General features: G+C 39.6%; 4 protein-coding genes across 19 annotated transcripts; 2 read left to right on the top strand and 2 right to left on the bottom strand.

Moving 5' to 3' along the window:
* Nucleotides 1–3,047: 3,047 nt before the first annotated feature.
* Nucleotides 3,048–19,344, top strand: LOC127443939 (general transcription factor IIF subunit 2-like). Its single transcript, XM_051703021.1, has 8 exons — nucleotides 3,048–3,219; nucleotides 3,679–3,752; nucleotides 3,849–3,867; nucleotides 3,963–4,107; nucleotides 10,480–10,561; nucleotides 13,745–13,844; nucleotides 13,938–14,081; nucleotides 15,685–19,344. Exons 1-8 carry the CDS (start codon nucleotides 3,154–3,156, stop codon nucleotides 15,802–15,804), a joined length of 750 nt encoding a protein of 249 aa, XP_051558981.1. The 5' UTR covers nucleotides 3,048–3,153; the 3' UTR covers nucleotides 15,805–19,344.
* On the bottom strand, nucleotides 19,318–26,620 carry LOC127443948 (translationally-controlled tumor protein homolog). 4 transcript variants are annotated; one of them, XM_051703031.1, is made up of 6 exons: nucleotides 26,481–26,620; nucleotides 25,723–25,796; nucleotides 22,503–22,690; nucleotides 20,764–20,869; nucleotides 20,217–20,333; nucleotides 19,318–19,746 (listed from the first exon to the last, which is right to left on the bottom strand). In XM_051703031.1, exons 1-6 carry the CDS (start codon nucleotides 26,506–26,508, stop codon nucleotides 19,744–19,746), a joined length of 516 nt encoding a protein of 171 aa, XP_051558991.1. In that variant the 5' UTR covers nucleotides 26,509–26,620; the 3' UTR covers nucleotides 19,318–19,743. The 4 variants fall into 4 exon arrangements, with proteins under 4 accessions (XP_051558991.1, XP_051558994.1, XP_051558992.1 ...); XM_051703034.1 differs by having other exon boundaries at nucleotides 25,700–25,796; nucleotides 26,481–26,534; XM_051703032.1 differs by lacking the exons at nucleotides 25,723–25,796; nucleotides 26,481–26,620 and adding exons at nucleotides 25,487–25,532; nucleotides 25,700–25,716.
* Nucleotides 26,621–39,344: 12,724 nt separating this feature from the next.
* On the top strand, nucleotides 39,345–113,576 carry LOC127443920 (OX-2 membrane glycoprotein-like). 8 transcript variants are annotated; one of them, XM_051702988.1, is made up of 7 exons: nucleotides 39,345–39,454; nucleotides 40,737–40,812; nucleotides 45,857–46,189; nucleotides 47,026–47,355; nucleotides 76,369–76,650; nucleotides 84,186–84,291; nucleotides 94,228–94,632. In XM_051702988.1, the coding sequence occupies exons 1-6, from the start codon at nucleotides 39,443–39,445 to the stop codon at nucleotides 84,272–84,274; spliced, it is 1,122 nt and encodes a 373-aa protein (XP_051558948.1). In that variant the 5' UTR covers nucleotides 39,345–39,442; the 3' UTR covers nucleotides 84,275–84,291; nucleotides 94,228–94,632. The 8 variants fall into 8 exon arrangements, with proteins under 8 accessions (XP_051558948.1, XP_051558951.1, XP_051558947.1 ...); XM_051702991.1 differs by having other exon boundaries at nucleotides 39,381–39,454; nucleotides 40,737–40,775; XM_051702989.1 differs by lacking the exons at nucleotides 39,345–39,454; nucleotides 40,737–40,812 and adding an exon at nucleotides 43,888–44,029 and having other exon boundaries at nucleotides 84,216–84,291.
* Nucleotides 105,089–131,850, bottom strand: LOC127443928 (B- and T-lymphocyte attenuator-like). 6 transcript variants are annotated; one of them, XM_051703004.1, is made up of 7 exons: nucleotides 131,628–131,850; nucleotides 131,406–131,513; nucleotides 106,964–107,287; nucleotides 106,810–106,848; nucleotides 106,517–106,642; nucleotides 106,388–106,428; nucleotides 105,089–106,296 (listed from the first exon to the last, which is right to left on the bottom strand). In XM_051703004.1, the coding sequence occupies exons 2-7, from the start codon at nucleotides 131,488–131,490 to the stop codon at nucleotides 105,988–105,990; spliced, it is 924 nt and encodes a 307-aa protein (XP_051558964.1). In that variant the 5' UTR covers nucleotides 131,491–131,513; nucleotides 131,628–131,850; the 3' UTR covers nucleotides 105,089–105,987. The 6 variants fall into 6 exon arrangements, with proteins under 6 accessions (XP_051558964.1, XP_051558963.1, XP_051558960.1 ...); XM_051703003.1 differs by having other exon boundaries at nucleotides 131,406–131,469; XM_051703000.1 differs by lacking the exon at nucleotides 131,406–131,513 and adding an exon at nucleotides 108,031–108,138.
* Between the last annotated feature and the right edge of the window lie 12,329 nt (nucleotides 131,851–144,179).

The following is a 144,179-nucleotide window of genomic DNA, read 5'->3' as shown; positions in this document are numbered from 1 at the left end:
TTTACTTATTTAAAGTATCACAAAATTCAATTTGATGAAAATGTGTTATGAAATTGAAATGCGTACATTTTATGTTATGTTGCTATGCATGAAGGTACACTCAGTAACTTTTTGTCTTTATGTCAACTTAGACTTACACTGACACCTAACGGCTTGGATGCACCATCATATAAAATCAATAGTTTTCAGTTTCAGATGCTATTGTAGAAATGTAATATTCACAGTCAGCCATGATTACTTTAATCAATGAGTGAAAGTGTCAAATAACAGGATGGTTACTGAGATAAAGCGAGTAGTATTCAGCTGTTCATGTGATTCTAACATGGCAGCCCCCATGTGCGGACCCTCTCCATGTAGAATAAAACAGCTTTTATAAAGTTACTGATATGACTGGAGTCTTCATTTTAATGTGAGTGGTAAATTTTATGTAAATTTCCTACATAAATTGCAAAATTAAAATTCACGTCTTTAGTAACTTTTTTGAGGAAAAACATTTTACATTTACATTTACAGAGTGCACCTCTGAGTAAAAAAATTGTTTTTCTTATTTCTTTTTTTGAGTGTTGGGCATTATGAACCTAATAGATCTTACAGTAAAACAGGGGTTTTCAAAGTCTTAAACAATAACCGCGGTTACGTATGAAACCGAGACGTTCCCTTACTACTTAGTACACTTGACATTGCGTAGCTACGCATATGGGGAACAGAATCCCATCACGCCGCACTATACGACATAGGAAAGGAAACATGGTGCTGCAGTCTTGAGGGACGGCGACCGACACGAGTATGCCGCAATGAGTGATCCTCGTGTTGGTCAGGAGGAGAGCACTCATAACGAATATATGAACTATAGTCATATAGTATGAATTAACTCCTTATGAACCCAGTCGGGAAGGAAATTTATTTATAAAGAAAGTGCTTGCGACTTTATGGTAAATTATAACGGCCTGAATGCAGGCGGTTGTGCAAATGATGGGGTGCCCGTACTTAAAGGGAAGGGCACAAGTATATATATATTTGGCTAATGAATAGCAAGTGCTCTAAACAGAGAGGACTTGTGAAAAAAGAGACATTGCGTCTAGGTTGTAAAACCTTGCGAATATGTTTTGAGTGGACCATCCTGCTGCAAAACATATGTCTTGTAAGAACACACCATTCGTCCATGCCCATAAGGAGGCCATGCCTCTAGTTGAGTGTGCTTTAACACCAATTGGGCAAGTCTTACCCTGTGACTCATAAGCCAGGGTAATTGCATCGACAATCCAGTGAGAGAGCCTTTGCTTGGAGACGGACATTCCTTTTGTGCTTCCTCCATAGCATATAAAGAGCTGATAAGACAGTCTGAACTGGCAAGTACGCTCAATGTATGCATGTAGTGCCCGCACAGGGCATAACAAATGCAATGATTGTTCCTCATCCGAATTAAATGGAGGAGGGAAGAAGGCCTGAAGGTGAACCACCTGCGCTTTAACGGGTGTGGGTAGGACCTTGGGTACATAGCCTTTCCTGGGTTTGACAGTGGCTCTTGAAAGACCGGGGCCAAACTCCAGACATGAATTGGCAACTGATAGTGAATGCAGGTCACAGACCCGTTTTACTGAGGCCAGAGCCAGCAGTAGTGTGGTCTTAACGGAGAGCATGCACAGTTCAACAGAGTCCAAAGGCTCAAAGGGGGGCCCTGTGAGAGCTTTTAGGACTAAAGTTAAGTCCCAAGTCGGGATTGTAGTCGGCCGAGGTGGGTTTAATCATCTTGCTCCTTTAAGGAACTTTGATTAAATCATGCTTGCCTATAGAGGCGTGATACGCAGATATTGTTGCCACATACACTTTGAGCATTGATGGGGTGAGTCCTGCGTCTAATCGCTCTTGAAGAAATATTAGAATTTCATGTATGGGGCAGTTTACTGGGTCCTTGCCATGTAGGAGACACCAATCAGTGAACACCTTCCATTTTAGTGCATAGAGGCATCTCGTGGACGGTGCTCTGGCCTGTAAATTGGTGTCCATGACTGAACATGTCAGGTCTGGTGTGTGTAGTGCGTCCGTTCAGGGGCCACACATGCAGGTTCCACAGCTGGGGCTGGGGATGCCATATTGTGCCTCGTGCCTGAGAAAGGAGATCCCTCCTCAGTGGTATTTCCCACGGTGAGTTGTACAGCATCTCCATCATTTCCGGAAACCATGGCTGGTTGGGCCATTTCAGCGCAACTAATAAAACCGTTTCCTTGTCCTCTCGGACTTTGCATATGACAGAGTGTATAAGGCATACTGGGGGAAACGCATGTTTATATAGAACATATATACAGAACGAGGGTGATTCACGAGTGAAGCGTCTTGAGACTCATGTCCTCACAGTGAGTACAGTCTGTCTCCATGAGAGCTGACTCTGCGTGGGCGTGGCCCAGACAGTAAATGCAGCTCTCATGCTGATCTGATGGCGGGATGTCTCTCGCACAAGGTACACTTACGGAATGACATCTTTAAAAAGACGCGAACACGTAAGTGACTCTTTTAGATATATAAATATATAAATTAATATATATTTATATTTATAATCACACAATATACAATACACAATATACAGCTGCTTTGTAAGGATACACAAACCCTGCCGAAGCGCTGCGGGGAATCAGGATGCTGAGGCCCGTTCACCAGCGATGCGTCAATCGGCGAGGTAGTGTGATGCTTGCCGGAACACTGCAGGGGAGTGGAAAGACTTCCCGTGAAGATTCCGCCTGCTGACTTGTGTATATCGCCGGCGAAGGTAGAGGGCTTCTAGACAAGAGATGATTGCTGTCTTGAAGGAAGAAATTCTGAGGAAATGGTGTTTGTGCACCTGTTTTTATAGCGGACAGTTTCGCGCCAAAACAGGCGGGCTCAATCACCATAGCCAATATTAGAATATTGGCATTATTGTAGAGTGGTTTCAACTGGGTCGTGTAAGAAGGCACTCCCCATATGCATAGCTATGCAATGTCAAGTGTACTGAGTCGTAAGGGAACTGGATTCACCAACGCGATTATGTAGCACTAGCACTTTTGGTTCTAACGGGCCACCGTACAGCCGGCTCTGTTTTGGTGGTACATTAGCTTGTTGTTGTTGGTGTCGGGTAACAAAAGAGGTCTATTAAATCCACATGAAATAATAACAAGAATGTCAGATAAAGGAGAGGTGGATTTAACTGGTGCAAAACAAAACACTGGTGTCTGGCTGGTCAAAGTAAGTGCTTCAAATAGCTCGATGAAGAGCACGGCTAGCTAAAGCCAATGCTTCTAGTTAATATTTCTCCTCTATTAGTATTTGTTTCATGTTGTTTTGTAGTTCATTCTATGGATTCACCATCTACAAATGCCGTGCAAACCCAGATTATTTGTTTGAACGGCTTTGCAGTGTGCATAATGAGTTGAAACTGAGTTACAATGTATTTTGAATGAGTTATTTTCAGGCCTGGAAAAGTCATGGATATCATTACAATCTTAAATTCGTGCTTCGGCTAGAAATGATGCTACATTTTGTGAGTGCAATCTTTATTAAATGATTTTGAAATCATTATACTATAATCTCAAACGACTGGAAAGTCATGGAGAAATCATGGAAATTCATTGGTCAGTAGTTTGGGAACCCTGGAGGTAAATTAATCTCAGACTCCTGCTGAACTGAACTGCATTTGACTCGCAGGTCCCCAAGTATTTGTCACAACAATGGGCCAAAGCAACAGGGAAAGGAGAAGTTGGAAAGCTCCGCATTTGCAAGTATGTAGTAAAACATTATGCTTCTACGTGCATTTGGAGTTGTACATGCACAGCTTAGAAAATATTTTAATCAACACTTTGCTCTTGTTTTTAAAGGAATCAAGGCAAAGCAGAGGTAACCACAATTTCTTGAAACATTAAGTCTTCTGTTTTGGGCTTGAAGTGGATTCCTTGTATTTCTGATTGTTTGAATGCCTTATGCACAAACAGGTGTCCTTCACACTCAACGAGGATCTTACCACCATAGACACCATAGGAGAGAAATCCTCTGTGGTACGAGCCCCTAGAGAACATCCATTCACTCTGCAGACTGTTGGTGGACAGACCCTGGCTGTTTTTACAGAAAATTCTTCAGGTGAGAACCAAAATCTCACAAAATGTAAACTTGTAATGGATGGTCTAGTGTTCAAACTAGATTTAGAAAACCCAGACTAAAACTAATTTGTGAGAAGAATGTATTTAAAATGCTGTTCTATGGAAAGTCATTAGTTGATGGGTCATTGACAAATAAGGTTTTCCGAGGTGATAAAAACCTATTTTTAAACAGGTGTCAAGTTTGTAGAAATGTAAACTTTGAGTCCATGTTGGTTTAACAAATAACTGATTTAATGACTTTAAAAATGTCATGTGGCATTAAAATAGTTTTGCTTGCACCTGCAATACACAGATGTATGGGACTTTATTAATTTCATTAATTTAAAAAAAAAAAAAATTATTTTTCAAGGTGAAAAATATATTTACAAAAATCATGTATCTTTGGGTCAAGATTATCAAGTTTTTTCAGGGTTGCACCAAATGACCTGAACAAAGTATGCCTTTTCATAAAAATGTCAAAATATTGATATTTCATTATGACCAAGTTTTTAGGTTGATTTGGTGGACAAAAGTGTTTAAAATTATTATTTTTTATTTTTTTTACAAATTTATTTCACTGATTAATTTTTAAAGACATAATAATGTTGTATTTTTCGGCACTATTCATGCCAATATTTTTTTTTTTTTTTTTAATAATTTAAGTTTTAATGAATATTTTGCTGTTTTATTGTACAGACGGTTACACCACGTGACACTTTTGACATTAAGTCCCATAAAAAATATCAAAATGACTTTGATATGTTCATCATAGAAGAGGTGTTCTCAAGTAATTGTGTGAATTACATTTGAAATGTATTCTTGAATAATTTAATAGATCTGGACAAAAATAATGAGCATCTCGTCACTGACCCTGATAATATCTGAAAACAACTGAACATGAAATTAGTGTTGTTAAAAGTAGCTTATGTTGTCAAGCACTAAAATTTGAATAGAACTGTAATGAGTAAATAAGACTGAAATGCTATTTGTTCTGTAATATATTATAATAACTCATTAAAAAATCATCAACAAAAATACTAATAAACATGTAATTCTTAGCAGTTAATACATAGAATGCTTAGAAATATCATGAAACTTGTATTCATGTGCTTTAAAATAATATTCATATGTCAGTGATGAACTATTATATTATGTACTTATTAATGGAAGTTATTATAACATGTCACTGGTTTTTCTTGTTAAAACTGATCTTTTGCTTTCAAACAGCTCATATGGTAAGTCTTTTTGTGCAACCTCCGGGCTGTCCTGCATATCCAGTAATTAAATTACCTCATGCTCTCTACTTGCTTTGTCTTTCATTGTTTTCTTTAGAGTTCTCTTTTTCGGTCTGTTCTGTGAGATGAATCGGATATTAGGGTATATTTGCTTTGATCTGGTCTTAAGCTTTTGCAGTTGCCTGACCTCTCTGCCTCTCAATATTTGTGTCTGGTGTTTTGATGGATGCAGACATTAGAGTGGGCCTTCAAGTTTCACCTGTTTCTGGAAACAAATCAACTCACCATCTTAATTGTTCCTTGGTTAATGTGGAGTTTTGTGTGTGTGTGTGTGTGTGTGTGTGTGCTTAGCTTGGGTGGTGTCTGTGCATGAACAACTCCATTTATTTCAAATCCAAATTCATTTATTTTTAATTTTTTTCTATAGTGACAGGATGGGATCAGAGGATTTCATATACCAGTTGCTTTTATGAAAAATAAGTAATTATTAGATTAATGGATTAGCTTTTTGGCTAGCAGCTTAGATTCTTGTTATTTGTCATTTATTGGACGTGTGTTATTCAAAGTGACTAACAGAATGCTAAAAACTAGAAAAATCCTCCTGGAGCAACCAAGGGTTTTTGTTAGTACCTTGCTCAAGGGTAAAATAGTGATCACCTCTACCATGGTTTGAACCTATTACTTCTTGGGTTAACTGTCCAGATCATTAACCACCATGCTAATTATTCCTTTTAAAGATATGTTGGTTTATATTAATTTGTTTAATGTCAATACCAGTTACTACATCTAGTAAACAAGGTGGCCAAAGTCTGATATAGTGCCAGTATACACTCACTGAGCACTTTTACGAAAACCTATACACCTGCTTATTCATGCGATTATCAGCCAGTCATGTGGCAGCAGTGTAATGCATACATATCTGCGTGATTTTGTCAGGAGATTCAGTTATGTTCATATCAACCATCAGAAATCACTGATTTCGACCGTGGCATGATTGTTGGTGCCAGATGAGCTGTTTTGAGGATTTCCGTAACTGCTGATCTCCTGTGATTAACAACAGCAGAAGACCATGTTGGGTTCCACTTCTGTCAGCCAAGAGCAGAAAGCTGAAGCAGCAGTGGGCACAGGCTCACCAAAACTGGACAGTTGAAGACTGGAAAAATGTATTGTGGTCTGATGAATCTCGATTTCTGCTAAGGCGCACAGATGATAGGGTCAGAATTTTGTGCCAACAGTATGAATCCATGGACCCAACCTGCCTTGTGTCAACAGTCCAGGCTTGTGGCGGTGGTGTAGTTGTGTGGGGAATGTTTTCTTGGCACACTTTGGGCCCATTAATACCAATTGATCATCGCTTGAAAGCCACAACCTATTTGAGTATTGTTGCTGACCATGTGCATCCCTTCATGGCCACAATTTACCCATCATCTAATGGCTACTTCCAGCTTGCATTATGTCACAAAGCAAAAGTCATCTCAAACTGGCTTTATGAACATGACAATGAGTTCACTGTTCTTCAGTGGCCTTCCCAGTCACCGGATCTGAATCCAATAGAACACCTATGGGATGTTGTAGAACGCAAGATTTGCAGCATGAATGTGCAGCTAACAAATATGCAGAAATCGCGTGATGCAATCATGTCAACACGGACCAGAATCACAAAGGAATGTTTCCAACATCTTGTAGAATCCATGCCATGAAGAAATAAGGCTGTTTTGGTAGCAAAGGGAGGCCCTACCCAGTATTAAGGTCCTGAAATACTTCTGTAGAAGTTCTTATTCGTTCTTCTTTCAGAGGTAAAAAGAAGTTCTAAACAGCTGAGTAGCGGTATACTATTTCCGAACATTTAGACACCTACCACACCGCTGTGGGAGGCCATTAGAAGTACATTTTAAATATAAGGACGCTCCGTAAAACCTTAAAAATGGTAAAAGGGTGCAGTGACTTTGGTTTTCAAAAAACACAATGGACCAACACCAGCAGATGACATTGCACCCCAAATCATCACAGACTGTGGAAAATTAACACTGGACTTCAAGCAACTTGGGCTATGAGCTTCTCCACCCTTCCTCCAGACTCTAGGACCTTGGTTTCCAAATGAAATACAAAACTTGCTCTCATCTGAAAAGAGGACTTTGGACCACTGGGCAACAGTCCAGTTCTTCTTCTCCTTAGCCCAGGTAAGATGCCTCTGACGTTGTCTGTGGTTCAGGAGTGGCTTAACAAGAGGAATACGACAACTGTAGCCAAATTCCTTGACATGCCTTGACCCCAGCCGCAGTCCATTCCTTGTGAAGTTCACTCAAATTCTTGAATCGATTTTGCTTGATAATCCTCATAAGGCTGCGGTTCTCTCGGTTGGTTGTGCATCTTTTTCTTCAACACTTTTTCCTTCCACTCAACTTTCTGTTAACATGCTTGGATACAGCACTCTGTGAACAGCCAGCTTCTTTGGCAATGAATGTTTGTGGCTTACCCTCCTTGTGAAGGGTGTCAATGATTGTCTTCTGGACAACTGTCAGATCAGCAGTCTTCCCCATGATTTTGTAGCCTAGTGAACCAAACTGAGAGACCATTTTGAAGGCTCAGGAAACCTTTGCAGGTGTTTTGAGTTGATTAGCTGATTGGCATGTCACCATATTCTAATTTTTTGAGATAGTGAATTGGTGGGTTTTTGTTAAATGTGAGCCAAAATCATCACAATTAAAAGAACCAAAGACTTAAACTACTTCAGTCTGTGTGCATTGAATTTATTTAATACACGAGTTTCACAATTTGAGTTGAATTACTGAAATAAATGAACTTTTCCATGACATTCTAATTTATTGAGATGCACCTGTAATTGTTCCGCATCCGGATCACTTCGTGCCCGGGCGACCGCGTTGCCTTTCTGAAGGCCAAAGTATACTTCGGGTTTGCGTGTTGCGGCTCCCTCCGCGCACAGTATATATGACGCAAATTGCAAAAACGAAGTATACCTCAGCCTTAATTATACTTTTCTGACCGCGCCGGTTATACTCTGCTATTGTAAGTTATGATGACACTGATGCTATTGCAAAGATAAGTGTATAAAAGTGTTAATGTTCAGAATACAGAAAAAAGAATGGTGATAGAGGCATATCTTTAGACAGATGTGTGAATGGATTTCGCTGCAGATGGCACATGAGTGAATGGGCACTTGAGAGTATTTGAGTTAATTTGATTCCTTTTGTAGACTAATAAAACAAAACAAAAATCGCATGACATGGTCTTGGAAAATGTCTCTAAGTGAACGATAGTACAGATCTAGGTACATTTGCACCAGTTTGCTAATAACTCTACACTCCGTGTTCACGTTGACTTTTTTTTTTCCACATTGATTTTGAATGACTAAACGACATACACAAAATCAGCTGTCAGCCTTAAGGTAGGTGGAGCTCTGGGGTCCTGGTTAGCTCAGCGAGTATTGATGCTGTCTACAACTCCTGGAGTCATGATTTTGAATCCAGGGCGTGCTGAGTGGGGTGCGTGGTGAGTTGTGAGTGGATGCCGCGGAGAATAGCGTGGGCCTCCACACACGCTACGTCTCTGCGGTAATGCGCTCAACAAGCCATATGATAAGATGTGCGGATTGACTGTCTCAGACGTGGAGGCAACTGAAATTCGTCCTCCGCCACCTGGATTGAGGTGAGTCACTACACCACCACGAGGACTTAAGAGCCCATTGGGAATTGGGCATTCCAAATTGGGGAGAAAATAAAAAGGTAGGTGGAGCTCCAGGTCACACCTACCAATGACATTGACCAGTAGCAGTAAGAGGGTGTTTAGAAGCCGGTAATAATTTTTCCTAAACGTTTGCACAAGCAAGCTGTCACGAACCATCGGAACGAGCGCAAAAACCCCTTTTTGGCCAGATTTTGTTCTAAATGATGTCACATCCGTTAGTCTTCGATTTCGTAGGAAGTATATCTAGGCCTATAGTATAATGTTCCTAATAAGGTGCTCAGTGAGTGTGTGTATATAGCCTAATATAATTTAATTAATGATAGCAATTAAGACAAGATGCACAACAAATTAACAATTGTTTTACACAAAATGTTCACACTATGCTTTACAAAATAAGTACTGTGTACTCAGAACTAAAAATTGCTAAATAAAATTATCAAAATTCAGATAGTGTGCACTGTCCATTGACTAAACTGATTTTGGAACTTACACTAGACAGAATGACAACTTCTGTTAATTGACCAAGCAAGTTGATGCCGATAGTCCCAAAATGGCTAAATATCAGCCGAATAATTACCCTTGATGACATCAGTCTAACACTAATACCTGTACTCTTGTTAGATTTTAATGCAATGGAACTGAAAAATGGCTGTTGCCCATATGTTCACTGACTGATGAGTGCACTGTTTTACTATAAATAAATATACACAGCCTTAAAATTCTTCAGAGAGTTCCAGAGTAGGGATCTTGATGTGTGATTTTGGATAAGCCCAAGCATGAATTTCTTATTCATTGAATCATTGGGTTCAATAGAGTTAACTCTAACTAACTGATCCGGGGTTGTGTGTGGCTCACTGGTTGTTTCTGCGTGGTTTGTGTCTATGCGTGTGCTTTCGCTGATTGCTGTGTAATAGCTGCCGTGAGGCTTGACGTGCCATGATTATCTGGCATGTACTCCCCCTTGTTCTCATGTTGCCATCCCTTTTATAGGGCAGTCAGATGCTGAGGCCAGCGGCTGAGGTTCAGGTCCAGGTGAGTGCTCGCCATCGCCCCCTGCTTGAGTGGAGGTCCAGGAAGGACAAGGCAAGCCAAGCTGTATGCAGAATGACCATAGTTTTTAAATAGTAAAATTGCTTTTGATTAGATATGAAAGACCTAAAAGGAACATGCAAGAACATCCTGTGTGTGGTTGTGGGTTTGTCACTAATGTTGATGCAAATATTGAACCTTTGATGGGAAAATCATTCAACCTAACAGCACATAAAACATCCTTTCTATAGCTTCATTTAAAGAGTTGGTGTGTTGAAGATTTGTGGTTGCTAGTTATCTCACAGCCCAACAATCACTCACCACAGCCTGCACAATGTGGTTGCAGCAGCGAATGCGCAGTTATGACTGTCATTGAAAGTTAATGTCTCTCTTCTCTCACAAAGACAAAATTGCACTGGAAGGATTGGTGGTGCAGAGAGCTGAATGTAGACCGGCCGTTAGTGAGAACTACATGAGGCTTAAGAGGTATGTTCATACAGTGTACACACTGTATATGTACACTGTGAGTGCATGCATGCACAATTTCTCACATTTAACTGTGTAAATGAGAACATACTGTACTTTAGACTTCTATTATTTTTTTATAAAAAGCTAATTACTGTTATACAAACTTAGTTTAGGGGTTTTTCAGAATTCCTAAAGGAATCCATACCATGAAGAAATAAGGCTGTTTTGGGAGCAAAGGGAGGCCCTACCCAGTATTAAGGCCCCAATATACTTCCGTAGTAGTTCTTATTCGTCGTTCTTTCAGGGGTAAAAAGAAGTTCTAAACAGCCGAGTAATGGTATACTGTTTGCAAACATTCAGACACCCACCCCACTGCTGTGGGAGGCATTTAGAGGTCAGTTTAAATATGATGACTCTACATATAAAACCTTAACTGTGACATTAAAATGTGTTATCAATGACTGTACCTCATTCTATGAGTAGAATTCACATGATGTCAGTAAAAGAAGTTTTAACCACTCAATGATTATTTAAAGTAATATATATGCAGTAGAAAATGTTTAATTTGTATTATTTACATTCTGAATTCATGACTCCAGTGCGCTAACACACTATACGCGGCCATAAAATGAGGCAGTTACGCTCTGTTATTGTAATTTATAATGACACTGATACTTTTGCAAAGATGAAAAAGAAAAGACAAAGACATAAAGACAAAAGAATGATGATAGCATATCTTACTTTGGGCAGATGTGTGAAGGGTTTTCCTGAAGATGGCACGTGTGAATGGGCATTTGAGAGTATTTGAGTGGATTTGATTACTTTTGTAGACTATTTAAACAAAACCCAAATGTCGCATTAGATGTTTGCTTGGAGACATTTTCCAAGAACGATTGTAGGTAAATTTGCACCAGCTCACTAATAACTCTACACGCTGGTGTGTTCATGTTGACTCAGCTGGACTGACTAAACAACATAAACAGAATTAGCTGTCTGCCTCAAGATAGGTTGAACTCCAGGTCACACCTACTGATGACGTGTACCAATGGCAGTAAGAAGGCAGTCGGCAAGAACTTTTGCCCAGGCGAGCTGTTCCGAACTACCAAAACAAACTCTAAAAACACATTCTTTTTGGCCAGATTTTGTTCTAAATGATGTCACACCTGTTTGTTCTTCAGTTTTGTATAGAAGTATATCGGGCCTTAACCTGAGACCAAAATGTCTAAATGTAACCCCTCCTAGAGTTTCAGGCTACACCCACCAGACTTGGCACAGACCTTCAGCCTGTTATCACTTGGGCTGTTTTGTATTTTTGAACTGATCAGACTAATGGTTTTCCCATAGCTGATAATATAAATTCAGTGCTTGGACTTACAATTTCCATAGTGTACAATCAAAAATGAACTGTTTCTAATCTATCTGTTTCCAGTTATCTATTATCTGTCTGTCTACAAGGCGTATAGAACACTTAAACCTTAAAAAAAAAAAAAAATGTAAACTTTTTGACAATGCTTTGTCAAGACAACATTCAAAGATTGTCATACCTTTTTGAGGTAATAATTACTATAACACAAGGTACACATGGTAAGGCACATGGCCAAATTATGTTTGAAAAGGTAGTATAAATCCAATTAAATTAAAGGGGTCACTCCATTAAACTCTTAAGTATGTACAGTTGAAGTCAGTAGTTTACATACACTTAGGCTGAAGTCATTAAAACTCATTTTTTTAACCACTCCACAGATTTAATATTAGCAAACTATAGTTTTGGCAAGTCGTTTAGGGCATCTACTTTGTGCATGACAAGTAATTTTTCCCAACAATTATTTTCAGACAGATTGTTTCACTTTTAATTGACTATATCACAATTCCAGTGGGTCAGAAGTTTACATTAAGTTAACTGTGCCTTTAAGCAGCTTAGAAAATTCCAGAAAATAGTGTCAAGCCTTTAGGTAATAAGCCAGTTAGCTTCTGATAGAAGGTGTAGTGAATTGGAGGTGTGCCTGTGGATGTATTTTAAGGCCTACCATCAAACTCAGTGCCTCATTGCTTGACATCATGGGAAAATCAAAAGAAATCAGCCAAGACCTCAGAAAACAATTGTGGGCCTCCACAAGTTTGGTTCATCCTTGGAAGCAATTTCCAAATGCCTGAAGGTACCACAATCGTCTGTATGTCTAATGAAACAAAAATGTAACAGTTTGGCCATAATGACCATCATTATGTTTGGGGGAAAAAGGGTGAGGCTTGCAAGCCGAAGAACACCATCCCAATCGTGAAGCATGGAGGTGGCAGCATCATGTTGTGGGGGTGCTTTGCTGCAGTAGGGACTGGTGCACTGCCCAAAATAGATGGCATCATGAGGAAGAAAAATTGTGTGACGATATTGAAGCAACATCTCAAGACATCAGCCAGGAAGTTAAAGCTCGGTCACAAATGGGTCTTCCAAATGGACAATGACCCCAAGCATACATCCAAAGTTGTGGCAAAATGGCTTAAGGACAAAAAAGTCTAGGTTTTGGAGTGGCCATCACAAAGCCCTGACCTCAATCTGATAGAAAATTTGTGGGCAGAACTGAAAAAGTGTGTGCGAGCAAGGAGGCCTACAAACCTGACTCAGTTACACCAGTTCTGTCTGGAGGAATGGGCCAAAATTCCAGCAACTTATTGTGAGATGCTTGTGGAAGGCTACCCAGAACGTTAGACCCAAGTTAAATAATTTAAAGGCGATGCTATCAAATACTAACAAAGTTTATGTAAACTTCTGACCAACTGGGAATGTGATGAAAGAAATAAAAGCTGAAATCATTCTCTCTATTATTATTCTGACATTTCAAATTCTTAAAATAAAGTAGTGATCCTAACTGACCTAAGACAGGGAATGTTTTCTACAATTAAATGTCAGGAATTGTGAAAAACTGAGTTTAAATGTATTTGGCTTAGGTGTATGTAAACTTCTGACCAACTGGGAATGTGATGAAAGAAATAAAAGCTGAAATCATTCTCTCTATTATTATTCTGACATTTCAAATTCTTAAAATAAAGTAGTGATCCTAACTGACCTAAGACAGGGAATGTTTTCTATGATTAAATGTCAGGAATTGTGAAAAACTGAGTTTAAATGTATTTGGCTTAGGTGTATGTAAACTTCTGACTTCAACTGTAGCTAGAGCTCAGACAGGATGTTGTTTTCTGTTGCAGACTGCAGATTGAGAAGTTGTCTAAACCCCTCAGGTTCTCTCAACAGCTCGATAAGGCTGTTACCACCAACTACAAACCTGTTGCTAATCACGCCTATAATGTAGGTCATGCTTTTGCATCATCATACAGATGTATGTCTGTGTATCTAGTGTCTAATTGAATGTTTATATACACTTTTTGCTCCCTTTCTCAGCTGGAATATGAGAAGAAGAAGAAAGAAGAAGGGAAGAGGGCACGAGCGGATAAACAGCAGGTGCTGGACATGCTGTTCTCTGCATTTGAGAAGCATCAGTATTATAACATCAAGGATCTAGTGGACATCACAAAACAGCCTGTGGTGAGTTACACCTTTAGGGGCACAGGTTAAATATCAAACTACTGTATCATTGTTGTAGCATAGGCTTGTAGAGCGCACTCTGTCTAGTTTTCTACTGCCATCAAAAATCATTTTCAGATGGAGCTGATTAGTTTTGGTCTCAAAACAAGAGAGCCTGTTTAAAGATGTTCACTATACTGTTTTCATTGCCTCCAAATTTGTTATAAAGATGCCATTTCCAATATATAACAATCAGCAATTCCTTGTAGTTACTGCACAATTCTAATGAGTGTTTTGCAGTGTGACATCACCTCTCCTCCTGTCCTTTCTCAAAAATTAAATCTATAAAAAATTAAAGTTCTGTCATAATTTACTCACCCTTATGTCACTCTAAACCCAAATGGATTTCTTTCTCTTGCGGAACACACATTAATGAATATTCCAGTCAGTCTTTTCAGTACAATGGCAGTTGATAGTGACTCAATTTAAAGCTTATAGTGGATCCAAACTTATTATAAAAGTAGCCCATTGGGCTTGTGCATTATATTCCAAGTCTTTTGAAGGCATACAATAGGAAATGTTTGTAATTATTGTCTTGCACGTGCTAGGAGTAGGCATGTGACAGCCTCAAATTTTCACATAATTGCTGAAGCTTTTATTACGATATACGTTATTATCACAGTATTGAGTCACATTACAAAGTGTTGAAAGATAAACAAGTTCATATTACTTTTTTCAATACCAATCTGGCCTTTTAAATTAAACAAAGAACTTTGAAAAGAACCCCAAACGTTCAAAAAAACTAATTGAACATTTAAATAATTACAAAAAATAAAATAATATAAAATAAAAATATTTTACAAATGTATAAACAAATATTTGAAAATAAATATTAAGTCAAATAGGTAGTCACTGTCTTGAAGTGCAAAGCTGCAAACCTGTAAATTCCCTTATGAACATTTGCCACATTACCATTACTAATTACAGAACTTAATTTTAGCTGATTTCAACTGTGTTTTAATTGTTACTACAAGATGCAAATGTTACTGTGTAACTTTTGGAGTTTTAGTGAATTACTCTTTGGCCACTTCAAAGCAAGCTACACATTATTACTTAGTCGTCATTTAGAGTGTCTCAACTTACCTTTTATATCGCTGAATTGCACGGGATGATTGTCCCACAGATGAGCAAACATGTTGGAGGTGTTCCTGTGTTTTGCTGCCACTTTTCTGTCACGTTTTACACAAAGTTAAACCATCTTTGACCAACAGTCCTTCTGTATTTTGAAGGAACCCAGAATACTTCGACACTTCCGACTCAATCCTTTAAGAAGGCAGATAGAGTCGGCTCCGTTCCTCCTTCAGCAATGCTTCTCATCCATGCTGGTTTTGTTTACATCAGTGCGCATGTGCCATTTATGCCGTATATACATCACATGCCTAGCTTGGAAAGAAGCTTGTTCACAGTGGCTTGTGTTTTCACGTTAGAACTTGTGTTGTTTAGTGCTAAAAATATCACGTGAAAACGCATGCCACTTCTCTTATGCTCTCATGAATATGGAACGGATAAGCATGTTCTAAATGTAAGGCTACCTATATAACATTTTTTTTCTCATTTTCTATAGATTTACTTAAAGGAGATTCTTCGGGACATTGGCATTTACAATGTCAAAGGCACTCATAAGAACACCTGGGAGCTCAAACCGGAGTACAGACATTACCAAAATGAAGAGAAGAGTGACTGATCATTTTCTTGTCACATCGAGAGTCCATGGACCTGTTTATATCATTGAAGTCAAAACAAACCATTATCCTCCCCAATAAGTACACAATGTTATTGTTTCAAAATTTCTTCAAGGATGATTCATTCATTGTTTTAGAGGTTTATTGGAAATATTTGTGGAGTTTTATAATGATATTGAGGGATTCACATGAGGAACCACAATAGAATTGAATCTTCAGTCATCATGACTGAAATTAAAAGGACTTCTAATCCTCATCAGTTCAGATCTGGTGTGTATAAAACAGGTGAAGTTAAGTGCTTACTGATATAAACTCAGCAAGAAAAGAAACGTCCTCTCACTTTCAGCTGCTTTGTAAATATTTGTATGAACATAACAAGATTCAACAACTAAGACATAAACTGAACAAGTTTCACAGACATGTGACTAACGGAATAATGGAATAATGTGTTCCTGAACAAAGGGTGGGGGGTAACAGTAACAGTCAGTATCTGGAGTGGCCACCAGCTGCATTAAGTACTGCAGTGCATCTCCTCCTCATGGACTGCACCAGATTTGCCAGTCCTTGCTGTGAGATGTTACTCCACTCTTACACCAAGGCACTTGCAAGTTCCCAGACATTTCTGGGGGGAATGGCCCTAGCCCTCACCCTCCGATCCAACAGGTCCCAGACGTGCTCAATGGGATTGAGATCCGGGCTTTTCACTGGCCATGGCAGAACACTGACATTCCTGTCTTGCAGGAAATCACACACAGAACGAGCAGTATGGCTGATGGCATTGTCATGCTGGAGGGTCATGTCAGTATGAGCCTGCAGGAAGGGTACCACATGAGGGAGGAGGATGTCTTCCCTGTAATGCACAGCATTGAGATTGCCTGCAATGACAAGCTCAGTCCAATGATGCTGTGACACACTGCCCCAGACCATGACGGACCCTCCACCTCCAGATTGATCCCGCTCCAGAGTACAGGCCTCGGTGTGACATTCCTTCGATAAACGCGAGTCCGACCATCACCCCTGGTGAGACAAAACTGCGACTTGTCAGTGAAGAGCACTTTTTGCCAGTCCTGTCTGGTCCAGCGAAGGTGGGTTTGTGCCCATAGGCGATGTTGTTGTTGCTGGTGATGTCTGGTAAGGAACTGCCTTACAACAGGCCTGCAAGCCTCTCTCAGCCTATTGCGGACAGTCTGAGCACTGATGGAGGGATTGTGCATTCCTGGTGTAACCTGGGGGTGTTTGCCATCCTGTTCTTGTCCCGAAGGCGTGATATTCGGATGTACCGATCCTGTGCAGGTGTTGTTACACATGGTCTACTACTGCGAAGATGATCAGCTTCCTGTCTCCCTGTAGCGCTGTCTTAGGTGTCTCACAGTACGAACATTGCAATTTATTGCCCTGGCCACATCTGCAGTCCTCATGCCTCCATGCAGCATGCCTAGGGCACGTTCACGCAGATGAGCAGGGACCCTGGGCATCTTTCTTTTGGTGTTTTTCAGAGTCAGTAGAAAGGTCTCTTTAGTGTCCTAAGTTTTTATAACTGTGACCATAATTGCCTACCGTCTGTAAGCTGTTAGTGTCTTAACGACCATTCCACAGGTGCATGTTCATTAATTGTTTATGGTTCATTGAACAAGCATGGAAAACATTGTTTAAATGCTCTACAATAAAGATCTGTAAAGTTATTTGGATTTTTACAAAATTATCTTTAAAATACAGTGTCCTGATAAAGGGTTATTTCTTTTTTTTGCTGAGTTTATTAGTTGTAAACCATTATCTTTGGGTTTCTGTTTAAAACAAGCAGGCTTATATTTTGTATGGTATTTCATTTTATTAAATTCTGTTTAAATGTTTTTGTAAAAAAAAAAAAAAGTCGTTAAATTACTTTCAGGAACCCAAAAGCTGCAGACAAAACTTTCTACAAGATTGCTTGGTTCTACATTGCAGGTGGAAGTACTGGGGTTAAACATTCAAATCATATTTTGAATATTTTTATTTTTAAATATTTAAAATTTTGGCACAAAGATTTCAATATTTCTGAGCACTATAACCAATTAATGCGAACTTTTTTAAATATATTGGATGTTCTTAGTACCCTTTATTCTCAAAGGATCCGTTGGCCTATACAATTTATATATACACACCGATGAGCCACATTAAAACCACCTGCCTAATATCATGTAGGTCCCCCTTGAGGCGTGGACTCCACAAGACCTCTTAAGGTGTCCTGTGGTATCTGGTACCAAGATGTTAGCAGCAGATCCTTTAAGTCCAGTAAGTTGTGAGGTGGGGCCTCTATGGATTGGACTTGTTTTTCCCAGTACAACCCACAGATGCCCGATCAGATTGAGATCTGGAGACCGAGTCAACACCATTCCTGAACAATTTTTGCAGTGTGGCAGGGCACATTATCCTGCTTATAGAGGCCATTGCCATCAGGGAATACCGTTGCTATGAAGGGGTGGAAGTGGTCTGCATCAATCTTTAGGTAGGTGGTATGTGTCAAAGTAATATCCACATGACTGCCAGGACCCAAGGTTTCCCTGCAGAACATTGCCCCTACTGGCCTGCCTTCTTCCTATAGTGCAGCCTGCTGCCATCTCTTCCCCAGGTAAATGGCAGAAAGGAGTCAAGGAGTTTGGATTGGGGAACTAAAGTTCAGGCTCAATGCCAGAGGTTGTGGTGCAACCAGTGTGCATAAATGAATGGTCACAAAAACATCAATGCACTGAATGCTGAAAAGACAGCACTCCAAAATTCCTCAGAGACATTGGTAGACATTTTATGGAGTATTTTCCTTGCAATAGTCACCTTTAACAAGCTTGTTAGGGGTTCAAGTACATTGACAGATGATTACCATCAAGCTGTTCATAGAGGGCATACAACAGGTATTTAAGGAATGAACTTCTATACAGCTGCCTTGACATATACAAATAACAATGACTTAAGCTCATTGCTCAAGAGTTCTCACAAATTTTAAGCAATTCATTTTCATGATATTTCTAGTCACTTCTGACTGTGCATAAGTTTTTTTCCTTTATTACACAAATTCTAGCAGAGAGTTGAATCATTCAACCCAAATTGTGAACAGATTACAATTTGTTTACAGTTAATTTAAAATTCCCTGATATTTCTAGTTCTTCCATGACCTTGGGAACCCTAAAGATGATTACCCCAAGCCATTGATGTTAAAGGTGGTTTTACAAGCTATAGAATCGAGGCATTTTTCATACATGGTCTTTAATTTTAAGAATCATGTTTGGTTCACATTAGTGCTGAAAGGGATTTTACTATTTCCCATAGTGCAGAGATCCTCCAATTCCTACAGTAAACACAACTACAGTGAATAAACACTTCACAGCTCTAAAGGGACACCACCAATAAACTGGATTTCAGTCTTTAAGAGGCTATACCTTTAATTTGTTCATCATAGTTTTCCGGTCGATGGGAGTACACACTTTCATTGGTAAAGTCTAATAAAATTCCCAGGACAAGTTTAGGCAGAACACAGTCAACACTTATTAGCCAGCAGCTTGATTTTATTTTTTCACAAATGGTGCAAGAAATCCTATACAATCCTGTGATTCAATTGGAAAGAGGGGGAATTAAACTGTACATCTGCTGAAACCAGAAGCTGACATGCACAGCAATAGAGAAGCCAGCAACTTCATCTCCATGACGACAAAATAAAAAAACCCAAAATAGTTTCAACCACAATCTTTTCACATTGTGGTTTAGCTTGGTAAAAAGTCCTGTTTCTATTTTCATGAGAGGACCATCACATCTTGAAGCCAATCAAGAAATTAAAACAACGGCCTAGTGAAGTTAAAAGAGCCTCTGGTCCTGATGGAAAGGAATTGGGGGGAATGATTGGTTTAATCCACAGGCCCAATCCACCAAGTAGAGGCCAAAGTTGGAGGGGCAATTTTAGATGCTTACGGAGTTTACTGTGGAGAGAAAAACATTTGATGGTTAATTTCTATTTAATACAAAGTCTCAATACCATCAATACCCTGTTTTAACCTCTAAACTCTACTTAGCTCCTACATGTTAGCAAGGTTAAAAACCCTTTAAGCCAGAAAGAATTTTTTTTCCATTTAGTTGACCATACTGTCATGCTATAGCAACAATATTAATGCTTTCATTTAATGTAATCATTCTGTTCTCCTCAACCGAGTCCATTCCAGACACCTTTCAGATGGCTAGAAGACACGAGGAGGATTACTGTCGCATCCTTGTGCAAACCCAGTGGCCACCAATTAGCCACAGGCCTAAGAGTGGATGCTACGTGCAAAATATTATTCCCTATACACTAGTGCTGATTGACTGATTTTTAACTAAATAGCACAGTTTTAAGTCTATTCCCTTAAACAGCATTTTAAAACAAAGAGGTAACAAAAAGACTTCATAAACTTACGCATTTCTCAATCTCCAGACCATCCTTGAAGAAGAGCATGTATGGAGTGATGCCATCCTCACGGAAGTCGAGTAGACCAACCATGCCGTCTGGGTTCATGGACTCGCCAGTGAAAAACTAAGCCAATAGACAAGATCAGTTAACGGAACTTGCGGCCTATTCTGCAACCCATAATAACCCTCTTCTATTTGTTGAAGTGGCACACTTAGGATTAACCATTTATTTTCATTGGTCATGACCTTCAAAACGGAACTGCAGGCCAAAGTATACTTTGGTTTTCCACGTGCCGGAAAGTCTTGCGCACAGTATGCTTGACACAAATTTCTTCAGCACTGTATGTCGGATTGTGCCGCGTGGAGCCCAGTTTTTCTGGACAAGCGGACAGTCCTCGTCTGTGCTTGTCATCAGCGTCCCGTCAACGTCCATTTGCACAAAACAGCATGCAGAAAAATAAAGTATACCCAAACCAGACATCATTGTGTGCCTTCAACAGAACCGTTCCACTAGTAACGGCAGAATGAAAAGATCACCAGTTATTGTAGTATACCTGAAAGTTCTTGATATTGCCTAGAATTTTCTTGACCTCAGCTGGTGCATTAGCCATGAAGGGGTCAACCCTGTTAGGTGCAGTTTCCTGTAGTTTGGCTTTCACTCTGTCATAGGGAAATTGGAAAGAACCGGGTTACGTTTCAGAGCCATGTTCACTGATAGCTGTGAATCAAGGAAATTTGAACATCTTGTTGTCCCCAGTTCAATCTTACAAGCCACTTATAAGGCAGGCAGAAAGCGCAGGGACCTTTCATTTAGCATCTTCACATCTTAAAACCCAGGTGGCCACAATACAAGACTCTGAGCTGTCAATGATGCAAAAATCTAAACATAATACCACAGGTATTCTACAGAGCAGAATAGTGATGTCAAAAGCACTTGTACTTCGGAACCAAGTCGATACCTAATAAAAATAAGATGCAACGATACCAGTGTTTCTGTTGTACCAGAAGTACCCACAGAAGTTCCCCACATGCTATCTGACAGACAAACAGCTGCTTACAAATGCTCACACGTTTTAGCGCATTTAGATACTCCTTTTACACAGAAAAGGACAATTAATCAAATTACAATTATTATATAATACTAGGATAGGGTATGTCCTAGTGTGATTATTAAACCACAAATGGGTGTTAATGTAATCGTTATATACTGCGTGCAGCAAAGACGTGTGAAGCTGCTCATATACGCGCTGTACTTTTTGTAGTAATGAAAAAGTGCTCATTCACAGTGACGCACAGAGCACCTGCAGACTATATAATTAAATCGCAGCATTTTGCGCTTCTATAAATCACACTGGGTCATATTACCAACATCTTATCCAGAAGTGTAAAACTTCCATCAAAATCACAGATCCAGAAAGGCCTCATCAAAAAGGTTTGATTCTAAATAAAAGCTCGACGTATGAAATTTAAGAAATTGCAACAAAATATTTGGTAAAATGTATTATTTTATATTAAGCTGGACCCGTATATCATGAGCAAGAGTGCTGTTGTACTGAATAGAAGTTTATAATTTTTTTCCCCATTTATAAAGTGATTCTCTGTTGTGCAGCACTTTATCAGACAAAAATAAGACTGTTGTGTTTTAGATTATGTTGCAAGGACATTTACTGCAGCACTTCAATACTTTTCAACAAAACAATTACTTTTAAAAAGTTCTATTTCCTTTTTATTAAAGTTTGTATTCATTTTATTAGACAATTTTGGTGAGGAAATTGAATTGAGCTTTAAAACATGGAATTCAAAAAATTGAAAAATGTGGAATTTGGGAAAAAATATTAATGGAACTAAGGAAAAAACAAATACTTTAAAAACCTGAAACATGCTATTGTTTTCATTATTTAACAGATTAAAAGGAGTGTGTTCAATAGCACATTTCCCATTTTTTCCTGTGGTATCGAAATTGGTATTAAGAATTGTGAAATTTTACTGGTATATTGGTACAGATTACTGAATTTTTAGTATCGTGACAACACTAGAGCAGAATAACGGAGCCAAACGCCTGGGTCAAAGTTAATGACATTTACAGTAACCTGTCCGTGTTGCAAAGCACAACATGTTATGATCCAGTTGAGTCAGTGGATGGTTGCCATTGACTTCCCATTCCTTATACAACACTTATTTCCTCTTTTGACCTTTAGGTCTGCTTGCAAAAGCTGTAGTATATAGCATGGAGATCTGACATGGCATGTGACAGCATGGAGATCTATTGACATGGCATATGACAAACACTTACCCCTTCATGTAGTCCTTGATGTAGGCTGTGTATGACTTCTTGTCGTAGGATGTCTCCTGAAGTTTGTGGTTGAGGACAATATCCACACCACTGACAGTGGAAGACTCGCAGCCCTCATCTTGAACTTCTGCCGATGCGTTGCCACCAATCAGTGCATCATCTATGTCTCCCACTGACCTGCTGATCATCTACAGCAAAGACAAATGGTGTCAGACTGTAGCCAATACCACAGTCACTGGTACATATCTCAGCACATATCTGATATGTTCCAAGGCAAGAACCATAAATGATTTGCCATTTCATAAACAGTCATTTGAAAGTACTTAGCTTAGAATTAAGGGGTTGGGAACTATTTGCCAAAAAAAGTATTTGTATACTATCAACATCTACAAAAGCCTGTAAAACAATTGTACAAATTATGCAGACACCTGCAAACCTGAAACTAAATGCTTTGACACATTTGCTTTAACAGAAATGCATACAGCAGGGGTACTCAACAGGCAGACTCCTGTCTGGATCTGGACCAAAGGATATTTCAATCCAGACAGAGATCTAAATCATTGTGCTAGTTATCTGTCACCTGGCTAAGTGATTGTGTAAGCGCGTGTATATGCGCGCAGAGCGGGAATAAAGTGCGTTCAGCGCTACACACTTTATTCCCACTCCGTGTGTTGCCTCTCTCCCCGCTATAGACGTGAGGCGCTGCATAAAGCCTAATTTACCGTACGTACGAGTTGCAGGTGTGGTTATTTTAACATCAAAACAGTTAACGTGGTGCCTTTAGACTATAACGTTTTTTTCCACATCTAAATTTAGCTTTATTAATCAGCATGTTACGAGCCATTCATAAAACATTTTTTCTAATTTGGTGAAAATTAGACATCATGGATGGCAAGGAAAGCCTAAATATACTTATTATTCTAACAGTATTTGAATGCTTCACTGTTCACCGCAGATCCATCTCCTGACATTTTAAACGGCCTGGATCGCCTACTTGGACTGTCACAGACGAACTGTCATGATTTGTCAACAAGGGGAACGTTTGATCCTGATCCTTAAGTTTTTTATTCTGGCTGATAGAATACGCACTTCAAAGGAAGATATTAGAAAAGCACTCAACGGCAAGAAAACGCTGGATTTTCATGAGTTACATCTTTTTAAACGAGATATCTGTATATGGTATATAATAGAAGTTTTACTGATATTTGCCTTTTATCATTAGAAAAGTTACAGGGAAATGTTGAGGGGAGACTGTTAGAATCCATGCTTCAGAGGAAGATTTATGAGCGTTCTACAGGACGTTGGATCTGCTGAAGTTGTGTGAGGTTGGTTTATTACATCTGTTAAACGAGATATGCACATACAGTTGTGCTCAAAAGTTTGCACACCCTAGCAGAAATTGTGAAATTTTGGCATTGATTTTGAAAATATGACATGCAAAAAAAAAAAGAAAAAAAAAGGTCTTTTATTTAACCTGTTGATGCTCATTGACCCCACCCATGGGTTTGACTTGACTTTGCTTAAATGAGTTCACATTTACTATATAGTGTGCTGTTCAAAATAGTTCATAATGTTGACAAATTATACATCTTTATAATATGTCAACATTATTAACTTTTTTTGACTAGACTATATAGTATATGTTAACAAATTTAAGCAAAGTGACATCAGTTCTGGGAGGGGGGCATGCACATCAACAGGTTCAGGATAGTGATCATATGAAGCCATTTATTATCCTATAGTTGTTTGGCTCCTTTTTAAAATCATAATGATAACAGAAATCACCCAAATGGCCCTGATCAAAAGTTTACATTACCTTGAATGTTTGGCCTTGTTGAGGTTGTTAAAAGACGGTGTGGTTGTTTCAAGGAGCACAATACGACGAAACCAAAAATGAGCTGCATTGTCGAGTTGCCAGAAAGAAGCCAATGCCACAAAAGCCCGGTTACAATATGCCCGACAACACCATGACATGCCTCGCAGCTTCTGGCACACTGTAATTTGGAGTAACGAGACCAAAATAGAGCTTTATGGTCACAACCATAAGCACTATGTTTGGAGAGGGGTCAACAAGTATTGTGCTCCTTGAAACAACCACGCATCTTTTTCCAGAGCAGCCTGTATTTCTCCTGAGGTTACCTGTGGGTTTTTCTTTGTATCCCAAACAACTCTTCTGGCAGTTGTGGCCAAAATCTTTCTTGGTCTACCTGACCTTGGCTTGGTATCAGGAGATCCCCGAATTTTCCACTTAAGTGATTGAACAGTACTGACTGGCATTTTCAAGGCTTCAGATATCTTTTTATATCCTTTTCCATCTTTATAAATTTCCATTACCTTGTTACACAGGTCTTTTGACAGTTCTTTTCTGCTCCCCATGGCTCAGTATCTAGCCTGCTCAGTGCATCCACGTGAGAGCTAACAAACTCATTGACTATTTATACTCCGACACTAATTGCAACTTAAAAAGCCACAGGTGTGGGAAATTAACATTTTAATTGCCATTTAAACCTGTGTCACCTTGTGTGTCTGTAACAAGGCCAAACATTCAAGGGTATGTAAACTTTTGATCAGGTCCGTTTGGGTGATTTCTGTTATTATTTAAAAAGGAGCCAAACAACTGTGATAATAAATGGCTTCACATGATCACTATCCTTAAGACATGATTTTTTTGCATGATCAGTCATATTTTCAAAATCAACACCAAAATTTCAATTTCTGCCAGGATATGCAAACTTTCGAGCACAACTGTATTTGCAGACGGTATATGATATTATTTTTATTGATATTTGCCTTTTTATCATTTAGACAAGACAGTTAATTTACAGGGAACTGTTGAGAAAAGCGAGGGAGAATGAAACAGGCGAGCGCTTTGACATGAGCTCAAATGCGTCTGCTGCGGCTTGGATATGCAGAGCGTTTAAATGACACTGTGTTGCACACCGGTCTATTATTGTAGTAACACGATGGCACGTAACAAAACGAACCTTGACTGGTCGTTTACATGTCTCAGTCGCTTCACATGCAAGCACCCTCAAGAAAAAGAAAAAAAAAGCAAATGGGAAAATGTTGGCAGATAATTAAAAAAAACTCAGAATATCAGCCGTGGTGATATATCGGTCGACCACTAGTCATAACCTTCAAAGGTGTCCTAAGTTCATCATGATTGTACATTAATGAGAAGGCATATACATACATACATTTGCTTGGTGAAGAGTCATACCTTTCCCTCCACTTCAATCATCATCCCATTCTCAGACTCTTTGATTTTGTAGATGTCCGAGAACATCTCATCACCTGTGAACAAAAGAAAAAGATTTCAAAAAATAAATAAAATCACAAATCAACGTTTAGCGTAGCATTCCAGTAACCACCATTTAAAGGCCGCAGCAAAGATGACAGAGTAATGACGAGTAAACTAAACTGGTCAGAACTAGAAACACACCCTGTTTAGCGAGCATTTCACAACTGTTTCTGAAATCAACCATGAAGAAGAAACCCCCAAAAACACTTGGATGGACAAGATGATCGGTTTCTGTCGTCAAATCAAAGACAATTCACAAAAGGGCGTTTATGTACCTACACGTGGTAATTTAGGAGTATGAATGTTAAGACAGTTAAACAGCACAACTTTTGCCGTTGTACCTAACCTGACAACCGGCGTTTTAACTGAACTGCTAACACCCATTTAACTCCAGATTTGCTAAAATATAACAAAAACGACCATTCAATGAAATAAATCCATCGTGTTGATAAAAACACATATAAAAATTACTTATTGAAGGCAGCAGTAATGACACAGATGTCTCCTCAACTTTATAGCGTGATTAGCCAATAAGCTAACAGTATTCAACAAAGTTAGGCCGCGGAGGGACCGGGAAAGACCGGTTTTTAAAAACAACCCAACAGCCTCGAATACATAAAATATCGATAAGAACACAACATTTAGGTGTACTGCGTTGTGTTAGAGGTTATTGTTACCTGTGATGATGTCCTTGTAGATGATCATTTTGTCGGATTGTGTTCGGGGGTTTTCAGGCAGTGCTGGCTGTGACCTGATGGCGGACTCAGCTGAAAAGGCCGATGAGGGCACTGAGCATCTTATATAAGGGCTGACAAATACGGGCGCCCTCTAACGGTTCAACGTAGAAACATCCCACAGGTATTTCCAGATTCCCCAACTACAGGGACAGACTAACTGTTAGCCTAATTACTGTAAAACATTATATATATATATATATATGTGTGTGTGTGTGTGTGTGTGTGTGTGTGTGTAGTTTATACATGTGTATATATAGATATGTATATGTATGTATTATTATATATATGTATTTAAAATGTATATATTCATATTGTCAATATTCAAATATAACACATAGTTTGCAGTACCCACCACAAATTTCCAGTGAATGTTGCTGATATTGACAAAGGATATTGCCCCATCATAAGAATCAAAATTCACCAGTGAAAACATATTAATTAAACTGAAGCACATTGAAGTGTATTCCTAAAGCTGTTGAAGTTATTTACACAGTTACTGTAGTTTAGTGTAGCACTCGGACAGAAAATAAAAACTCACATTTGGCAAACCCTGTCGAGCCATCCGCTGTCGTGTTCCATGCAGAATTACACCAGTGATATAGTGATTCAATATGAGAAGACATCCAGCCTTACCATGGTGATTCAGCGCTGCCCAAATGTAACATTCTATGGCCTTAAGCATTGAAATATTAACTAATTTAGTTGTCTGTGGATGTTATATTCTAATGCAAGATGATGTAATACAACACAAAGAAATGTTCTGATTTCACAATTTCCATAGACAGATGACAGCTAAATTGTCTACATTTGTTCATTTCTCTTCAAATGGCAACTCAGCGCTATAGAAAAGTACTGAACATGTACTCCCAAAAACAAGCCTTGTGCTACTGTATATAAAGAATAATATTCTGAGTGTTTTGCAGTTGGTTTCCTGTCTCTAGGTCAAACAGTCATTGAGTTTTATAGATTTATAGGAATAATTGAATCTGTATAAAAAAGTACTGAACATTTACTCCCAAAAACACGACTTGTGCTATATAAAGAATAATATTCTGTGTGTTTTGCAGTTGGTTTCATGTCTTTAGGTCAAACGGTCATTGAGTTGAATGGAATTAGAATATTACAAACATTTACACTACTATATTTATTTGAAAACATATAGAATGTAAATTCCACAAACAGAGCCTTGTGTCATGAAAGGGATATTTTTTAACAACATATCAGATTTGTTGTGATGTCATAATACCAAATGGTTGAATTGTATAATTGATTTATAGAGCTAATAAAATTATTATTTTTTTGTTTTAATTCAGCTTTGTGCTAGGCAAACAAAACCTATTCATGCATTTCCAAGTTGGTTTGGCTTGAAAAAGTGATAGTTTAATGGGTATTGTGAATGTCAAACGAACTGGGACTGGGAGATGTTCCGGTCCGCCTCTGATGACGACATCGAGCTTTACGCTGATAGCGTAATGTGTTTCATCAGAAAGTGCCTAGAGGACGTCGTTCCGACCAGAACAATATGGATCTATCCGAACCAGAAGCCATGGATTAATAGAGATGTTCACGCGACACTTAATGTGCGGACCTCCGCTTTTAATTCCGGGAACGCGGAGGAGCATAAACAAGCCAGTTATAACCTCCGAACTGCAAAACGCCAGAACAGGAACAAGATTGAAGGACAGTTTAACACCACCAACTCTAGAAGCATGTGGCAGGGAATTAACATCATCACGGACTTTAAAGGGAATAAAAACTCCGCCATGAACACTGCTGCCTCTCTCCCTGATGAGCTAAATACTTTTTATGCTCGTTTTGAGGGAAATAACACTGCCCTCGCGGAGAGAGCTCTCGCAGCCGAAGCTACAGAGGTTAGTTCACTCTCCATCTCTGTAGCGGAGGTAACACAATCCTTCCGATGGGTGAATATCCGCAAAGCTTCGGGTCCAGACGGCATTCCGGGCCGCGTCATCAGAGCGTGCGCGAACCAGCTGGCTGGTGTTTTTACGGACATTTTCAACCTTTCCCTCTCTTTGTCTGTAGTCCCCACATGCTTTAAAACGTCCAGCATTGTGCCTGTTCCAAAGCAATCCAAAATCACTTGCTTGCGTCCTGTTGCTCTGACCCCCATCATCAGTAAATGCTTTGAGAGACTAATCAGAGATTACATCTGCCCTGTGCTGCCTCTCTCTCTAGACCCATTGCAGTTTGCTTACCGCAACAACCGCTCCACTGATGTTGCCATTGCATCTACAATACACACTGCTCTCTCCCACCTGGAAAAAAGAACACTTATGTGAGAATTTTGTTTGTAGACTACAGCTCAGCATTCAACACCATAGTGCCCTCCAAGCTTGATGAGAAACTCCGGGCTTTGGGCTTAAACAGCTCGCTGTGCAGCTGGATCTTGGACTTCCTGTCAAGCAGACGCCAGGTGGTTAGAATAGGCAGCAACATCTCCTCATCACTGACCCTCAACACTGGAGCCCCACAGGGCTGTGTTCACAGCCCACTCTTGTATTCCTTGTACACACATGACTGTGTGGCAACACATAGCTCCAATGCCATCATTAAGTTTGCTGATGACACGACGGTGGTAGGTCTGATCACTGACAATGATGAAACAGCCTACAGAGAGGAGGTGCACACTCTGACACACTGGTGTCAGGAGCACAACCTCTCCCTCAACATCAGTAAGACCAAGGAGCCTGTGGTGGACTTCAGGAGAAAAGACAGAGAACACAGCCCCATCACCATCAATGGAGCACCAGCGGAGAGAGTCAGCAGCTTCAAGTTCCTGGGTGTCCACATCACTGAGGAACTCACATGGTCCGTCCACACTGAGGCCGTTGTGAAGAAGGCTCATCAGCGCTTCTTCTTCCTAAGACGGCTGAGGAAGTTTGGAATGAATCGGTTCTACACCTGCACCGTAGAGAGCATCCTGACTGGCTGGTACGGCAATAGCACAGCCCACAACCGCAAAGCCCTGCAAAGAGTGGTGCGAACTGCCAGACACAACATCGGTGGTGAGCTTCCCTCCCTCCAGGACATATATACCAGGCGGTGTGTGAAAAAAGCTCGGAGGATCATCAGAGACTCCAGCCACCTGAGCCATGGGCTGTTCTCACTGCTACCATCAGGCAGGCGGTATCGCAGCATCAGGACCCGCACCAGCCAACTTCATGATAGCTTCTTCCCCCAAGCAATCAGACTTTTGAACTCTTGATCTCCCACGATCAAAATACATCAGCACTGCACTTTATTACTCTTACTCTTATATCTCACACTGGACTGTCATAAATTATATTATTATTATATTAGATTCTCTCTTAACAACTTACTATCAACCAACAGCCTGAATGTCAATACAGTACAATACAACCTACTGTACATTCTATATATACTATATATACTATATATATTGAATAATGTGTATCTATATTGTGTGTATTGTATACTGTACAGTGTATGTTCAGTTATTATTTGTAAATTGTGTTGTGTGTAATTATGTGTATATTAGACTTTAAATTGTGTTGTGTTAATTTTATGTTATTGTAAATTGGTATATGTCTCATCACTGTCACGACTGCTATGTTGATCGGAACTGCACCCAAGAATTTCACACACCATTGCACTTGTGTATATGGCTGTGTGACAATAAAAGTGATTTGATTTTGATTTGATTTGATTTGATTTTGAATGTCAAATATAAAACTAACTTTACTGCACTTCATGAAACAATGTAAAAACATGTCTCCAGCCTAACGCTAGTTTGCAGTTTGAAATTCAGACTTTGATTGGCTATAAAATGTAAATAATGTTGCATTTTATTCTTCATGATTTGCGAATTCGGATGACATCATCCTCCGCTCTGCAATCGGTCGACTCTTAATTTTCTAATGCAAATAGCTCCAAAAGTTAAACACCTAGAAGACTGAAACCACTCTCAAATTGACCAGTCTGATTTGTGAATTTTTTCACAGCAGTCTGTTTTCCTGTCAACCCTTTTTAAGTCCATGTGTCAGGACGGTGACAAATAAGTGCTCTTCACTTTTCACTCTTCACTTTCACATTTCCAGCAAACATGCAGTCTGGGTTCATGCACATTTACTTGATTTAGATAGAGCCTGATTTGTGAAAACTTTCTAAATCACGTTTAGTTGTGTTTGACTGCATCTTACTGCTCTACCCCCATTGCCTTGATAATAGGAAATCAGCTTATAATTCTAAAAACTGACCATCTTCACAGGTCACAGTAGGCTCAAAAAGACCATGATGATTTTTTATACAGATCAGTTTTTGTTTCTTAACAAATGTTTTTTTTTTTTTTTTTTTTTTTTTTTTTGAGTTCTTGAGTCAACAGTTTATCTAAAAAATCTGTGTTATAGGATTTGAGAGGTCTCATTCTTGAAACATGATATTTATGGTGGAAAAACAGTAGTTTCACACAGAACTGGATTTGTGAAAACTTTCACAGATTGATTGTAGTCCTTTTAATGGCTTCATGCATATTGTAATTGTGAAAAATTAGATGTAAGCCAAAAATGTTATAAAAGGCCTAAATCTCTAAAAACTGAGCATGTAGACAATTCACTCTAGACTCAAATTTACCTTCATGATGTGAATACTTTTACAGATCAGTTTTTGTCAATTAACCCATTTTTTGAGTTCTTGGGTCAACAGTTTTCCTGGAAAATCAGTATTATAGGCTGTGAGAGGTCACATTCTGGAAACACATGATAATCATGATGGAAAAACACTAGCTTCACACAAAACTGGATTTGTGAAAACTTTCACAGATTAATTTTACCCAGTTTGATGGCTTTGGTTTTTTGTTGACAAATTAATTTTGATATGAATTATACGTCAACTAGCTAGTCATTTTTTTTAAACCTTGTGCAGTGTTCGGGTTGTTTATGACCCATTTTGATTTAGTTTCTTTAATAAAAATGGTATCCTTCATCTCTGTGGGCCAAGGCTTGGTTACTTTTCCTACATTTGTCATCTGAACACACAAAAAAACTGGACTGTATTCAATGAGTTTAGGCCACGTGACAAAAAAGTAACACTTGTGGTGTTCCAGGTCATTTTTGACTCACTATAGGAAATGAATGGGAAAGACTAAAACACAGAGCAATTATAACACTAAGCTTATAACTCTGATTTTTCAGGTAAACTGTTGACCCAAGAACTAAAATGTTAGTTAATGTTAAATGACAAAAATTGATCTGTGAAAAAATTCACAAATCAGGATGGCCTATTTAAGCCTTGTGTGACACATCTAGCTGCTCATTTTGTAGAATTATAAGATGTTTATTTGTTTTATGGCATAGAACATTCATTTTTCACAATGACAATTAGCATGAAGCCATCAAACTGAGCAAAACCAATCTGTGAAAGTTTTCACAAATCTATTTTGTGTGAAACTAGTGTTTTTCCACCATAATTAAGTTTCAAGAATGAGACCTCTCAAATCCTATAACACAGATTTTTTAGGTAAACTGTTGACTCCAGAACTCAACTACCCAAGGCAATGGGGGTAGAGCAGTAAGACGCAATCAAATGTGACCAAATGTGATTGTGAAAGAGCCTGATTTGTGAAAACTATATAAAACAAGTAAATCTTCATGAACCCAGACTGCGTGTTTGCTGGAAATGTGAAAGTGAAGAGTGAAAAGTGAAGGGCGCTTATTTGTCACCGTCCCGACTCATGGACTTTAAAGGGTTGACAGGAAAACAAACTGCTGTGAAAAAATGCACAAATCAGACTGGTCAAGATGACAGTGGTTTCAGTCTTCTAGGTGTTTAAAACTTTTGGAGCTATTTGCATTAGAAAATGGAGAGTCGTAAAATTTAAATGACCGATTGCAGAGCAGAGGATGATGTCATCTGAATTCACAAAAGCGACATTATTTACATGTCAACGACAGCTCATAGCGGTTTTATAGCCAATCAAAGTCTGAATTTCAAACCGCAAACTATCTTTACTGCATCTCTAACCATGCAAGCAATTGTGAGTGAAAATTACTGCGTGTGAATGTGGAAAATTATTTGGCCGCACCAGATGTCTGACAACTGTCATCAAATCTTATGAACTTATACCATCAGAATCAAAACTCCCTATGCATCTAACCTTAAATTCAAAATACTTTTTAATCTGCGGAGAAAAAAAAAAAAAAAAAACCCCCAGACAAACTAAAATCGTGGATGACTGACATGTGCGAGTCTGGTAAAACAGTGAAGGATCAATTTTACTTGCTATCACTATGCTACGTCACCTAGCAGTGTGCTGGACTGGCAAAAAAATATATGTGTGTTTTGTGACGCACGCCACATGAGTAGATGCTTTTTTTTTTTTTGCCGCAAAAGATAGGGTTATTTCATTGCATATTTATCTGACCTTTTTGACAACCATTTAGGTGTTTCTACACTAGAGGGCACACAAAATTATTTTTGCCAGTGAGAAATACATGAACTGGGTTTGAATGTTTTAGACTGTGATGAAATTAAAAGAACAGTAAATCTCAGAATTTTATTCGCATACCCCCATTGTCACCTCACATACCCCCAGTGGTACGCGTACCCGTTTAGGAAACACTGGAGTAGACCATCAACAACGGGCATTGTTCTTTTAAAATCCCCCTGATTTGCCTTGACCAGCGCATTTTACTTTGACCTGTTAACATATGCTGTCTTCAAGTGGACCACTTCCGAATCAGGCATTCGTTACTACGACATGTCACGCATTCAAGTTCTGTTTTACCACTTAAAAAATCTGCATCACATATACACGACTGTGGAGGCAAGGGTGTGGTTGAACGGCCATCTGGGGAGAGAAGAATCGGTAAGGAGATTCACCTGAGACTGATAATTATTGATAATTAAAATCTGACATATGTGGATCATGGAAACCGGCTTCGCTTCCTCCTTTATTTGCCCAACAACGAACCTTTCTTACACTGGTGCCGAAACCTGGGAAGGAGAAAGGATACACTTCTATGGAGTCGTCATCACCGCTGGCTGAGGAAGACAGCGATGTCCATGATGTCATCAGTCTCGTGGTGTGTCTCTCTCTGTGTTCTCTCCTCTCCCCGGCCACACTAATCTCATAGAACACCACATCGAGACAACCCCAGGGGTAGTGGTACGTAGTCAGCCCTACCGGTTACCCGGACACAAAAAACAGGTATTACGGGAAGAATGAAAGACCATGCTCAATATGGGGTTATAGAAGAATCCCACAGTGATTGGGCCAGCCTGGTGGTTCTGGTGCCTAAAAGCGATGGCTCGGTCTGGTTCTGTGTGAATTATAGGAAAGTCAACATGGTGTCGAAATTTGACGCGTATCCAATGCCTCGTGTTGATGAACTGCTCGATCGGTTGGGCACGGCTCGCTTTTATACGACACTGGATTTAACAAAGGATTATTGGCAGATCCCCTTAACGCCAATGTCCTGTGAGAAAAAGGTCTTCTCCACACAGTTTGGGTTACACCAATTTGTGACCCTTCCATTCAGTTTGTTGGGGCCCCGGCTACGTTTCAGCATCTTATGGACAGAGTCCTCAGACCGCACACTGCGTATGCCGCTGCTTATTTGGATGATATCATTATTTACAGTAATGATTGGCAGTAGCACATGCAGCATCTGGGGGCCGTTCTGAGGTCGCTGCAACGAGCGGGGCTAAAAGCAAACCCAAAAAGTATGCAACTGGGTGGGTGGAGGTACGGTATATGGGGTTCCACTTGGGTCATAGGCAGGTGCGACCCCAAATTGATAAAACCACAGCGATTGCGACCTGCCTGAGACCCAAGACCAAAAAGGAGGTGAGACAGTTCCTGGGGCTGGCTGGCTATTATCGAGCCCAGGCCGCTGACTGATCTCACTAAAAAGGGAGCTCCAGACCCGGTCCAGTGGACGGAGCCATGCCAACAGGCTTTCACGCAGGTAAAAGCTGCACTATGTGGCGGGCCGCTTCTGCACTCCCCTGATTCCTCTCTCCCTTTTGTTTTACAGACAGATACATCAGACAGGGGGCTGGGTGCTGTACTGTCACTGGTGGTGGAGGGGGAGGATCGCCCGGTGCTGTACTTTAGACGGAAGCTCTCTATGAGAGAGACGAAGTACAGCACCATAACGAAGGAGTGTTTGGCCATCAAGTCCAAGATAATGATGCCAATCCTTACTCTCCACTACTATTTGTTGGGATGGGCATTGACACTCTGTTCGGACCATGCCCCGCTCCAGTGGCTCCACCGCATAAAGGATGACAATGCCCGGATCACCCATTGGTATGTGGCACTCCAGCCATTTAAGTTTGAGGTGGTCCACAGACTGGGGGCGCAGATGGCTGTCGTGCACTTCCTCTCCAGAAAGGTGGGTGGGGGGTGTTGGTAATTACCGTTTCTGTGTTTGCAGTGTGAGACGGGGGAGATAAAAACAGCCCCGTGCACAGAGAGTGGGAGAGGGGCACATGAGAGACTGCATGTCTGATACCTGAGTGTTTTATGTATGTTGAAAAGCGGACCTTTATTTGTACATGCTGAGAAGCCAACCCTTTTGTTGTGTGTAAGCTGAAAAGTGTTTTCTGTTATTGATAATTAAAATCTGACTCATGTGGATTGTGGAAACTGCTTCCTCCTTTATTTGCCCAACAAAGAACCTTTGTTACAACGACATATATAATTTATTAAAGGTGCACTTTTTTGTTTCCTCATTAAAAAGGTTTAACTATAAAGGACATGAATTGTAATTTTGCAATATATGTAGAAAATCATGACCACTCACATTAAAATGAAGACTCCAATCATATCAGTAACCTTATAAAAGCTGTTTTATTCTATATTAAGAGGGTCTGCACATGGGGGTTGCCATTTTAGAATAACATGACCAGCTGAATACTACTTGCTTAATCTCTGTAACCATCCTGTTATTTGACACTTTCACTCACTGATTAAAGTAATCATGGCTGACTGTGAATACTAAATTTATAGGATGGCATCTGAAACTGAAAACTATTGATTTTAAATGATGCTGCATCTAAGCCGCTAGGTGTCAGTGTAAGTCCAAGTTGACACAAAGACAAAAAGTTACTGACTGCACCTTTAATGCATATTATCTAACAAATTATATTGGGGTGGGGTGCTGCTGATTATCACAGGTACATTTACTGAACCAATAATTGAAACAGAAATGTAATCAGTTAGATAAGTCTGAACTTTCGACAAAGCAGGCTCACAGAATTAAAAACGTAATGGAATGGAACACGTTATTGATAAATAATGATCGTGAGTACAGTATCGCCTAACTTTCCAAGTGTATTCTCCAAAATATTCCACATATGCATAATATATTGTAATTAGGGAAGAAAAGAACAGCAATTAACTTATTTAGCTTATATAGACAATTATAAACAATGAGGCAGACATCTGAACTCAGCTTAATTCAAAATGCACGTTAGTTTCCTCAGTCACGTGGCCCGAATCTGATGCGAGAGTGAGCATGTAATCTGAGATGTGTAATATTATAGTCATTATAATTAATTATTAAATTCCGTAATCGATGCATCAAAGTTTCAGCATAATATTGATCATTTTGTGTGGCACTTGCACACCCTGGAACACCCGTGGCTATGCCACTGCTCCGTTAGAGTGGCACCTTAGCAAAAGGGCATGGACTATTGAAATGATACTTTATTGAAATAAAGTCAACCTAGTCTCATAGAATGAATTTCTCAATTTTAGCAAATTGACATTTATGTGCCGTGTTCCATGTTTCGCTGCAGTTTCCTGGTAAAATTAACACTAGAGGCGCTACAACAACTCTGCGTTTTATTTACTTTAACACAAATCCAGAGTACAATGGTGGGTTATGACTTCATATGCACTTATGTTTCACTCAGTTACTCACACACTGCTATGTTATTATATTGAAACACTTTTACTTTAATGAATTTGAAAAATAATACAATTTAACGCTTGTAATACAGAACCACCTACATTTACACACGAATTCCAATGAGAATAGCTTTCACGTTAGCTCACTTGATAGAGTGTTGGACAGTGAACTCAGAAGACCAAGGCTTGAGACCAGTTAAGGACGCATGCTGACATGTGAGCTGAAAGTGTCATGGAAGAAACACAAAATGACGTGGATGCTTCAGAAAATTTGCTTTTCATGTTACATTTTCAACACTATTGGTTAGGTTTAGGCATTGGTTTAGGATAAGGGTGTCTGTTTTGTTTACCTCTCATTTGTGTTTATGACACTATCGGTTAGGTTTAGGCGTTGGTAAAGGGTGAGGATGTCTGTTTTGTTTACCTCTCATTTGCTTTTTTAGAGCACTTCTGGTTAGGTTTATGTTTAAGTTTTAGGTTAGGGAGGTACGTTTTACTCATTAAAACCTCCATCTAATATTGGCCTTAAAGACCTCGTCTGATTACGACACCATTCCACTCGCTTTTAGCACCCTCCACTGGACATTTCACTAGACAACTGCAGCGAAACGTGTAATGAAGCACGTAATATCATTCTGCAAAAATGTTGCCACTGTCATGTAATGTTCATGAGATCAGCCTGAATAAAGTACAGAGGCATGTCTCACAAAGCTGGTTTCAATGTAAGTTTGAGTTTGGTTTGAGCAAACTTTGGTTTTTCGGTCTCAAAAGGCAGGTCGGTTTTTACCGATGTCCATCACCATATTAAATTCCGCTACACGGCTAACCCTTTTAAGTGATTATTTTTGGAAATTCTGTTTGGAACGACCCTACAGTATGGATTGTGCTCCCTTTGAAGTGCCCTGCGAAGGCATCATCAGCGCAGGTGAGAACACAGCCACCACAGCCAAGGTGTGTTTTCGTTTTTAGGAAGTTTTTGATTGGACAAATTTTCTCAGGCTCCATGTTATGGTTTTGCCTGGGTCACAAGTGCTGGAACCTGGGAGTGGTGGTCATTTGTCACTCCCAGGTTCTGAGCTGTCCTGATTTTTGTTAGTGTAGTTGAACAAAGATGAATAGTGAGGTTGTGGTGGAGTTCTGTCTTGGTTAGGCTGAGCTGAAGGTGATGTTCCTTCATCCAAGCTGAGATCTCCAAGCCAATCCATAAACGTTAAAATACTCACTAAAAGTAAAGGCACTAGACATAAACAATATGCATGTTAACATGAATTTAATGTGATAAAATTACTTACCTTTTCTGTGTAAATTTGTTGCCCATTTTACAACATTGTTACCATGACGATATAATACCAACAAACCCCAAAACCCTAAAACGACTGTAAAAATGCAGATTTTAACAACTAAACAACTTCACAGCTCAAATAATACATTAGGTTTAACAGAAGAATTAATGTGTTTATATATATATATATATATATATATATATATATATATATATATATATATATAAAATTATAAGCTTCACATTTCTTCCTTTAAATCCTTAAATTGTACCTATTCACTTTCATTGTAAGTGCCTCAGTGTAACCTAGATCGTTCCTTTTCTTTCTTTCTTTTTTTTTTTAAAGAAAAGGAGAGACGAGTCTAAATAATTTTTGTGGTAATCAACATTATGCCACAAATGCTGTCGATTGAGCTTAATTTATATGGTAAAATTATAAAAAGTATGTTTTTACTGTATAATTAATGGTGAAAAGTGATATTATGTTTAACAAGAGAATATGTGAACTTTTATGGTAAACTTTTGTTAAAATGATGGTGAAAAACAATAATAGGGTGTTTCCAGAAGTCCCTGCATGCATGACCCATCACATTTCATTATATTTTATGTTAATAGTTTTTTTTTTTTTTAAATCGTTTTATCAGTTTATTTTTTATTTTTTATCAGTTATGTACATTGGAGTGTTCTATGTTATATTTTATGTAGTTTAGTTAATGTTTATTGCATTATTTTAGTGTCACATGTTTTATTTTCCCCCAGAGGAAGACCAGCAACAACTTGAAATGTAGAGAAATTTTATTCTTTATTGTGGATTTTTTTTATTATAAATGTGTTATTTCAATAGGCTACAGTTGAGTGTCTATAGCTTAAAATGTTATTAATGTAATAGAAAGCACATCTTTATTTTTGATGTTAGGTTTTAATAAATGCATTATCAGAAAAGAATACAGTGCTTTAATAGTGAAACTGAATTGTGCTGCAAAATTAAGAGTCTGTTTTGTTGGCTGTGTGAATTGTTTTAAGAGCATTGACTATAGTTTGGAGAAATGTATAAAATCTGTAATCTGAGAAAAGCTGTAATAGTGAGGCAAACTCATGTTTAAAGATTACAGTTTAGGCGCAGGTATATACAGCAAAATCATCATGTATATCAAAAGAGCAATATACAGTCAGGAGGCCCAGAATACCGTGCTACGGCCCTGCTCTGGAGGGTAAACCCTTTAAAGGGACTAGGGCATAGGGATGAGATGAGCCCTTCAGAATGGAACGCAGTCAAAGTGAAATTGTTGCCATATGGCTACACCCAAGGAGCTCTAAGGCTACACCGGACCATACAGTTAGTAACACACCTGATTCAACTAAAGAGCTTATTAGGAAAGGCTCCGACTAGATATAACAAACGAGATAGACCTTAAATGTGCATGTTGGTTGTGCTCCAGAACTGGATTGAACACTACTAGTTTATCCTAAACTAACTAAAATTATATTAAATGCATTGTAACAATTAGACAGCTCTACATCACTAGATGTCGCTGTTTACTTGTTCTGTTTATTGCACACGTCCGAGTCGTAAACGTCACTGAAGCCTTTCGAAACACTGATTGCTATGCTTCCCACGATTGGCTGGTCCAACTTCCCCATTTCCAGTTCCATTTGGATCCCGAATCTTGCCAAAATAAGTATGAGACGCTGGATTTTCCAACACTAGCAGTCATAAACTCAGCCATGCACTGCAAGGTGAGTCTCTGTTTCAAAACTTTATTTATTAATTTATTTTTTATGTTTGTGAATAAAAGTTATATAGGGAGACGCTGAAGTGTTAACAATAATTTAATTTATTTTTTCCACAAAGAGTAAAAATCTATCCTCTAGTAGACATCCAGCTATTGGCATCTCCAGCAACGTTTAAATTACACACGAACTGTGCATGTATTCGTTCTAAAAGTTGTTTTGTTGTTCTTATTCGCTTGTTCATTCTTCCCTTAATTTATTGTTGTGGCACTTTCAGTGATTATTTTTCCATTATAGTGAAGGAAGTCAGGGGTCTTGAGTCATATGTGTTGTTCCAATATTGCTTGTTATTATATAGGATATATAGTGCCTAATAGATCATTAGTTAATGAAGGCCTACACTGAAATAGTTAATGACATAAACATTGATTTATATAGGCTATTTTAATTATTCATATTTGAATCTACATTAACTACTGATGTATTTAGTTATGTTTGTAATGTTTATTAAAGGCTTGGTTACTATGATTTCAATTCAGTGTCAGTTGCTTACCATTTAAGGTCAAATAAATAAGTTAAAATAATTGTTAAAAATAGAGTCAATAGAGTTTTTTTTTTTTTTTACAGGTTTGTGACAATGAAAGCAACTAAATGGTCTAACCATGGTCTTTCATTTGAGGTTAGCAGGGGCGTATGGCTGCCTGGAAGTATTTGCCATGGCCCAGAAATTGCCCCCTAGCACCACACTTGCTGTGGACTTCCTGGCAGAGTTTAGCCACAAGTGATTTTAATGATAGAGTTTGCATAAAGGGCAAAGAGCAGTTATTTCCTCAAAAAGCCCTTGTGTTAATGCTAGTCTAGACAACAAAGTGGGAATTTGGTGTTACGCATATTATTGTAAAAGCACCAAAAATTTAACAAACCTTGGCAGGATGCAGGTGGTTAGAGCTAACAGATTTCTTCATGCCATAAATAAACTGGAAAATAAGGATGAAATATCCAAAGAATCAAAAAATGCTGAATTTGTCTGTCAATGAGAATGCCATATACAGTGCACTGAATCGTCAAAGTTCCTTCCCAGAAGACATTTTAAATAGACTCATTGGGGCGGTACTGCCTTGGTTAGCCATTGTAATGCAATTGTGGAAAATGTAGAGCCTGCTTAAATACGCATGAGATATTCTGACAGTAATCTGTAAATCTGTATTGTAAAATACTCCTCGTCTCACTTGAATGTTTGTTTGGCTTATTACTTTGCTGACTTAAAGGTTAAATCATCTTTTTGCAGGTCAAGATGTTTGGATCTATGTCAGCTCTATCTCTGCAGGTCTGTGTGACACTGATGTTGCTCTGTCAAGTGCAAGGTGCCTGCCCAGTTTACTGTCTGATTTTTAAAATATCAGAGGTCTAGAATTTAATGCACTGTGTGATGGGATGTTTTGAATATTTAAGATTTTTTAAGGCATCTTTACAAAGTCGAGTTAAAGCTGCTCAGAGCAGGATCCGAGACTGCACCAAATCCTGTGTAAAGTCAAAATGCTGCATTGCTGCATTTTTTTGAGTGAATTACCTCTATGTATTGGTATTGCAAAACCACCAGTTTTTTTATTTTATTTTATTTGGTTTAACCATGACGGCTATCTTTGTGTCATGGCACATGATAAATTTTGGTTATACAGCTGTTTACGGAAACCTAAATATCTCGGCTCAGGATGGTCCTAGCTCCTTGAAACAAAAACTGATCAAAAACTGATCTCTAGAGCACTGTTTCCAAACCTTTTTTCTGCCACGGCACACTTTATACTACTAAAAAATTCTACGGCACACCACTATCCCACATAGGCTAATCTTTGTCAATATTTTTCCTTTTCAAGAACTTGTCCATGTTTTCTGTCCGTCTTAGTAGCGTGTTTTTTTTGCATAGCCGTAAACAATTCACATAGGTAGGCTACGCTGTGTGTGGTCACAGGTGGCAAGAGCGCTAAATGGGTAATGAAAAAACAACAAATTTGCTTCTTTTTTAATTTGTAGATTTGTTCTTGCAATGCCACAACATATTACAGGGATGCAAACTCATGAGGGGCGAAAAAGGTAAGACAATCACTGGTCCACGAACATTTTTTCTGGGGATATTTATTTTAAAGAAAAAGCTAAAAGCACTGATTCCAGCTATTTTAGTGATTCAAGTTTTTTCAAGTTTACAGTTATGCAGAACTAGCTGCAAAATAAAGAGTATTTTGGTAAGGCTTGCTTCTGTTTCACAAATTTGTTCAATTTTATTAACTGATTAGTTCAGTGGCCCCTTCTGGAAATGTCACAAGGTGGCGACAAATGAGCGTCTTATGTGCTATGAGTGAGTCAGTGAATCATTTTGAGTCGTTCATGACCGAAATCTACCAAGAGACTTTATAGTGTTTAAGCATTAAAAGAACAAAGCAGATCTATAGTCTTCCTTCAGTCTGAGCATTATTTTTCATCCAAAAAGACAACAATAATAGTCTAATAATAATGAGTTTCAATAACGTCCTTACCTTCTCCTTTATTAAAATTTGCATGGCTACAAATCTACTGATTTCAGTATAAGAATTATAAACACAAAGCAGATCTACAGTATCATTTTCCTACAGTAGCCTATTTAAACTGCTGAGCATGGCTATTATCAGAAAAGACCACAATAATAGACAAATAATAATAATTTTGAGTTTCAATAATGTTCTTTCGTCATTGTAAAGTGCATTTCACATGAGTTGAATCGAGGCGTGAGGTGTGCACAATAAACATTGAAAACATGCATTTGGAAGAGAGAGAAAAAGCTTGCAGTTGCTTTGATAGCAGAAAGTAATAAAAGGACTCGTTTATGTTTAGGTCTAAGTGTTTTCTTGGTGAATTTAAATTAGTTCAATAACTGGGGTCTCTGATATTCGTAAACGATAAGGTAATATTTAATTAAAAGAAATTATTAGACATTCAATGTCTCTTCACAAATTTGGACAGTTTTTAAATATTTCTTGTTGCTTAGTACTCTCAAAGACATTATTGGTGAAGCAAAAACGTGTGTGTGAAAAACACTTCGGTGTAAAGTGGCGTCACTTCATAGACTTCAGTGTATTCTGCAGCACTGATGCGAGTCATGTGAAAGACCCTTAACGCGTATAAATATCAGTCACTTTTGCACATTAATCATTGGTCTTCACAATCACAAAAGTGACCGATTATGGTTTCAAAACGGTGAATTTCTCAGAAAGGTGAGGAGTTTGGATCCCTGAAATTATTATTATTTTTTTCATATATTTATTTTGTGGAATTTGATAATTTTCCACAGCTCACCTGACAATATTTCATGACACACTAGCGTGCCGCGGCACAGTGGTTGGGAAACACTGCTCTAGGGCACATTACAAGATACATGTACATATATAAACATTTAGCACATTCTTGTTCCTTAGACTTAGAACTTAAGTCCTAATTTAATGCTCAAGATTGCTCAAAGTTCCACATTTAGGGTGATTTTATAATGAGTCTCCTAGGTAAGGCAATGCAGAACATTTCAGGTTTGAGACTTCTCTTATTTTTTTTATGGGGGCGAGAAATGTTCAAAAATTGCACTCTCTGGTGGGGGACCAGATAGGAACTTGAAATTTTCACAGAAATAAGTCCTCTATAGTAGCATTCTGCTGTAAAAAAAAATGTAAGAGTTTGGTTATAGAGCTAGGGCTAGTAGAAATCTGGGGAAAAGCCTACTTTATTCGTGATTTTTAAGAAATGAACAGATGTAATATATGCCTAACAAATAATAAAAAATGTAATTATGTTTAATAAACAGTAATTATGTTTATGATTGACATACAATAGCTTATGTTTGTCAATGAGGTCTAAAATGTTACTATTTTTGATATTGGCAACAGTGAAGCATGATCTATCACAGGGTTCAAAAAGTTCATAAACAAAAGCGTTTAGTTTTAAATAACCTTAATGACTGTATGTTGTTTAAAAATCAGCACCCAGAGTTAAAGATAGGGAGATCAAAATGTTGTTTTGGGGCCAAAACAAACTGAGGCCAAAATGGTGTGTGCTGCTGGAGCTTCTGGAACTCACACTGTCTGTGTCTGCACACAACAACATGATTGAGTCAGTAAAGCTAAAATTGGACTACAAGGACCTGCTGGAACTTCTAGTCTGTGACATAAACAGTTATGACTGCATGCTCAACAAGTGTAACCAGTGTCCTGGTGTAGAGGTCTTGCTGCAGATGCTTGAAGAGTCAGACAAAGATTACACACTTCCTGATAATTTCAACTTTAAGCAGTGGGTTATGACTGACAGAGTAGAAATGATCACTGTCGTTCTCCCTAGGGATTAATTCTCTGTTTCTCTGGCTGAGAAACTCAGTGCGTTAAAGACATCAGTGTGGAAAACTGTGACGCTTTGTAAAATTCTTCCACCCACCTGGACCAAGAACATCATTCAAAATGTCTACTGAGGACAAAGGGTGGGTTCCCATGAACGATGTTCTCAGAAAACTGACACCTGCCGAATTGACTACTGTCACCGGACGCTCCCACAACATTTCAGAGAGACTGGGTGAGGAAATCTCACAGCTTCTTATAAAACATGTACATGTTATAATACATGCTTATATTACATCTGTTCATTTCTCAAAATGCATGAATGAAGTAGGCCTTTCCCCAGATTTCTACTAGCCCTAGCTCTGTAACCAGCGGAATCTCAAACTCAAAAGCATAATGCTACTATAGAGGACTTATTTCTGTGAAAATTTCAGGTTCCTGTCTGGTCCCCCACCAGAGATATTCAACCTGAAAGTGAAGGGAATTTTTTAAACATGGCACTTTCTCACCCCATAAAAAAATAAATAAGAGAAGTCTCAAACCTGAAATGTTCTGCATGCACACTATACTTATCTAGGTAACATCTAAAAAAAATTAAGACTGAGACTCGAACCCTTCACATTATAAACTGACCTTAAAAGTGGAACTTTGATCAATCTTGAGCATTAAATTAGGATTTAAGTTCTAAGTGTAAGGAACAAGAATGTGAATATGTACATGTACCTTGTAATGTGCTCTAGAGATCAGTTTTTGTTTCAAGGAGCTAGGACCATCCTGAGCCGAGATATTGAGGTTTCCGTAAACAGCCGTATAACCAAAATTTGATGGCCGTCATGGTTAAACCAAGTAAAATAAAAATAAAAAAACTGGTGGTTTTGCAATAGCAATATATAGAGGTAATCACTAAAAAAAAAAAAAAAAAAAGAAATTGGGAAATTTAAAAATGGACAAGCAACCTGTATTAGACCATTGAGATTGACTGACCCGGAATATTTCGGATTCATTACAAGTTAAGCTCAATCGATAGGATTTTTGGAATAAATTGATTACCACAAAAATACATTTTGACTTGCCCCTCCTTTTCTTTAAAAAAAGCAAAAATCTGGGTTACGGTGAGGCACTTACAATGGAAGTGAAAGGGGCCAATCTGTAAAACTTAAAATACTCACTGTTTCAAAAGTAAAGCAACAAGATGTCAACAATGTGTGTGTTAACATGATTTTGGTGTGATAAAATCACTTACTAACCTTTTCTGTGTAAAGATATATCTGATTTTATAACTTTGTCATGACATTGTAATTTTTATAATCTTTTTAGGGTTTTGTGGTTTGTTGACATTACAATTTAAACAACTTTACAGCTCAAATAATATAAGATTTTAAACAGAAAAACATTTGTAAGGGAATTTTATAAACTTATAAGCTTTACATTTCTGCCTTTAAACCTTCCAAAAATTGGCCCCATTCACTTCCATTTTAAGTGTCTCACTGTAACCTCGATTTTAGCCTTTTTTTTTTTTTTTTTTTAAGAAAAATGCTGTCGATTGAGCTTCACTTGTATTGAACCCGGAATATTCCTTTTATACCAATATAAAATATGCCAGCTCTGACCCCCTTCACTCCCTATTAAACGTGTAAATTAAATGCAGCATTAGTGCAGCCTTAAACTTTTAAATTGTCTAATTTTATTTTAATATTTCTGTATTCATAAATTCACATTTAAAGCATTAATTTCATAAGATTATTTCTGCAGTTGAAATTTCTGTGTAGATGCACCTTTCCGTGGTATATATGCCATATTAGACGCAACTTCTGTGCCATCTTTGCAGTGTAAAGATGAGCATATAGAGAGTTAATTTCCTGTCATTTCTTGTATATGTACTAATTTCTTGTTACTGTCTAATATTTTATTGAACATCATTACTTAAATATTTAGAAAATGAGAACAGTCTACAGTTATTAGAACAGTCAATTAGTTCTTTGGTTCAATTTTGATTCATTGCATTTCCTTATGCAGTTCATTTCCCGATTAATGAGGTTTGTTTATATACTGTATGTCCTAGGTAAGGTAAATGCACCATCACATCTGCAGGCGAGGGTTGGGCTTCCCTTCACACTGGCCTGTAATATAACCATGGAGACAGGGGAGGTTCTAAAACAGGTGCTGTGGTTTGACATGACAAATAAAACGATACTGTACTATCAGCCTGATAAACATGACCACATTACTAAAGTGGATGGTGTTGAGCTCACATCACATGCTGCAGGTCAACATGCTCACACCAGCATCATCACCATCAACAGAGCTGAGCCAGCCAACGAGGGCTGCTACCAGTGTTTTTTTGATGTGTATCCTTCTGGGCAGCAGAAAGGAAGGACGTGTCTCTCACTAAAGGGTGAGGCTGGACAATAACTTTTAAACTTTCTAAAAATGTCCACTCATTTATTGAACTGAGATGGTCCTCCATATGAATTTGAAAAGGAAATAGTGGTCATAGGTTATGTTGCTCACCAAAGAGATTACGGAAACTTTATAGTGGTAATACTACTGGGTAAGCCTGTGCTACTTAAATAGTCTCATGATGAATGGCTGTTATTGGTGGTTATCACATTATGCTTACAAGGCTGTTGAAAAACCGTGACGAGTTATAAATAATCCTTTATGTATTGACCAAATAGGAAGTGGTTTTGATTTACCTTCCTGCCAGAGCTCTCTTACTTGGAAAAACTGACAGCAAACTATTATAGAAACCACAAGAGCCTTTATCAGATGAAAACTCATTGGGTTTGTGATAGAAAACGAAGGCGTGAGTGAGTCTGGGGTCAAACTGAAAGGAATAGACCTATGATATAATTTCCTACATAGTCCACATATTTACCTGAACTTAAAGGGATAGTACGCTCAATCATGAAAAGACAGAGTTTAGTTATGTATCCTCATGTTGTTCCAAACAATGTTCCAAACAGACGTTCTTTATTCTGTGGACAGAAAAGATGTTAGACAGAATTTTCGCCACAGTCAACATTCACTTTCATTGCATCTTTTTCCATACAGTGAAAGTTAATGGGGACTGAGGCTAACATTGAATGAAAGAAAGTTATAGGGATTTGAAACAGCATTAGGATGAGTATATTATTACAGAATTTCCCTTTGTGTGTGTAAACTAATACCTCTAATGTCTACATGATTAAAGAGGATGTAAACTAGTACATATTTTTGTATTCCTTCCAGCAATGGTGGAGCTGATGGGCAATACAACTGTTGTGAGTGGAAAGCCTGTTTCCCTTTCATGCAAGTACATTCTCAATAAGCGAGTCATGCAGGTTTTATGGAAAAAAACAGCTGAACAAGGGGACACCACCACTGTTGCTTCTTATGCCAAAAATGGCAGACCCATCATCGAAAAACCTTTCCAGGGTCGGGTAACTCTAAATCCATCCCTTGGCCAAACCCAGCTCTCCATAGACCCAGCTCAGACAGAGGATGAAGGCTGTTACACCTGCGAGTTCCACATATATCCAGAAGGCACTAAGAGTGCAACGGCTTGTCTCTCTGTATATGGTAAGTCCAAACGGCAGTGATGACAGAGCTTACAGACACACATTTGCTTCATTTTAAAATGATTGATATTTACTGTACTTGAATAGTCCCTAAAGTGTTTGGCTTGAATTATTTATTTCTGTATAAATGTGAAGATCTCTATCTGTCTGTCTGTCGTTTTGCAATAGCATCGAATTATAATCATACAGAATTATAATAAAATAGAAATTTACCATTACTTCTATTTTTTCATGTACTTCACCAAATCACATGTGATTTAGAACATTTTACATGTGCTTCCAATGTGTGAACACGTGTTCAAATGGTAAATTCATGTGCTTTTTCCATAAGGGTTGTTTGGGTATTTTACAGCAATACACCAAACTTACACCCCTGGGGGTTGCCTTTCAGGTCATGCAAAGTTTGTTAAATGTATGTGTGTGAGTAGGTGTATTTTAAAGGAGAAAGTGAGAGTTAGTAAAAGAGAATGTGTATGCTATTGTGGGGACCAAATGTCCTTACAAGGACAGTAAAACCTACAATCTCTTACATTGTGGGAATCGACAAATGGTCCCAGTGAGAAATATGGTTTGGTAAACATTCTAAATAATGTCTAAATGAAAATCTAAAAATGCTAAAAAGGTTTGTATGTGTGTTAGCTTTAGGGCTAGGTGTATGATTAGGAATATAAAATATTATTAGTATGTCTGTCAATCTATTACATCATTTTTTTAACAGTTTTTCTCGATTGCAAAGACACATTTCATGAAACAATTCACCATTTTCTCGAAACTATAAACACAATTTCAAAACTAAACACCAATTTGTACAAACATCAAACTTTCACTTCAAAATCAAATATTTCACCCAAAAACATATCTCCTGTCAAAACTAAACACTGACTTCAAATGACACAAAAACACAAACCATTGCACTGCTCAGAACAAACCAGTGTGATCAATTCTAAACTCTGCTACAAAAACCTCTGTTAGCTAGACAGAATATTGCAGGTCAATCTCTATATGTTTTGCTGTTATAGCTCATAATAACACAGCCAGGCTAAAAAATAAAAAGTCACATTTTCTAATATTTCGTTGGATCACCTTTAGCCATTCGTTGTGGCATTGGACAACTTTATGCAACGTCACAACATTTATTTACGTCCAGAGTTGCATACATTTTTGGGTGAGATCTTGTATTGTTGACAGGAGAGTGGAACCACTCTGTAAAGTCTTCTCCAGCACATCCCAAAGACTTTCAATGGGTTAAGGCAGCGATGGGTACTCGAGTTAGAGACTCGGACTCCAGTCACACTCAAGTCCATTTTAACAGACTTCAGACTTGACCTAAAATGACTTCAGACTTGAGTCGACACAAAGGACTTGTGAATATTTCAAAAATGACTTCAGTCTTTTAACCTTAACTAGAATCTGCTTCACATTTGCCCATGTGTCATGATCGATCGGACCCTTATCATAGAATTCGATGATGTATTTCCGTGTAAACCCTGAAATGTGATAAGAGTCCCATGAAACATGATGGCACCCGCTGTGCCATTTGTGCTCACGCTCACATTTAGTTGTGCCCTCAGAAGCAGAAACTTCAAGAAGAACACATTCTCAAAGGTTAGCCACTTTAGTTAACACAAAAAGCTAGCTAATATTGTACTGTCGCAAACATTGGTCATTGTAGCTACATGGCTCATTATGATCACCAACCAGAGTTTGTTTCAGTTAAAACCTAGCGCTTCATTTTATCAATGTTTTCATAGTATATATGCTGCCTATCTCCCCCCTCTCTCTGTGTACGCCTGTGTGTGTGTGTGTGTGTGTGTGTGTGTGTGTGTGTGTGTGTGTGAGAGAGAGAGAGAGAGATTTGTCCCGTATTTTAGTGTCTTTCAATCAGCACGCTTACATTTGTTTTGTGGACTTAAAACAGCTGGCAAGTTTTTGTCAAAATTATACCTAACTATATTGCATTACATTGCGTTACATACTGTATGTCATATTGCATTGCTTGGGTGCGTGTCCTGAGCCTTGCTGAACTGACCGTTAGAAAAACTGTGGCACCTCTGTTACAAAAAACTGTACATTTAAAGTTAATTAAGAAATAAAATAAAATGAAATTAATGAAATAAATTTACAAATTCAGATAGAATCCTATGTCTCAAAGATCATACGTTTATAATTTTGTAGTAAAAAAAATGGATATATGTATGTATATGTATATATAAATAGTGTGTGTGTAATGTGTATATATTTATATGTGTGTGTGTGTGTGTGTGTAGATATGTATGTGTGTGTGTTTATATATATATATATACAGTTGTGCTCAAAAGTTTGCATACCCTTGGAGAATTGGTAATATATGTACCATTTTTAAAGAAAACATGAGTGAGCAGGCAAAACACATTTCTTTTATTTCTTATGGGATTCTTATTCAACTGTAGCTTAGAATGGTACAATCATAAAACATGGCAACAAAGAAATTCTGCATACCCTTAGTTCTTAATACTGTGTATTGCCGCCTTTAGCATCAATGACAGCATGCAGTCTTTTGTAATAGTTGTCTATGAGGCCCCAGATTCTTACTGGTGGTATAGCTGCCCATTCGTTTTGGCAAAATGCCTCAAGGTCATGCAAAGTCTTTGGTCATCTTGCATGAACCACACGTTTGAGATCTCCCCAGAGTGGCTTGATAATATTAAGGTCAGGAGACTGTGATGGCCACTCCAGAACCTTCACCTTTTTCTGCTGTAACCACTGGAGGGTCAACTTGGCCTTGTGCTTAGGGTCATTGTCATGCTGGAAAGTCCAAGAGCGTCCCATGCGCAGCTTTCGTGCAGAAGAATGCAAATTGTCTGCCAGTATTTTATGATAACTTGCTGCATTCATCTTGCCATCAATTTTCACAAGATTCCCCATGCCTTTAGAGCTCACACACCCCCAAAACATCAGTGAGCCACCACCATGTGAGCCACCCCACAGTGGGGGTGGTATTCTTTTCACTATAGGCCTTTTTGACCCCTATCCAAACATAGCGCTTATGGTTGTGACAATAAAGCTCTATTTTGGTCTTGTCACTCCAAATTATAATGTGTCAGAAGCTGTGAGGTGTGTCAAGGTGTTGTCAGGCATATTGTAACCAGACTTTTTTGTGGCATTGGCGCAGTAAAGGCTTCTTTCTGGCAACTCGACCATGCAGCTAATTTCTGTTCAAGTATCGTCATATTGTGCTCCTTGAAACAACCACACTGTCTTTTTCCAGAGCAGCCTGTATTTCTACTGAGGTTACCTGTGGGTTTTTCTTTGTATCCTGAACAATTCCTCTGGCAGTTGTGGCTAAAATCTTTCTTGGTCTACCTGACCTTGGCTTGGTATCAAGAGATCCCTGAATTTTCCACTTCTTAATAAGTGATTGAACAGTACTGACTGGCATTTTCAAGGCTTTGGATATCTTTTTATATCCTTTTCCATCTTTATAAAGTTCCATTACCTTGTTACGCAGGTCTTTTGACAGTTCTTTTCTGCTCCCCATGGCTCAGTAACTAGCCTGCTCATTGCATCCACGTGAGAGCTAACAAACTCTATTTATACACAGACACTAATTGCAATTTACAAAGCCACAAGTGTGGGAAATTAACCTTTAATTGCCACTTAAACCTGTGTGTGTGTCACCTTATGATCACTATCCTTAAATAAAAGACAGTTTTTTTGCATGATCAGTCATATTTTCAAAATCAATGGCAAAATTTCACAATTTCTGCCAGGGTATGCAAACTTTTGAGCACAACTAATATATATATATATATATATATATACACACACACACACACACACACACACACACACACATATATATATATATATATATATATATATATATATATATATATATATATATATATATATACACTACCGGTCAAAAGTTTTGAAAGACTTAATCATTCTTTATTATCATATTTGTTTTTTTTTTTTACATTTAGAATAATAGTAAAGTCATCAAAACTATGGAATAGCATAAATGGAACTATGGGAATTATGTTGTGACTAAACAAAATCCAAAATAAATCAAAACTGTTATATTTTAGCATCTTCAAAGTAGTCATTCTTTACATAGAATTTGCAGACATGTACTCTTGACATTTTCTCAACCAATTTCTTGAGGTATCACCCTGGGATGCTTTTTAAACAGTATTGAAGGAGTTCCCATCTATATTTGGCACTTATTGGCTGCTTTTCTTTATTATTTGGTCCAAGTCATCAATTTCAAAAATGTTTTTGTTTTATAATTAAATAAATTAATATGGTGGCACAGTTATATTTTTCTCTACAAAACTAATTTCAAACATTTAAGCATACACCTTCAGATTTTTAAGATCATTTAAAACATATATATATATATATATTAGAGCCCGACCGATATGGGATTTTTGAAACCGATACCAATTTTAGAGAGGGAAATTTCACCGATTACCGATATGGTGGCAATATATTTAATTTTTGAGCTGGAATGAAAACAGACCTTTTCTGTGTTGATTTTTCACTGATTTTGCACCGATATGTCTATGCAAAGGTACTCAGAATTCTGCTTTCTTAAATATTTTTATCAAAGAATATTTGACATTATTATTATACATTGTCAACAAATTCTAGAAATGAACACTGAGAAAATAAAGAATAAATAAAAATACAATAAATAGCTTAATAAACATCAGTACTGTATGTTCAGTGTCAGTCAATTGCTGACCATTTAAATAAAGAATAAATAAAAATAAAATGAAATAGCTAAATAAACATCAGTATTACTGTTTAGTATCAGTCAAATGCTGACCATTAAAATAAAGAATAAATAAAAATAAAATAAATAGCTAAATAAACATCAGTACTGTTTAGTATCAGTCAAATGCTGACCATTTAAATAAAGAATAAATAAAAATAAAATAAATAGCTAAATAAACATCAGTACTGTTTAGTATCAGTCAAATGCTGACCATTAAAATAAAGAGTACATTCAAATAAAATAAATAGCTAAATAAACATCAGTACTGTTTGGTATCAGTCAAATACTGACTATTTAAATAAAGAGTAAAGAATAAATAAAAATAAAATAAATAGCTAAATATATATATATATATATATATATATATATATATATATATATATATATATATATATATATATATAATACACGCACACACATATATATACACACACATGTGTGACTTCAGATGAAAGATTCGTGAACATCTCTGGGTTAAGATCATGACTTTGTGGTGGCCAATTCATCTGTGAAAATGATGCCTCATGCTCCCTGAACCACTCTTTCACAATTTGAGCATGATGAATCTTGGCATTTTCATCCTGGAATATGCCCGTGCCGCCAGGGAAGAAAAAATCTTTTGATGGGATAACCTGGTCATGCAGTATATTCAGGTAGTCAGCTGACTTCATTTTATTGCTGCAAAATGTTGCTAAGCCTAGACCTGACCAATTGAAGCAACCTCAGATCATAACACTGCCTCCAGAGTCTTGTACAGTGAGCACTATGCATGATGGGTGCATCACTTCATGCACTTAACATCTTTCCCTGATGTACCCATCGCTTTGGAATAGGGTAAATCTGGACTCATAAGACCACATTACCTTTTTCCATTGCTCCACAGTCCAATCTTCATGCTCCCTAGCAAATTGAAATTGTTTTTTCTGATTAATCTCACTAACAAGTGGCTTTCTTGTGGCTCCACAGCTGTTTAATCCCAATCCTGTAAATTCACGTCACATGTGTGGAAATGCTCTTACTTTCACTATTAAACATAGCCGTGAGTTCTACTTTCGATGTTTTACAATGTGACTTCACCAAGCGTTTTAGTGATCTCCGATCAAGATCATTCAAGCTGTTTTTCTGACCACATTTCTTCCGTGAAGCTGACAGTTCACCACTGTCCTTCCAGTTTTTAATAATCCGTTGGTCAGTTCTTAACCCAATTCCAGTGATTTCAGCAATCTCATTAGTTGTTCCTTATCTGTCACTCACTCGACATTGTGTCGATGTAGTAACACTAGTGGTCACTCTTGGGAGCCTGAAACACCTCTGGTCTTTGATAAAAGGCCAATGAAAATTGGCAAGTGGTATTTGCATGCTACTCCCCCGGACATACGGGTATAGAAGGAGCTGGTATGCAACCACTCATTCAGATATTCTCTTTGGAGCCGAACGGTCATGCTCATTGAGCTGAATTCTCACGACTGTTCATTCACCTCTGCTGGATCTGACGGCGCATTTCAGCGGCATCTCCCTCCTCTGCACTGGCGCACTGCAGAGAACGCCCCTGGGCGCTTCGGCAGAAAAAATAGAGTATATTTTTCTGAAAGAGTATATTTCTCTAAAAGAGCGGCACACACGGAACGTCTTTTTAAAGACACCTTTCCGATTGTGTGTTATTCCTGGTTGCGTCGTTACCTCTCAACTTCAGATGGTCACGATCGCTGTCTTTCGTGTCTGGGCGCGACCCACATGGAGGCAGCATTCGTGGATGGTTCATGTTCTCACTGCGAGAACATGACCATGGCAACGTTGCGGTCGTGGCTTGCTTTTGTAAGAACACTACTGGGAATTAATGGCGCACGTCTTCAGCTCAGAGGAGGTGAAAGGCACTATGTGCAAGCGGCTCCCCACCTCGGTCCTTCTACCTACGGGTTTGAGGCCAGCGCGGCTAGCACTGGGGGCGATTTGGGGAATCCAATGGGATCGCCTCTGCCGGGTATCCCCCCGCAGACCTTCCATTCCCCAACACGCTCGTCTGCCCTGATCGGGCTTCTGGATGAGTCCACCGGCTCATCTCACGGCGAGTTCGACCACTTGTTCGGAACCCGCGAAGCTGATGAGCTCTCGAGCGCAGCATCGGAGAGCGGGCTTGTCCAGTCGGACGCAGAAGCCTCAGCTGGGCTCCCCCCTTCGGGGTCGATTGCCCAGTCACAGGCTGATGCAGAGATGACGGACATGCTTTCCCGTCCGGCCACGAGCATCGGGCTAGAGTGGAACCCTCCGTTCTCCCCTGAACCCTCGCGGCTCGATGATTGGTTCCTGGGCTCGCGGCACCACTCAAAGCAGCCATGCCCCGCTCCAGTGACTTTCTTCCTGGAAGTGCACGAGGAGCTGACAAAATCGTGGGAGGCACCTTTTACTGCCCGGTCCCGATTTCTCAGTTCCCCCGCCCTCACTACCCTCGATGGCGGGGCAGCCAGGGGCTATACGGCGATTCCCCCAGTGGATAAGGCGCTCACGGTGCACATATGCCCGCAGAGTGCTGCCACCTGGCGCGGACGCCCAAAACTCCCGTCCAAGCCCTGTATGTTCAAGTCGTCCCTGATGGCCAAAGCTTACAGCGCTGCTGGACGAGCCGCCTCTGCCCTGCATGCCATGGCTGTCCTGCAGGTCCACCAAGCCAAGGCGCTAAAAGAACTGCACGAGGGTAGTTCCACCCCAGATCTGATGCAGGAACTGCGCTGGGCAACCGACCTCATGGCGCGGTCTCTCAGGTGGACGATGTCCACATTAGTGGTCCAGGAGCGCCACCTTTGGCTCAACCTGGTCGAGATGAGTGAGGTCGACAAGACACGGTTCCTTGCTGCCCCCATCTCCCAGGCTGGCCTATTCGGCGACACCTTTGAGGATTTTGCCCAGCAGTTCTCGATGGTGAAGCAGCAGACAGAGGCTATCCGGCATATCCTGCCCCGGCGTGGCTCAAGATCCCGCACCCCAACTGCTTGTTGCCAAGGGCATCCCCCTGCGGTGACTGCACCGGCTCCGCCACAGCCCGCCCCTTCAGCCTGGCCCTGGCGTGGAGCCCACCGCAGGAAGCAGACGCCACCCATCTCACGGCCGGCCGCTAAGAACCCACGAAGCTCGCGGTGGTAGACACGATCATTCAGGCTAGGGCCCCCTCTACGAGGCGCCTGTATGCCTTTAAGTGCCGTCTGTTTGCTAAGTGGTGTTCTTCCCGACGGGAAGACCCCCAGAGATGCGCAGTCGGATCAGTGCTTTCCTTCCTGCAGGAGAGGTTGGAAGGGCAGCTGTCCCCTTCCACCTTGAAGGTGTACATTGCTACTATAGTAGCACACCACGACACAGTGGACGGTGAGTCCATAGGGAAGCACGACCTGATCATCAGGTTCCTGAGAGGCGCCAGGAGGCTGAACCCCTGCAGACCGCGCCTCGTTCCCTCATGGGACCTCTCTGTAGTTCTTCAGGGTCTACAGAGAGCCCCCTTTGAGCCTTTGCAGTCAGCTGAGCTTAAGGCACTCTCCTTGAAGACTGCCCTCCTGACTGCGCTCACTTCCATCAAGAGGGTAGGAGACCTGCAAGCGTTCTCTGTCAGCGAAACGTGCCTGGAGTTCGGTCCGGGCTACTCTCACGTGATCTTGAGACCCCGACTGGGCTATGTGCCCAAGGTTCCCACGACCCCTTTTAGGGACCAGGTGGTGAACCTGCAAGCGCTGCCCCAGGAGGAGGCAGACCCAGCCCTGTCGTTGCTGTGTCCAGCGCGCACTTTACGCATCTATTTGGATCGCACACAGAGTTTTAGGATCTCTGAGCAGCTCTTTGTCTGCATTGGTGCACAGCGGAAAGGAAGCGCTGTCTCCAAGCAGAGGATCGCCCACTGGCTCATTGACACCATAGCTATGGCATATCACGCCCAGGACATGCCTGCCCCAGTAGGGCTACGAGCCAATTCTACCAGGGGTTTAGCGGCCTCCTGGGCCCTGGCCAGGGATGCCTCTCTAACAGACATTTGCAGAGCAGTGGGCTGGGCAACACCCAACACATTTGCGAGGATCTACAACCTCCAGGTGGAACCGGTTTCATCCCAGGTAGTGGCACGCAATACAAGCGGATAAGCCCGAGATAGCCGGCTGGGTGTATCACTTGCACATAGTGCATTTCACCTCCTCTGAACTGAAGACGTGCACCATTAATTCCCAGTAGTGTTCACAAACAATGTTCCCTGGTTGACTTCCTCCAAGCCCTGTGGCAGTCGAGTGTTCGGAGAGACTCGCTGCTGGCCCAGTACATGTGCTAACTAAGAGCCCTTTTCTGGGGTAGGTGCTCCGCATGTGGCAGTTCCCTGTAAGGTAACCCCATGCGATGTATATCTTCCGCTAATTCGTTTTCCTGTTGGCAAACTGCGTCCTCCTTGGGCAGAGCCCCCTCTGCCACAGTCTCTATATTTGTAGGAACTCCTCCCCTGTTGGGTAGGATCTACCATGAGACTCTCCACATGGTCGGCAAGACCATTTGATGTATTTTTCCACTTAAATATCCACCCTCTCTTTGGGCGAGGTGTGGTCTCCGTGGTGTCCTCCCCTTGGGAGGGACACCCCCCGACTAGACCTGGCGGCCTAGTTGGATAATCCCCCTTGTTTTTTAGGGAGTGGAAAAAAGAAGGGGAAAAGAGGCCATGACTGGGTTAGCCTGTCTCTATCTTTTGGGTAGTTGACTTGTCCCCAAAGGGCCGTTCGACACTCATAAATATGTTGGGGGAGGTTACATGTCGGCCTGGTGTGCTGGCTATGAGGCACACAGTCGTCTGCCTGTCACACACCGCCAGTTCACGTAACACAGTTCAGCCAGTTGCGGCGTTTTGTATAGGGAACCCTAGTGTCATTACATCGACACAACGTCGAGTGAGTGACAGATAGGGAACATCCTGGTTACTTGCGTAACCTCCGTTCCCTGATGAACTACCCACTGAAATGGCTGGACCTTGTCTCGGCTCCTCAGCATAAAACCTGAATGAGTGGTTGCATACCAGCTCCTTTTATACCCGTATGTCTGGGGGAGTGGCATGCAAATACCACTCGCCAATTTTCATTGGCCTTTTATCAAAGACCAGAGGTGTTTCGGGCTCCCAAGAGTGACCCCTAGTGTCACTACATTGACACAACATCTCATTCCCTCCATCAGGGAAAGGAGGTTACGCAAGTAACCAGGACGTTTTCTTTGCAGGCCAATAATTTGTCCTTTCTGAAACACAGTAAAAAAAAATTCCATGACCACGGGATTCATCTTCTGACGTGGTTGTTTTAGAAATGAGAAGCTACACACTGCATCAGGGTTAAAATAATTGTTGCAAGCTGAAACATATTAATCACTGCAATAATTATCCAATCTTATGTGTCTGCTTATTTAAATCCAAACAGTGACCTTCATAAAGTTTATTTGAAAGTAAGCATTCATTACAGTACTGTAAATTGATGCTTGGTGACAATCTCTGTCAAAAAGAAAATTTAGTGACTCTACACCAACAAATTGTCGAAGTACAGAGAAATTAGCATTAATTAAGGAATGTACTGTAATATAATGTAAAACTGTATATTTGAAAAAAATCATACTACTCCGTTCTGCAGAAATACAGTATATTACAGTAGAAAGTACTGTTGGGTTAGACAAAGTAGACATCCAGTTTCACAAATTATTAGAGCAAATATCATGAACATGTGATACAGTGATACAGAACATGCACCACCCAGTAGTAAGCTGCAGTAATGCAGTATAGAAGCCCTGTAGGTTATCTACTTGTCTTTAGTAAGTTTCAGGTACTGTAGTTACTTATTTTCTTCTCTGAAGGTTTCTGTAAATGATAGATGTGACTGTAAAAAGACTCTGATTTAGCTGGACTTGTTGTCCAGAATTGTTGTACCATGCACAAGAACAGTCAACCAGAATACTGTAAAGCAAATATGATCAGGGACAACATCATCTTCCTCTGTCTCTGACTGTCACTCTGCCTTCCATATCTTCCGACATCATTAGAATCCATTTTCCAAAGCACATAATCACATGTGGCCATTTTTTATTAATTCTGAAATTCTGACTGGTGTGTGTGAACAATTTGCTACTTAGTGTTTGCATATGGAGAAATGTGTTAAATGAATTCAGGCTATGATGCCTTGAGTGAATTATTTAGAGTGCTTGTTCGTTTTGAAAGAGAAAATGATTAAACCTGTACAAAATTAGGGCATTTTTGTGTAGAATTTTGCAGAAAACATTAAACAAACTGGAACATGTGTGAAAACTGGTGAATTGTGTTTGACAAAGTCTTTGTTTTGAGAGTTGACCTAATGGTTAGGAGAATTGGGCCAAAACAATTCAGTTATAGTGCAGCTGAGAAACTAATTAATAATGAAACTAATTTCATTAAAATGAAATGCCCGTTAATTAATCAAATGAATTACAATTAATCACTGTTTGAATGGATGTGCATTCCAATTGTATCACAGGAGAATGGAGGACATTTGAAAAATATTTACAAGTGTGTGTGTATATATATATATATATATATATATATATATATATATATATATATATATATATATATATATATATATATATATATATATTAAAGAAAAACACCAACAACATTGAATCAGGTTTTTAAACTGTCCAAAATCAGCAATATACCACAGCCACGTCACTCACTGAACATCACTTAAAGACTGACCAGAAGTTCCCCTTGATGATGTTTATACTCTTGTACACTACCATTCTTCCAGGCATCAAAATACAAAATTCACAAGGCAATGTTTGTAATTAAAAGGAATAATCCGGGGTATGGAAAGCAGCTCCGTGACAATTTCCCCCCCTTCTGCAGATGTCAGCGTTGTCCCACGTTACACCCCCCGCCCCACAAATAACAAGATTTGAGGTAACAGTCCCCATTTTTACATCCTTTGGGATAGAGGACAGGAAGTCCGCCACCTTGTTCACTCCTTCTGGACAATAGTGAATGGTGAACTTTTAGGGCTGGAGGGAGAGATACCATCTCGTAATCTGGGTGTTGGAGTCTCATTCGGTCCAACCACTGCAGCACCCGATGGTCCGTTTCCAGCACAAAGTGTCTCCCCAGGAGGTAATACCGGAGCAAATCCAGAGCCCATTTAATGGCTAAACACTCTTGTTTAACCGTCGAATACCATGTCTCTGGTATCAGCTTTTGGCTCAGGAATGCCACTGGTCTCTGATTTATCTGCCACTGGTCTGCGTTCTCCATCCATATCCTGCAGCAACACAGCCCCTTGTCCTACTCCTGGGGCATCTGTATGCAGGATGGATGGCTTCTGGAAGTCTGGGCTCATCAGGACAGAGTCTCCACACACCGCCTCTCTTAGGTTCAGGAAGGCTTGCTCACACGGCTCCATCCAGACCACTTTGTTGGGAGCTTTGGCCCTCGTGAGACCTGTAAGGGCAGATTCCCTGGAAGTACCACCCCACCAGGCCCAGAAACGATCTCACCTGCTTCTTGGTTACTGGCAGACGGTAGCTGCAGATGGCTTCCACCATCTCCAGCTGTGGGCGGATGATTCCTCTACCAATCACAAATCCCAGGTAGCTTATCTCCTTCTGGGCTATGGAGCATTTCTTTGGGATGATAGTCAGGCCTGCCTCCTTAATCGTCCCCAGGACCTTCCTCAGGTGTTGACTGTGGTCTTCCCAGATCTCACTGAATATAACCACTTCATCGAGGTAAGCTGCAGCAAACTCTCATGCCCTGCAAAATCTGGTCCATCAGATGCTGAAACGTGGCTGGCTGGGGGTATCCTCTCTGAGGATAACATTATGTTCCACCAGGTTTGTATATCCAGGTTTCTTCTGAAACAACTCTGGGTCCAACAGCAGCTTTTATTGCTCTCTCTGGGGTGGCTCTAGGTGGGGAAATTTCACAGCTTGTGGTCTGCAGCTTATTGGGAAGTTCTGTTCTGCTGGTTCCTCCTCCTCCTCAACAGCACAACCAAACAGCTGTGTGTTCACTGGTTCAGCCCTGGGCTAGAATTCCTTCAACAGATTAATGTAAAAGTTTAGATTTTTCTTACCCCGCTCTGGCTTGGAGATCTCATACATGACGCTGCCAGTCTTCTGCACCATCTCATAAGACCCCTTCCACTTTGCCAGCAACTTGCTCTCATTGGTGGGTAGAAACAGTTTTTTACCTTTGTACCTTTTGGCCTGGTACAAAGGTTCTTTCCCTGGCACTACTGTCATACCAGGTTTTCTGGGTTTGCTGAGCTTTTCTCATGTTTTCTTGAGCCAGTGATGCCATCTCCTCCAGGTATTCTCTCATCTGAATTACGTACTGGACCACATTGCTTTCCTCTTCCTTGGACCCCACCCACAGTTCTTTTAGCAGGTCCAAAGGTCCTCTCACCTGCCAGCCATATGACAATTCAAATGGGGAGGTAACCCGTTGCACTTCTCTGTAGGCGAAAAGCAGGTAAGGTAACCACTGGTCACAGTCAGCCCCTGACTGAGAAACAAACTTGCATACCATGCTCTTTAGGGTTTGGTTGAGTTCTAGGGGTGGTAAGGTGTGGTCTTAATGCCCCTAATTCCTAACAGGTGGTACACTTGCTTTAACAACAAAGACAGGAAGTTAGTACCCTGGTGTAGTAGGGACAGTTCTCTTGGGCAATGGAGGAGTCAGGAGACAATGAAGCAGTGCAGGCAAGTCTTTTATTTTCTGCCTTCAGGTTTCTTGGTTTTCTTTAATGCACTCGGTTGTCGTAGATTCAAATCACTCAATAAGATAACAAAAAATAATATTTTCAAGCACGCTGTAGCATCGAGTTCATGCTCTCGGGTCGTGCTCTCTCTCTCTCGAACTGATGCACTGGTGTGGCTTTTAAGTCTCCCTCCGCCATCACTATAACAAGAGACAGGTGTTAGAGATAATTACAACCCAGGTGATGAGCCTTACTACTCTCTCTCTCTCCCACAGACAGACACACGACCATGCCCCCATCACCACATATCCACACCGCCCAACTCAGGCCAGGGCAACATACGACCTGCCAACTCCCCCTGGCATTTCTGGAGAGAAAGTCAGCCAGAGCCATCTGCGCTCCTGGTCTGTGGATCACCTCAAATTTAAATGTCTGAAGTGCCAGGTACCAACGGGTGATCTGCACATTGGTGTCCTCCTTCATGCGGTGGAGACACTGGAGTGGGGTGTGATCTGAACAGAGGGTGAAGGCCCGCCCCAGCAGGTAGTAGCAGAGAGTGAGGATGGCCCACTTGATCGCAAGACACTCCTTCTCCACGGTGCTGTACTTAGTCTCTTTTAGCGAGAGCTTGCGACTAACGTACAGCACTGGTCTCTCCTCCACCTTGTGTGAGAGCACTGCCCCAGCCCTCTGTCCGATGCATCCGTCTGCAAAATAAAGGGGAGAGAGAAATTAGGAGCATATAAAAGCGGCCCCCCACAAAGCACTGACTTCATTTTTAGAAAAGCCTGTTGGCACGACTCCGTCCACTGGACCGGATCGGGGGCCCCCTTTCTAATAAGATCATTCAGCGGGCTGGTGACATCAGAGTAACTAGGCACAAACCTTCAGTAGTAGCCAGCCAGCCCCAGAAACTGTCTCACCTCCTTTTTGGTCTTGTGCCTCAGACAGGCTGTGATCACTGCAGTTTTGTCAACCTGGGGACGCACCTCCCCCTGGCCCAAGTGGAACCCCAGATACCGAACTTCCACCCGCCCAATTGTGCACTTCTTCGGGTTGGCTGTGAGCACCGCCCGACGCAGCGATCTCAGGACAGCTCAGATGTTGCAAATGCCGCTATCAGTCATTACTATAGATAATAATATCATCAAATATGCAGCTGCATATGCTGTATGGAGTCTGAGAATTGTGTCCATGAGGCACTGAAATGTGGCTGGGGCCCCGAACAAACAGAATGGAAGGGTCACAAATTGGTGTAAGCCGAAAGGTGTGGTAAAAGCCGTTTTTTCTCAGGAGATTGGAGTTAAAGGGATCTACCAATAACCCTTTAAGTACAGTGTCGTATAAAATTGTGCCGCGCCCAACTGATCAAGCAATTCGTCAAACCAAGGCATTAGGTACGCATCAAATTTGGACACCGTGTTCACTTTGTGATAGTCTACACAGAACCAGACCGTCCTGTCACTCTTATGTACCAGAACCACCAGGCTGGCCCAATTGCTGTGCGACTCTTCTATTACGCCCATATCAAGCATCGCCTCTAATTCTTCCATAACTATTTTTTTTGTGTTCAGGAAGACGATAGGAGAGGCTACGAACCACCACCCCTGGGGTGGTCTCGATGTGGTGCTCTATGAGGTTTGTGCAACCGGGGAGAGGCGAGAACACGTCCGCAAATTCCATTTGCAACTTGGCCACGTCTGTGAGCTGCGATGGTGAGAGGTGGTGTCCACAAGGGACCGGGGTGAATGAATTTGATTTGAGAGCCACCTCCGGCCCGAGCTCCGCCCTCTCGGGGACTACCATTGCTAAGGCAACAGGGACCGCCTCCCTCCATGATTTTAGGAGGTTGAGGTGGTAAACTTGATGTGCCCCGCCCCATTCAATCTCCGACTCGCCGTGTGACCTCAAAGTGCCCTTGCCAATTGGTGAGTAATTTAGAGCTTGAGGTGGGGAGTAATACAAGCACTTTATCACTTGCGAACGTCCCTGTGAATGCCCGGCCAAAACAAAATGGGCCATTATTCATTTGAGTGTTTTCTCGTGCCCTAGATGGCCAGCCATTGGATTATGGTGAGCCGCCTGGAAGAGGATTTCCCAACAGCTCTTCGGTACTAACAATTGGGTTGTATTTTCTTTTGTTTGAGTGTCCTGTGTCACTTGATACAACCTATCTTTGATAATTGAAAAATATGGGTATGTGAGTGTGACGTCAGACCGGAGCTGTTGACCATCGATCACTCTCACTTGGTCAAATATGTGCTTGAGAGACTCGTCACATGACTGCTCTAGGGGGAAATCCTCCCCAGGGAATCCCCTGAAGACAGTAACTCTCTCCCCTGCGTCATCATGATGCTGAGCAGACGTAGACGGCCCTGGCACTGCCTCTCCAGCCATAGCATCGCACGTCACACACCGAGACAACATTTTACAGGACCCATCCACACATATTTCCCGTAATAGATTCTTAAAACCAGGCCAATTCGTTCTCAAAATCAGTGGATGGGTGAGGAAGGAATTAACCGTGGCCTCTACTCTATACTTTTTTCCCCTGAATAGTATCTCAATGGTAACCACTGGATACCTGTGAATATCTCCATGCACACACTGCACCCTCACCCGTTTATACGTGCCCAATGCCCCATCTTGCACCAAGCATTTGTGAATGGAGGTTTGAGAACAGCCTGAATCCACCAATGTGTGGTATGTATCCCCTTTTAGACTCACCGGTATACAATATGCCCCTGCCCAATCGGGGCGTCCTGCTGAGAATCAGGGATCTGGACCAGTGTTGCCACCTCCATCACCGAGCACTGACCAGCAGACCAGCCCAATACAGCTAAATGGGGGTGTCAATTATGGGCAATGGCTATAAATGTGCTGGTGCTACTGCTCTCCCAGATGTCAGATGACACTCTGTACATGTATGAATGAACTCTGTTACATCTGTGTACATTTTAGGCCAACTGAAGCTTTGACGCAGGGACAGCTAGGGATTTTACATCTCCCTTCATCTGGTAGAGTATATATTTTTTCAGTATATATTTTTCCTCTGCCAATCAAGAAACCGCACACTTTTTAACCCCATCCACCTCAGATACCTTCTGGAACCAGCCCTGCAAAGTCACTTCATTTTTCTGCCACTGGGCTATGATCTCGGGGATGGTCACACTAAAAGACCCATCTGGTTGGGGAAAGTTCTTCAGATTGCCCCCTACTACCTTCAGACTTCATCCTACACCTTCCCTTCTAGATCTGTGTTTCTTTTCTGGGCTCTTCTCAAGGTACACATCAGCAAAAGGCAACTCTTTGAAAACTGACCTAGCATTCTGGGCTCTAGTCACAACATTACAGTACTCAACCTGGGACACCAAATCACTGAGAATTTGAAGATCTTGCCTAATACCACCTTATGAGGCAACTGGGATGTTACTGCAACAGGCAACAAGAAAGTCTGACTCTTCACTCTCAAATAAATGTCAGCAGTAGGGTACTCTCTAATACCTATATGCACACAGCAAAGCTGTTGTGTACTAGTGTCTGGGTGCTACAAGTATCAACTAGTGCCTTGGCAGACTGACTATTCACTAATACTTGTACCAGGGTGTCTGTGATGCAGTTCTGAATCGGGACATGGGGTAAAGTATGTGGGGGATATGGGTGGGTAACATAATAGAGGGCAGAATTCTTGGCTTTTCTAGCAGGGCAGAAGGGAAATCCTAGGTGTTTCTTATCTCCCCACCATAGTAGCACCTAACCTCCTGCTTGCTAGTTCTGTCATCTTGGATATGTGTAATCTATATTGGGCATGACCACCCTCACGCCAAGACTTACTTGGTCAGCCTTGACTCCAATGTCCGAAGCTATGTAGGGCATCTCGGCGAGCTGCTAGGTAGGTCTCGGCCAGCTGCTAGGTAGGTCTCGGCCAGCTTGGCTGCTTCCTCTGCAGTGGTAGGATTGTGTTCTTTAATCCACACCAACATGTCAGGGCTAAACATCCTCATAAACTGTTCCAGGATAAAGAGTTCAGATATCTGCTGGACGGTGCAATCCTCTGGTTTGACCCACTTAGAGAAGAGATCTTTCAGCCACACATAGAGCTCATGGGGGGTCTCATCTGACAGAACCTCTGGGGAGCGGAACCTTTGCCGATAAGTCTCTGCACTAATCTCGTACTTTTTTTTTAGGATAAACTCTTTGACTTTGTCATAATCCTCAGGATCGTCCATGGCTACGTATGCACTATGTTTCATCCCCGTCAGCAGGGGCAACAGTCTTATGGCCCAGTTGGTTTTAGGCCACTTGCATGCTGCAGCCATCCTTTCAAAAGTCATCAGGAACTGTTCGACATCATCATCTCGTGTCAATGGATGTAATTTTGGCTCCATCAGTCCCTGAGGATGGGCCTTCCCCTGTTGATACCTGGACTGCAGCTATTTGTGTTGTATGGCTTCCATCTCACTCACCGCCCGCCTGCATTGCTCCCACCTGGCCTTGAAGCTGCAGGAACTGGTGTTGCATGCTGCACCACTGCTGGTCTTGACTGGTCATCATCTGGTCTATCCTGCCATCCCGGGCTGCCTGTGATTGCAGGATAACTCTCAGCAGTCCTGACAACTCTTACACCAGTCCTTCTGCTGAGCTTATGGGAGGGCTAGTTGTTAAGGGGTCAAGGAGCAGCAACCGTGCCTGGGACCTCAGTTGAACTGGGTGCCTCCTGGTCCAACTCTGACAGAACATCGGGCACAGCATCTCTGTCTTGTCTGGTCTTGGGTGGCATTGTAATCTCACTTCTGACACAACTTGTCATAGTTTGAATGGACGTGCATTCCAATTGTATCACAGGAGAATGGAGGATGTTTGAATGCCAATATTTAAATTTTCTTCCAAGCCAATGAACAGTGAAAGGTGCCAAAATTTTGTGCCCAAAAAAAAAAAAAAAAAAAAGTCACTCACTAAACATCAGTTTAAAACTGACCAGAAGTTCCCCCTTGAGGATATTTATACTAATGGACACTACCATTCTTCCAGGCATCAAAATATACATTTTCATCTCTACATACAGCCAACAATAAATACACAATTATCTTATACTGTATATGCAGAGAAGTTGGTTTACAAAGCCCAACTATTAAAAACACAAACGACCCCTCTTCACCATCATCTTAGACATTGCAGCAAAGGTGTAAAAGTTATAATAAAATTTATTTTGGGTTTTTTACCATTTCAACAAAATGGCCATGTATGGAAGTCCGATTAGAGGTACACAGAGTTCACTGGAGTAATGTAGAATGAATGTTCAGTTGTTCTGTGTTCAGGAGGCTAACCTGAGGTACATACTATTATGTTTGTGTATGTGTGTGTGTGTGTGTGTGTGTGTGTGTGTGTGTGTGTGAGGCGACATCTACCACGTGAACGGTTACTAGCGCCAACACACCAGTGTATGTCTCCACCTTGCTGGGTGTATCCTGAAGGTAAATAAAGTTTATAAATCCAAGTATGCCTGTTTGTCTTTATTTTAGAGAGGAAGAGGTGTTTAATTAAAGGAGAAATCAAGGGAACAGAGAGCAGCTCTGTGACAGTCACAAATATCAGTATTTGTCTAGAAATTCCCCCAAATAAAATTATTTAATATATAATGATTAAATTATAAATAATCATGTTTAAATAATTATTAATATAATATATAAAATAAATATAATGATCCAAATTTATATTAGATGTCTTCAACTACTATGTACTAACATGAAAATTCATACAATGTATTTGTTTTGTAACTACATATTGTTCAGCAAAATTCACATTTGCTGCTATTGAGGTTGAGCTACAGGTAGGTTTAGGGGTAGTTTAGGGTAAGGGTTGGGTTGGGGGTAAAGTTTACAGTGTAACTACAGATGTAAGTACAATGCAACAACACTTATGTATATAATAAGAACATTGTATCAAAAAGTACATAGTAATTAATGACACCTAATATTAAGTGGGTCCAATGTAATAATTGCATAATTTTGGTTGAAAAGTACAGCATTGATTAGGCAATACAAAAAGTGGCTTTACAAGGCAATATTTTGCTAGTTTATGTCATTGTACATAAGTCCATCATTGGTCGACAGTTCACATTGTATTTGTCGATTTGGGGTGTGTTTCCTGTACAACTATGTAACTCACTGCTATGATGCTTCCTTGGAGAAATTAACTAGCTAGTCATGACTCTTTCCCGAAACAGTAGTTACTATGTTGCACATTCATCATTCGATCCATGTTGGTTCAACAATATAGAACTGTCAGTAATGATGTAAACACAGGGGGTAGAGTTATAATTTCTGCAAATATCAAATTATAATAGCTCATATACAAATACTCAAGAAAGCTGTTTAAAGTGCAAAAACTGCTAAAGACATGAAAGCTGCATGCACTATATAAATTAGGTTTTCTATTTGCATTAGATTTCGGGATACCCCCAAAGCACTTGAGCAAATGCGCACTCTTCAGAAACCTATAAAGCAATGTTCTCCGACAGAAGCCATGTTTGTTAAAGTGCTTTTTCTTAACAGCCTTTAATCCTTTAAACAGCTGCATTTGTGTGATTTTTCAGAACGCTGCTTTCTCCAAAAAACCCAGAATAAGCAGTTTTCTTAAGTGCATGTAAACGTGGTCAAAGTCTTGATAGAATAAAATATATATATGGAATAAAAGATATAGAAGCCTCTGTGAAGTCAAGTGATGTCCATACAGGAGAGCTGAAGTTCCAACCACACAACTTTGCGATACTGTTTGTGAGTTTTTTTTGGAACTACGGTTTTGGGAAACACCAAATCGTTCAACTATGTTGGAAACGATGGAACTTGCGACCATAGTTGGCTAACTATTCTTTTGGGAAACGTACCCATGTATGAGGTACACTTATAATAGGTGGTTTTCTAAGGACGTGTCTATGGAGACATGTGTCCGACGACACTTTGGGACCATCTCACTTTGATTGCTTCGCATCATAAACAGAGCATTTTAGGACGCTGTGTCAAGTTAAATGTGGTTTGAAACTATGTATCTCAAGACACCTGCTTTCAGAGTTGTGATCTGTCCAGCTGTGTTTGAATGTATGACTGCATCCTCATATTGTGCTGTCTGCTGTAAGCATGGTTTGTTGTCTGCAGAGTTGTGCGTTACCTGTACAGCTGGAGTTGCACTTACTGCCCCCTGCTGAAAACATGAATGTGGTACTTCAAGCTTGAAATGCTCCAATGATAGGAGTATTCCTTATTACGTTCCAGGGGCATGATTAATTGTTTTTAAACATGTTATTTTTTTTTATATAATTAATCGCACTGAATTAACATTAAATCAACAGCTTCAATTTTTTGTATAAAAAATAATAGAAGTCAGTGTACTCACTGACTAGTACTCACCATGATAGTAAAAACAAATATACCATAGAGGACTTAGTGGGACCCTGCATAACAAGGCGCATGACAACGTTCCCGGTCGTCCAACCAGTGCGTAATGGCTTACCACAGTAAATGACTCTACATTCTTTATCTTATGCAACTGATCTGCAATGGTGATATTAGTGTCAATGTTGTTGACTCGGTTCAAAACACCCCTTTTGTTGCAAGCTAAAAACATTCTTGGGAAGAAAGCTCACAATCAGTTAAAGTTGACACTGGTTATTATGCTTGGCTGTAACTGTAGTTTAGGGGACAGTTTGGGATGAGAGCCAGTGCTATTACTGTGTCTCTGTTCCTCTAGAACAGAGCTCTACTCTGTCTGCTTTCCCTCTGTTGATATTTCCCAAACAGTCTGGCTGTTGTCACCAAAAAGCTCACACAGCCTAATAAGTGGACAGAGCCTCACTCATCCCTCTTTTTGTCATGGGTTGTCTCTTTCTGTTTTATCTGACTTATGTCATAGAGTCCCTCTTTGATGGAGTCTGTAGCAGACATGACCAACGTCTGACGGCTTGTTATCAGCATAACACAAGTACTGTCTTTTGGCTAGCTGATGAAGCTCCCATTAACATTAAAACAAAGAGAAGTACAAGCAAGAGTATGTAAGAAGCATTCATTTGATTCTGTTGTATTAATAAAAGATGTAATTAACATTGTGACTGCCCCTCAGATGTAATCAATTGCATCTGTGTTTAAAAAGGTGCAAACCAAGTGGCCCATACAATAAGAATTTGTTTGGGGGGGGGACCATTGGCTGGTTTCTCCTCTTCTATGTGTGGTTTGGTAGGAGGTCCTTACAATAACAATACTGTGCAAATTATTTGTTATAAGTTATAATGGTTTGTCACTCATTTGGGTTAAGGATTTAAAAGGTCGAGAAGATCACATCTGTCCACATTTGTCCAGAAGGGTTATGCTACACCCTAATGCTTCTCCCCCATATGCACTTTGGTCCACCAGAAAATCCAACAAAAGCTAACCTTGACCAATACAGTATTCTTAATACTGGACATACAGAAAGAATGTTCACTTGTTTGTCATCCTGGCAGTTGCACACTTTTGAGGATTACCAGCTAAAAGTGATGGGTCTTTCCAACCAAAGGTAAAAAAACCCCATCAACTTCAGCGATAATCTCTAAATATAAGTCTAAAACTATAAAATATATTTTGTCATAGTGAATGCAATCTGACATTATTAAAGCCGGAGTATACTTCGGTTGTCCGCGTTGCTGAGGGGTTACTTACAGTATGTGTGACGCAAATTTCTTCATCAGCACAGTCTGTGCGGACCCAGATTTACTCGATATGCGGACAGTCCTCCTCTGTGCGAATCTTTGACGCATGTGCCTGCCGTTGATTGTACTATAACAGTAGTCACAAAACAGTCACAAGCATCAAATGCATCTGTGTTCACTCATGGTCAAAAGAGTGTACTTTAAAAGGTAAAATTAAGGACACCCAGGCCTTTACTTACCTCTTCACACTTTTAACCCTCAGAGACCCAAGTATTGATATATATAAAAAATTATCCTCCTTGAAAGAGTTTTTAAGAAGCCAATGGTTATTTATATACAGTGTATATACACTACCGGTCAAAAGTTTTGAAACACTTACTCATTCTTTATTTTTTTATTTTTTTCACATTTAGAATAATAGTAAAGTCATCAAAACTATGGAATAACATAAGTGGAACTATGGGAATTATGTTGTGACTAAACAAAATCCAAAATAAATCAAAACTGTGTTATATTTTAGCATCTTCAAAGTAGTTTGTCTTTGCCTAGAATTTGCAGACATGTACTCTTGATATTTTCTCAACCAAATTGTTGAGGTATCACCCTGGGATGCCTTTTAAACAGTATTGAAGGAGTTTCCATCTATGTTGGGCACTTATTGGCTGCTTTTCTTTATTATTTGGTCCAAGACATCAATTTCAAAAACGTTTATTTTTATTTTTTATTAAATTTTAGTTTTATAATGAAATAAATTAATATGGTGGCACAATTATATTTTTGTCTACAAAACTAATTTCAAACATTTAAGCATATGCCTTCAGATCAAAAGATTTTTAAGATCATGAGAAACATTTCATTCAAGTGTTTAAAAACTTTTGACCGGTAGTGTATACAGTATGTGTATATATATATATATATATACACACATACATACAGTTGAAGTCAGAAGTTTACATACACCATAGCCAAATACATTTAAACTCAATTTTTCACAATTCCTGACATTTAATCATAGAACATTCCCTGTCTTAGGTCAGTTAGGATCACTACTTTATTTCAAGAATGTGAAATGTCAGAATAATAGTAGAGAGAATAATTTATTTCAGTTTGTATTTCTTTCATCACATTCCCAGTGTGTCAGAAGTTTACATACACTTTGTTAGTATTTTATAGCATTGCCTTTAAATCGTTTAAGTTGGGTTAAATATTTTGGGTAGACTTCCACAAGCTTCTCACAATTAGCTGCTGGGATTTTGGCACATTCCTCCAGACAGAACTGGTGAGTCAGGTTTGTAGGCCTCATTGCTCGCACACACTTTTTCAGTTCTGACCACAAATTTTCTATCGGACTGAGGTCAGGACTTTGTGATTGCCACTCCAGTATCTTGACTTTGTTGTCCTTAAGCACAACTTTGGAGGCATGCTTGTGGTCATTGTCCATTTGGAAGACCCATTTGCGACCAAGCTTTAACTTCCTAGCTGATGTTTTGAGATTTTACTTCAATATATCCACATAATTTTCCATCCTCATAATGACATCTATTTTGTAAAGTTCACCAGTCCCTCCTGCAGCAAAGCACCCCCACAACATGATCCTGCCACCCCCATGCTTCATGGTTGGGATGGTGTTCTTCAGCTTGCAAGCCTCACCCTTTTTCCTCCAAACATAATGATGGTCATTATGACCAAACAGTTCAATCTTTGTTTCATTTAATTTTTTCTCCAAAAAGTAAGATCTTTGTCCCCATGTGCGCTTGCAAACTGTAGTCTGTTTTGTTTATTTTTTTTATGGCGATTTTGGAGCAGTGGCTTCTTCCTTGCTGAGCAGCCTTTCAGGTTAGTCGATATAGGACTTGTTTTACTGTGGATATAGATACTTGTGTACCTGTTTCCACCAGCATCTTTACAAGGTCCTTTGCTGTTGTGCTGGTATTGATTTGCACTTTTCGCACCAAACTACGTTCATCTCTAGGAGACAGAATGCCTATCCTTCCTGAGCGGTATGATGGCTACGTGGTCCCATGGTGTTTATACTTGCATACTATTGTTTGTACAGATGAATGTGGTACCTTCAGGCATTTGGAAATTGCTCCCAAGGATGAACCAGACTTGTGGGGGTCCAAAATTTTTTTCTGAGGTCTTGGCTGATTTCTTTTTTATTTTCCCATGATGTCAAGCAAAGAGGCACTGAGTTTGAAGGAAGGCCTTAAAATACATCCACAGGTACACCTCCAACTGACTTCAATTAGTCTATCAGAAGCTAATTTGCTAATTGCCTAAAGGCTTGACATCATTTTCTGGAATTTTCCAAGCTGCTTATAGGCACAGTTAACTTGGTGTATGTAAACTTCTGACCCACTGGAATTGTGATATAGTCAATTAAAAGTTAAACAATCTGTAAACAATTGTTGAAAAAATTAATCGTGTCATACACAAAGTAGATTGAAAGTTGTCCTAAAAGACTTACCAAAACTATAGTTTGCTAATATGAAATCTGTGGAGTGGTTAAAAAATTTGTTTTAATGATTTCAACCTAAGTGTATGTACATTTCTGACTTTTCCAAGCTGTATATATATATATATATATATATATATATATATATATATATATATATATATATATATATATACAGTGGTGTGAAAAAGTGTTTGCCCCCTTCCTGATTTCTTATTTTTTTGCATGTTTGTCACACTTAAATGTTTCAGATCATCAAACAAGTTTAAATATTAGTCAAAGATAACACAAGTAAACACAAAATGCAGTTTTTAAATGAAGGTTGTTATTATTAAGGGAAAACAAAATCCAAACCTACATGGCACTGTGTGAAAAAGTGATTGCCCCCTAAACCTAATAACTGGTTGGGCCACCCTTAGCAGCAACAACTGCAATCAAGCGTTTGCGATAACTTGCAATGAGTCTTTTACAGCGCTGTGGAGGAATTTTGGCCCACTCATCTTTGCAGAATTGTTGTAATTCAGCCACATTGGAAGGTTTTCGAGCATGAACTGCCTTTTTAAGGTCATGCCACAGCATCTCAATATGATTCAGGTCAGGACTTTGACTAGGCCACTCCAAAGTCTTCATTTTGTTTTTCTTCAGCCATTCAGAGGTGGACTTGCTAGTGTGTTTTGGATCATTGTCCTGCTGCAGAACCCAAGTTCGCTTCAGCTTGAGGTCACGAACAGATGGCCGGACATTCTCCTTCAGGATTTGTTGGTAGACAGCAGAATTCATGGTTCCATTTATCACAGCAAGTCTTCCAGGTCCTGAAGCAGCAAAACAGCCCCAGACCATCACACTACCACCACCATATTTTACTGTTGGTATGATGTTCTTTTCTGAAATGCGGTGTTACTTTTACACCAGATGTAATGGACACACACCTTCCAAAAAGTTCAACTTTTGTCTCGTCAGTCCACAGAGTATTTTCCCAAAAGTCTTGGGGATCATCAAGATGTTTTCTGGCAAAAATGAGACGAGCCTTAATGTTCTTTTTGCTCAGCAGTGGTTTTCGTCTTGGAACTCTGCCATGCAGGCCATTTTTGCCCAGTCTCTTTCTTATGGTGGAGTCATGAACACTGACCTTAACTGAGGCAAGTGAGGCCTGCAGTTCTTTGGATGTTGTTGTGGGGTCTTTTGTGACCTCTTGGATGAGTCAAGGGTCGCCACTGTTACATGTTTTTGCCATTTGTGGATAATGGCTCTCACTGTGGTTTTCTGGAGTCCCAAAGCTTTAGAAATGGCTTTATAACCTTTTCCAGACTGATAGATCTCAATTCCTTTCTTTCTCATTTGTTCCTGAATTTGTTTGGATCTCGGCATGATGTCTAGCTTTTGAAGATCTTTTGGTCTACTTCACTTTGTCAGGCAGGTCCTATTTAAGTGATTTCTTGATTGAGAACAGGTGTGGCAGTAATCAGGCCTGGGTGTGGCTAGAGAAATTGAACTCAGGTGTGATAAACCACAGTTAAGTTATGTTTTAACAGGTGGGGCAAACACTTTTTCACACAAGGCCATGTAGGTTTGGATTTTGTTTTCCCTTAATAATAACAACCTTCATTTAAAAACTGCATTTTGTATTTACTTGTGATATCTTTGACTAATATTTAAACTTGTTTGATGATCTGAAACATTTAAGTGTGACAAACATGCAAAAAAATAAGAAATCAGGAAGGGGGCAAACACTTTTTCACACCACTGTATATATATATATATATATATATATATATATATATATATATATATATATATATTAATGCATATTTTGTTTTGAGGTCATAAAAATCATCATATTGTGCTCCTTGAAACAACCACACCATCTTTTTCCAGAGCAGCCTGTATTTCTCCTGAGGTTACCTGTGGGTTTTTCTTTGTATCCCGAACAATTCTTCTGGCAGTTGTGGCTGAAATCTTTCTTGGTCTACCTGAACTTGGCTTGGTATCAAGAGATCCCCACATTTTCCACTTCTTAATAAGTGATTGAACAGTACTGTCTGGCATTTTCAAGGCTTTGGATATCTTTTTATATCCTTTTCCATCTTTATAAAGTTCCATTACCTTGTTACACAGGTCTTTTGATATTTCTGTTCTGCTCCCCATGGCTCAGTATCTAGCCTGCTCAGTGCATCCATGTTAAATTAACCTTTAATTACCATTTAAACCTGTGTGTGTCACCTTGTGTGTCTGTAACAAGGCCAAACATTCAAGGGTATTTCAACTTTTGATCGGGGCCATTTGGGTGATTTCTGTTATCATTATTATTTAAAAAGGAGCCAAACAACTATGTGATAATAAATGGCTTCATATGATCACTAACCTTAAATAAAAGACAGCTTTTTTGCATGATCAGTCATATTTTCAAAATCAATACCAAAATTTCACAATTTCTGCCAGGGTATGCAAACTTTTGAGCACAACTGTATGTCCAGTTCGCATCCTGCGCATCTATCTGGACCTCACCCAGAGCTACAGATGCTCGGAGCAGCTCTTTGTCTGCTTTGGAGGGCAGCAGAAGGGGAAAGCTGACTCCAAACAGAGGCTGGCCCATTGGATTGTGGATGCCATTTCCTTGGCTTACCAGTCACAAGACCTGCCGTGCCCCTTGGGAGTTCGGGTGCACTCCACTAGAGGTGCTGCATCCTCCTGGACACTGGCAAGGAGGATGCAACCTACGCATAGAACTGGTTTCATCCCGAGTGTTACGAGGTAACAGCAGGTAGGCCGGGCAGCCGGTTGGGTGTACTGCTTGCATTACACCTTTCCCCTTTTTCAAGGTGATAATGTGCGTTATTTTGTCCACAACAGTTCCCCGTAACTTTAAATCTTAAGCACTGTTCAGTGACTAACTTGGCGGAGGAGTGATGCCACTAGGCCTAGTACTCATGGTATGCCCCTTTTCAGGTGAGCCCGTGTGCTTGGGCTTAGTGCTCCATACGTGGTGATTCCCCTCTGGGTAATCCCATGTGACGCATTTCCACTGTTCGGTTTCCCCTCTGGTGAACCCTGTGTTCCCCTCATCAGAGCCTCGCTCTGCTTCGGCTACTGTTGCTGTGTACCCTCTCCGTAGATAGGGTCCTCCCAGCGGTATCATTCCATATGTGAACTTCCCCGCTGGTAAGTCCATGTGAGGTATTCTCCACATGTTAACCTCCCTCTGGTAGGATGTGGTCTCCGTAGTACCTTCCCTCCTGGAGAGGGAAGAGCACTTCCCAGCGTTATTCTAGAAGGTGCTCGGCGGAAAATTGCTTAACAGCAAATATCAGGAAAGGCCACCGCCTGTAGCCTCCTTGGGTAAGTGCCTCCTCCCCCCTTAACGGGACTAGGGAGACGCCTTACCTAAACTCGCTGGAAGGTCACGACGTGGTTGAGCGCTCGCTGCGAGGCACGCAGCAGCTTGCCCGTGTCCACTCTTCCATACCTCGTGACACGGTTCGTCAGTAACCCCTGTCCCCTGATGGAGGGAACGAGACGTTGTGTCCCTCCTGTCGCGGCACTGACTGACATGGCCGGGACTCTCTATTGGCTCTTCAGCATAAATCTGAATGAGTGATGCACGCCATCTCCTTTTATACCCGTATGTCCAGAGCTGAGAGTGGCATGCAAATTCCACTCGCCAATTCTCATTGGCCTTTTCTATTTTAAGCAAAGGTGATTGGGGCTCTCAAGATCAAACCCCTAGTGTCACTACATCAACACAACGTCTCGTTCCCTCCATCAGGGAACAGGGGTTACACCAGTAACCCAGATGTTACTGCAAATTGCTAAATTTCTATCAAAAGCTTTAACTAGCTTTTTCCTTTTTTTATGCCTTTAGCAAGCTCTGACAGTTGATTTCTTTCCCATCAAAACAGCTGTTTTTTTACAGATCAAATTGTCACCTATTGTTATGTGTAATATTGACCCATATTTAATAAGTATTCATTATTTATTTAAATGATTTAAACAAATTTTGAAATTCTGCTATGCTAAATCTCTGACGGTTAAAGCTGAAGTGTGTAATTTCTGTGCCTCCAGCATCACCAGATGGAATTGCAAAAATAAACATTGTTTTCATACAGCTTTCCTGCATACTCCCTCCATCTACCATTGGTCAGATCCTGCCCCAAACTTACACCATTAGTTGAGCCAATGGTGTGTTGAACTGGACAGGATGGGACGCTCAACAAACAGAGCAGTGTTTTGATGCCGTAGAGCCTCTGGGATCATGTTTTTTTATTATAGGCAGGTTGACCTCTGCATATAAAGCTGGGATAGGAGAAAGTATTTTAACATTGAAAAACTTACATTAGCTTTAGAAAGAACATAATGATAATGTGTTACTCAAATACTTAATTAACTTATTGTCTTTTTTCTAGTCTTACCCAAACCTGAGGCCAGTTACATCACCATATCACAGGACATTGTTGAGGCCAACTGCACAGCTGTGTCCCGTCCTGCAGCAGAGATCTCTTGGAATGTTGAGGGTCATAACCAAACACTGGGGCCTGCTGTGACAACATTATACCAGCTAGGGGATGGCACCACAATGGTGGTCAGTTCCATTCAAATTCAGGCTGAACTACTGGACGATGAACTTATAAAATGTGAAGTTCATCATCAGGGCCTTGGTTCGGCCATCTCTATCTCTCTGAACAAATGTGAGTAAAACTTGGTAATGTAAAAATGCATCTGATATTTTTGAAGAAATGTTTGACGATTCAGTGTTATGCTTTTTCTATGTTTTTGCAGTCTTAGGGGCCATTCACACCAATGTGTTTGTGTCTGTATTCTATTCTATATATGAAGGTCTTTGACCTTTCCACCATATCTCACTGACACTATCTAAAAACATTTCTTGACACTGTGTCAAGTTAAACTAAACTTAAACTGGGAAAAAATGTGTATTGAGATGCCTGTTCATTGTGCTAGGTTTAAAAATGTTTTGGGCAAGAATGCATTTGGTCTGAACTGCCACTTAAACAGTGCATTTGCTAAATTTTCTCATTACACTTGTTCTTCCATTATTTCATGCCTCTCTCTCTCTCTCTCTCTCTCTCTCTCTCTATATATATATATATATATATATATATATATACACACACACTGGTGGCCAAAAGATATGTACAGATTTGCTCTTATGGAAAGAAATTGGTGTTTTTATTCACCAAAGTGGCATTCAACTGATCACAATATATAGTCAGGACATTAATAATGTGAAAAATTACTATTACAATTGAAACTACTTCAAAGAGTTCTAATAAAAAAATCCTCCATGCGCAGTAATGATAGCTTTGCAGATCCTTGGCATTCTAACTGTCTGTTTATTCAGATACTCAGGTGACATTTCACCCTACGCTTCCTGTAGCACTTGCCATAGATGTGGCTGTCTTTTCGGGCACTTCTCATGCACCTTACAGTTGTAGCATCTGGACCAATCAGACACACAATTATTCATTATTTAATGAATAATCCAACAGACGTATCAAGACCATAACAAGCAAAGGTCCAAGTAGGCCTAAGCAGACTCCGAGATGTCTGCTCACCCACTAATCATTATCAGTTTTTACTCCCCCTTTGCTGACACTGGTCCAGCAACTAGTGGACCTCAGAGACATTCCAGGTGGGGGAAGGTAGCCACATGCAAAGGAATGTGGCTGAGAAGAAACTCACTCCATTCCCCCATAGGAAAGACACATAAAGCCCATAAAACAGACTTTTCTTAATTAATTTATAGACAAATTGTTCTATAAATAAACATGCATATCCTCAGGACATTGTGTGTATGATTATTACTGTCTCGTATAGTGTCTTTTGTACTGTATACCATTTTGTGCATTCTTTATGACAGAGCCACTAGATAATGTAAAATTATTGGAATCATGCTTCCTATCAAATTAATCCTTGTGTGATGCCCTAAACATTGGAGTGTAGCACCCACTTATAGCATGCATTGTATGCTTGTTATATTAATCAGAGCATAAAGGGGCACAAACTGCTAGCTTACTCCAGTCATGCAAATGAGTCAGCTTCCAAACAAAGGAACTTTTCCCACTGGAAAATTGCACCTTTCTCATTGGTCAAGCCAAACTCAAGAGGAGTGACCTCCCTCAGGAGTTAAAGGGCACTGTCGGAGTGAATTCCCTCTCTCTCTTCCCTCTTCTCTTTCTCCCTTCTGCTCATGGTTGCTGCTCGTGTGGGACTGGAAACACCCGGACACATCAAGCCATGTGTAACTTCCTCAACCATAATGGAGTCAAACTAACACTGCAAGTTCATCATCATTTCTTCATTCAACATGGAAGAAATTGATTGCAACTTCAACACCATCGACTCAAGGAACCATCAAGACTTTCTCCTGAGACTGCATCTGGGCGCTCTCTCAACCGTCAAGGCATTGCAAGTATCGTACAATTAACTAACTAAACAGAGGTTAAGTATAAGCGGTGAACCCCTTTGTTAACAAAGGTGCTTTGAAGTAAGAAACTGACGGTTATTTCAGATGGTTAAATGACTCTTTTCATAGCTCATTCCCCTGTTATGTTCCTGTTTTATTCACTTTCACTTTTCCATTTCCCATGTATGCGTGATTTGTGTTTATGTGTTTGTTTAAATTAGTTATGTGTTTGTGATTTAGTTAAATAAAGCTTTTGTGTACATTCTTGCGAGTTGATTCTGGTCTGCTTGTAAATCAACGTCAGTTTAACGATTTGATCACAGCTACATGCTAAGAGTTATTTTTCTGTGGCCACGAAAAATATCCTTTCTGAGAGTTGATAGATGATCAATACTGAGTGTTCGCTGGACGAACAGATTAATTGATTGTAATGTTAATTCAGCTACATCAAGTTAATTCTATTAACTGATCCAATATTTATAATTAATTATAACGAGTTATGATTATTCATATTTCCATTTTAAAGATAATTAGACTGTGGTATATTTTTATAAATAATCTCATCCCAGTTTTTAAAAGATTTTGCTTCAAAGCTGTACCTAAATATGTGTAATATTATTTTTAATAAGCCATGAGAATAATATTACTCCAATAAGAGAATTAATCATAATTCCCTTATTAAAGCTAATTCCTTACAATAGAAATTGTGAGCTGATACAACGAGACATTGTATTATGATTTTAATGGTGGAGAATTTTATTCAGACAAATAATCTAGTTATTTGTCATTTATCTAATTTATAATGGTTGTCGAAACGCGACTAATTCCATTATAAATTTCCTTACATAATAATGTAGAATAAGGACAGTTTAATTTAATTCTTAGCTCACACATACTGTTTCCCTACATATAATGGTGGAGGTACGCGGGCACTTTAACCCATCCCGTGTACATTTATACTACCAAATTCGCTACACAGTCTAGCTGATCCCACAAAAGCTCAATGGGGTTAAGATCCATAACACTCTTTTCCAATTATCTGTTGTCCAATGTCTGTTTCTTTGCCCACTCTAACCTTTTCTTTTTGTTTTTCTGTTTCAAAAGTGGCTTTTTTTCTTTGCAATTCTTCCATAAGACCTGCACCCCTGAGTCTTCTCTTTACTGTTGTACATGAAACTGCTGTTGAGCAGGTAGAATTCAATGAAGCTGTCAGCTGAGGGCATTTGAGGCATCTATTTCTCAAACTAGAGACTCTGATGTACTTATCCTCTTGTTTAGTTGTACATCTGGCCTTCCACATCTCTTTCTGTCCTTGTTAGAGCCAGTTGTCCTTTGTCTTTGAAGACTGTAGTGTACACCTTTGTATGAAATCTTTGAATATTTTGGCAATTTCAAGCATTATATAGCCTTTATTCCTCAAAACAATGATTGACTGATGAGTTTCTAGAGATAGCTGTTTCTTTTTTGCCATTTTTGACCTAATATTGACCTTAAGACATGCCAGTCTATTGCATACTATATATACAGTTGTGCTCAAAAGTTTGCATACCCTGGCAGAAATTGTGACATTTTGGCATTGATTTTGAAAATATGACTGATCTTTTATTTAAGGATAGTGATCACACGAAGCCAATAATTATCACATAGTTGTTTGGCTCCTTTTTAAATCATAATGATAACAGAAATCACCCAAATGGCCCTGATCAAAAGTTTACATACCCTTGAATGTTTGGCCTTGTTACAGACACACAAGGTGACACACACAGGTTTAAATGGCAATTAAATGTTAATTTCCCACACCTGTGGCTTTTTAAATTGCAGTTAGTGTCTGTGAATAAATAGTCAATGAGTTTGTTAGCTCTCACGTGGATGCACTGAGCAGGTTAGATACTGAGCCATGGGGAGCAGAAAAGAACTGTCAAAAGACCTGCGTAACAAGGTAATGGAACATTATAAAGATGGAAAAGGATATAAAAGATATCCAAAGCCTTGATAATGCCAGTCAGTACTGTTCAATCACTTATTAAGAAGTGGAAAATTTGGGGAACTCTTGATACCAAGCCAAGGTCAGGTAGACCAAGAAAGATTTCAGCCACAACTGCCAGAAGAATTGTTTGGGATACAAAGAAAAACCCACAGGTAACCTCAGTAGAAATACAGGCTGCTCTGGAAAAAGATGGTGTGGTTGTTTCAAGGAGCACAATATGACAATACTTGAACAAAAATGAGCTGCATGGTCGAGTTGCCAGAAAGAAGCCTTTACTTTAATGCCACAAAAAAGCCCAGTTACAATATGCCCGACAACACCTTGATACACCTCACAGCTTCTGGCACACTGTAATTTGGAGTGACGAGACCAAAATAGAGCTTTATGGTCACAGCCATAAGCGCTATGTTTGGAGAGAGGTCAACAAGGCCTATAGTGAAAAGAATACCATCCCCACTGTGAAGCATGGTGATGGCTCACTGATGTTTTGGGGGGGTGTGAGCTCTAAAGGCATGGGGAATCTTGTGAAAATTGATGGCAAGATGAATGCAGCAAGTTATCATAAAATACTGGCAGACAATTTGCATTCTTCTGCACGAAAGCTGCGCATGGGACGCTCTTGGACTTTCCAGCATGACAATGACCCTAAGCACAAGGCCAAGTTGACCCTCCAGTGGTTACAGAAGAAAAAGGTGAAGGTTCTGGAGTGGCCATCACAGTTTCCTGACCTTAATATCATCGAGCCACTCTGGGGAGATCTCAAATGTGCGGTTCATGCAAGATGACCAAAGACTTTGCATGACCTGGAGGCATTTTGCCAAGACGAATGGGCAGCTATACCACCTACAAGAATTTGGGGCCTCATAGACAACTATTACAAAAGACTTCACGCTGTCATTGATGCTAAAGGGGGCAATACACAGTATTAAGAACCAAGGGTATGCAGACATTTGAACAGGGGTCATTTCATTTTTTTCTTTGTTGCCATGTTTTGTTTAATGATTGTGCCATTCTGTTATAACCTACAGTTGAATATGAATCCCATAAGAAATAAAAGAAATGTGTTTTGCCTGCTCACTCATGTTTTCTTTAAAAATGATACATATATTACCAGTTCTCCAAGGGTATGCAAACTTTTGAGCACAACTGTATGTATATATACACTGTATTGCCAAAAGTATTCACTCACCTATCCAAATAATTGAATTCAGGTGTTCCAATCACTTCCATGGCCACAGGTGTATAAAATGAAGCACCTAGGCATGCAGACTGCTTCTACAAACATTTGTGAAAGAATGGGCCGCTCTCAGGAGCTCAGTGAATTCCAGCGTGGTACTATGATAGGATGCCACCTGTGCAACAAAAGTCCAGTCATGAAATTTCCTCGCTACTAAATATTCCACAGTCAACTGCCAGTGGTATTATAACAAAGTGGAAGCGATTGGGAATGACAGCAACTCAGCCACGAAGTGGTAGGCCACGTAAAATGACAGAGCGGGGTCAGCGGATGCTGAGGCGCATAGTGCGCAGAGGTCGCCAACTTTCTGCAGAGTCAATCGCAACAGACCTCCAAAGTTCATGTGGCCTTCAGATTAGCTCAAGAACAGTGCGTAGAGAGCTTCATGGAATGGGTTTCCATGGCTGAGCAGCTGCATCCAAGCCATACATCACCAAGTGCAATGCAAAGCGTCGGATGCAGTGGTGTAAAGCACGCCACCACTGGACTCTAAAGCAGTGGAGACACGTTCTCTGGAGTGACGAATCACGCTTCTCCATCTGGCAATCTGATGGACGAGTCTGGGTTGGCGGTTGCCAGGAGAACAGTACTTGTCTGACTGCATTGTGCCAGCTGTGAAGTTTGGTGGAGGGGGGATTATGGTGTGGGGTTGTTTTTCAGGAGCTGGGCTTGGCCCCTTAGTTCCAGTGAAAAGAACTCTGAATGCTTCAGCATACCAAGAGATTTTGGACAATTCCATGCTCCCAACTTTGTGGGAACAGTTTGGGGATGGCCCCTTCCTGTTCCAACATGACTGCGCACCAGTGCACAAAGCAAGGTCCATAAAGACATGGATGAGCAAGTTTGGTGTGGAAGAACTTGACTGGCCTGCACAGAGTCCTGACCTCAACCCGATAGAGCACCTTTGGGATGAATTAGAGTGAAGACTGCGAGCCAGGCCTTCTCGTCCATCAGTGTCTGACCTCACAAATGTGCTTCTGGAAGAATGGTCAAAAATTCCCATAAACACACTCCTAAACCTTGTGGAAAGCCTTCCCAGAAGAGTTGAAGCTGTTATAGCTGCAAAGGGTGGGCCGACGTCATATTAAACCCTATGGATTAAGAATGGGATGTCACTTAAGTTCATATGCATCTAAAGGCAGATGAGCGAATACTTTTGGCAATATAGTGTATATATATATATATATATATATATATATATATATATATATATATATATATATATATATATATATATATATATATATGTGTGTGTGTGTGTGTGTGTGTGTGTGTGTACACACACACACTGGCGGTCAAAAGTTTGGAATAATGGAAGGAAGGAAAATGGTACTTTAATTCACCAAAGTGTCATTCAACTGATCACAAAGTATAGTCAGGTCATTACTGATGTAAAAAACATCACCATCACTATTTGAAAAAAGTAATTTTTGATCAAATCTAGACAGACCCCATTTCCAGCAGCCATCACTCCAACACCTTATCCTTGAGTAATCATGCTAAACTGCTAATTTGGTAATAGAAAATCACTTAACAATATATCAAACACAGTTGAAAGCTATTTGGTTCGTTAAATGAAGCTTATCATTGTTTTTGTGTTTTCCACAGTATGCTAGATATATAGAGATATTAGGTCAAAAATGGCAAAAAAGAAATGGCTTTCTCTAGAAACTCATCAGTCAATCATTGTTTTGAGGAATGAAGGCAATACAATGCTTGAAATTGCCAAAAATACTGAAGATTTCATGCAAAGGTGTACACTACAGTCAAAGACAAAGGACAACTGGCTCTAACAAGGACAGAAAGAGATGTGGAAGGTCAGATGTACAACTAAACGAGGATAAGTACATCAGAGTCTCTTGTTTGAGAAATAGATGCCTCACATGTCCTCAGCTGACAGCTTCATTGAATTCTACCCGCTCAACACCAGTTTCATGTTCAACAGTAAAGAGAAGACTCAGGGGTGCAGGCCTTATGGAAGAATTTCAAAGAAAAAGCCACTTTTGAAACAGAAAAACAAAAAGAAAAGGTTAGTGTGGGCAAAGAAACATTGGACAACAGATATTTGGAAAAGAGTGTTATGGATCTTAACCCCATTGAGCTCCTGAGGGATCAGCTAGACTGTAAGGTGCGTTAGAAGTGCCTGTCAAGATACCCACATCTATGGCAAGTGCTACAGGAAGCATGGGGTGAAATGTCACCGGAGTATCTGGACAAACTGACAGCTAGAATGCCAAGGATCTGCAAAGCATGTCATTGATGCATGTGGAGGATTTGATGAGAACTCTTTGAAGTAGTTTAAGAAAGTCTGAAAATGTTTTTTAAATTATAATAGTAATTTTTCACATTATTAATGTCCTGACTATACATTGTGATCAGTTGAATGCCACTTTGGTGAATGAAAGTACCAATTTCTTTCCATAAGAGCAAAATCTGTACATTATTCCAAACTTTTGGCCACCAGTGTGTGTGTGTGTGTGTATGTATGTGTGTGTGTGTGTGTGTGTGTATATATATATATATATATATATATATATATATATATATTTTTTAATATCTGCGTTTTTTGTTGCAGCTAGGAACCCCCATGTCATTCTCATTTCAGCCAGCTGTGTGGCCCTTGTGCTGCTCATATGTCTGTGTATCTGCTTGAAGAAGTGCTAACTTCACCTGCTGATATGGTCAGTACCGCCACAGAAATGTCTTTCCTCCTTAATTTCATGTTACAAATTAATTACATTTATTTGATGTGCATAAATAACACTGCTCTAGTTATTTACATACCATTTATGAAATAATGCTTATAATACACTTATAATAGATTTAGATCCAGGCTTGAGAATATAAGGATGTATACATGTAGGAATAAATAAGTTTGCACTTACGAATTACTACTTGCACACAAGGAAGAAGTCGTCCTGTGTTTACTCTGGATTGACAAGTACATTACTTGTTTTTAGAACTCTTGGTTTTTGACTAAAAGATTGTTGGATTGTGTCTGGTCAGATTTTTCCAATAATAATAATACCAAAGAAAGAACTAAATGCAGCTATAAACTTTGTGCAAGCTGCACACAGACACATTGTTAATTATTATTTTTAATCCAGGTGACAGTGGTAGAGGTTACTGTTGAAGACCACTAAGGATTTGCAGTTATTTAGGTGAATGTTTCACCGCATGTTGTAAATGACTTGTGTAACAGCAACACTGCCCTCACCTCTAAGTCTAACTTGTCATTTAGCTGATGCTTTTGTTCAAAATGAATTAAAGTTAATTACAGTGACAGTCCTCTGGGCTTAACTACCTTTGTCTAATTAATGGTTGTTCCTGAATTGCCCTTGTGGTTTTTGAAACGTCAACCTTATGGTTATCAGCCCAATTGTATAGGTTACAACACCTCCATCTAGGGCCAGATATATAGTAAACAATCAGCTGTTATAAAGGCTTGGCTGGAATTTACATCAAAGGAATATTCTGGGTTTAATACAAGTTAAGCTCAATCGACAACATTTGTGGCATAATGTTAATTACTACAAGAAATCATTTTGATTCGAACCTCCTTTTCTAAAAAAATAAAAAAATAATTGAGGTTATAGACAGGCACTTAAAATAGAAGTGAATGGGGCCAATTTTTGGAGGGTTTAAAGGCAGAAATGTGAAGCTTATAATTTTATTAAAAAAAAAAAAACACTTTAATTCTTCTGTTAAAACTAATTTATTATTTGAGCTGTAAACTTGTTCGAATCGTCATTTTAGGGTTTTAGAGTTTACGGTGTTTCGTTGTCATAGCAATAAAGTTGTAAAACTGGATATAACTTTAAACAGAAAAGGTTAGTAAGCAATTTTATTACACTAAAATCATGTTAACACACATTGTTTTCATCTTATGGCTATATTTTTTAAACTAGATTATATTTATTTATTTATCTATTTCTCCCCTTTTTCTTCCCAATTTGGAATGCCCAATTTCCAATGTCCTCATGGTGGTGTAGTGACTCACCTCAATCCGGGTGGCAGAGGACGAATCTCAGTTGCCTCCCGTCAATCTGCGCATCTTATCACGTGGCTTGTTGACCGCATTACTGTGGAGACAGTGCGTGTGGAGGCTTCACGCTATTCTCCACGGCATCCACGCACAACTCACCACGTGCCCCACCGAAAGCGAGAACTACATTATAGCGACCACAATGAGGTTACCCCATGTGTCTCTACCCTCCCTAGCAACTGGGCCAATTTGGTTGCTTAGGAGTCCTGGCTGGAGTCACTCAGCACACCCTGGATTTGAACTCGCGACTCCAGGGGTGGTAGTCAGCGTCTTTACTCACTGAGCTACCCAAGCCACCATTTAAACTAGATTTTAAAGTTTACGGATTGGCCTCATTCATTGTAAGTGGCATACTATAACCAGTGTTGGCTGTAATCTAATTAGTCAAAAAGTAGTGCAATGCATTACTTTTTAAATGATTGTAATCAGATTACAGTTACTGACTTTCAAAGTTTATTACTTTGAAGTATATCATTTGGGTTACACATTTCTAAAATAATGTTATTTATGAAGAAATCATTTAAAACATGTTCATACGTACATCTGATTGTGTTTCTGTGACAGCTAAACGGACAACAACATTATTTTGAAATCATTGAGCGGAAAAACAAACTATTCTGTGAAAATTGTTTTAAAAATAACTTAAAATGTATTGTTTAATGCGATTACTTTCCCCATAAAGTAATCATAAAAGTAATTTGATTAAAATTTTTAAAGAAGTAATAAGTACTTTGTATTGGATTACATTTTTGAGTAACTTACTCTACACTGACTGTAACCCAGATGTTGTGCTTTTTAAAAAAAAAGAAAAAAGGAGGGACAGTCTAAATACTTTTTGGTGGTAATCAACATTAGGCCACAAATGCTGTCGATTGAGCTTAACTTGTATTGAACCTAGAACATTCCTTTAACAAGAAGTCTAGAATCTATTTCCCTTATCAACCAAACCTTTATTCATGATGATTTGTTACTAAATATACATTTGTCAACTAGCATGTGGAAAAGCTGTGTAATCAATATATGTGTGTGTGTATACATATATATATATATATACACACAGTACTGTGCAAAAGTTTTAGGCACTTTAGATGTTTCACAAAAGCATTTGTCTTAAGATGGTTATTTATATCTTCAGCTTTGGTGTGTCAATAGGAAAAATCATTTTTAGACTCCCAAACATTACTTTTGCAAATAGAAAAGATTAGAATAGAAGAACAGGGTGCTCTGCAAGAGATGGCATTGCCCCCACAGAGCCCCCTACTGAACATTGTGTCAGTCTGAGATTACATAAAGAGACAGAAGCAATTGAGACTAAATAGATAGAAGAACTGTGGCGAATTCTCCAAGAAGCTTGGAACATCCTATCTGCCAACAACCAAGAAAAGCTGTGTCCAGGTGTACCTAGGAGAAAAGGCAATGGTTGTCACACCGAATATTGATTTAGCTTTTTTATGTTTACTGGACTTTGTATGGCATTAAGTGATAAATGATAACTATTTATTTCATTATTTTTGAAGACATCCTCACTATGCAACATTTTCCACAAGTGCCTAAAACTTTTGCACAGTACTGTGTGTGTGTGTGTGTGTGTGTGTGTGTGTGTATATATATAAAAATTCCCTTTGGAATTAGTCCGAATAATAGACAAACACAATCTGCTTAAAGTAATGACTGTGCTGTGATTGTTGCCTGGATGTTCACCAATCCACAGTACGACAAAGTGTCTACAAATGGAGGAAATTCAGCACTGTTGCTAGTTTGCCTAGGAGTCAGCATCTTGCACAGTTTACCCCAAGAGCACAACGTGCAATGCTAAAGGAAGTGAAAAAGAACTCAAAAGTAACAGCAAAAGATCTGCAGCAATCTCTTGAACTTGCTGAGGTCTCTGTTCATGTGTCAACTATAAGAAAAACACTGAACAAGAATGGTGTTCACAGGAGGACACCACAGAGGAAACCACTGCTCTCAAAACAAAAAATTTCTGCACGTCTCAAGTTTGCAAAAGATCACCTTGATGCTCTACAGTTTCTGGAATTATGTTCTGTGGACAGACAGAACAAAATTGAACTTGGCAGAAACACACATCACTATATTTGGAGGAAAAAAGGCACTGCACATCAACACCAAAACCTCATCCCATCTGTGAAGCATGATGGAGGAAGCACCATCGTTTCCGACTGCTTTACTACATCAGGGCCTGGACAGCTTGCAATCATTGACAGAACGATGCAATCAAAATTGTGTCAAGGGATTTTAAGGAGAATGTCAGTGTAATGGTCCGTCATCTAACAGTTGGGTGATTCAACAAGACAATGATCAAAAACACATAAGCAAATCAACAACAGAATGGCTAAAGAGGAAGAAAATGTGTGTTTTGGAATGGCCAAGTCAGAGTCAAGACTTTAACTCAATTAAGATGTTACAGCATGACCTGAAGAGGGCTGTTCATGCAAGAAATCCCAGAAATATTAATGAACTGAAACAAATTTGTAGGGTGGAATGGTGTAAAATCCCTCCTCACTGAAATGCAAGGCTGATCAACAGCTAAAGGAAATGTCTGGTAAAGGTTATTGCTGCTAAAGGAGGTTCTATCAGTTATTAAATACAGTACGAGGGTTCACACACTTTTTCCAGCATGAACTGTGAATAATTAAACAGCATGTTCTGTAAAAACATGAAAACTACAATTATTTGTTTGTTAGTGCTTTAAGCATTGTGTTTGTCTATTGTTTGGACTTAGGTCAGATGAAGATGCAGGTAATTCCAAAGGGTTCACATACGTTTTCTTGCCACTGTATATACAGTTGTGGCCAAAAATATTGGCACCCTTGGTAAATATGAGCAAAGAAGGCTGTGAAAAATTCTGCATTGTTTATCCTTTTGATCTTTCATTCAAAAAATTCACAAAAATCTAACCTTAAATTGAAAACAATTGAAAGAGGGGAAATATCTCATTAGTAAATAAATATTTTTCTTCAAAATAGGTTGACCACAATTATTCGCATCCCTAGAAATTCTTATGAGTAAAATATATCTGAAGTATATTCCCATTCATATTTTAAATTTTTTAGTGCACCTGGGTGACTAGGAACATAAAATTGTTCAGCCATGACTTCCTGTTTCACAGGGGTATAAATATGGGTAACACACAGGCCAAATTCTCTTATTCATCAATCACAGTTTGTTAGACTAAAGAATATAGTTCTGATGTGCGGCAAAAGGTTGTTGAGCTTCACAAAATGGGAAGTGGCTATAAGAAAATAGCCAAAGCATTGAAAATGCCCATTTCCACCATCAGGGCAATAATTAACAAGTTCCAATCAACTGGAGATCTTAAGAAACGACCTGGAAAAGGACATGTGTCTATATTGTCTCCACGCACAGTGAGGAGGATGGTTTAAGTGACCAAAGAATTTCCAAGGATCACAGCTGGAGAATTGCAGAAATTAGTTGTGTCTTTGGGTCAGAAAGTATTAAAAAATATATTTTAAAAGTTGTTTGGGTGGGTTTCAAGAAAAAAAGCCTCTGCTCTCATCCATCAACAAAATCAAGCATCTTCAGTTTGCCAGACAGTACTGGAACTTCAAATGCAACCTGGTTCTATGGTCAGATGTAACAAAAAAAAAAAAAAAGAGCTTTTTGTCAGCAAACACCAGAGAGGGGTTTGGAGCACACAGAGATGAAGAAGTACTCAATGCCTATGGTTAAATGTGGTGCTGGATCTTTAATGTTGTGGGGCTGTTTTTCTGCCAGAGGTCCTGGACATCTTGTTTGTCTACATGGCATCATGGACTCTATCAAATACCAACTGATAAAAATGTAAACCTGGCTGCCTCTGCCAGAAAGCTTACAATGGGCCCTGGTTGGATCTTCCAGCAGGACAATGATCCAAAACAAACATCAAAAGCAACACAAAAATGGTTCACTGACCACAAAATCAAGGTTCTGCCGTGGCCATCCCAGTCCCCTGACCTGAACCCCATAAAAGATTTTTGGGGTGAACTGAAGAGGAGAGTCCACCAACATGGACCTCTGAATTTGAAGGATCTGTAGAGATTCTGTATAGAGGAATGGCCAGGTGTTCTCCAACCACATTAGGCATTATAAGAGAAGACTCTGAGCTGTTATCTTGGCAAAGGGAAGTTGCAAAAAGTATTGAATAAAAGGGTGGCAATAATTATGGCCAATGCGTTTTGGAGAAAAATATTTATTTAATAATGAGATATTTCCCCTGTTTCAATTGTTTTAGATTAGGTTAGATTTTTGTGATTTTTTTTGAATGAAAAATTAAAAGGATAAACAATGCAGATTTTTTTCACAGCCTTCTTTGCTCATATTTACCAAGGGTACCAATATATTTGGCCACAGCTGTATATAGTGCTTTACCTTAAATATATATATATCACGTTATATCATGTTATTAATGAGTAATAAATGTGTTGTGTATTATGTAAAGCTTCACTGAATGCTCATGCAGTTTTTTTAACAACATCTTATGAAACATTGTAAACACTTCACTATTGTAAATAAAGCCTCCCAGAAACAAAGGAAATTATGAAAAAAGAACAAAGTGGTTAGATGTATAGTGGGAAAGAGAGAGAGGGAGATGGAAAAGCAGCACACTAACCTCTCACTTCACACAATCTGTCATTTTTTTCCTCAGAGTCTTTCTTCCTGCTTCATTCTCTTTCAGTTTCCTCTCTTAAAATTAGCAGGTCACCAGAAAAGGTAGACAGGAAAAAAGCATGTCATATTTGTTTTATATTTAAAGACAGCTAAATCTACACAAGAGGCCCAGGGAGAAAAAGGCCCTCACACCACGCATACAGGAGATCCAAATAATTTTGTTCAGTATGTGTTCATCGAGCTGTCCTCTTATTGCACATTACTGCACCATTTCTGCAGCACTGCACACTTTGGTTATCTCTACACTCCTTCAGACTTACAATCAGACATACAGTCCAGGTTTCATACTCGGGGACTATAGAGGATATCTGGTTTGAATCCTAGTGCATACAAATGTTAGCATAAAATGTACTTTAGGGGTCCGTCAAAAATTCCCATGATCTAATACATTGTCAGATAAAATGTATGAGTAAAACAGTGAAAATATCTAGTGCAACCAAAGCCAAAGTATGTTTTTACAGAACCACAGGAAGTCTAAGGAGTTACCACTTCCTGTCTTCTGCAAGAAGCCCTCCCAAAATCACCATTTATCATGACTTATAGCTTTTAAGTTGTCATCGGCAACAGGAAATCATTGTTTAAAGACATTAAATCCTCTGGGGTTTTTTGGTTTTTGGGTGCTTCTACTGCTACTTGCTTCTAATTAGTCAAGATAATATGTTCACTCGGTGTGACAAACTTCCATTTCAAAACAAGATGAACAAATGATGACTGAGCAGAGTAAAGATTAGCTTTATCCCACTGTTTTTAACCCTTAAATCTCTTTAGCGACCCAGCACTTAAATCTATTACAAATGGATCTACAAAATGCCAAGATAGTGTAAAATTTTTAAAAGCATTTTTAAGACAATTAGAAAATAATAGAATAGAATATATTCTGGAATATGTTGGTGTTTTTATTTTTCATATATCAAAGAAATAAAATTAAGGGGATGCAAAAAATTATAGAATGGGATTTATTACCTCCACACTGAAATTGTATGAGACTTAACTGGCTATCAAACGCATATTGAGCTATACTTAAACCATAAGCTACACTTATGTTACACATATGTATTTTCTCTGGCACTTATTGAGTCTAAATAGACATACGACTTACAGAATTTTAGTAGTACACCAAAATGTCAATAATCATACTGTTCATGTGTTGTACTTGCTATAGTTTACTTCCTTGTTGCTTCTTCATCAAATAGCAATGTCAAATTTAAATGGTCTAAACCATCATCCAGAAAGAAAGTGAGATTTATCTTGCCTCACATACAAATAAGCTATAAACATATTAAACATGTTACGAAATAAGGCTGCACACTCCTTATCCTTACTCCCACACCATAAACAGGAATTACTACCGGACATTCATTCATCACAGAGAGAGAGATGGAAACATACACTCACTGAGAACTTTAATAGGTACACCTGTACACCTACTTATTCATGCGATCATTAGCCAATTTTGTGGCAGCAGTGCAATTCACAAAATAATGCAGATATAGGTCAGGAGCTTCAGTTAATGTTCACATCAACCATCAGAATGGGGAAAAAATGTGATCTCAGTGATTTCGACCATGGCAATCGATTGATTGTTTGTGCCAGATGGGCTGGTTTGAGTATTTCTGTAACTGCTGATCTCCTGGGATTTTCACACACAACAGTCTCTAGAGTTTACTTAGAATGGTGCCAAAATAAAAAACATTATGAAAATAGTGCAATGTTGGCATTTACCCATAAATGCATACCTCGGGTCTTTAGTGACCCGGGACCTCATTCCACTCCCTGTACCTCATCCATTTTTTGGAGTTGTGGCCACACATCTTTAGTATTCCTCAATCATTCTCTATGTGTGTCCTGTACACTTTTGGTGTTCTGTGTAGGGTGTACTGGCGAAAGTTTCGACCTTAGTTTAGCCTCTTTAGACCAGACAGCTCTCATAACAAACCAATTATTTCTACTTAAAGGAATACTGTAGTTCACCCAAAATTATAATGAGTAAATAAGTAAATAATTCTCTCAACAAGTACTCATCCTTATGCCATCTCAAAGTCGTATGACTATCTTTCTTCTGTGCAACACAAACGAAGATATTTTCATAGATGTATGCATTGCAAGTCAATGGGGTCCAAAACTTTCAAGTTCCAAAAGGGACATAAAGGCAGCATAAAGGTAATCTACACTCAACAGCCACTTTATTAGGTGCACCTGAACACCTACTTATTCGTGTGATTATTAACTGAAGGTCCGACCTGTATCTGCATGATTTTATGCATTGCACTGCTGCCACACGATTGGCTGATTAGATCATCGCATGAATAAGCAGGTGTACAGGTGTACCTAATAAAGTGGTCGGTGAGTGTATACGACTCATGTGGTTTCATTTATGTCTTCTGAAGCGATTTAATCAGTTTTGGGTCTTATCTAATCTTAACATTATGTACAGCACTCTGCGCATGCCTCAAGTGCATGGAAGTGTAATCAAGCTTCAAATCATGTCAAGGAGACTGCAAATGTCAAAGTTTATAGAGAAAAAGAAGTTACATTTTGGTCAGTTTCTTATCCAAACCCAGTCGTATCACTTTAGGAGACATGGATTAAACCACTCGAGTTGTATGAAATACCTTTATGCTGCCTTAATGTCCTTTTTGGAACTTGGAGGTTTTGGACTTCATTGACTTGCATTGTATGGACAAACAGACATCATAAATCCTTAAAAAAATCTTTCTTTGAGTTCCGCAAACGAGTTTGAGATGGAATATGTGTAAGTAATTGGAAAATTATCAGTTTTGGGTAAACTATTCCTTTAATATCGAGAGACCTACATACTGGTTTGGGAAACAGGCATTACTCCATCATAAAATAACAACAAATGCCGAGTTAGTTAAGATTATCTTAAAAGTAAAAGTTGCAATATTATCGGGAAACCCAGCCAGCATCAGTTTGGGCAAGATTACTTCTAATAACCTGTTTAGCACAGAATTTACTAGTTTCTTTTTTTTTTTCCTCCAAAAAAAGAGGAAGAGGCGGAGTATTGCGGAAACATTATTTTTGCCATTTCTTGCAGTGCCTTTAGTGGTGCAGAAAAACGTTTATCCTTAAATCACCAAAATAGCCAATTATTTAGCTCTGGGAGTCAGATAGCAAAACTTTCATTAATCCAGTCTCACTATTATACAGTATATCATTAGGTAATTCAATATTTAGCCAGAGGAAAACATTATATTAGAATAGACATGCCTTTCTTACTTATAAACTGTTTAGAAGTTTTCTCAAGCAAGAAAGTTCATTTACCAATGTATCCTTTTCTCGAATCAAATACATTGGTTTCAGTAGCGATGTAATCTCACAGGAAGAGGGTTCAACTGGAAAAATAAAGTTTTTTTTTTTTAGTTGTATTACACAACCCAATCCTGTGCCAACTCAAGTCTTAGTGTGGCTGGAGTGTGTTAAGTAAAATACTTGAACATTACTGTGAATACAACCCCTATCCTGAATAGTGTATAAAAGCAGGAATTGATGTGCTATCATATGACTCTTCATTAGCTGTAAGAGTTGGAACTTTGGTATGTGGGGTGTTAGGTTGAACTCTGGATGGGCTTTTGCTGTCTAATTTTTAGGGCATAGTTAAGACTTGTTAAATCATGTAGCAAAAGAGAGTACAATCTTTTGCTACATGATTTGACAAGTCTTAACTATTTGTATATAACTATGAATTAGAATTGAATTATTTTTTTATGTTACAAACAGTGTCTAATCATTTGTTTCTATCTGGAAATTCAGATGAAAGTTGATGAAAGTTGTAAAATCTTTATGAAAAATCACACTACACTGGACATTACCAACCAAATATGTCTTTCTTTCTTTCTTGATTTCTTTCTTTTTTTCTACTTTTAAGATGACAGAAAATGCTACTGCTATGTTCAGAAGTTCGCCCTGACCAAACAATGTTGTTCCCTCTGTCTATATAACAGAAGAATCTGAGTCAACATCTTCTAATATAACTGATATTCACCATAATATGACACTTTTAAAAAATTATTTACGTTCAACTCTAAATATCTATTTATTATAGACTGTATATTTTAGCATTTTGTTCTTATCTGAAATGCACAATGTCATGTATCACACTCTTAAAAGAGACCTAACTCCAAGCCAACTTGTATTATCTGGAAGTTCCATTTCTATCATTCTATCATTATAGCAAAGCCAATAACCATATAGGCAAACATGTTATTATCTTAACTGACCTTTTGATGTGTTATCAAAATAAAATGTATCAGGTGGAAACACCCTTTTAGAAGTGAGACCCTTTTCTTTATTAGGTGCCAATTTATTGTCCTAATGTTTGTATTAGAGTGAAGTGTGTTATACTTTGTCTTATTTTCCCACTAGAGGGAAGTACACTCATAGTTTGAAAACTTAAGCTCACCATGTCATTCTAAAATGGGCAATCACATTCGCTTTGTTTTTATGTATGTCTTGTATAAGTTTTGTCTCTAAAAATATTAAAGGAAACATGTACTTTGTTTATTAATACTGTGTGACATTATCGGTCACATCATAATGTTGTTATTTATATTGTTTTCTAAAAGGCAAACTGTAGGTGATTTTGAGTCAAAGGTGTGTTTTCATCCACTCATGAAGGAAATATTGAAAGAAAAAGTCTTACCACATTTCACAGTTACTTCACCTGGCTCACAGTGATGTTCATAACATGTTCCTGTTGTGTAACTCTATCAAGTCTTCTGTAATGATTGTTAACATGCAAAATGTAGTTTCGTTAAACAAGTAATTATTTGCTTTAAATTATTAGTTACAAATCTTTACTCATTTCTTCTTCTGAACACAGTGATTTGCTAATCTAATCCCATGCTTTTATTTAAAATTACAAAGTTTAAACTGTATCTCTGTTTGTTGATGTTAGGTTTACCTAGTGAGCATCTTTCCAATGTAAAAACACACAGTTACATCACAGCCATGGTGCAGTGGTAGCACACATGCTCTTGACATATAAGGGCCATAGAGTCCAGCCTGCATTGTGTCCCTGTCCCAACCCATTTCCAATCAGCCTACACTATCCTCTTTAATAAAAATGTAAAAAGTGTAATCAGTTTTACAATGGATATCTCAATGAGCCACACATTACATTGAATATTACAAAACAAAATGAATGCTTTGAGTCCAGAATTTGTGAGATTTTGTAATCTCTCTGCTGTCCTTTAATCTCAAATCTCTATAATCTGCAGATACTTTTATTCTGTTGCAGAATATTTTGAAAAGCAAATGAGAATCATGCTAACATAAAACTTTACTGGTGGCAGATCCTCAGAGAAGTCCAAAAAGCATGAAGTGAGATCTGTTGTTGGGAACTGAGAAAATGTTTTTGCTTTCTGTTGGATCACTGCACTGAAAACAATGTTAACCTAAAAAAAGGATTCATAATGGAACATTTGAATTAACAGGTCTGACTGAGGAAAAAAATATTCTTTAACATCACTGAATCAACCTGAATAGGTTAGGTTACACCAAAAAAAGTTTAAGGGTTAGATCTGTCACAGTGTGTGGCAGAGATGAGGACCCAAACGCAGCATTCAAAACCAAAATACTTCATTTAATAAACAAACACAAGATCCCACAAGGGGGAAAACAACAAAAACTACTAAGCAGGGGAAAACAGGAATCCAGGCTGGGCAGAGGTGAAACAGGACCAAACGGACCGAACTGGAACCAGGACTAACAGAACACGAGAGAAACACATACAGGTTCGACAGGATAACAAGATACAAGACTGACTGAAGAACAAGATAATACGAACTGGCACTGGACAGCACACACGAGGAGACTAAAATAGAGAAAGAATTAAAGAGGGTTAATACAGGGCAGGTGTTAACAATGAAACAATAATGAGCAAACAAGGAGGTGGGGTGTGACATAAGACCGAGAAGCACTAGCACTTTAGAAACAATAACAAAGCCATGTGCTGTCACAAGCAGGCAAAACATCCGATTGGCATGAGCACACATCACCCAGATAATGAGGCGATATACACTCATACCAATCAACAAACACGACGAGAGAAGACGCTTGTGTGAGAGTTCAGCCACACACACACCCGACACCTTACCGAAGTGACCGAACCTCAGCACAAACATGAAGACAGCTCATGACCCAGGCGCATGGTGCAAAGCGAGAGCGAGAGACAGACACAAAGACTGACATGGATTATTGACGTGAGTGCACGCAGCCAAGATGACACGTCAATAACAGACAGACAAGGAGAATGAATATCCGGGTCCTGACACAGACCGGAATGGAACTAGACAGGAAGTCAGGACCCAGACACCATACTCCAGACAAGAAACACAACAGACCGAAGAAAGCGCAGCAGGGAATATAACAGAAGTCGCGTGCTCACACAAAGACAGACATCGGCGGATAATGCCATGGACCCGTCAGACCAAAACCCAGACTGACCGAGAGACAGGACCATGACAGTACGCCACCTGGCATCCCAACACGGGAACATCAAACATAAAACAAAACCCAGCACAGACACAAAAACAAATTAAGGAGAAAACACAGACCAAGGACATAGACAGAATCAACCAAGGGATGGAGGGTGCGGGAGGGTGGCACTAAATAGGGTATGGAGTCCAGAGGTCTCAGAAGAGGGTCAAGCTGGGGGGGTAGGGTCCGGTGGCCTGAGAGAGCACTTCAGGGCAGAGGCGAGGTCTGGAGGCCTGAGGGGTTACCACAGGGCAGGGACAGGGTCATGAGGCCTGAGAGGTGGCCACAGGGCAGAGGGGATGGAGTTCTGGGCTGTGGCTGCTGGACAGGGTTCAGGAGGGAGCGGCTCAGAGGGCAGAGCCATGGAAGTCTCAGGGGGCGAAGCCGTGGAAGGCTCCGGGGGAAAGCCGCGGAAAGCTCAGGGAGCGAAGCCGCAGAAGGCTCAAGGAGCGAAGCCGTGGAAGGCTCAGGCACTGGCCACAATAGCGGAGCAGTCTCAGAGGCCGTGAGCTCAGACAGTGTTGAGGGAATGACCTCCATGATCATGAGCACTGGCAGAGACAGGGGAGCAGTCTCAGAGGCTGTGAGCTCAGACAGTGACGGGGGAATGACCTACGTGGTCATGGGCACTGGCATTGATGGGGAACAATCTCTGTGGCTGTGAGCTCAGACAGTGACGAGGGAATGACCTCCATGGTCGTGGGCACTGGCAGTGATGGGGGAACAGACTTTATGGCTGTGAGATCAGGCAGTGACTGTGGAACAGCCTTTGTGACTGCGAGTAGAGGAAGGGACAAGGGAATGACCGCTGTGGTCGTGAGCGCTGGCAGCGAATGGGGACCGGCCTCCATGGCCAGGAGCGCTGGCAGCGACTGGGGAGCGGCCTCCGTGGCCGGGAACACTGGCAGCGACTGGGGAGCGGCCTCCGTGGCCGGGAACACTGGCAGCGACTGGGGAGCGGCCTCCTTGACCAGGAGCACTGGCAGCGACTGGGGAGCGGCCTCTGTGGCCTGGAGTGCTGGCAATGACTGGGGAGCGGCCTCTGTGGCTGGGAGAGCTGGCAGCGACTGGGAAGCAGGAGCCCTTCTCCTTCTCCTCTTTCGGACAGCCGGGAGCACTGCTGTGGGAGTGGCCGTCATGACTAAGGACACAGACACAGGGACAGCCGAGGCTTCAAGCATTGGCTCTGGGAAGGATGAGGTTTCAGATGCTTGCTCTGGGATGGACGAAGCATCAGAGGCTGGCTCTGGGATGGATGAGGCTTCAGACACTGGCTCTGGGATGGACAAGGCTTCAGACACCAGTTCTGGGATGGACGAGGCTTCAGACACTGGCTCTGGTATGGACAAGGCTTCAGACACCAGTTCTGGGATGGACGAGGCTTCAGACACTGGCTCTGGGAAGGACGAGGCTACAGACACCGGCTCTGGGATGGACGAGGCTTCAGGAACAGGCTCGTTGACCGTGGCAGACATAGGCGCTGGCTCATTGGACGTGGAAGGTGTGCGGGCTGGCACGTTGGCCGTGGCAGGTGTGGGCGCTGGCTCGTTGACTGTGGCAGGCGTGGACCGCTCGACTGCATGAGCGAAGTCCTCCTCCATCGCTCCTATAATGATGGCTAACCCAATTAGACAAAGGGTGAAGTAAATATACAGATTAGAGTCCAATGAATCTTGCCACTGGGTATCAAGGAATTTAGAGACCCTTGTAAACCAAAACGAAAAAAGTATTTGAGAGCCACATCATTAAAATTTACCTCGCTGGCCAATGCACAGAAATTCTCTACATAATCCTCTATGGAATTTGTTCCCTGCTGAAGAGACAAGAGTTCCGTCTGTCACAGTGTGTAGCAAGCAGGCAAAACATCTGATTGGCATAAGCGCACATCACCCAGACAATGAGGTGATATACACTCATGCCAATCGACAAACACGATGAAACGAGAGACAGACACAAAGACTGACATGGATTATTGATGCGAGTGCATGCAGCCAAGATAACACAAGCACGATGCACCCACGTCAATAACAGACAGACAAGGAATATGAATATCTGGGTCCTGACACAGACCCGAGCCGAACTAGACAGGAAGTCAGGAGCCAGACACCATACTCCAGACAAGAAACACAACAGACAGAAGAGCACGTGGCAGGAAATGTAACAGAAGCCATGCGCTCACACAAAGACAGACATGGGCGGATAATGCCTCAGCCCCATTAGACCAAAATCCAGACTGACCAATAGACAGGACTGTGAGAAGATCAGGTAGAAATAGCTATTCAATGTAACAATTGCACATTACCACTTTTTACAATGAGTGAGCAGAACTGGAAAAGACAGACATGCACATAAACATACATGGACATACAGTGCTGTCAAATCAGTCTTTAAGTGTTTCATAAAATAAAGGATAAATTATTCACAGTCATTCAACTTATTAAGTATTATCTTTGATTTGTTTAACTTCATATGAATTACCTTGAAGGATTACACCGATTTATATAGGAGAATGATTCTAAATAACAAACAACAATACCAGCAAACATAAGCTGCACTATGCAGTGTGTCCATCACTTTTCAAGTCAAGTCATTTTTATTTGTATAGCGCTTTTCACAACACACATTGTTCAAAAGCAGCTTTGCAGAAATGTATGCTGTCTTAAAGTCTCCATTGTGTGGTTTAAATGAATAACACGATTGAATATCTTGGCTTAAGAATTATTGTCTTTCATTCCACAGTGAGGAAAAACAAAGGCAACTGTGGCAGGGAGCACAAAGCATCATAAGATGTTAGTTTATGGATGAAAAATAACCTTGGGAGAAACTTGACACAGCAGGGGGAGCCAGTTCCCCTCTGGCTATATGACATGAATATAATAGTGATGGGTCATTCATGAACGATTCGTTCATTTTGAACAAATCTTTTATGTGACTCAGAAGAACGAGTTGTCTCAGAGAGTGATCCATTAATTTTATGTTGGCCGCGCATGCGCATTGTGCAACCTTCGTTCGTTTGTTACGTGAAAACTGCATAGGCGCTGTACAGGAAACAGAAATAATTTGTTCACCTTTCAACTCTTTTGGTCCGAGTCGTTTGTTCTTTTGTCAAGTGACAGCCGTATATGCTTTGCATTGCTCACACAGGAAACAGAAATGATTAGTTCACTTCTCCAGTCTTTGTGTCCACGTCGTTCGCTCTTTTGTCACGTGACAGCCGTATACGATAGTGTATACGGCTGTCACGTGACAAAAGAACGAATGACTCGTACAAGAAGATTCCAGAGGTGAACTAATCTTTCTGTTTCTCACAATTTGTCTTTGGCTACATTATCATTTTTTCTTATAATTTATATAATAATAATTATATTTATTTATCACATATTATACATTTGCACATACACAGTGAAATTCTCTTTTTTTTTTTTTTTTTGCATATCCCAGCTAAGCTGGGGTCAGAGTGCAGGGTCAGCCATGATACAGTGCCCCTGGAGCAGATAGGGTCAAGGGCCTTGCTCAAGGGCCCAACAGTGGCATCTTGGCAGCGCTGGGGCTTGAACCCCTGACCTTCTGATCAGTAACCCAGAGCCTTAACCGCTGAGCCACCACTTCCCCTAATTGGGAAAATGTAACAGTTTAATTCTGCTCAAATGAACAAAATGATTTGAATAAAGATTAGTTCATTTTGCGGAACGAGACTCAAAGAATCCAAGTCAGTAAAATGATCCGATCTTCCCATCATTAGAATATAGTGCCTATTTTAGTTATCTATGTGTTGTACAAGTCTTGTTTCATGTGAGTAAACTGAGTAGATGTTGGTGGGCAATTTGTAAAACTAAGGGATTTTGTATGAACTGTAAGATTAATGAGTAAGGGTCTTTGTAGTCCATCCCGATCTGACTGCGGAAGTGCACGTAGATGAAGTGTTCTTTTAATTTGGCTGGTAAAGGCTTTAGTTGGCATTTATTTATTGTCTGTGTATTCCATTTTAAGATAGTGTAGTCCATCCTATGACCAAGATGATGCTGGCAGAGGTCAGCTATTTGTGCCTCGCAGTCTAACTGGAAGCTTGTGGCAGTTCTTTTACAGTGAAGTCCATCCTAATTCCGAGGTGCAGGCAGTGGACAGTGAAGTAAACCTTTTGAATGCCTGGAGTTGGCAGAAGTTTATCCAATGTGAAGTCCACTGAATAGATTGAAGTGATGCAGACAGTGATCATCGAAATGCCCCTCGCTGTCTGGAATGCAAAGGCAGCAGTTAGTATTCATCGCTCAGTGACACTTAGCAGTGGAAGTGGGACATCAGGCTGGTCAGGAGCTGGATCTGGCAGGCACTCGTAACCTCAGGATTTGTATCCTGAGGTTGAGACAGAGTATAAAATAGAATAATATTAGCATAGATGCCAGTGACTTTAAAGTAGAGTTATAGAATATGAGAAGTTTTTCCGGTTCCGGCAAACCTGACTTATGCAGCAAAACTACGGGTTGAGGGATAAAATAGGTTTATGCTTGTCTGAAGAGATGAGTCTTTAGTCGAGTTGTAATGATCTTCCCAGAGGCGGAGATTACACTATTAGAAAGTTCAGACCTTTGACACCTCAAACACTAATGATATATGTATATATAAGTAGACAGACCGCAGATGTAAAGGGTAAATAAACTGTGTATTATTAATATGTACAAGTGAACAACAGTAAGGTTATATACACACTCCCAATATAAATATCAAAACCAGGTGACTAAGACACTAAAAACTATCACTCGCTTTGGGAGTCCATTTATAATATGTACATAGATTTCTGTCAATATGGGATCGATTTCACTAGTAAGCTGGTCCTGGGAGCGATGTTCCAATGAGCTGCTGGGAAAAGTCAGATCCTCAATGTGAATATATCCGACCATGCTTTGGTCTTAGCCAAGTTCAACGAAATCGATAATCCACAGGGTAAACAATATAATCCATACAGGTCACGGCAGGCATAAATCCAAATTAGAGCTTGCTAGCAATGTTGTGTGTAATAACATTATTCTCCTCCTCCTTGATAACCTGATTGCTCTCTGGAAGTAGCTGCTGCTACTTTTTTAAACAATCTGTGAATATGTGCCACCTCAACACTTCCTAGTGTCGTGGGGTGATGATGTCATGGGCACAGGTATGGCAAGCAACATAGGACAAACATATACCACAGGATACCAAACCCTTAAACACAAGAGAAAGACAGCAACTGGGTGAGTGGAATACAAATACATAGTGCAAAACCACAATATACAACGTATTATACCCATATGGTGCCGGAGGAGGACACTGTCTATGGTATCTTTTTAGATTTACCACATACACATTATCCTGCTTTAGAGTGTTTCTCCAGCTGATAGTGTAATTTATTGGCCCCAGCTTTTTAATAACTGTAGCTGGTCCCTACCCATTTAGGCACTACCTTGGCTGCAAATTTATCTGAAGTACTGGAGAGAGGGTGTGCCCTGAACCAAACTAAATCTCCCTGCTGAAACTGTACATCTTTCTGCCAGGTATTATAATATTTAGCCTGCCTGGTTCGGTGTGACCCCACTCTGCGCTTCACCTCACCAGCCATCATCCTTTGCCGTTTGACCATTGAGTAGCCACACTACCTGGAGATGGTGGGCGGTGTATGAGCCTCTCTAGCAGTCCTTTGAGCAGTGGCGGAGCTAGGGGGTGGCCAGGGGTGGCCGTGGCCACCATGGACCGAAGCCTGGCCACCCCATAGGCCACCCCACTCGCAACTGCCGATTTGGTAATTTTTTGTCTTGGGCACAATTTAGTTTTTAGAGGTGGAACTGTCTCTGTACAACAGCAACACACAGGAGTCTTAACACCAAGGTTGCCACACCTCTCTGTCCCGGATGTCACTCTATCACCCAACCCCCCCCGACGATACAGAAATGCTGCCTGAAATTTCCGTGCCACTACAGACTGATCGCTGGCCCCTGCCAGGCCACCCCTGTGAAAAACACCTGGCTCCACTCCTGCCTTTGAGTAGCCTTCCAAGCATCAGTTCCACAGGGTTCTGTCCCATTTCTTGCTGTGCACTGTTGAAAGCAATCGAAACTCAGAAGCCATTTGTCCCAGGTATCATGCTTGTCACTGACGTAAGAGGCAATCATCACATTCAGTGTCCTGTTGACTCTCTCTGTCAGATTGGTCTGTGGATGTTAGCTCATCATCAATTTCTGTGTGACGCCCCAATTCTTGCAGATGGCCTTCAGGATCTCAGACATGAATTGAGGTCCCCTATCAGAAATCAGGTATTTGGGGACCCCCCAGCAGGTAAAGATTTCCTCCCGTAGAATCTTCACCATCTTTGGTGACCTGCTGTCTTTCATAGGGACCAGCTCCACCCACTTGTTGTTATAGTCAACTATGACAAGCAGATACGCATTGCGAACATGGGCACAGGTATGGAAAACAACATAGGACAAACATATACCACAGGATACCAAACACTTAAACACAGGGGAAAGACAGCAACTGGGTGAGTGGAATACAACTGCATAGTGCCAAACCACAATATACAATGTATTACACCCAGATCAATATGTAGTGTTACAGAGTCTTAAACTGAGGGAGTGTATCTGAGTCCCGAACTATTCTAGGAAATTTATTCCATAGTTTAGGAGCCAAATAGGAAAAGGATCTACCTCCTTTTGTGGATTTTGATATTCTGGGTACTGTCAACACGTGTACGTGATGGATTATAGCATGATAGAAGGTTTCTTAATTATTGAGGAGCTAGACCATTCAATCTTTGTAAGTAATAAGCAGAACCTGTCCACAAGTGCCAACATAGTTCTCAAACCTATCTAAAAGAATGTTGTGATCTATCGTGGAATCCTCGCCACTACCAGCCAACCCAGGAGCAGCCGCTGCCATCCGCCCGGGTACGGAGACGTCACTGCCGGCCACCGAGGATCTGAGGCATGCTGCCATTCCCCCCCCAATAGAAAAAAAAGAATAGAGAAAAAAAGAAAAAAGAGAAAAAAGGGGGGGAGGAGCGTGACCATCTGCCCGGGGCCGGAGGACCCACTACCGTCCACCGTCCAGCGAGCTGTCGTCCGCCAGAGGTTGGTGAGTGGCTGAGTGCAGGGCGACAACATATCTGGGCGCCAGTGAACCAGCATGCTGTACACCCTACTGTAACAGCACCTACTGTACAGGGTTGAAATAGTTTTTTGTTTCATTCATTACAGTCTCGTTGTGCATAGACCTTTCGTCTGAAGTTCGTCTCGCAAATTTGTCACGGATTTGGTGTGAACAGGCCTTAACACATCTTTCAGTAGCTTAGTGGGTATAGGTTCTAGCATCCATGTTGTTGCTTCCCTGGAGGGAGGGAGTCTGTCTCTTTTTAGCAGGTCAGGTCTACCCCAGAAACTCGGGGTGCTCATAAAATGTGTTTTGGACCCTGATTCCACCCTACGGGAGTATTGCTCATATTTTTCTGAGACTGTTCTTCTAGAATTCTGTGTTGAAATTAAATAATTGAATATTTTATGGAACTCCCCTTTAAAGGAATGAGTCACAGCCACAGTTCTCAAGTGAAACTAGTCTGGCACTTGACACACCAACACACTAGAGAGTGTGATGTGATGAATAATATGGATTAATTTACTCATTCACAATAACACATACACACACGCACAGTATGTACAGTATAAACAGAAGGGAGTATGTAACTTATTGACCTTTAATACACTGACAGTAGGAGGTCGTATGTACTATTTTTTCATTGTGGGTGGTACACAATCCCACCATCATATCTGGTAAATTTCAGTCTCCCTTCTCATACAGGAAATGTGTCTGCATGCTTTTGCTCTTGTGAGCTTCTCAGGTTTTACTCTGCATAGACATCCTACAAATCACAAACTAAAAAATAAACTTTATTTACTCCTAATGTCTGGTGCTCTTTTTCAGTGCTTTGTAAAACTTTAAATCATACCTTTAAAATAATCTAATTTAGCTCAAATTTTCAATTGTATCTCTTTCCTGAAGTACTTCTGGAGTAAGTGATGCCTTCCACAGTCTGTCATAATGTTATAACACTTAAAAACACCAGTATCTTTTATGTAGACTACCATTTAAAATCAGAACCTAGGTGTTTGATATTACTGACAAAACTGATTTCTGAAGCATTCTCATAGCTTAATAATTAAGCAATCCATTGGATATTTGAACCACTGAATAATTCACAAATAAAAAAAATTAAGGTCAGCCTCAGAATGTATTCAAAAATCACTGCTTAGGTTACATATAACACATTGCTTTAGGATCAGCCATTGTATAAGTGTCAAACACTGCAAAGAAAAATATTTCATTTCCTGTTTGGTTTACTATACATTTTAATAAATACCTTTTCAAAATTAATACATATGTAATATAAGTATACTATAAATTGTCTTTGTAGGGCAGATGAAAGAGCTGTCAAATCACTTTTGTAAATGGGAGAACACAGAAGTTACTACAACAGTGTTAATACCACTTTAAAAATAATTGTATAAATAAAGAATAAAAGTAATTTACATTACAATAATAAAGTCATAATGTTTTGTGTATAATCTCATAATTGGCCTTTTTTGAGAATAAAGTCTTAACATTATGAGATTGAAGTTATAATACTATGAGATTAAGTTTATAGCATTATGAGATTTAAGTAGTACTTTTTTGAGAATAAATTAATAATTTTATGAGAATAAAGTCTTAGCATTATGAGATAAAAGTTGTGATACAATGAGAATAAAGTCATAATGAAAGTAACATCAAAGTAATGAAGGACAACAAAGTAGAGAAAAAAAATTACATTAAAATTACATTTTATAAAATATTTAATTTTATTTATTAAAGAAAATTTAAAATTCTAAAATAAATGTTTGTACATATTATTTTAACATGGCATTAAAATGCCGTTGTAAATTACAGACTGCAAGCTCTGCTAATGTTTGTCAGACCATTGCAATACAAGCAACCAGCTGCTATCACATGACCCAGAAACAGAGGTGTATGAACGCTCAGATTTTTCTTCCTCATCGAGTGTCCTTTATAGTGATTCCTTAATACAGAAAAGCAATTGAGTGAGCATTTTTGAGAACTAATTTTTAAAGTATCTGAGTAAATCTTAGAATCAGCGGAAGCGAATTGCAGCATATTCTGATGGTTCTGGTTCTTGTCGTGCTGTTCTTTTCGGCCCTCTTGATATTGCCTGGTGATTCAAAGAAGCATACACAAGAGCATTCTCTTCTCCTCCTCCTGTGCTGATGTTGTTATGGCTCCCTTTTGATTCTGCCATATTAGCTGAGAACCTTCCAGATGATGATCCTGTTCTGACAGGTGGAGTTTCATAGACACAGGATAAAGCAGAGCTCAGATGGGCTGAGGTGGAATGGGTGTTGTGATGGGGAGGACTCTGGTCACTTCTTTGTGTCCCAATGTTCTGTGGAAGTGAAAGCAGAGCTATTAAAAACTTCTTATTATCAATAGATAAAATAAATAGATCCACATACCAAAATGAAAACATAAGATACCTGATTTTTAGTTGTCTTATTTTTCCTTGTTGATTTTGTTCCTATGAAAATTTCACAATTTCACTGGATTACACACGGAAACATAAACTACAAGCACAAATGTATTGTTATTAACCACTAACCACTCACCTTGGCGTCTGATAATAAATAATGATAAAGTCATAACTATGACCACCAGCCCCACTATTCCACTGCAGATGTAAACATATGGCCATAGCCACTGCAGACCATCTTTAGGAAATGTATTCAGATCACCTAATTTTTTTTTATAAGAATTAAACAAAAGAATATCCACAAGTAAGGTTGTAATTATGATAAATTCAGCAAATGAATTTGAACCTGAAGGCACACTTCAGAAAATCTACCAATCATTCACCAAGCACAAAATGGACAGTATTATTATGTGTTGCAATGGTCCTTACCTGTTTTGCTTTGATTGAGAAAAACCTCCTCATTACCTACTGAAAATAAAATAAAAATATCCTAGTAGTGAAAAAGCAAATTCTTAGTATTTGCTTCCAACAAAATGCCTGAGTGTTTACATTATACCAGTGGAATAAAAACAATGTCACATACCTGTCACAGTGACATTAATAGAATGGCTTACAGTGGTCTCGCCTAGTCTACATCTGTATAAACCTTCATCCTCCGTTGAGATGTTCAAAAAAGTCAGGAATGCAATCCCATCATGTTCTGTGATACTCTTCCACTCTGCTTTTATATTATTTGAGTGATTTAAGGCTTTACAGTCATTTCCATAGATTTTGCACCAGTAGATACTTGAGTTCTGACATTCATGTACAATAACAGTACAGTTTATAATCAACAATGTCATAACATGAGCTCTAAACTGTGTGTTTCGAGGCACTTTGATAGTTGCAATACAATTGATTTCTGACCCTGGGAGAATGAGGGAAAAAGGAAAATGTGTGAAAAAAGAGAAAAACAGAGAAAGAGATTTTTCAGTATGCCTCCTCTCTAAATATATATATCAGAAATTGCCATTAAAAAATACACCACTCAACGACCACTAGTCAATAAGACCATAAGTGCAATTTCCACACAATCCTGAAAACGTAAAGTGAAACCTTCTTATTGTTGGTGCCGAGTTTAAGTTGAACTGAAATTGTTTCTTAAACTAAAAATGTTAACTGGTGTGGTGTCTCATCAACTTTATAAGACGAATGTCCAACCTTGTGTGTTTTTATAAAAGTCGTTCAGATAAACCCAACCCTACAGGTTTCTGTAAATGTTTAAAACTTTTTGGCATAAGGACTAAGGTTTTTTTCAGCAAAATTAAATCTAAGATGTATGTAAGAGGTATCTTAAATCATAAACTAAATAAAATATAGCATTTTTAATTTTGACATTTGATTATTCATGTCCAAGCAAATATTTACCAGAATGTACTTCATTATGCATAATATAATAATGTTACATTGTAAATGTATTACATGTTGCTGATAATGTTCTTTTTGACAGCAGCAAATAAAACAGGATCCATTTGATGCTTGGGAGTGACCACTGTAGAGTTTCATGCAATTCAGTTATTCCAATACAATAATGCATCCAACAAATAACATTTAACAACTTAATAGTGACTGACAACAGTCACTGTATAGGCAGTTAAAGTTGTAACTCACCATTTGTGTTTCCACTGACACTGAGCAATAGCAGTGTGAGATATGCAACCAGGTAACAGATGATCTGGAAGATAGGGTTTCCCATGATTAAAGGTCCTTTATCAGACACTGTGATTACAAACCAATGTCCAAAATGAGAGCTGAACACATTGTTTTTCATGAGTGTGTGCAAACGTGTTTGTGGGAAAGACCAAAAGTGAAGTGGAAGTGTGCTGTAAGTACCTCTATGACGTCTCTCACCATCTCTGTTTGTCTCTTTTCTTGTACTTCTTAAAGGTGCAGTATGTAAGATTCATAAACCCTTGTTATTAATGACACATGTGGCCGTTAAGTGAACTGCAGCCAGCTACCTGTTGCACACACTCCATAGGGACGTGATTGAGCGAGCATCCAAAACAATGACGTAATGTACAAAGGACAACGTGATTCACTGGCATCATGCTGACAGATGAGGTAGCATAATTAAAATTACACAGTTATGACTGTTTTACTACAAACTTTGAGACTTTATATTATATTTGACTCTCCAGTGCTGGAACAGGGCTAAAACAAAGTGTGGATATAGGTCTGGCTATGTAAGACTGTAGTTTGAAGTAATCACTTTTCTTTGCGTGATACATTGACTGCATTTATACGATAGCCTATGTCGGCGTTAGCTAGCTAGCCAGCTTTATCAGTAGCTGTTAGCTAAGTTTGGTGGATGATGACAGTAGCTGTTTATAAAATAGACTGTACATTATAAATATGTTGACACAATTCAGTATTGATGTGATTCCATCACAACTGTCATTTTTTTATATATCGATGCGCTATTGTTTTATAATAATAGAATGTATATATATTCTGTATAACCAAGTTACGTTACACTAATGAATGGGTCTTTTTGCATTATCTTGAACATTGTCTAGCATTCATTTCATGTGTTATTGTAGTTTACCTTGCTGAATAATTACAGATTAAAACTGATTATGACAGTTACTGTGCAGGCAAGATCAAGTTAGCTAAAATTACACAGATCAATCCTTATGGCACTATATTTCACATGCTTTGAAGTTATGTAAGCTTACCTGTCCAATAAGAAGAACGCCAATTCAGGGTCAGTTTTGATCCCCAAAACCGAACGAAGGTCCCTCCAGGAATCAAATGCCCTGCCGATGTTCACTCTAGTTTTCGCTCGACCAAGATCACGTTTCTGTTAGCCAGATGGGATTTCAGTAGATAAATGTTTTTTTTTTTTTTTTTTTTTTGGCTTACTCTGAGTTTGTATAGGAGTCGGTGTTGTGCTGGGAGCCAAACGTTTGCTGGATTCCATCTCTAAGATAAGGTTACCTAGTGTTGCAGCTTGTTGTCGCTGTTGAATAGCGGAAGAGAAACTATTACTGTCTGAGGCAAGGCTCTCGGGAGCGTGCATAAACGTCACATACTTTGGATTTTCCCGGCAAAAGCGACCCGCTCCCTTCACATGAAAATCAGTCTACAGGCTTTAATAGGCAACCTAGGAAGTCCGGGAAGGGCTCATTTTTTAAGTTGCGTTACAAGCCATTCACACATTGGCAAAAAAAAAAAGTGAATATTACTTGAAAATTGTTACATATTGCACCTTTAACTTTGTATCTTTGCCTCCTTGGATCATATGTGCTCTTTACCTATGTTGTTTCTCAGCATTTCTCTTTGTACATCTTTTGGTAGCTTTCTCTGTCATGGTTGTTCTTCTTATCTTCTTTTGTCATTGAAATGTCTTACCTCAACTAGTGAATCTGTAGTGGTTTCAGGTTGTTTGTGTATCTTCACATAAATTGTTAAAGAGAATCAGGATGAACTCAATGGCATCACCTTGTGGATAATGACTGAGAGCCAGAACAATCGGTAACTGAAGTGCACATGCTCTCTCTCTCTCTCTCTCTCTCTCTCTCTCTCTCTTAGTTCTGTCACCAAGTTAGAAATATTCATAGTATCTTTGTGTGAAAAAGAAAGAAAGAAAGAAAACTAACATGGTCATACTGTCCTCTAGAGTAAGACTGATAGTATGTGATAATGCTTTGGAACACAAATCATACATTAATTCAAAATTCAAGAGACATGTTTTTCCCCGGGCTGAATCTTGTACAGTGTCATATACACAAGTCAATTTATTATGTTGTTGTTCAATAGGAATATAGACTGCATTGTAGACATTCTCTCTACTTTGTTTTCAGCAGTCAAGGTTTGTTACCAACATTTTTAAGGCTCAGTTTGAAGAGCGAATGGCTCTCATTTACTAATAAATGCATAGAAGTTGTGTAGCTATTTATGTGTGCAGAAAAGGGTCTCATCTATAGTCATTTAGTTACTTAATTTCTAATAATAATATAGGCTATATAAAAACATTTAGCCTTAAAGGTATAGTTCACCCAAAAATGATAATTCTCTCATAATGTACTCACCCTCATATCGTCATAATCTTGTCAAATATGACTAAACAAAAAATAAGATTTTAAGGATGTATGAGGAAGTCAGGGGTCCAAAACTTACAAGCTCCAAAAAGTCCACTCAATTTGGGTGAGAAACTGCATACGAGTGATGGACAGATGATACAAAGAATTGTGCTTTTCTTAATGATGACAAATGCATAATGTAACATTTAGGCAGTGCAAGGTCTAATAATGTCTGCCGACTTGAGATCCATATTCACAGACTTTCTGTACTGACATTCAAAACCTTCATATAAGCAGGGTTGGGGAGTAACAGAATACATGTAACGGGATTACGTATTTAAAATACAAAATATAAGTAACTGTATTCCATTACAGTTACAATTTAAATCATTGGTAATTAGAATACAGTTACATTCAAAAAGTATTTTGATTACTGAAGAGATTACTTTGCATTTTATTGTCATTTGTTTCATTTAATATTTAGTCCTTTCAGATGGAAAACATTTATACATATAAATGATGTGATCCAATGTGCATTTGAACAGCGGTGAAACACTTTCTTATGATGTGTTGCATTCATACGAACAGACAGAGAAGTAAGTTTGAAGTAAGTTTGGAGCAGAAAAAATAGAAATAAATCTTGTGTAAATTGTCAGCTTTACGCTAAGCTAAAATGCTATTTCTAGCCATTTTACATGCACGTTACCAGGCACGATCATATTTTTTTATCAAGAAAATTCACATTAGATCATAATTTCTTTTTTTCTAGTAAGACCTTTGATATTAGGGCAAAAATCTTATTCTTGATAATATTTTTTGTATTGTTTTCCTGTAAAAATATCTAAAAATCCTTAAAACAAGATTAATTTGGTTGATCTTGTTTCAGAAACAACGCTGCATAAGATATTTAGGTTTTTCAGAGAATGTATTTTTAACGTGTATTTTGTCTTACTGCACTGGCAGAGTTTTTATAGTCAAAACAAGTGAAAAAATCTACCGGTGCTGAAGAAGTAATCCAAAGTATTTAGAATACGTTACTGACCTTGAGTAATCTAACGGAATACGTTACAAATTACATTTTACAACATTGTGGAGAGTGGGGCGGGCCGAGCAGCGACTGTGTGGAGCGAGGCCGGGATGGACACCTGGAGCGGATTATCTCACCCAGCTGTTGGTGATTATAGTGTTAATGGGCGAGGGATAAAGCCGCGATCAGAGCTGCAGTTAGGAGAGACACGGGAGAGAGAGATACAACGAAGCTGTGTGTGTCTGGGGGGAGCTGAAAAGCACCCCATTGATGTGTGTCCGTGCTGCGGAAAAGCAGCGGTGTTGAATGTTTTTGTTTCACTGAAAAGTGCTGACAATAAAGAGTCTGATGTTGGATGTTTGCACGGCTCCCGCTTCCATCAGAGAGTTAAAGAACTTCCTTACAAGCATGTATTACACTACAGATTACAGAATACATTTCAAAAGTAACCATCCCAACCCTGCATATAAGTAAAAACCAAGACAATGGACATTTGGTGAAATCACACATGCAATATCACACATCATAATGAGTTTTTATTTTCTTCAACATATTGTAAACTGAAACTTCTTCCAAAGTTTGACAAACCACCTGAATTAACTCAGCAACAGAATCATGAGTCATCAAAAAGTATACAGTACCTAGTCAAATTTGATATCATTTGTAAAAGGCCTTTGCCTGCTAAATCACTGTAAAATGAATGCATAAATGGACTCAGAAACTGGGATGAACTCTTGTCTGCCTTCAGTGCATCTGTCTTTGATATATTAGAGGTAATTGGCCTCTACCGAAACCCTGGATGAGCCATTCTGTGTGTCTGTATGGCATCTTAGATGAAGTGTAACATGGCTGTGGACTTGAGACTCACTGTCATCTTTATTTTGAAGACTTAATTACAAATATTAAAACTGTTGAGATTCAACTTTGACAAATTATTGCAATACTTGAAGATATGGATTCAACCACTGGAGTCTTATGGATTACTTATATGTTATTTTTGGAGCTTCAAAGGTCTGGTCACCATTCACTTGCACTATATGGACCTACAGAGCTGAGATATTCTTCTAAAAATCATAATTTGTGTTCTGCAGAAGAAAGTAAGTCATACACATCTGGGATGGCATGAGAGTGAGTAAATGATGAGAGAATTTTCATTTTTGGGTGTACTATACCTTTAATAAAAATAAAATTGTTCATTTTTAGTTCATAGTGCATTAATGTTAATACATTCAACTTTTAATTAGTTAATGGACTTTTCCTGGTGGGCCGGCCACGAAACAAACACCCCTGTCAATCTCTGTGTGATTTAATGGTGAAGACTACCTTCACATGGACAGTTTTATTATCAAAATATTTCATATTTATTCATTATACTTCCTATAGTTCTTTTTTCTTTTTTCTTTTTTTATTAATTCAGGACTTACAAAGAATGAAACCTGCAACTGTGCCAAAGTTTATTAAACCAAAGTTAGTTTTCCTGTAGAATACCATAGTACAGGCGTCCTCAATAGGTGGACTCCGGTCTGGATCTGCAGCAACATGGATTAGACTACAGTGTTAGTTAGCCATTGTGTCAAGCACCCTTTTGTGAATCGTCTTTCCATGTACACTCTTTGAGGAATATTTCAACATCACTTATCATACTGTATTTTGTTGTGTTTGGGCTCATTTGAATCAGGATAGTTTGCTGTAATTTACTAGATTTCATTGAGCACGTTTACATGCATGTTCTTACACCAATTATGCTTAATAAGCTTATAATGCATGCGGTCATGTAAACGCAATAAACCGCATTCCTTTATTGCCGTATGTGGCATGGGGTGGCGTGGTCATGTGTCGGTCTGTTGGAGAGGGAGCGCGGTAAGGATCGTCACCTGGGTTATGATTACTCTAACACCTGTCTCTAATTATAGTGATGGCAGAGGGAGACCTGAAAAGGCACACCAGAGCATCAGAGCGGGGAGAGAGTACCAGAGCGAGCTGAGAGAAAGACCGGCAACATAAAGAGTCCTGGTTTTGAGTTGACTATAAGCCGTAACCTTTAACTGTTAAAACTAAAAACTGAACTTAACTGTTTGCTGTCTCCTGACTCCTCCATTGCCCACGTACATAGAACTTCTACAGCGTAAAGGCCATAAACGGCTTATAAATAAATCGATCAACATGGGTAGATTTTTGCCCATTACACCAATTACGCGTGCCATGTAAACACCTTATCTGTGTTCTTACCGGCTCATCCAATGTGCGCACATGTTGAGCGCATGCCTCTTTCACTCTTTGAAGTCAAAAGTAGAGAATAATGCAATTTTTTTCAAATGTCATGTAAACACTGATTTTTTGCCTTGTCAGATTTTTTAAATAAGCTGATTTTAGAGAGTAATCAGCATATTGGTGTGCTGTAAACGGGCTCATTGTCTATGTTATATTTATGTTTCAGGAAGTAATAAGGAAAAACGTGACAAAAAGACTGTATATATTTACTGTATGTGTGTCCGTGGGAATTTCATACACTAATACTCACTGCAATTTGGCCTCTGAGTGAAACAATTTGCTCATTGCATTTTACTATTTGAGACCTTTCCAACGATATATAACACTTGGCTACCTAATCTTGTTTATGTTTTAACAAACTCTGAATATAATTGTTGTCATAAATGTTTTACAAATTATGAGAACGAAACAGTTCTAATTTGTCAGTAAATTAAAAAGCATGATTTAAGAATTGGTAGGATCAGCTATATGCATTGTAAAGTCCAGATTCCGTTTTAAAATTACACCTATTTTGTTTAGATCAAGCAGGTGGTTATTGATTTATAACATTATTATTATTATTTATTTATTTTCCGCAGGGAGTGTCCCTACTAGCCATAAGCTCAATTCGATAAATCTTTCCAGCAATAAAAAATATATTTTAAAACATGTTCAAAAAAGAAGTACAAAACATGTCATAATTAATAATAAAAAAAAAAAGTAGTTGAAAAATATATAGAATCAAATATCTTGGGATAATATATGCAATATGAGAGGTTTATTAACAATCTTAGAGAACACAAAAGTTGTTACCACAAACGAACACACAAACAAACACAACACAAGTGTTAACTATATCTTCACTGAAAGCACGTGTGGAGGCTTCACGCTATTCTCCGCGGTATCCACGCACAACTCACCATGCACCCCACCGAGAGCGAGAACCACATTATAGTGGCCACGAGGAGGTTACCCCATGTGACTCTACCCTCCCTAGCAACCAGACCAATTTTAGTTGCTTAGGAGACCTGGCTGGAGTCACTCAGCATGCCTTGGATTCGAACTCAGGTCTCAATGGGTGGTAGTCAGCGCCTTTCCTCGCTGAGCTACCCAGCCCCCCAAATGTCTCATTTTTTGTCAGCTGCAGTTGAGTCTTAGATATCATGCTGGCCAGGTTATGGTGGTGTGCCCTGCAGTAGTAAAGAGCTTCCTTCCATGTCTTCATTGTTTTGACGAGAAGGATGATCTTTTGGCGGAGAAAAGGATGGGAATTATTACACTCAAAGTCATACCATGTGTAGTTTGTGGTGACACAGAACTGATTTCCATCATAATTATTGGGCTGGTTTAATGCCCTCTTAGAGAAGGAAAATGTATCTCCATCATACAACAGACAAATGTCACTGTTTTTCTTATCCCTGTACAGGCCGATTCAATTGTGTGACAGATTTTCTCCTGCTAGCTTAATAAGCATCTCTTGTTCTTCGTCACTTTGGATGGTTGACAGGTCTTTGTAATATAGTCTGCAGTAACTCCAAGCATCAGTCCAGTTCTTTGGGATGTTCACATAGATATGCTCTTTGACTAAAGCTGTAGTTACTCCAAAAATAACAATCAGGAGACCACTGGATGCCTTCATCTCTCCAGTGAGGTGCTGAATCAATGCAGATATGAAGCTTGTAAATGTAATGTTGGTGCAGCTATCATTATGAGGACTTTCCATGGACATAATGATTTTTATACTGTACGAACTATAGATTCTGTCCCCTAACCCTAACCCTACCCCTAAACCTAACCCTCACAAAAAATTTTCTGCATTTTTACATAAAAAAAAAAAAACAAACAAACAAAACAACAAAAAAAACATAATTTAGTATGTTTTTTAAGCAATTTGAATTATGGAGACACTAGAAATGTCCTCATAAACCACATTTATAGCATAATACCCTTGTAATTACCAGTTTGCAACCTAAAAAGATTTCCTCGTAAACCACTTAAACCCGCCCATTCACACACACACACACACACACACACATAAAATGTGGGTTTTCCAGTGAATGCAAATGAAACAATATGCAAAATGTTTGAATGTATTTTCACAAGTCAGTAGGCTTTCAATGGCCCAGCACATATTCAAAAAAATAAACAAAGGATCAATTGATCCATGTTACAGCAAATAAAGTTATTGAGTAAACTTTGATAGACAGTTATATTCAGTGATTTATCAGGGTTAATATTTACTGATTCATTTGTAATGGTGGAACATCTGAAGTTAGTCTACAAGAGATAACAAGGAAGCCAAAGCCATACCCTGATCTGTCATGAAATACCAGGAACCACTATTCTAATGCAGAGTGAAAATCATATGAAACCACACAGCAAAATCTGTGGTGTTAAATTAAGAAAGTGAGATTTATCTTGCTTCACATGCACATGAGCTATAAACATATTAAACATGTTACGAAATAAGGCTGCACAGTCCTTATCCTTACTGCCACACCATAAACAGGAATTACTACCGGACATTCATTCATCACAGACAGAGAGATGGAAACTTACACTCACTGAGAACCTTATTAGGTACAGCTGTACACGTACTTATTCATGCGATCATCAGCCAAATGTGTGGCAGCAGTGCAATGCATAAAATCATGCAGACATAGGTCAGGAGCTTCAGTTAATATTCACATCAATCATCAGAATGGGGTACAAAATGTGATCTCAGTGATTTCGACTGTGGCATGATTGTTGGTGCCAGATGGGCTGGTTTGAGAATTTCTGTAACTGCTGATCTCCTGGGATTTTCACACACAACAGTCTCTAGAGTTTACTCAGAATGGTGCCAAAATAAAAAAAAACATTGTGAAAACAGTGCAATGTTGGCATTTACCCATAAACGCATACCTTGAGTCTTTAGTGGCCCGGGACCTCATTCCACTCCCTGTACCTCATCCATTTTTTGGAGTTATAGTCACACGTCTTTAGTATTCCTCAATATCTCTCTTATAAATAGTGTTAAAAAAAAAAATAATAATTTTATAATGGTTTGTTGGGCCTCATGTATTCAGATAGAAGACAAAAGCAGGCCTAACACAGTCGTAAAACCTAACTGAGGACCACACACTCATCATAAAGTCATAAATCTTACTGATAAAAACCGCGCCAAAATCAAACAAAGGGAGTCCAAAACAGACTACAAATCCCATGAAGCCTTACTCACTAAAAGATTGAACTCTCAACTCCTACTGGATGAGGCACACAACAGAACGGCCCTCAATCATGACGTCATCGGGAGTAGAAATAATATTATGATGCTTCCAGCAACTTTGCTCGCCGTGTGTAGACGCAGCTCATCGCTGCTCTCAGGTGTAGCCTCGTGGCACAAGGAAGTAACATCCGACTTGAAACTGTGGCCATACAATCTACATCTCGCTGGACGAGTTGAGATTACTCTGTGTTCAACCAAACACTCTAACGGATCCGAAGGAGACCGCCGAGCAATCCGCATCTTCATCCGTTTGCCTGCAGAAGTGAAGAGAAGAGGATTTCTCTTCCATCTTCAATCAAGTCGATGTCGCTGATTTCTCCACCAGCAGAGAATCAGCTGCTGTACCGCCCACCGACAGAGCGAGGAAACGGCCTCCCGTCATCACCCGAGCCTCGAGGAAACGTGTCGGAGTTAAAGGACGGATGAACACACATTCGTCTGCATCCTCATATGATTCAAGTAAGAGGTTTACATCTGGGCAGAGATTGCCTGTACAGTTTACGGACCGCCGAGTCCGCTCATTTCTGCTAATAATACTCAAGGTATTACTGTAATGTACTGTTATCACAAATGAGACTGTTGTGTATTTCCGCCATCGCGGGTGAGACCGGCACACTGAGTTTATCCATTAAAGAATCAAAGACCGTGGGACAGTTTACGAGCCGTCCACTGCGTCTCTGAGTGATAAACTAGCAGCTGCTTTCTCTCCCACGATCGCGAAACCGGCTTTGGTGCTGCCACTTTATTCTCTCTCTCTCGTACTAACCACACACACACACTCGCACACACTTTTGGCTAGTAGATAACTTCGTGATAAAGCTCAGCTTTGTCCCTAAGTTATCGTACAAGCGGAGACACGCAGTAAACGGGCAAACGCCATTAGCCGGCTTCTCTCCGCCCACATTCGCGGCCATATTCTGTGGCCGGAAATCTTGCGTGACGTACTCTCCACGAGAGTCACGTCCGCCATTTTGTGCACATCCCTCCTTACACACACACTCACACACACACACCCATTCTCTTTAGGATTATTTTTGTTACCATATCTAATCATGTCACTGTTTAGTTTGTAGTTGGAAGTTGGAAGTTTATTGACTGCATTGTATTGATTATTAATTGATATTACTCCATAAATAAACTTTGTTATATTTCAAAGAGAAGTGTTTTGGTTTGTTTTGCATACAGTTGTGTCAAATGCTGACAGGGGATGTCAGTGCTCGGATTCAAGCCTTCATTGTTTCTTTTCGAAGGTCGATATTCTTCGGATGTCGATTTTCCTAAGAAAACAATCTAATATTGAGACTGTTATACTATCTGGTTATTAGTCCCTGATTCCAGGGTGGTGCCCTGGCGATATTAATCCTTTTTAATATTCTATTGGTTTTGATAATTGATAATTATCTTTGATGATTGTTGAATTTGAAGGATCAATATGCTAGTGTTAATTTTAATCAATGTTTCATCGATGTTAATAATTAATGATTATCTTTGATAATTGTTGATTTAAAGGATTAAAAAAGCTAACATTGATTCTCATCAGTGTTCTATTGATTTTAATAATTAATAATTATCTTTGATAATTACTAATTATTGCTAATAACCAAACCCGCTCCTGAACGTGGCGCACTACATTTAATGGTGCACCGTGTGAGGTTTTAATGAGTTAGATTCTATTATTTAATTTAAATATTAATTAATAACAAAATAAATAATTTTTAATTATTTCTGATAGTAACACTGATCTAAACAACCAGTAGAACCTACAGGTTTAAGTACCAAAAGTGTATGTGGTGTCCTATACACTTTTGGTGTATTGTCGAAAGTTTTGATCTTAGTTTAGCCCCTTTAGACCAGACATCTCTCGTAACAAACCAGTTATTTCTACATAAAGGAATAATGTAGTTCACCCAAAATTATAATAAGTAAATAAAAGTTAATAATTCTCTCAACATGTACTCATCCTTATCTCAAAGTCGTATGATTATCTTTCTTCTGTAGAACACCAACGAAGATATTTTCATAGATGTATACATTGCAAGTCAATGGGGTCCGAAATTTTCAAGTTCCAAAAAGGACATAAAGGCAGCATAAAGGTAATCTACACTCAATGACCAATTTATTAGGTGCACCTGAACACCTACTTATTCATGCGATTATCTAAGGCATTTCCATCCGCAGAACTGCCACTCACTGGATGTTTTATGTTTTTGGCACCATTCTGAGTAAACTCTAGAGATTGTTGTGCGTGAAAATCCCAGGAGATCAGCAGTTACAGAAATACTCAAACCAGCCCATCTGACACCAACAATCATGCCACAGTCGAAGTCACTGAGATCACTATTTTCCCCCATTCTGATGGTTGATTAACTGAAGGTCCTGACCCGTTTATGCATGATTTTATGCATTGCACTGCTGCCACACGATTGGCTGATTAGATAATTGCATGAATAAGTAGGTGTACAGGTGTATACAATAAAGTGGTTGGTGAGAGTATACGACTCATTTGGTTTCATTTATGACTTCTGAAGTGATTTAATCAGTTTTGGGTCTTATCTCAGCTTAACATTGTGTACAGTGCTCTGCGCATACCTCAAGTGCATGGAAACGTAATCAAGCTTCAAATCATGTGAAGGAGACTGCAAATGTCAAAATTTATAGAGAAAAAGAAGTTACATTTTGGTCAGTTTCTTATCCAAACTCAGTCGTATCACTGATGGATTAAACCACTCGAGTTGTATAAATTACCTTTATGCTGCCTTAATGTCCTTTTTGGAGCTTGGAAGTTTTGGAACCCAGTGACTTGCATTGTATGGACAAACAGACTTCATATATCCTGCAAAAAAATCTTTCTTTGAGTTCTGCAAACGAGTTTGAGATGGCATATGGGTGAGTAAATAATTGGAAAATTATCAGTTTTGGGTAAACTATTCCTTTAATATCAAGCGACCTACGTACTGGTTAGGGAAACAGGCGTTACTCCATCGTAAAATAACAACAAATGCCGAGTTAGTTAAGATTATCTTAAGAGTTGCAACATTATTGGGAAACCCAGCCAGCATCAGTTTGGGCAAGATTACTTCTAATAACCTGTTTAGCACAGAATTTGCTTTTTTTTTTTTTTTCAAATAATGGTAGACGGAGGAAGATGCGGAGTGTTTTGGAAACATTATTTTTGCCATTTCTTTCAGTGCCACTAGTGGTGCATAAAAACGTTTACCCTTAAATCACCACATTAGCCAATTATTTAGCTCTGGGAGTCAGATAGAAATACTTTCATTTATCCAGTCTAACTATTATACAGTATATCATTAGTTAATTCAATATTTAGTCAGAGGAAAACATTATATTACAATAGACATGCCTTTCTTACTTATAAACTGTTTAGAAGTTTTCTCAACCAAGAAAGTTCATTTTCCAATGTATCCCTCTCTCGAATCAAAGACATTTGTTTCAGTAGCGATGTAATCTCACAGGAAGAGGGTTCAAATGGAAAAATAAAGTTTTTTTTTTTTTTTTTTTTTTTTTTTTTAGTTAGATCACACAACCCAACCCTGTGCCAACTCAAGTCTTAGCTGTTGTGTGTTAAGTAAAATTCTTGAACATTACTGTGAACGAAACCCCTATCCTGAATAGTGTATAAAAGCAGGAACTGATGTGCTGTCATATGACTCTTCATTAGCTGTAAGCTGAATGGGCTTTTGCTGTCTAATTTTTAGGGCATAGTTAAGACTTGACAAATCATGCAGCAAAAGAGTGTACAATCTTTTGCTACATGATTTGACAAGTCTTAACTATTTGTATATAACTATGAATTAGGATTTAATTCATTTTTATGTTACAAACAGTGTCTAATCACTTGTTTCTATCTGGACATTCATATGAAATTTGATGAAAGTTGTAAAATATTCACAAAAAAATCACACTACACCGGACCAGATATTTCTTGATTTCTTTCTTGATTTCTTTCATTTTCTACTTTTAAGATGACAGAAAATGCTACTGCTATGTTCAGAATTTCACCCTGACCAAACAATGTTGGTCCCTTTGTCTAAATAACAGAAGAATCTGAGTCAACATCTTCTAATATAACTGATATTCAGTATAATATAACACTATAAAAACAATTATTCACTTTCAACTCTAAATATCTATTTATTATAGACTGTATATTTTAGCATTTTGTTCTTATCTGAAATGCACAATGTCATGTATCACACTCATAAAAGAGACCTAACTCCAAGCCAACTTGTATTATCTGGAAGTTCCATTTCTATCATTCTGTCACCATAGCAAAGCCAATAACAATATGGGCAAACATGTTATTGTTATCTTAACTGACCTTTTGATGTGTGTAATCAATTATCAGATGGAAACACCCTTTTAAAAGCGAGACCCTTTTTCTGCATTAGGTGCCAAGTTATTGTCCTAATGTTTGTGTTAGAGTGAAGTGTGTTATACTTGTCTTATTTTCCCACTAGAGGGAAATACACTCATAGTTTGAAAACTTAAGCTCACCATGTCATTCTAAAATGGGCAATCACATTCCCTTTGTTTTTATGTATGTCTTGTATAAATCTTGTTTCTAAAAATATTAAAGGAAACATGTACTTTGTTCATTAATACTGTGTGACATTTTTGGTCACATCATACTGTTGTTATTTGCATTGTTCTCTAAAAGGCAAACTGTAGGTGATTTTGAGTCAAAGGTGTGTTTTCATCCACTCATGAAGGAAATAATGAAAGAGAAAGTCTTACCACATTTCACAGTTACTTCACCTGGCTCACAGTGATGTTCATAACATGTTCCTGTTGTGTAACTCTATCAAGCCTTCTGAAATGATTGTTAACATGCAAAATGTAGTTACGTTGAACAAGTAATTATTTGCTTTAAATTATTAGTTACAAATCTTTACTCATTTCTTCTTCTGAACACAGTGATTTGCTAATCTGACCCATGCTTTTATTTAAAATTACAAAGTTTAAACTGTATCTCTGTTTGTGGATGTTAGGTTTATCTAGTGATCATCTTTCCAATTTAAAAACACACAGTTACATCACAGCCATGGTGCAGTGGTAGCACACATGCTCTTGACATATAAGGGCCATAGAGTCCGGCCTGCATTGTGTCCCTGTCCCAGCCCATTTCCAATCAGCCTATACTATCCTCTTTAATAAAAATGTAAAAAGTGTAATCAGTTTTACAATGATTACAATGAATATTGCAATGAGCTGCATATTACATTGAATATTACAAAACAAAATGAATGCTCTGAGTCCAGATTTTGTGAGACTTTGTAATCTCTATATGTGCAGATAATATTTATTCTGTTGCAGAATATTTTGAAAAGCAAATGAGAATCATGCTAACATAAAACTTTACTGGTGACAGATCCTCAGAGAAGTCCAAATAACATGAAGTGAGACCTGTTGTTGGGAACTGAGAAAATATTTTTGTTTCTGTTGGATCACTGCACTGAAAACAATGCTAATCTAAATAATGTGATTCATAGCGGAACATCTAAATTAACAGGTCTGATTCAGGTAAAAAATATTCTTTAACATCACTGAATCAACCTGAATAAATTAGTTTACACCAATAAAACTCAGTTTAAGGGTTAGATCAGGTAGAAATAGCTATTCAAGGTAACAGTTGCACATTGCCACTTTTTACAATGAGTGAGCAGAACTGGAAAAGACATGCATGCATGCACTTACACATACATGGACATACATTTTATAAATGCTGTCAGATCAGTCTTTTTTTTGTGTTTCATAAAATAAAGGATAAATTATTCACAGTCATTCAACTTATTAAGTATTATCTTTGATTTGTTTAACTTCATATGAATTACATTGAATGATTACACTGATTTATATAGTAGAATGATTCCAAATAACAAACAACAATACCAACAAACATGAGCTGCACTATGCAGTGTGCCCATCACTTTTCAAGTCAAGTCAAGTCAAATCAAGTCATTTTGATTTGTATAGCACTTTTCACAACACACATTGTTTAAAAGCAGCTTTACATGTGTGTAAATGTATGCTGTATCAGAAAATTATGCTGTAATGTCTTAAAGTCCCCATTGTGTGATTTAAATGAATAACACAATTGAAAATCATGGCTTAAGAATTATTGTCTATGTTATTTATTTATTGTCTATGTATTCCATTTTAAGAGAGTGTAGTCCATCCTATGACCAAGATGATGCTGACAGAGGTGTAGGCAGTGGACAGTGAAGTATCCCTTTTGAATGCTTGGAGTTGGCAGCAGTTCATCCAATGTGAAGTCCACTGAATAGATTGATGTGATGCAGATGAAATGCCCCTTGCTGTCCGGATGGCAAAGGCAGCAGTTAATAGTCATCGCTCAGTGACACATAGCGGTGGAAGTGGGACATCAGGCTGGGCAGGAGCTGGATCTGGCAGGCTCTGGTAACCTCAGGATTTGTATCCTGAGGTTGAGACAGGGAAACAAATAGAATTATATTAGCGTAGATGCCAGTGACTTTAAAGCAGAGTTATAGAATATGACAAGTTTTTCCTGTTCCAGCAGACCTGACTAATGCAGCAAATCTACGGGTTGAGGGATAATTAGGTGTATGCCTGTCTGAAGAGATGAGTCTTTAGTCGAGTTGTAATGATCTCCCCAGAGGCGGAGGTTACACTATCAGAAAGTTCAGACCTTTTACACCACATACACAAATGATATATATAAAAGTAGACAGACCGCAGATGTAAAGGGTACTGTGTATAATTAATATGTATAAGTGAACAACAGCTAGGTTATATACACACTCCCAATAGAAAAATCAAAACCCACCACCATAAGAGTCTTTGTCTCTGACTAAGACACTATAAAAGATCGCTCGCTTCGGGAGTCCATTTATAATATGTACATAGATTTCTGTCGAGATTTCTCACCAGTAAGCTGGTCCTGGGAGCGATGTTCCAATGAGCTGCTGGGAAAAATCAGATCCTCAATGTGAATATATCCAGCCGTGCAATGGCCTTAGACAAGTTCAACGAAATCGATAATCCACAGGTTAAACTATATAATCCATACAGTTCACGACAGGCATAAATCCAAATTAGAGCTTGCTATCAATGCTGTGTGTAAGAATGTTATTCTCCTCCTTAAACAGTCTGTGATTATGTGCCACCTCACCACTTCCTAGTGTAGCGGGTTGATGATGTCACTGGCACAGGTATGGCAAACAACATAGGACAAACATATACCACAGGATACTAAACCCTTAAACACAGGGGAAAGACAGCAACTGGGTGAGTGGAATACAACTACATAGTGCAAAACCACAACATACAACGTATTACACCTAGATCAATATGTAGTGTTACATAAAGCATCAGTTCTTCAGGGGTCTGTCCCGTTGTTCCTTGCTGTGTGCTATTGACAGCAAGTGAAACTCAGAAGCCATTTGTTCCATGTATCATGCTTGTCACCGACGTAAGAGGTAATTATCATTCAGTGTCCTGTTGACTCTCTCTGTCAGATTGGTCTGTGTACGTTTGCTCGTCGTCAATTTCTGTGTGATGCTTCAACTATTGCAGGTGGCCTTCAGGATCTCAGACAAGACTTGAGGTCCCCAATCAGAAATCAGGTATTTGGGGACCCCCAGCAGGTAAAGATTTCCTCCCATAAGATCTTCACGATCTTCAGTGATCTACTGTCTCTCATAGAGACTAGCTCCACCCACTTGTTATTATAGTCAACTATGACAAGCAGATATGCATTGCAAACATGGGCACAGGTATGGCAAACAACCATACCATACAGAGAACCGAGATAGCACCCAAGGCTCAGAGGGAGCTGGGGGATTGGAGGACAGAGGTGGAGCCGGTGGGACTGAGGACCAAGGCGGAGCCTTAGGGAAGGTGGTCCCCGGTGGAGCCGCAGGCTCGGATTGATGAAGCGTAGCTGTGGGATAGGAGAGCTCAGGCGGAGCCAGATGACTGATTGACCAAGGCGGAGCTGGAGAGACGAAGGACCCCGGAGAAGCCGATTGGCCAAAGGACCATGGTGGAGCCGAAAGGGACATAGAGCCAAGGTGAAACTGAGGGCTCAGAGAACCAAGGCGGAGTCCAGGGTTCGGAGGGTCTAGGCGAATTCGGAGGATCGGAAGTTCCCCTTGCCTAATCCTGAGGAAGCGTCCATAGGGTGGGTACAAGGGCAGAAACCATCTCCAGGTCCAATAGCTCTGATGTGGCTATGACATGGCATGGAGCGGGCTGAGGTGTTGCTGTGACATGGCATGGAGCAGGCTGAGGCATTGCTGTGACATGGCATGGAGCAGGCTGAGGCGTTGCTGTGACATGGCATGGAGCAGGCTGAGGCGTTGCTGTGACATGACATGAGGCAGGCTGAGGCATTGCTGTGACATGGCATGGGGCAGACTCAGGATCCGGGGCAAAAGATGCCGCTAGCTCAGCGACCATGACGTGGAACTCTGGTTCGGCGGCCATGATGTGGAACTCTGGCTCGGCGGCTATGACGTGGAACTCTGGCTTGGCATCTGCCTCCCCACAGTGAACGTGGAACCAATAATCTGCAGGGTGAGGTCTATATATTGTGCCAGGCTGTGGGTACTCTGACAGCCTGGCATCAGCAAAGAGATAAACTCAATCAGTCCAAAATGAAAAATGTCTTTGAGGGCAACCTCATTAAAGTCCACCTGGCATGCCAGAGCACAAAAGTCCTCCACTTAATCTCCAGGGGACGATTCCCCTGGTGAAGTCGAAGAAGCTGGATTGCTGGGTTCATATTGCGGTCAGGTATTCTGTAATGTTGTGTAATGTCTGAAATGATGTTGCTGGCACTGGCAATGACAAAGACGATGACGATGGTGTAAAGAACCCAAGTGCAAATGTATTCCAACTCGTGATGTCCAAAATCCTAACTACAAACATGAATGAAACATAAACATAATCTTGACTTGACATAAGCTTGACTTTGACATAAACTTGACTTGACATAAATTTGAATTCACAAACAAAGTTACATTCAACAATACCTGACCATGGACAATGGAAAACATGAAGGTTAAATACATGAACATGGGAGAACACATGGCAAGGATAACCAATAATTACAAAGAACTATAAACGAGATAAAAATACAATCAACCAATGAAAACAAGACACACGAACATGGAGGGAAACATGAAATCACATGACAAGGGAAGCACATGACATGAAACAGGAACTAGACATTTCTAAATAAAAGACATGAAAAACATGAACCAACAAAATACACATGACATTCTTAGAGGTCTGTTCTGATAGGTCTGTTTTACTATGACTGTAGACAAACGAAAAGCAGAACCTCACTGCTATTTTTATTGCAAGAATAATATAACAAAGTATTCCTGGAACAGTGCTCTTTTTCTTACCATGCACAATAAATCCTGAATTCAGTACAAATATGAAATAATTGAATACAGAAAAGACCATGAGCCAGTGTTTTCTTTTATATTACTTTTAATATTATGCATCATATTTTTTACCTTACCTGTAATTCTTAGTGTACATTATTTAACGTGTATTTATATCACTATACCATGTGTTATATTATCCAGGCATTGATCCAGGCATTATATAAAGAGAAGTTGGGTTTGGGAGTTTGTTTGGAATATACTCATAGCAAAATACACATACAAATATAAAGACTCAGGATGTATATTTATGCAACAGCACTCTTTGTTCATGTCACTCACTTAAAAACACAGATTCTATATTTCTCAAAACACATCAAAAACATGAAAATAACTCCATGAAACACTTGCCAAATTAGGTAAATAAATTAGATTTAACAGCATTTAGTACATTCATCTCTAACATTGACTGCTGAATGGCAGGAAACTGGTATAAATATGTTTATGGAACAGCAACAGCACCTACTGTACAGGGGTGAAATTGTTTTTTGTTTCATTCATTAAAGTCTCATTGTGCATAGACCTTTCGTCTGAAGTTCATCTTGCAAATTTGTCATGGATTTGGTGTGAACAGGCCTTAATACCTCTTTCAGTAGCTTAGTGGGTATAGGTTCTAGCATACATGTTGTTGCTTCCCTGGAGGGAGGGAGTCTGTCTCTTTTTAGCAGGTAAGGTCTGCCCCAAAAACTCGGGGTGCTTATAAAATGTGTTTTGGACCCTGATTCCACCCTATATATTTTTCTGAGACTGTTAATTGAATTCATTAAATAACTGAATATTTTATGGAACTCCCCTTTAAAGGAATGTGTCACAGCCACAGTTTTCAAGTAGAACTAGTCTGGCACTTGACACACCAACATACTAGAGAGTAGAATAGCACCATTTACACACTTGCATAAGCACTCAGGTATGATGTGATGAATAATATGGATTAATTTACTCATTCACAATAACACACACACACACACGCACAGTATGTACAGTATAAACAGAAGGGAGTATGTAACTCACTGACCTTTAATACATTGACAGTAGGAGGTCATATGTACTATTTTTTCAGTGTGGGTGGTACACAATCCCACCATCATATCTGATAAGTTTCAGTCTCCCCCTTCTCATACAGGAAATGTGTCTGCATGCTTTTGCTCTTGTGGGCTTCTCAGGTTTTACTCTGCATAGACATCCTACAAATCACAAACTAAAAAATAAACTTTATATACTCCTAATGTCTGGTGCTCTTTTTCAGTGCTTTGCAAAACCTTAAATCATACCTTTAAAATAATCTAATTTAGCTCAAATTTTCAATTGTATCTCTTTCCTGAAGTACTTCTGGAGTAAGTGATGCCTTCCACAGTCTGTCATAATGTTATAACACTTAAAAACACCAGTATCTTTTATGTAGACTACCATTTAAAATCAGAACCTAGGTGTTTGATATTACTGATAAACTGAATTTCTGAAGCATTCTCATAGCTTAATAATTAAGCAATCCATTGGATATTTGAACCACTGAATAATTCACAAATAAAAAATTTAAGGTCAGCCTCAGAATGTATTCAAAAATCACTGCTTAGGTTACATATAACACATTGCTTTAGGATCAGCCATTGTATAAGTGTTAAACTTTATTTCCTGTTTGGTTTACTTCACATTTTAATAACTACATTTTCAAAATTAAAACATATGTAATAAATATACTATAAATTGTCTTTTTAGGGCAGATGAAAGAGCTGTTAAATTACTTTTGTAAATGGGAGAACATAGAAGTTACTACAACAGTGTGTTAATACCACTTTAAAAATAATTGTATAAATAAAGAATAAAAGTAATTTATATTACAAGAATAAAGTCATAATGTTTTGTGTATAATCTCATAATTGGCCTTTTTTGAGAATAAAGTCTTAACATTATGAGATTGAAGTTGTAATACTATAAGATTAAATTTGTAGCATTATGAGATTTAAGTAGTAATTTTTTGAAAATAAATTAATAATTTTATGAGAATAAAGTCTTAGCATTATGAGATAAAAGTTGTGATACTATGAGAATAAAGTCATAATGAAAGTAACATCAAAGTAATGAAGGACAGAAAAGTAGAGCAGATGTAAATGATGTATCCATTGATACCACTGAAGTTGACCACTGGTTGGCATTTCAGATTGCACAAAAGAGGCAATGTCCTGAATGTCCTTCTAGATCTTTCTCCTGAATACATTTAATTTCCTAAAGAACTGCTGCTGTGTGCCTAGGCGACCTATTGCTATTGTGATAATCATGCTTTTTTCTTGTAATATTGTGATTTATTCTCGAAATAATTTTACTTTATTCACAAAATACTACACCTTAAATTTTGCGACTCTATTCTGGTAACATTATGAGTTTAAACTCAAAACATTACTAATTCAATCTCAAAATGACTGTATTCTCATAATATCACTGCTTTAATCTCAAAATGCAACTTTTTTCCCTTAAAAGTTAACTATTTTTTTTTTTACATTTATTCTAAAAACTTTGACTTTATTCTCATAAAAGGCCTATTTTGAGATTATTCTCAAAAGACTATGAGTTTATTCTTGAGATCTTCAGGAATAAAGCTGTTTAATTTTATTTTATAAAATTAAATTTGATAAAATATGTAATTTTATTTATTAAAGAAATGTAAAATTCTAAAATGTTTTTACATATTATTTTAACATGGCATTAAAAATGATTTTTATAATAAATTACAGACTGCAAGCACTGTTAATGCTTGTCAGACCAGTGCAATACAAGCAACCAGCTGCTATCACATGACCCAGAAACAGAGGTGTCTGAACACTCAGATTTTTCTTCCTCATCGAGTGTCCTTTATAGTGATTCCTTAATACAGAAAAGCATATGAGTGAGCATTTTTGAGTACTCATTTTTAAAGTATCTGAGTAAATCTTAGAATCAGCAGAAGCGGATTGCAGCATATTCGGAGGGTTCTGGTTCTTGTTGTGCTGTTCTTTTTGGCCCTCTTGATATTGCCTGGTGATTCAAAGAAGCATACACAAGAGCATTCTCTTCTCCTCTTCCTGTGCTAATGCTGTTATGGCTCCCTTTTGATTCTGCCATATTAGCTGAGAACCTTCCAGATGATGATCCTGTTCTGACAGGTGGAGTTTCATAGACACAGGATAAAGCAGAGCTCAGATGGGCTGAGGTGGAATGGGTGTTGTGATGGGGAGGAGTCTGGTCACTTCTTTGTGTCCCAATGTTCTGTGGAAGTGAAAGCAGAGCTATTAAAATCTTCTTATTATCAATAGATAAAATAAATAGATCCACACACCAAAATGAAAACATAAGATACCTGATTTTTAGTTGTCTTATTTTTCCATGTCGATTTTGTTCCTATAGAAAATTTCACAATTTCACTGGATTACACACGGAAACATAAACTACAAGCACAAATTTATTTCTATTAACCACTAATCACTCACCTTGGCGTCTGATAATAAATAATGATAAAGTCATAACTATGACCACCAGCCCCACTATTCCACCGCAGATGTAAACATATGGCCATAGCCACTGCAGACCATCTTTAGGAAATGTATTCAGATCACCTAATTTTTTTATAAGAATTAAACAAAAGAATATCCACAAATTTGTAATTATGATAAATTCAACAAATGAATTTGAACCTGAAGGCACACTTCAGAAAACCTACCAATCATTCACCAAGCACAAAATTAACAGTAATATTATGTGTTGCAATGGTCCTTACCTGTTTTGCTTTGATTGAGAAAAACCTCCTCTTTACCTACTGAAAATAAAATAAAAATGTCCTAGTAGTGAAAAAACAAATTCTGAGTATTTGCTTCCAACAAAATGTCTGAGTGTTTACATTATACCAGTGGAATGAAAAACAATGTCACATACCTGTCACAGTGACATTAATAGAATGGCTTACAGTGGTCTCGCCTAGTCTACATCTGTATAAACCTTCATCCTCCGTTGAGATGTTCAAAAAAGTCAGGAATGCAATCCCATCATGTTCTGTGATACTCTTCCACTCTGCTTTTATATTATTTGAGTGATTTAAGGCTTTACAGTCATTTCCATAGATTTTGCACCAGTAGATACTTGAGTTCTGACATTCATGTACAATAACAGTACAGTTTATAATCAACAATGTCATAACAGGAGCTCTAAACTGTGTGTTTCGAGGCACTTTGATAGTTGCAATACAATTGATTTCTGACCCTGGGAGAATGAGGGAAACAGGAAAATGTGTGAAAAGAGAGAAAAACAGAGAAAGAGATTTTTCAGTATGCCTCCTCTCTAAATATATATTTCAGAAATTGCCATTAAAAAATACACCACTCAACGACCATTAGTCAATAAGACCATAAGTGCAATTTCCACACAATCCTGAAAATGTATAGTGAAACCATCTTATTGTTGATGCAGAGTTTAAGTAGAACTGAAACTGTTTCTTAAACTAAGAATGTTAACTGGAATGTTCAACCTTGTGAGTTTTTAGAAAAGTCGTTCAGATAATCCCAACCCTATAGGTTTCTGTAAATGTTTCCAAATGCTACAAGTATTCTAAGCTTTTTGGCATAAGGACTAAGGTTTTTTTCAGCAAAATTAAATCTAAGATGTATGTAAGAGGTATCTTAAATCATAAACTAAATAAAATATAGAATTTTTAATTTTGACGTTTGATTATTCATGTCTAAGCAAATATTTACCAGAATGTACTTCATTATGCATAATATAATAATGTTACATTGTAAATGTATTACATGTTGCTGATAATGTTATTTTTGACAGCAGCAAATAAAACAGGATCCAGTTGATGCTTGGGAGTGACCACTGTAGAGTTTCATGCAATTCAGTTATTCCAATACAATAATGCTTCCAACAAATAACATTTAACAACTTAATAGTGACTGACAACAGTCACTGTATAGGCAGTTAAAGTTGTAACTCACCATTTGTGTTTCCACTGACACTGAGCAATAGCAGTGTGAGATATGCAACCAGGTAACAGATGATCTGGAAGATAGGGTTTCCCATGATTAAAGGTGCTTTATCAGACACTGTGATTACAAACCAATGTCCAAAATGAGAGCTGAACACATTGTTTTTCATGAGTGTGTGCAAACGTGTATGTGGAAAAGACCAAAAGTGAAGTGGAAGTGTGCTGTAAGTACCTCTATGACGTCTCTCACCATCTCAGTTTGTCTCTTTTCTTGTACTTCTTAACTTTGTATCTTTGCCTCCTTGGATCATATGTGCTCTTTACCTACGTTGTTTCTCAGCATTTCTCTTTGTACTTCTTTTGGTAGCTTTCTCTATCACGGTTGTTGTTCTTATCTTCTTTCGTCATTGAAATGTCTTACCTCTGCTAGTGAATCTGTAGTGGTTGCAGGTTGTTTGAACCTTGTCCAGGTTGGTTGTATCGTCACGTAAATGTTAGAGAATAAGGATGAACTCAATGGCACCACCTTGTGGATAATAACTGAGAGCCAGTACAATCGGTAACTGAAGTGTTCATGCTCTCTCTCTCTCTCTCTCTCTCTCTCTCTCTCTCTCTCTCTCTCTCTCTCTCTCTCTCTCTCTCTCTCTCGCTGGTTACTCCTACCACAAAGATAACAATTTTGAATGTGCCTCCATTTATCCCTAATGATGAGACTGAGCGTGAACTTTTAAAGTACGGAAAGTTTCCTAGTACACTCAAATGATTCCACTCAGATGCAAAAATACGGCTTTAAAACATGTGATGTCGTTCAGGAAACAGGTGCTAATGTTTCTGAACGCAGCTGAATTGAATGTGTCTTTCAGAATTTGATATGAAGGGAAGGCATATACAGTATGGTTTACGCTAGTACAGGTAGTTTAAAGTGCTTTGAATGTGGAGATGTTGGTTCGTTGTTTCAGTAAAAGTACTGCATAGAGTGAGTTATGAGGCATTGAGCAAACAGAAGAGGTTTAGATTAAAGACATTTCTAACAATGCTGCGGAAAATTAAAGAGCCGTTCTCTTTTAAAAAGTAATGGTTAAAATGCATGGGGTGACTCTCATGCTATTTTGTCTCTTTTTCTTTTTGTCTCTATCCACTTCATATTTCAACCTATTTATGGAGAACTTAAGAATAGGCTCTCTAAATATAAATGGAGGAAGAGACATAAGTAAATTGGCAGTGGTATCAGAGTTTTTAAATATACATTGGGTTAATGTTGTATTTTTACAAGAGACTCATAGCAATGATGAAAATGAAATTGAGTGGACTAGGTGGTGGGAGAGACAATTGGTATTAAGTCATAGAACAAATATTAGTGCGGGAGTAGCTATATTATTTTTAAAAAATGTAAATGTCAATATTTTATCTACTGAAGATATTGAAAAAGGAAGGGTACTATCAAGAAAAATAGAGTAAGGGGAACATGTGTTTGTTCTAGTAAATGTGTATGTTCAAATTGTGGGTTGGAAAGAGTAAGAATATTTGATAAATTAGATAAAGCTCTATAAAAATTTGATGATAATGCTTGGTTAGTGTTAGGAGAGGACTGGAACTGTACTATTAATTTAATTATTGATAGAAATGGTGAGGAGCCACATACGTAGTCATTCTGGTGAAGCACTGTCCAATATAGTTGGTAAATATCATTTAACAGATGTGTGGAGAAGAAGGAGTATAGGAGTGAGGCGATATACTTGGATTAAAGCAGCAGAAAATATGGTTAGCGGGCTAGGCTGGATATTTTTTAAGTAAGATGGTTGAAAATAAGGTGATGAGTGCATTAATATTGCCTAATGGTTTTTCTGACCATCATTTGATTATTTTTGAATGAAAATGAAATGAAAAACTGCTAAAAGACATGTTTTTTTTTTTGTGATAGTTTTAAACTGTTTTGGGATAAATGGAAATAAAAAAAATATATATATATTTTGATGATCTTAGTCAGTGGTGGAATGTATTCAAGGTACAAATTAAAGAGTTTTGTCAAAATGTTTCTGCTCATACCTTGGCAAATGTGAAGAATACTCTACAAAGTTTGCAAAAAAGAAATTGAGTGTTTGGAAGAGGACTTGACAATAACAAAGGATTACAGAACGAAAAAAAAAAAAAAGGAAAGAACTTGGAACTCTGTTACAAGAACAAGTGAAAAGGGCACTCATAAGAGCAAGGATTTGTTCCATTAATGACATGGATGCCCCAACTTCTTATTCATATAATCTGGAAAAAAGTATGATTCAATATAAAGAGATGCATCATCTTCGTCGTCCAAACGGAAATGTAACAACAGATACGGCTGAAATGAGGAAGTTGGCGGTGGACTTTTTTACTATGTTATATAGTGCTGAGAGATGCGATCCTGTTAGTGCAAAGGATTTACTTAAAGATCTACCACAGTTGGAGCAAGAAAAAAAAGGCTTGGATGATATAATTACATATGGAGAATTAATAGAAGCAGTGCAGCAGTTGTCTATGGGACGTTCTCCAGGGTTAGATGGTTTAACAGCTGAGTTCTGCAAACATTTCTGGGGAATATTAGGAGAAGGTTTTTATGAAGTTGTATTAGAATTGTTAGTTGTAGGTGGTCTGTACTTTCCCTGTTACCAAAAAAAAAAGGAGATTTAGGATTTTTTTTTTTTAAATTGGAGGCCAGTGTCCTTATTATGTTTGGATTATAAAATATTATCAAAATCTATAGCAAATAGGCTTAAATAGGCTTAATATAGCAAATTGTTTAAACATGTTGATTCAGAAAGATCAAACATATTGTATACCGAAGCGATCAATAATGGACAATTTGTTTTTATTAAGAGATGTGATTGGTTTTAGCTGTATTAATGATACTAATTTGGGTGTCCTGTCATAGATCAAGAAAAAGCATTTGATAGGGTGGACCATGAATGTATAAAGAGTTTTGGAATTGGTGATGAGTGATTAGTGATCAGTTTATTTCATATGTTAAATTGTTATATTATGATGCATAATTTATGATTAAGGTTGGTGGAGGACTAAGTACCCCAGTAACAGTCACAAGAGGTATTAGACTGGGTTGTCCTCTTTCTGGACAATTATATAGTCTTGTAATTGAACCATTTTTGTGTAAGCTGAGGAGAGATCTTGGTGGTTTTTCAATTGCAGGTGTAAATACACATTTTTAAAGTGTGTATTCCTGCTTATGCTGATGATATAACTGTTTTTATTTCAGGACAAAAAGATGTAACAGCTCTTGAAACAAGCATTAGGCAATATGAGAAGGCTTCCTCTGCTAAAGTTAACTGGGAGAAAAGTGAGGGGTTTATTATTGGCAGGTGGAAAGACACCGGGCCTCCGGAACTTCCAGGAGGATTGATTTGGGGGAGGGAGGGTATAAAAATGTTGGGTGTTTTTTTAGGAAAGGAAAGTTTTAAAAGAAGAATTGGGAGGGAGTGCTGGAGAAGGTAGTAGCTCGATTGTCTAAATGGAAATGGCTATTACCACAATTATCCTACAGAGGAAGAGTTTTAGTGGCAAATAATCTGGCAGCTTCCACATTGTGGCACAAAGTCATTGTTCTGGAACCTCCCAGTGAAATGATCTGTAAAATACAGAGGACAATTGTAGATTTTTTCTGGAGTGGAGAACATTGGACTCGGGCTGCAGTACTTTATCTACTAGTACACAAAGGAGGTCAAGGTCTGGTGGATGTAAAGAGTTGTAGTTTTGCTTTCAGACTGCAAGCAGAACAGAAACTGCTTTATCAAGAGGATTTAGCATGGACACAGATGGCATGCACATTCCTGCAGAAGGTAGAAAGTTTTGGACTAGACAAACATATTTTTATTGAGAATGGATGGGTTGAGTCTGGACAGTCTCACTTCTTTTTATAAATCAATGTTACAAGCTTGGTGTTATGTCTTGAAAGTGGATAGAAATTTGAATGAACTTGGAGACTGGATTAATGAGGAACCTTTATTTGATTCAGTCCAGACTTTTGTCATCAGTAAGCATTCGGAGAACTCTCGTAAAGAGTCACTAAACACTTACTGGACGATGGTGGATAGAATTCAGTGGAAACTTTCAAAGAACTGTCTGGTTTGTGGTCAACAAGAATTGCTTCTAAATTGAGGGATGAGATATTTGCTGTTTTGCCAAGCAGTTATAAAAACCTTGTTGCTGGAAGAAATGTGCAACATCTGAAAGAAGTAGTTAAAAATAATTCCTGCTGTAAGTAGAGAACAAAAAGAACTTGATGGCTCTATACTGTCTTTCAAAACTCCGCAGCTGGAAGAACTTGTACATACGTCAGAAAAGGCATTGTATTCTATTACAGTTATTCATATGAACCACTCAGCAGGCAGAGTGTTTCAAAGTGGCCAGAGGTGGGAGCAAGCCACACATGTTGAAGTCACAAGCAAGTCTTAAGTCTTAACCGTCAAGTCTCGAGTCAAGTCTCAAGTGCAGTGCAGACAAATCAAGCAAGTCAAGTCAAGTCAGTGACTCACCTCAAGCAAGTCAAGTCAAGTCAGTGACTCACCTCAAGCAAGTCAAGTTGAGTCCTGATGAGTTTCAAGTCAAGTCGAGTCAAGCCAAAGTACTAAAATAAATAGAGGTTAATTTTTTTAATAAATATTTATTTTTGCTCTGAAAAGATGAACTTATATACATATCTTTACATTCATTTTTTATATGAATTGTATATAGTAAATTGCATTAATAACATGCACAGTATTTTTATCGTGGGCACTTAAAAATACTGTGAATACTTCTAGATACCTTATTATCCAAATTGTTTCGATTTTTTTAATTAACCGGTTAAAATGTATAGCACTGCGTGTATGCTGTGTAAAAATGCGGTCAGATTTTCACATTGATCTAACAAAAACGGCAGATGGGCTGAATGAAAATGCAAATTCGCTCTCTGACAGTAGTTGGTGCTTATGGAGCAGCAGAAATATAGATGTTATCCTGGTAACGCCTGTACACAAAGCAGCCCTGCACTTATACAATACTTTATTAGGCATTATACGGAGGTAAGATGAAAAGAAAATGCCATCAAAACTTTTCTGAAGACAGTCAGTTCCCTTCAGAGATGCATTTACATAAAATAATCATAAAGGTATTGCATTCAAGGGCTTTATTTAAAGACTTTAGAAATCATAATCACTATGAGAGCACTTCGATTTCGTCACGATTCGTTACGTTTTAAATAAAGTGTTGTGACTGCAAATCTGGTTATGATATATTGTTGGCTGTTGAGAAGGTTTAGAAAAGGCATACACATTTAGAGGCAATGTTGGGTAATTTCAAACTTGTTGCGCTACAAAACATGAAATTAATCGTGAATCATTTTAATTTATTGACAACCATCAAACATTTGAACAGTAATTTTACATATTAATCTTTCTGGATAATGAAATTATTTACTTACCTTTCCTTGTGGTTTTTGAAATGTCTGATGAAATTTGAGGTTGTGGTGGTTGTATCGGATATTTTTACATTGCATATTGTGCATCTGGCAAATCTTTTTTTATCCTCATGGTCCAATTCGAAATCTTTATATCCAAAGGAGATTATTTTGGGAACACGACAATCATCTGTCATTTTGGCACGTTGTGAGAACAGCGTTAACTGCGCAGATGCAGATCAGTGGTGCTGGCCTGCTTACAATTTTGCATATGAATTAATTGATGTCGCAATATTTTTTTAAACACATTTCATTGCTGTTTATAATAAGTTATTGAAAATACTAATAATAAAAAACATTCAAGTCATTGTCGAGTCATGCAGTTAAAGTCAAATCATTTTCTTCATTTAGTCAAGCAAGTCACAAGTCCTTAAATTTGTGACTTGAGTCAGACTCGAGTCAAGTCATGTAACTCGAGTCCCCCACCTAGATTTCCTAGTGAGGGATAAGTGGAGGACCCCGTATAAACCTCCCATTGAGAAGCAAACAGCTGATCTACAGTGGAGGATTATTCACAGGGCCATAGCTGCAAACAGACATGTGGCACACCTGAATCCAGCAGTTGGGGGGAGTGTAGGTTTTGTAGTGGTGAGGAAACTATAGAACATTTGTTTTTAAGAAGTATGAGACCCAGAGGTCTTTTTAGGCTGCTTGATGCTTGGTTTTGGGGTTTTGGTGAAGAGTTTTCCTACAAAGTTTTTATTGGGGGACTCAAATATGTTAGACAGAAGAAAAGTGTGTTTATTAAATTATTTAATTGGTACAGCAAAGCTTGCATTGTGGAAAACAAGAAAAAATAAGGGGTTAGGATTTGGTTCAACAGATGTGGAAATAATGTTAAAGTGTATGGTAAAAGAAAGGATAAAAATATAATTTTCATATTATAAACTGATTAATAATGTAGAGTGTTTTTCAGAAATGTGGGGTATTAATGAGGTTTTATGTGTTATTGATGGAGTTTTATTTTTTACTTTTTAATTTTTACTTTTAATTGATGTTGATGTAAAATGATATAGGTAACAAAATGTAACCCAGTCGTGGCCTCTTTTCCCCTTCTTTATTTCCACTCCCTAAAAAAGAAGGGGGATTATCTGACTGGGCCGCCAGGTCTAGTCGGGGGGTGTCCCTCCCAATAGGAGGACACCGCAGAGACCACATCTCACCCAAAGAGGGGGTATTTAAGTGGAAAATATGTCACATGGTCTTGTCGACCATGTGGAGAGTCTCATGGTAGATCCTACCCAACGGGGGAGGAGTTGCTACAAACATGGAGACTGTGGCAGAAGGGGCTCTGCCCAAGGAAGACGCAGTTTGCCAACAGGGAAACGAATTAGCGGAAGATATACTTCGCATGGGGTTACCTTACAGGGAACTGCCACATGCGGATCACCTACCCCAGAACAGGGCTCTTAGTTAGCATGTGTACTGGGCCGGCAGTGAGTCTCTCCGAAAACTCGACTGCCACAGGGTTCGGAGGAAGTCAACCAGGGAACATAGTTTGTGAACACCACTGGGAATGAATGGCGCACGTCTTCAGCTCAGAGGAGGTGAAAGGCGCTATGTGCAAGCGATACACCTGGCCGGCTATCCCGGGCTTATCCGCTTGTATTGCGTGCCACTACCTGGGACGAAACCGGTTCCACCCGGAGGTTGTAGAACCTTGCAAAGGTGTTGGGTGTTGCCCAGCCTGTTGCTCTGCAAATGTCTGTTAGAGAGGCACCCCTGGCCAGGGCCCAGGAGGCTGCTACACCCCTGGTAGAATAAGCTCGTTGCCTTACCGGGGCGGCATGTCCTGGGCATGATATGCCATAGCTATGGCGTCAATGAGCCAGTGGGCGATCCAGATGGGTGCCTTAAGCTCAGCTGACTGCAAAGGCTCAAAGGGGGCTCTCTGTAGACCCTGAAGAACTACAGAGAGGTCCCATGAGGGAACAAGGTGCGGTCTGGAGGGATTCAGCCACCTGGTGCCTCTCAGGTACCTGATGATCAGGTCGTGCTTCCCTATGGACTTACCGTCCACTGTGTCGTGGTGTGCTGCTATAGCAGCTACGTACACCTTCAAGGTGGAAGGGGACAGCCGCCCTTCCAACCTCTCCTGCAGGAAGGAAAGCACTGATCCGACTGCACCAATCTGGTGGTCTTCCCATCGGGAAGAACACCACTTAGCGAACAGACGCCACTTAAAGGCATACAGTCGCCTCGTAGAGGGGGCCCTAGCCTGAGTGATCATGTCTACCACCACGGGTAGTAGACCGCTTAGGTCTTCTGCGTCCCATCCAGGGGCCAGACATGGAGATTCCAGAGGTCTGGTCGTAGGTGCCAGATGGTGCCCCGTCCCTGAGAAAGAAGGTCCTTCCTCAGGGGAATATGCCGGGGGGGGGAGGGGGGATGTCGTGAGGAGCATGAGGTCCGAGAACCACGTCTGGGTGGGCTAGTAGGGTGCTACCAGGACGACCTGCTCCTCGTCCTCCCTGACCTTGCACAGAGTCTGTGCAAGTAGGCTCACTGGGGGAAATGCGTATTTGTGTAGGCCAGGAGGCCAGCTATGTGCCAGTGCATCTATGCCGAGGGGTGCCTCGGTCAGGGTGTACCAGAGCGGGCAGTAGGAGGATTCTTGGGAGTCTGAATTGACTCCAAATCAGCTGGACCACCTGAGGGTGGAGTCTCCACTCTCCCCTGAGGGTAACCTGCTGCGACAGTGCGTCCTCTGTAGTATTGAGTTTGCCCAGGATGTGAGTGGCTCGCAGCAACTTGAAGTGCTGCTGACTCCAGAGGAGGAGACGGCGGGTGAGTTGTGACATACAACGAGAGCACAGACCGCCTTGGCGGTTGACATATGCTACCGTTGCCCTGTTGTCTGTCCGAATTAACATGTGCTTGCCCTGGATCAACGGCCGAAACCTCCGCAGGGCGAGCAGAATTGCCAACAACTGCAGTTGATGTGCTAATGCAGTCACGGGCCCGTCCATAAGCCGGCGGCTGCGTGCCCATTGCAAACAGCACCCCAGCCCATTTTGGAGGCATCTGTCATGACCACGACGTGCCTGGAGACCTGCTCTAGGGGAACACCTGCCCGTAGAAATGAGAGGTCAGTCCAAGGGCTGAAAAGAAGGTGACAGACCGGCGTGATGACCATGCGATGTGTCCCACGGTGCCATGCCCATATCAGGACTCGAGTCTGAAGCCAGTGCTGAAGCAATCTCATATGCATCAACTAGAGTGGGGTGGCCACCGCTGAGGATGCCATATGCCCCAGGAGCCTCTGAAAGAGTTTCAGTGGATCTGCTGTTTTCTGTTTGAACACCTTCAAACAGGCCAGCACCGACTGTGCGTGCTCGCTCGTGAGGCGTGCTGTCAAAGAGACTGAGTCCAACTCCAAACCGAGGAAAGAGATGCTCTGAACCGGGAGGAGCTTGCTCTTTTCCCAGTTGACCCGAAGCCCTAATCGGCTGAGGTGCTAGAGCACCAAGTCTCTGTGTGCACACAACATGTCCCGAGAGTGAGCAAGGATTAGCCAATCATTGAGATTCCCTTAACGGGGCAAGGGCTGTCTCTGCGACCTTCGTGAAGACGCGAGGGGACAACAACAGGCCGAAAGGGAGGACCTTGTACTGATACGCCTGACCCTCGAATGCAAACTGCAGGAAGGGTCTATGTCGAGGTAGAATCGAGACGTGAAAGTATGCGTCCTTCAGGTCTACTGCCGCGAACCAATCTTGATGCCAGACGCTCGCCAGAATGCGTTATTGCGTCAGCATCTTGAACGGGAGTCTGTGTAAAGCCCGGTTCAGTACTCACAGGTCCAAGATTGGCTGCGACCCACCGCCTTTTTTCGGTACGATTAAGTAGGGGCTGTAAAACCCCTTCTTTATCTCGGCCGGAGGGACAGGTTCTATCGCACCCTTCCGTAGGAGGATATCAATCTCCGCGCGCAAGGTAGCAGTGTTTTTGTCCTTCACCAAGGTGAAGTGGATACAGCTGAACCTGGGTGGACACCTGGCGAACTGAATCGTGTAGCCGAGTCGGACAGTCCGGACCAGTCATCGCGACAGATTGGAAAGCGCAAGCCATGCATCCAAGTTCCGCGCAAGGGGGACCAAAGGGTCAATGTCGTCGGACGTACTGGCAGGTGGGGCCTCACGGCGGGGCGGAGCACTTACCTGGCTCCTTGTGACCACCCCCAGAACAGCCTGGGACAGGGGAGGAAGAGGCCTGTCCTCGTAACCCGTGGAGACTGTCACATCGGGGGCGGATGTGTGCCACATCTGGGCACGCAGGGGCTGGGAGACCGCTGCTGGACCGCCTATCCTGCAAGGAAAAAACCGTGGACGGTGGTCATGATGACGACAGTGCACACTGGGTATGTGACCCAGGGAAGGAGGAAACCGCTCTTTTGCTGAACTGTTGGGTACCGAAGCTACTTGGGCATGCAGTGAAATCAAATAAAAAGGCAACAAAACATTCTCCACCCGGCCCTCCACCGGGGGATCGAGTGGTCTTACTATCAGCTCCAATGCAGTGAGTTTCGTTGACCCTGGGTCGCCCGTCTCAGGGGCGCTTTGATGACCTTCGTGGGTTCTTAGCGGTCGGCCGTCAGACGGGTGGCATCTGCTTCCTGTGGTGGGCTCCACGCCGGGGCCGGGCCGAAGGGGCAGGCTGCGGTGGAGCCGGTGCAGTCACCGCAGGGGGACGCCCTTGGCGACGAGCAGACGGGGTGCGGGATCTTGAGCTGCGCTGGGGCAGGATATGCCGGATAGCCTCCGTCTGCTGCTTCACCGTCAAAAGCTGCTGGGCAAAGTCCTCGAGGGTGTCGCTGAATAGGCCAGCCTGGGAGATGGGGGCAGCAAGGAACCGTGTCTTGTCAGCCTCACCCATCTCGACCAGGTTGAGCCACAGTTGGTGCTTCTGGACCACTAATGTGGACATCGTCTGCCCGAGAGACCGCGCCGTGACCTTCATCGCTCGGAGAGTGAGGTCAGTCGCCAAGCGCAGTTCCTGCATCAAATCTGAGGCAGAACAACCCTCGTGCAGTTTTTTTAGCGCCTTGGCTTGGTGGACCTGCAGGAGAGCCATGGCGTGCAGGGCAGAGGCGGCTTGTCCAGCAGCGCTGTAGGCTTTGGCCATCAGGGACGATGTGAACCTACAGGGCTTGGACAGGAGCTTTGGGCGTCCGCGCCAGGTGGCGGTGCTCTGCGGGCATTGGTGCACCGCGAGTGCCTTATCCACCAGGGGAATCGCCGCATAGCCCCTGGCCACCCCGCATCGAGGGTAGTGAGGGCGGGGGAACTGAGAAATGTGGACTGGGCAGTAAAAGGTGCCTCCCACTATTTTGTCAGCTCCTTGTGCACTTCCGGGAAGAAAGGCACTGGAGCGGGTCCGTGGCTGCTTTGAGCGGCGCCGCAAACCCAGGAACCAATCATCGAGCCGCGAGGGTTCAGGGGAGAGTGGAAGGTTCCACTCTAGCCCGACACTCGCGGCCGCCCGGGAAAGCATGTCCGTCATCTCTGCATCAGCCTGTGACTGGGCAATCGACCCCGAAGGGGGGAGCCCAGCTGAGGCTTTTGCGCCTGACTGGACAAGCCCGCTCTCCGATGCTGCGCTCGAGAGCTCATCAGCTTCGAGGGCTCCGAACAAGAGGTCGAACTCACCATGAGACGAGCCGGCAGACTCATCTGGAAGCCCGATTGGGGCAGACGAGCGTGCTGGGGAATGGGAGGTCCGCGGGGGGATACCTGGCGGAGGCGATCACATTGGAGTCCCCAAATCGCCCCCAGTGCTAGCCGCGCTGGCCTCAAACCCGTAGGTAGAAGGACCGAGGTGGGGAGCCGCTGGGGTGGCTTGCTTGCTTTCTTACGAAAGCAACCCGCGACCGCAACTTTGCCATGGTCATGTTCTCGCAGGTCAGGTCCCAATAGCAGAGCATCACTCATAATCTCTTTACACTTAATACTTTGGGTGTGATATAGACCAATTGCACATCAGAAAATTCATAAGAACGGCCACTGGAGGTAATAGATCATTACTGAAGAACACACAGGAATCAGTAATACGGTAAGAATTTACTTTTAATAATAATTCCCCCCAAATTAAGTAATAGGCCTTTCTTAAAGAAAAGAAAATAACAAATAAATCAAATAAAGTAACACGATGGAAATACATAAATCACACAAGTTTAATGTAAAGAAAAGAAAACTCTTTAGAGTACTCTGTTAAATTATCACAGGCATAAATTTACCTGTTACCGTCACAATGAATTAAACCAGTAAACATCAGATTTACAACTCAAGTTCAATGTGTGAAAAGATTACCCTTTTCCAAAGAATCCACTTTGGAAAAATAAGGCACAGTTCAGTTCAAATCAGTCACTGATATCACATTCTGTTTCACATTCACTTATCTCTGATCCAACTATACATCTGTCAGTTCACAGTTACATCCCAAAAAAAAAGTCCTTTTCCTCGTGACAGGAAAATAATTAGATTTCAGACTCTGTTAATCTTCTTGATAACTTCTCTTTCTAGCATTCAACTGGGTATCTCGCCACCAATGGAACTTTCCGATGAATTCAAAAAAACCTGACCAAATTCTCTTATATCACAATCAACATTTACATTAATCAAATATTCACAATAATTTCTAATAATTGCTAACACATTAACTTCTCTCTTTTTCCAGGCTCAAGTGTATCACGTTCTGAAGCCACGTAAATTGCGACTCCATGTGAGATTAATTAACTCAACATTTCAAAATGCATACAAATAACACACACACACACGCACACACACACACACACACACACACACACACACACACACATATATATATATATATATATATATATATATATATATATATATATATATATATATATATATAAACACAATTTCAATAAACATTTGGATCTAAAAAAGTTGTCTTGTGCTTATTTCACAATAAACAGCAATTAATACAATAACTCACCACATCCAGTATTTCCACACAGTAATACTTAAAATTGAAATCCTCATGAAACAAAATAATAACTGGATCTTTTCAATATAAGTTTCTTCTCTGGAATTCCTAAGGTTTTCTATCAAATTCAGCAATTTAAATCTATATTTTCTTCTTTTAGAAACCACTCACTCTAGCTTGCTGCTCTCTTCTCCGTTGTCTCGTCTGTTCTCTCTGCATCTGAGGCGGAACTTCTCAATTTACTCTCAATGGCTAATCCTCTATTATGTCTTATTCAACTTATTTCTCTTTCACATTTATTTATTTTTACTCTCTCACAAACTTATTTAGTTTAGTTAACAATTATATAAC

This window comes from Myxocyprinus asiaticus, chromosome 7 (genome assembly GCF_019703515.2).
Source record: "Myxocyprinus asiaticus isolate MX2 ecotype Aquarium Trade chromosome 7, UBuf_Myxa_2, whole genome shotgun sequence".
Classification (NCBI taxonomy): Eukaryota; Metazoa; Chordata; class Actinopteri; order Cypriniformes; family Catostomidae; genus Myxocyprinus; species Myxocyprinus asiaticus.
Note: the sequence above shows the minus strand (reverse complement) of the source record. Positions and strands in the feature narration are given on the sequence as shown.

What these genes read in the sequence shown, in the direction of transcription:
- LOC127443939 (XM_051703021.1), top strand. Translation starts at nt 3,154, where the DNA reads ATGTCAGATAAAGGAGAGGTGGATTTAACTGGTGCAAAACAAAACACT. An exon ending in TTTTACAGAAAATTCTTCAG is followed by an intron (nt 4,108 to 10,479) that starts GTGAGAACCAAA and finishes TCTCTCACAAAG; the next exon opens with ACAAAATTGCACTGGAAGGA. An exon ending in ACATCACAAAACAGCCTGTG is followed by an intron (nt 14,082 to 15,684) that starts GTGAGTTACACC and finishes CATTTTCTATAG; the next exon opens with ATTTACTTAAAGGAGATTCT.
- LOC127443920 (XM_051702985.1), top strand. Translation starts at nt 43,918, where the DNA reads ATGTCTACTGAGGACAAAGGGTGGGTTCCCATGAACGATGTTCTCAGA. An exon ending in GACGTGTCTCTCACTAAAGG is followed by an intron (nt 46,190 to 47,025) that starts GTGAGGCTGGAC and finishes TATTCCTTCCAG; the next exon opens with CAATGGTGGAGCTGATGGGC. An exon ending in GGCTTGTCTCTCTGTATATG is followed by an intron (nt 47,356 to 76,368) that starts GTAAGTCCAAAC and finishes TCTTTTTTCTAG; the next exon opens with TCTTACCCAAACCTGAGGCC.
- LOC127443948 (XM_051703031.1), bottom strand. Translation starts at nt 26,508, where the DNA reads ATGATCATCTACAAGGACATCATCACAG. An exon ending in CTACAAGGACATCATCACAG is followed by an intron (nt 25,797 to 26,480) that starts GTAACAATAACC and finishes TTTTGTTCACAG; the next exon opens with GTGATGAGATGTTCTCGGAC. An exon ending in TGATTGAAGTGGAGGGAAAG is followed by an intron (nt 22,691 to 25,722) that starts GTATGACTCTTC and finishes TCTTTGCTGTAG; the next exon opens with ATGATCAGCAGGTCAGTGGG.
- LOC127443928 (XM_051702999.1), bottom strand. Translation starts at nt 108,190, where the DNA reads ATGAAAAACAATGTGTTCAGCTCTCATTTTGGACATTGGTTTGTAATC. An exon ending in TCTCAATCAAAGCAAAACAG is followed by an intron (nt 106,643 to 106,809) that starts GTAAGGACCATT and finishes AAAAAAAATTAG; the next exon opens with GTGATCTGAATACATTTCCT. An exon ending in ATAAGACAACTAAAAATCAG is followed by an intron (nt 106,297 to 106,387) that starts GTATCTTATGTT and finishes TCACTTCCACAG; the next exon opens with AACATTGGGACACAAAGAAG.